This window comes from Canis lupus, chromosome 4 (genome assembly GCF_011100685.1).
Source record: "Canis lupus familiaris isolate Mischka breed German Shepherd chromosome 4, alternate assembly UU_Cfam_GSD_1.0, whole genome shotgun sequence".
In the NCBI taxonomy this organism is placed as follows: domain Eukaryota; kingdom Metazoa; phylum Chordata; class Mammalia; order Carnivora; family Canidae; genus Canis; species Canis lupus.
In genome coordinates this window covers 56474721-56618899 of record NC_049225.1, presented here as the reverse complement: position 1 = coordinate 56618899, position 144179 = coordinate 56474721, and the positions used below count along the sequence as shown (strand labels likewise).

The window sequence follows — 144179 nt, the reverse complement described above, 5'->3', positions numbered from 1 at the left end:
CTGCCTCCTTTAAACACACCCTCAGTCTAGAGGACAGTGCCAGTGAGGAAAGCCTGGCCAGAGGATCCTACATATTCCCAATGTCACAACTCTCAAAAACAATATTAATGACTCACAGCACTACCAGTTCCACTGGCTCCAGCAAAGATGGTGCTTGGAACAACATCCACTATAATTGTCACTGAAAGCTACTTGTAGACAGAGATTGCTCTTGGCTGAGACAAGCAGAGAAGGAACAGGGCGGAGAAGAACTTCATTTGTAAGGAAATAAAAAGGTGGCATCAGGACCCTGGGAGCCAGCTGGCTTTTAAACAATTAAGCTCACTTGGGAAAACAAAAGTTACAGCCTCCTGTGCTTTTTACCATTACAGTTCTGGTTGGAGTATCTGGATTTCTATTTGGCACTGGATTTGGCTTTAATAAAGAGGAATGTTTGAAAACATTTTGTGCCATTTAGGAGGCTTTGTGATCAAGACGCCTTTAGCACTGTGGGGGAAATTCCTTAGAATCTCAGGGTAGAAAATATGACCTGAGAAGACATCTACTCTAGTCTTCACAATTTTAGAGATCTCCTCTAACCACATTCTTGGCAAGAATGCATGCCATATCAACCAATTCACTATTCTTCTACCTCACTCTACAAAATCCACTTCATTTTCAAATGGCCATGCTTCTTTGTTCACCTTTACCTGAATAGGAATCCTTCTTCCTTCCTGAAAATGAGAGCCATGAGTCCTCATTCTACTATCTGGGACACCCCCCCCAAAAAAAAAGTCAGACCATTTTAACAGGACAGCCCACTGAATATCAAACCAAACTCTTTTTCGGGCTCAATATCCCCAGATCCTTTAACAACATTCAGTACTGTTCTGAGATCCCCAACCATCCAATTTTCAACATTCTTCGGAAGTATGATCTAAGGAATGTTTGTCTTCAAGTGTCACTCAACTAGTGTAGAATGGAAAGGACAATATGATCCCTGGTCTGAATAACCTATTGATAGGATTCCAGCCCAAAATAAGTATTTAATCAGCAGAAAGAATTTCCTTAGAAAATACCTGTGAGGGGATCCCTGTGTGGCTCAGCGGTTAGGTGCCTGCCTTTGGCCCAGGGCGTGATCCTGGAGTCCTGGGATCGAGTCCCACATCGGGCTCCTGGCATGGAGCCTGCTTCTCCCTCCTCCTGTGTCTGTCTGTGTCTCTGCCTCTCTCTCTCTCTATGTCTATCATAAATAAATAAATACATCTTTAAAAAAAAAAAGAAAATACCTGTGAATGAGCTCTCAACTTCTGAAACATGTATTCCTTCATTTAGCAAGCATTTACTGAGTACCTAATACATGCAATATTGAACCAGGTGGTAAGTAGATAGAGGTCCTCCTACCCTTGCAAAGCTTAGAGTATAGTGTACAATGGGAAATCATAAAGGATTTAAGAAAGGGGAAAAATGGATGAAAATCATTCTATCTTTTCTCCAATCCCTTTCCCACCAAACAACTAAAGCATCTGGGATCCTCTTGGATGCCTCACTTTTGTGACCTTTAATACCCTGGTCCAAGAACTCTCATTTAGAGTGGACCAGTGGAAAGAGCATGAGCCCAGATAGCAGGACTTGATTCTAGTCTTGGGTCTGCCACTACCTTGCTTTGTGATTTTAGCTTTGTCTATTCCCTACTAACTCATCTGTTCATGAAAAGCATTGCTAAGACTTCTTCTGGCACCTTTCTATGCATTCATCCATATGGTTGCCATGTCTTTATGTGATTCCAAGTTTAAAAAAATGAAATTTCTTCCAGGAATAAGATGCCCCCTCTCTCATCCCATAGGTTGTCAAGGGTAACAATTCTTTCTGTCCTTTCGCAGTTTTAGTCCATTCAGGTTACTATAACAAAAATATTATACACAAGATACTTAAACAGCAAACATTTATTACTCATGGTTCTAGAGGCTGGGAAGTCTGAGGTCAAGATGCTGGAAGATTTGGTGTCTGGTAAGGGCCTGCTTCCTGGTTTATCTTCTATGTTCTCACATGACAGAAGAGGGACAGAAGCCCTTTGGGGTTTCTTTTAGAAAAGCACTAATCCTGTTTATGTGGGCTCCACCTCATGACCTAATCATTTCCCAATACCAACACATTGGAGATTAGGATTTCAACATATGATTTTTTCAACAATACCAACACATTGGAGATTAGGATTTCAACATATCCCTCTAATATGTTTCAGATAAAGAGAGAACCTCTTTCTTTGACCACAATTTCCAATACATCACTAAGTCCTGGTATTTCTGCCTCCATAGCTGAAATCCATCCTCTTGGCCATATCCTAAGAACTATGTGATAGCTCCTCACTGGTCCTCCCACTATCCCCTTTTCACCCTGCAATTCATTCTCCACACATACCCAGTGTTTTTTAAAACTTAAATCTAATGGGGTTTAGTTGTACCTACATACTTAGATGCAACTAAACCCCATTAGATTCCTCCAGTAAACTCACTACTGAAAAAAAAAAATCCAAATTCTTTCCCTTAGTTTGCAAGGTCTTTCAGAACTGGCCCAGCATCTCTGTCTCTCTCCATAAGCATTATTCTCTTCCTTGGTCCTGAAGCTTCTGCCTCAATGGGTTCCTTCTGTCCATCCAGAAGTCTTTGTACTTCCTGTCTCCTCTACTGAGAATATTCTTCCCCCACTCCTTTGTATGGTATACTTCCTACTTTTTTAGATATAGTCTCAAACATTACCTCCTCAAAAAGCCTTTCCTGGCCACTCCATGTACAGGAAAATCAATCAAACCCAGTCTCTCTTTCTTACACACACACACACACACACACATCACAGTTCTCATGATCATTTCTCCTTATTTCTATCAAAGCACTTGCCACCCTGCAATTATCTCATTAGTTTGTCATCTGTCCAGTCTACTAGAAAAATGTTCCATGACACGAGAAACCTGTCTGTCACCCTACTCCCAGTACTTCAAAGAATATCTGGTAAATAGTAGACATTTAACAAATGTCTGTTAGATAGTGAATAAGTAAAGGAATGAATTAATCCACCACTGTTTCTCTTATTTCTGTGTCTTTTAATACTTGGATAGAGGGCAGGGAAGGAAGGGACAAAACAGAAATAGAAGGACACTAAAGAGTAATGACCATGATGGTGAGAATTCAAAAAACAGGACAAGGAGAAGTGGTTAGCTCTCAGAGTTGTACTCAACATAAAAAAAATTCCAAGTTTCTAATAGTCCAACCCAGAAATGGGCTGTCTTGTAAGTGATTCACTCCCTCAGAGTGTGTCTGTGTGTGTGTGTGTGTACAGGAGCTGCACAGACACTGCCAGGGCTATTGCAGATGGGATTTACACATCCTAAGGGAGCCTGGGCTAGGTGGCTTTAAATGATGAGCTCCTGGCTGGAGCAGCCCCAGACCGGCAAGGATGAAAGCACTAAAACTCTAGCGAGGTGCTCCCTCCTCTAGTAAATACACAACATACGTTCAATTAGTTTCTCTGCTCCAAAAGAACTGTCTCTTAGTGCCCTCAGCAATGAGATCTTGCTAATTGAAAACATTTCCCTCTATCTGCTTGAGAGAATTGGACTAAACTAGGCTACTGAAATGTAGTACATAGGGCGAGAGACTAACTGGGACGGGGAGACACAGTAGAGCAGAAACACAGTCTGGGGCAGTGGGGACAAGGGTTGGTAGGTTGATAGGTCTCATTTCAGAGACTCTGGAACTTTCAGTCTTCAGACAATGCATTTTACGAGAAAATGAGTATATCCAGCTTAGGGGTAACATTTTTCCCCTTCTCCTTGGAATGATTCATTTCAGCACAACAGCAATTATAAAAATAGGACCTCTCCACCCACTTGTAAGGATACCAAATTGTGACCCAACCATCTTGCTTCTGAAAGAGGCAGCATTGGTATTTGAACTGTAGATGGTAACTTTGAGACCTAAGCTGGATAAGAGAAATAGCCATCAGAGTTCACAGAGGCAGCAGCAATAAGAGCAGTGACAGAAAACAGCAAGAGTAGCAGCCATCGTGTATTAACTGCCCTGGGCCAGCCTCTTTGCAATCTGGTCTTACAACACTGAGTCCTTTCATAATATTCATGACAATTCCATGAACAAGAACCATTATAAGCCCATTTTACAGATTAGGAAACTGAGGCCTTTGGATTTAAGAGCTTGCCCATGATCACACAGCTAATAAGTGATAGAGGAAGGAGGGCCCCTGGTGTGCCTCAAGAACCAATGCTCTGAGCCACAGAAATAACTGTGGGGGACCAACCAGGCACTCCCCACAGGCTATTGGAGCTACTGCTCTTCCCAAGACCTGGCTCTTCTCTGACATCAGGGTTTTTGAAAAAAAATCTAAGGTCCAGAAGATAGTCACTGGTTCTTTGATAGAAAAGAGAAATCTTTGGAAAATAATGTCTTTTGGTGACCATGGAGGATCTCTCCTCCTATCTTTTAAGTACTTCTTTCCAACTGTGATGGCTAGTTTTGTGTCAACTTAGCCAAGCCATTGTGCCAATATTTGGTCAGATATTATCCTGGCAATTTCTGAAAGGAAGTCCATGGAAGAGACCTACATTAAATCAGTAAAATTTGAATAAAGCAGATTGCTTTCCAAAATGTAGGTGGGCCTCATCCAATCAGTTGAATATCTGGCTAAAACAAAAGGCTGACCTCCCTGCCACCTCCCATCAAGAGGGAATTATCCCAGAAGACTGACTTCAGACTTCATCTGTGTTCTGTTCTGAATGTTTGTGTCTCCCCAAAATTCTTATCTTAAAACCTTTACACCCCTCCCATGTGAAGGTATTAAGAGGTACGGGCTTTGGGAGGTAATTAAGATTAGATGAGATCACGAGGGTGGAGTCTTCACAAGTGGCATTAGTGCCCTATAAGAGTCACAAAACAACTTTTTCCTCTTTCTGCTCTCCACCAGGTGAGGATATCATGAGAAGGCACCATCTGCAACCCCGAATAGAACACTCACCAGAACCCAACACTGTCAGCACTTTGACCTTGGACTTGTAGCCGCCAGAACTGTGAGAAATAAATTTCTGTTATTTTAAGCCACCCAGTTCATGACATTCTGTTACAGAAGCCCCAACACTCTAAGACAGTCTATAACATTAGCTCTTCCTGGTTCAATAGCAGACTGACCTTAGATGCAAACTGCCACCTCTTCCTGAGTCTCCAGCCCACCAGCCTCCATCATCAGAGTGTGGACTTGCCAAGGCTGCATAGTTACATGAGCCAATTCCTTAAAATAGATCTTTCTTTCTAAATATACACACACATGCTATTGGCTCTGTTTCCCTGGAGACCCCTACTATGCTAACTGAACTTTCTGATCACAGAAGAATTACCATGTTCCATCCAACAAGTCAATCACTTATCCATTCATGTCAGCCACATGTTTGATCTTATAGGACCACACTGCTCAAATTGAAACGTGCTCAGGCATTACCCAGGGAGCTTATGAAAGTATAGATTCATATGCAGCAAGTCTGGGGCAGTGCCTGAGATTCTGCATTGCTTTAAGGTAATGCTGGTCCATGAACCATGCTTTAAGTAGCAAGATTGTAGGGACAAAAGCAGAAAAACACCTGAGTGTGCCCAGAAACTTTCTTAATCTATCACTAAGTCACATTTTTAAGACACATTTTTTAAAAGAAAATTAAATTTGGTTTTCTGGTTCAATCCTATCTTGGCAACATTGCATCTTCAACAGTGTAAACTGCTGCTCACCTTAGCCCAAAAAAGCTCTGTCACATTGTTCTCCAATCCTACCCCCTTTCCTCTTAAAAAGAGACCAACATTTGGCAATGCATAAGGAGAAAAACACAATTAAACCCCAAAGAAAAAAACCCCCACAGTCCTTCCATTTCAATTAGAATCAGCGGCTGTTGGAAATAGGCAAATTTAGAGCTGTAATACCAATGGAAACAGTGAATTCTCAATTGTGATCAAAGGCTTCATTTAGCAGGCTGAAAAGCAAGCATGAGCTTAATTGAACAAGAGAGAGATCGCCTCCAAAGCATCCAGGCATAATCAAATAGCCTTGAAAAATATAATGCATCAGATGGAGGGGAATTAGCCCTGGGCTCCAAATGCCCTCGCCTGGCCTATAGAACACCCCCCCAGCATCAGCAAGGAGAGACCTCAGGGGTCACCTGGTCCCACTCCCCAGGATATGTGATAATCTACCTTAGACCAGGGCTTTCAAAACCTTCACTATAATGCACAGAAATACATTACATTTACATCCGGCCCAGTGTACACACATCACAGTAAAAGCTTCACAAAAATAACTGGTATCACTTCCACATGTAAAGTCCTCCAGTACTTGTTCTTATTTTTCATGCTTTTAAATACTGTCAGAAAGGATGGATTTCAAGTCTCACTAAGGGGTCATGACCCACAGTTCAAAAAACACTACCCTGGGCAGCCCAGGTGGCTCAGCAGTTCGGCACCTGCCTTCAACCCAGGACCTGATCCTGGAGGCCCGGGATCTAGTCTTATGTTGGGCTCCCTGCACGGAGCCTGCTTCTCCCTCTCCCTGTGTCTCTGCCTCTGTGTGTGTGTGTGTGTGTCTCTCATGAATAAATAAATAGAACCTTAAAAAAAAAAAAAACACTACTCTAGGGTCCCCCAGATAAGCAGCCAACCAGCCTCTTCATCTAACAATTGAGTCCCCAGCATCCTCCAAGCTCTGCGGACACTGCTTCAAAATCACAGGCAGGTGGAGGAGACAGGTGTTAAACAAATGATCATGCAAGAACATATTTAACACTACAGATTTAGGCAAATGTGGAAAAAGCGCATGATGGGAGATCATAATGGGGGCACCTATTTGGGACTAGTAGGATGACGAGGTGGACCAGAGTCCCTATTGAAGGAATTTTCAGCTGGGATGAAAGGATGAGTAGAGAGCAGCCAGGAAGAAGGGGAGTATTCTAGGCAACTGTGTCCCATTCCCGGAGGGGGAGGGGTGGTTAGTTATCTGGGGTTATCTGGGGTAACCTTAAGTGGTAATAAAATACCACCTGCCCAGCTCAGGTTCATCAAGATTTCACCATCCGTCAGACTCTGGGCCAGGCACCTCACAGTATCACTAGATCTTAGTGGAGTCCAACTGCTCCGGTCTGAATCCCAGCCCCAGCCCTTATAAACTGTGTGACTTGAGGCAAGCTAGTTCAGATTTCTCATTTGTAGAGAAGGGATTATTCATGGTGCCTGCCTCATCAAGTCATTGCTAGAATTAAGTGAGTTAACACAAATGGAGGGGCTTAGGAAAATGCCTAGTGCGCGGGGAAGTACAGAATAAATTGCTAAATAGAGACGGACTCAAAATCCTTAACAACTTGCTTCAGTAAGCACCACTTGTCTGTTGGCACATGAAAAGAAACCCATTTGCCATCCCTGAACTAGCTGATTTCCAAAAGGGTTATTTTTTTGTCCCCATTCTAATATTTTAAATCTAGCAGAACAGAGGGCTGAATTTCTCCACCCCTCAGGGCCCTGGAGACAAAGGAGACAGGAGACAGGGAAAAAGGGAACCGGTCTGTCTCCCCGCCCCTAGCTGCCATATCTGAGCCTGCAGTCATCACCAATCTCTCCTTGCTGATGAATTTTCTAGTTTAACACCAATGATACACTTGATTTCTCCAGAGAACTATAATAACAGAATTACAGTACATTTACTTGATGCAGAAAACCTCTGGCTAGATAGTAAATTCTAGGCCTCACAATGTTGAAAAATCTTCAAGCTTTCAAGAGGCCTGAACAGATCCAAAATGCCAGGTTCAAGTCACATCAATAATTAAAATTAAATTATTGTGCTGAACTGAAAGTCATCTCCAATATCACATTTTTAAAAATGGTTCTCCAAAGATAAACTCAACCTTGGCTTCAGGGAAGCATCTATTATAAAACCACAGAATCAGAGACAGGAAAGCAAGCTGTTCCCATTGTGCCTTTGCTGTGTCTAATTCCCCATGATGGACAAGGGCAGGGATGCTGGGCTGGGCATTCAAAACAACCACTGCTGGGAAGAAGTGATAAAAATGAGAGGCAGACTTCACATTTGTAGGGCTTGCTGTGGTTACTGTGTATACCCATTTTCTCTGTTGGTCCTCTCAGTATCCCTGCAAGGTAGATGCAGCAGGCATCTCTCGTCCCATTACACAGATGAGACTTCTAGTAGCAAAATGACTGGAGTCAGGACATGTGGCCAGTCAGTGGCACAGATGGGATGAAAATTCAGGTTTCCTGGAATAGAGGAAAGATGGGAGGAATGGAAAGAAGTAGGAAAAAGGGAAATAACTTTCTTTCCAAAATAGCAGAAAAAGAATATAAAAGTTTAAAAGCAAAAGGCATTTTTGCAATGACTATGAGCTGTTAGAATTATGCTTGTTCCTATGCATTCTTTAGACAATGTTATTATGCTGTTACTGATATAAAATAGCTACTAATAGTGAACAATTTATGATGGGCTAAATATTGATCTAAACATTTACATGAATGATGATGATCCCCATGTAATCCTCACAACAACCTTCCAAGTAGAAATTATCATTTCACAGTTGAGAAACTCGGGTTCAGAGAGGTAGATTGTTTGCCGAAGCTCACACAGCTAGTAGGAAATAAATGGACTTGATCTTAGTCTGATCGCCAAGCCCATCTTCTTAAGCACTTTACTATGCTGCCTCCAAAGATACCCAGCGGGAAAAAGGTAAGCATGAATTGACCAAGCTGTAGCAAATGAGGGACCTCCATATCAACCAAGGATTAAACTAAATGCTACCCAGTTCCTGTGTACCCTGCAGGCAGCCTTAGTGAGCTAATAAAATTGTAACTTCTGTTATTCATTTAACAAATACTTTTTAAGCTCCAACTATGTGTCAGGCACTGTGTTTAACACTGGGAACATAGCAGTGAAAAAATAAAAATCCCTGCCCTTATGAAATGCCCATTCAGTAGAGGAACAAACAAAAGCAAAACAAGTAATACAAATATTTTTTTAAGATTTTATTTATTCATGAAAGACACAGAGAGAGAGGCAGAGAGAGAAACAGACTCCTTGCAGGGAGCCCGATGCAGGACTCAATCCTGGCGCTCCGGGATCACCCACTGAGCCAAAGGCAGACACTCAACTGCTGAGCCACCAGAGCATCCCAAGTAATACAATATGTTAGCTGGTTGAAAGTACAACAGAAAAACAGCAGCAGGAAAGGGGGAAAGGATGCAACTTTTTAAAAGATGGCCAAGGAGAGCTTCAGTGAAGAAGAAGGTGATCTTTGGTTGAAACCCTGAAGCAAACAGTAAGCCATGTAGATGCTAGGGAAAGAATATTCCAGGGCTGAGAACAAGTGCAAAGGTCCTGAGGTGGGAACAACAGAAGAGATCACTAGAGAATAGAGTAGTAGGAGATGATGTCAGAGCACACAGAGCCGGGTGACATGTGGGGGCTTGTCGGCCATCATTAGGACTTGGGCTTTCAGTGAGAGGGGAGCCATTGGGGGTTTAGCAGAGGAATGACGAGATCTAAGATCCAAGTCATATTTACAGGATAACTCTGGCTGCCACTTAGACAACAGATTCAGTGGGCAAAGGTGGAAGCCAGAAGGCCAGTTAGGATGTAAGGGGGATGGTGGCTTGTTACTGATAATTATTATGATGTCAGAATGGCTCTTATTCATTCCTTGCCAATACCTTCCCATAAATTACTTCGTCTTCATAAAAATTCCTAACAGTAGATTGATTATATGCTGTTAGATAAAGAAACTCAGACTTTGGCTTGCTTAAGTGGCTTGTTCAGGGCCTTGCTTAAAGTCCCTCAGCGAGTTCCTGGCACAACTGTATCTTAAATCCAAGATGTTTTCCTTCCACATCCAGGACCGAAATCCCCTCCCATGCCGCTTCCTTGCCTCTCTGACTTCTGCAGTATCCGAGGATAGCCATTTGACCACCATAGCTGCTTGGCCAGGCTGTAAATGACATTGATATGTATCGGATAACCCAGATCCCAGACAACACAGAAAACAGAATCCAGCAAAGGAAAAAAAGCCATCGAGACCCATCCTCACAGCGGCATGAGCCTCTTGAATCAAGCATAACGGGAAGGGAGAGCCAGAGAATCTTAGGATGTAAATTCAGTGTTTATTCAGCACTTCTTTGTGCCCAGACAATATGAGATGCCATTTGGGGAAAAGGATGAAATAAAATTCCCTGTTGTCAAGGAGATTATGATGCTGTGGGTAGGAAAGACAGTGTGCATGCAACCCCGAAGAGATGACCTGTCACACACACAGACAGCGCATTCAGGGGTCAGTAATAAGGCTTGAGACTGGCCAAGATTTGAAGGCCAAATCTTCAGGGAAAGGAGCAGCTTGAGAAAAGAACCCTTCTGGATGCTTTCCAAAGGTAGTCTCCAAATTCCACAACTTTCTGTATTTTTAGAGGTGTGTTTACAACCATCTTAGGAAAGCCTTCAAACACTGTTGATAACCTGTTGGCCTGCCATGCAGCTTTCATGGGTCCATTATTCCTTTCCTCATTAGTTTGTCTCTTTGAGGATCCAAAACATACATGCTACCAGAAGTGGGATTTTCAACATTAAGGCCAAGAAACCAAGCCAAACAAGTCTCCTTAGAAGAAGACCAATAAGTGATTTTACCTGTCCAAACTATAAAGCTCTCCAGTGGCCTTCAAAGTCAGGAGTTGGTAAACTATGGCCCATGGACTGGCCCTCCTGGTTTTGTAAATAAAGTTTTATTAGTATACAACCATGCCCTTTGGTTTACAAGTTGTCAGTAGCTGCTTGATGCTGGAACAACAGAGTCAAGTGGTTGCACAAAAACCACATGGTCCACAAAGCCTAGAATATTTACTCTCTGGCTTTTAAATCTGCTGATCCTTGTTGTTTTCCAAAGCCCTCATTCTAGATGTAGGAAAACAGAGGTCCAGAGAAGTTTAGGAAACCAGTGAAGTTTATTCGAGGAGTTGTGTATCACCTAGTGAAGATAAGAGCAAGTCACATGAGAGCTGGTCATCCTTCAGGCACGCGGTTGTTCACTCAACGGGTATTTTTTGTCATCCTATGCTTCAGGCCCTGGGTGAAAATGCTGCCATACAGAACAAATATAAAGCGCTTGCCTATAGGGTTCCTACCCTTGAGGGATTAGGGGAATCCAGCACATTAAAAAAGCAAAGAGGAATAACTACAAAGTGTGCACAGTGCTAGGAAAGAAACTAAGAATGACAGGGCAGGGTGTCATTTGAAGATTGGGGAGATATTTTGGACAGAAGATAAGGAAAGGCTTTTCTGAGGAGGTGACATTTGAGCTTGGCCACGAGAGATGAGGCAATAAAGAGTAGATAGAAAAGCATTCACGTGGAAGGAACAGCAACTGCAAAGTCCAACAAAGTCCAACTAGGGTGGCAGGTGCAAGGAACTGCAGGAAGGTGTCTATGGCCAGAGTACAGGGGGAGAAGAGAATGGCCTGAAGTCAGGGTGGAGGAGCAGAGATGCCAGTGTGGGTCATGGCAGTGAGTGTGAATGACCAACTCTTGCTTGAACATATTTCCCCCATAGTGACGCATCACCATCTTCTTCTTCATCATCCCCATAATGAAGTCTTCAAAGGCCCAGGAGGAGAAAATGTGGTCCCTGGATTTACTTGTATGCTACAGAAAGCCATGCTGTGTTAATTTCAGAATTCTTAACTGTGTTCTACACCAGAGCCCTCCTAACCATAGCCCACCAGTGCTCTCACCACAGAGCACTTCTAAAGACTGTGAAGGAAGGCCTCACCTTCTCTGGCCCACAGGCAGCTCTCCGTCCTAGTTTGGAGAGGTAGATGCCCTGGTAGTTAATTATCTGTAACCTTCCACATCTGGATTTGAATCCTAGCTCTTTCAGCATGACCTCACACAAGTAGTTTACATGTTTCTGGGCCTCCTAGAGGGGGGTAGTGGTGGTAATAATAGCTATGTCCCTGAGTTCCTGAGAGAATTAGGTCAGACAAGATGGGCCTGAGCCTTTGCACAGTACCTGGCACATGCTCAATAATTTGGTAAATAATAATTACTAGGAGTGGGATACATAATGGTAGAGCTTACCACTGGATCTGTCTTGTGGGCCAAAGACAGAGAGAGGTCTCACCGCTAACGAGTTGTCAAATATACCAATAGAGAACTGAAGTCCAAAGAAGTCAAGTGACTGGCCCGAGGTGACACAGCATTAGAAGTCTGACATGCTTCCTTGGCCCCTCAGTGCCTACTTAGCCTCTCATTACTTTTCACCAACATGGCAGCCTCAGTTAATATTTGACTATCAACTTCCACGCAAATGCCAGTGCACTTTGAACACAGGGGTGGGGACAGGATGAAAGAGGTTATTTGAGCATCCCTGCAGAATTCATTTCAAAAGAGTCCAGGTGAAGTACCTGCTACATATCATAGGTACAAAGTTGGATCATTCATGCTCTCTATACCCTTGAGGAACTCACAGGCTTGTAGGAAATACAGGTGTTGCAATCAGTTATAATCTTAGGGGATACAAGCTCTACAAGACACAGACAGATGAGAGAATTATTTCTTGTGCCCAGGGGAGCCAGGGAAGGTCCCAGAGAGGAAATGCCACCTGAACTAACTCTCAAAAAGTATTGAGGATACCAGGAGGAGTTTGGTTTGGCTCAGCAGAGAGGGCAAGAGCCAAGTGCTAAGTTTGGAAAGACGGGCACAGCTCATGGAGGGCCCCAGAAACCTGAACCAAGGGGCTTGCATTTGATGGGCAAAGGGAAGCATTGGGCAGGGGAATACTCAGCTCACAGTGACATTCAGCAAGATCACTCTAGCCAAGGGAAGAAAGGTTGGAGGTAGCAGGGCCAGAAACAGAAGCAACAATTCAGAGCATCCACTATAAATCCAAACCTAAGCCAGGTCAGTCATGAAGAGCAGAAAAGGAAATGCATTCTGGAACCACTGGGCAGAAGAATCAGCAACATGTAATGACAAATGGGACTTGGGGACAAGGGAGGGAGAGAAGGGACATGTGGTAGGCTGGGCCTGCCTTTCACCAAGATGGGGAATCCAGAGAAGGCACAAGTTGGGAGGGAGGGATGAGGAGGTCAGGACCCAGCAAAAGCAGCCACCAAGCACAGGGGTTTCCAGCCATGCTGTTTTGCTTTTCACTCTGTGAGAATGTCTTGTAACACCTCTGTGGCCTAAAGCAGATGAAACCAGAGCCACTCCAGGTGGATGGGAAGAGTACCCAGCTCCTCATTGCCCCCAGGAGAAGTGAGAACCTTTCAGCCCTACAGATCTGACCCAGCAGCATATTGGCTGTGCCCCGAGACCAGGAGAATGCCGTTGGGAGAATCAGTGCTGTGGCCTATGGGGCTCACCCAGAAGGTGAGGTCCTGCAGCAAAGGCCCATGGGATGCTGCAGCAAACCAAAATTAGATCCAGGGCCTTGGATGCAAGTTCATTCTCCACTACCTGACAATAGGTGCTTTACCTGGTCCTATCCCTCCCCTCAAAATTATGCAAGTGTAAGGTTCTGATCTATGCAAGGAGAGAGGCAGAGCTGTTTGAGAGCTTTGGCTGGCTGGAGGCAGGCTCTGCAACAGCTCTGTTCCTGGGCCCTTTTCTTCCATTTTCCTGTACCTGGCTTGTTGAGGGAAGCCACCCTAGACCCCTACAGCTGTGCCCTCCACCAGCTGGGGCAGGGAGCCAAGGCTGTGGCACCACCACCACCACCACACCAGGCTGCCTTCCTATTTTCCTGGGGCCTGATTATTTTAAGCCGCCGCTGAGGCCTCACCGGGCTGTGCCCAGTGTTATCTCCTATGCACAGTCACTGCCTTGTTAAAAGGCAATCAGAGGAGCTGACTTTAATAAATGTTAACACCCTCGGTATGAAGTCTGGCAATTAAAACTCCTCCCCAGGACCTCTGAAACAAGCCTGTGGAAAATCCCCCATCTTAATAAGCTCCTGTCATCAGAGGACACTGAGAGAAAGGAAGGATAAAAGGGAGGCGTTAAAAGTTTCCAAAGGGAGGAAAGCAGCCAGAAAGGTTCTTCTTTCCCAGCAGGTCTGGGGCAGAATCTGAGAATTTGCATGTCCAACAAGTTCTGGGTGACATTTGAAGGCTGCTGGTCCAGGGACCACAGTCTGAGAACCACAGATCTAGCCCAATACCATCACATCACAGGTAGAAAAACCAGACAGAGACTGGGACTAGTCCAAGATCTTACAATGACTGGCTGTAGCCCCAGCTCAAAAAAAATCATCATAAGTTCCTTGAGAGTGAACCTCAAACATGTTTTAAATGTTTTTCCCCCTATAGGTACATAGTGTTTATTCATCGCCATCAGCACCATCATCATTATTATCCTGAAATGAGATCTTTGGAAGTCAAGGGAAGACACAGTTGGTGGTTGGCATGCTGAGGAATGGGCAACCTGCCTCATCAACACACATGAAACCAAATTGGAAAGAAGTTCCCCTTAAGTGAGTTCTTTGATATTTCCAAATGACAAGGTTCTTCCCTTTGTTTCTTCTTCCTTTAGATCAGATTAAAGATGGAGATTTTCAAGACCATCAGGCATCATCCAGTCAAATCTTTTCACTGAGGCCCAGCGAGGGCAGGAGGTTGTCCCAAGGTCACATAGCATGTTGAGCAGCAGAATAGTTTCCCACTTCTCAGTCCAGCACTTCTTCATCCCCTGGGTCCTCCTAGGATCCTCACACATGAGAATGCTCTAGTCTAACCAATATTCCAAAAGTCAGCCTCTCCAGAGTGAGGGAGTGAGGCGCTGTCAGCCCACATCCCCGCAGGCATCACACATGCTCATTAAGGCTGTAAAGTTGCATTTTTCTGTACCACGGAGAGCGCTCTCCTCCTGCCCAACACCCCTGGCTGAGCCATGGTCCTCCCACCTCTGGGCTGTCACAGTGGGATTCATGGGGGTTGGTTATTATTCCTTTTGTCTGGAACTTAGGAGTAAAATCCTCTCAGCTAAAAAAAACGTAGGATTCTGGGAACAGAAGGCAGTGCCATGGAGTCATTAAGAACATGGGCTTGTGTATTTGTTTCCTGGGGCTGCTGTAACAAAGTACCACAAGTTGGGGAGTAAACAACAGAAGTTCACTGTCTGCCAGTCCTGGAGGCCAGAAGTCTGAAATCAAGGTGCTGCCAGGGTTGGTTCTTTCTTAGGGCTGTGAGGAAGACTGTCCCTGGCCTCTTCATCCAGCTTCCGGCAGTTTACTAGCAATATTTGGTGTTCCTTGGCTTGTAGAAGCATCACCCCAATTTCTGCCTTTCTCTTCACATGGCATTCTCCTTGTGTGCACATCTATATCCAGATTTCTCTTTTATGAAGACATCCTTCATTCTGGATCCGGTATGACCTTGTTTTAATTTAACAAATTACATCTGCAATTCCCTATGCCCAGGTAAGGTCACATTCTGAGGTGCCACGGGCTAGAACTTAAACACATATTTTGGGGGGACACCATTCAATCCCTCACAGCTTGGATCACACACACGATTTGCCTCGCTGATCTCCTACCTGCCAGCTAGGAGATCCAGAGCAAGTCCCAGCCCTTTGAGCCTCATTTTCCTCAGCTGCAAAAATAGAGGATTGATTAAGGAAAACATACACAGTCACAAAATGGCATCCAGTACCCCAAACTGGTAAATCTGGGGAACGCTAGCATGGCCAGAGCTCCAGCTCCACTGCCTGCCAGTTCTATGGCCATGGGTGTTTTAACATATCTTTAACATCAGATTTCAGCTTTTCTCATTGTGAAAATAGGGATCACAGTGATATGAATCCCACAGTTGACAATAAGAGCTGTTTCATAAGAAAAGTACTTTGAATATTATCAAGTAGGGCCCCTGATACTGGCAGTGGCTATGGAGAGTGCTAAATAAGCTCTGTGGGGAATAGTGAGTCTGCACCACCGGGAGGGCTAAGCCACCTATGCAGGACAATGAAGGGCAAATTTGCAACTGCAAGTCAGCAGCCCCAGAAGCTTGCAAGCAGCAGGAAGCTGACCCCTCAGTGGGTTCTGGGCCCAGGAACTCTGGGAGAGACATGCTCTGGCAGAGGTTAATTCACCCAGATCCTGAGTGCTAGGGGTTAGGCCCAGATGGTCACTTCCTCTGAGGCTGGGGAGAGACGAGGGGGAGCAGCCTGGGGTCCGCCTTGCTCACTCCACCTCCCTGCCATCCACAGAGCTCTGCAACCTCTAGCTGGCCCATCAGTGAAGGGAAGAGAGGGGCGGGGCCTGACACCAGGTCGGGAGGCAAACAGACCTGGTTAGAATCCTGACTACATGACCTTGGGAAAATTTCCTTCCTCTCTGAGCCTCAGCTTATCAGCTGTGAAGTATAGATGGCTGCAGCACCTGCCTCATTCCTGGAGAGTTAAGGCATGTAAGGAGTGGAAAGTGTTTAATGTTATACCTGCTCCGTGGAAAGTACATTTTTCTTGTTGTTTCAAATTTTTATTTAAATTCTAGTTAATTAATACAGTGCAATCAATATTGGTTTCAGGAGTAGGATTCGATGATTCATCACTTATATACAACATCCAGTGCTCATCATATGAAGTGTCTCCTTACTGCCCATCCCCCATCTAGCCCATCCCCCACCCACCTCCTTCCATCAACCCTCAGCTTGTTCTCTATCTTTAAGAGTCTCATATGGGACAGCCCCAGTGGCACAGCCGTTTAGTGCCACCTGAAGCCCAGAGTGTGATCCTGGAGACCTAGGATCGAGTCTCACATCAGGCTCCCTGCATGGAGCCTGCTCCTCCCTCTGCCTGTGTCTCTGCCTCTCTGTGTGTATGTATCTCTCATGAATAAATAAATAAAATCTTAAAAAAAAAAAAAAGAGTCTCATATGCTTTGCTTCCCTCTTTTTTTCTTCGCATGTATTCATCTGTTTCGTTTCTTAAATGCCACATATGAGTGAAATCTTATGGTATTTTTCTTTTTCTGACTGACTTATTTTGCTTAGGATAATGCCCTCTATTTCCACCCACGTGGCTGCAAATGGTAAGACTTCATTCTTTTTAATGGTTGAGTAATATTCCAGTGTGTGCACACCACATCTTTATCCACTCATCAGTCAATGGACCTTTGGGCTCTTTCCATAATTTGACTTTTGTTGCTAATGCTGCAGTAAACATCAGAGTGCCTGTACCCCACTTCAAATCTGTATTTTTGTATCCTTTGGGTAAATACCAATTTCTGGGTGGTAGGGTAGTTCTGTTTTTAACTTTCTGAGGAACCTCCATACTGTTTTCCAGAATCAAAGTACTTTATTAAAGAAAGGAAAAGAGAAAGAAGAAACAAGTTCCAATAGTAGAAAGAGTTTGGGTCTAAGAATTATGAATCTGCCACCAACTTCCTATGTGATTTTGGACAAGTCACCCAATCTCTCCGGGCCTCAAGCTTCTGTAAAGTGAAAGGATGTGCCTGAATGGCTTTCCAGGCCTGATATCACATCTGTTATCAGAGACCGACTTGGTCACTGTGAAGCGTGTCAGAGCCCCAGAGGAGGGAGGGTCCCAAGAAAGCAAGGGCAGCAGAGGAGGGGCAGCTGTTCTAAGGGTCAAGGATAGCCAGGCTCCACCTAGCACTCCCCTGCCCCTGGAGCTCACGGACGTAGGGCCTCTCCCCACTCTCCCCTGCCTGCATCATTTCAGTCCAGTCTGATCCATTCAGAAGGACCTCTTTCTGTTCCTCAGATACCTAAGGCAGTTCCCACCTCAGAGACTTTGCACATACAGCTGCTATGTCTCCACATGCACTATGTGTGCACATGTGCACTTACACACACACACGCGCTTGCACACACACACCACTCTCTCTGTCTCTCCAGTTCCACTCCCTGCAGGAAAATTCTGTCAACAGCTGCCTGAAGGAAAAAACCCCTAGAAGTCAGGCAGCCCTTGCCTTTGTTCCAATGTACCCATGCCAAGGAAACAGCATCACCAAGAGCTGCCAGCAAGGGAAGCACAGATATGGAGAGGCAGGAGGGATACACAGCTTCCTGGAAGGTCAATTCTGGCCATTTGGGAACAAACTCTGTATCCCCCAGATGAGACAAATCTCATCGTACCAAGGCTGGGAACTTGTGCTTTGGAGAACCCATTAAGAACCTGGGCTTCATAGAAAGTCCAATGAGAGTTCAAGTTCACACCCAGCTACTGATTTAGGGTTTAGAGCTGGGACTTTGGGGTCAGATCCAGGAAACTTTAACTGAGAGCTTCTCATACACCAGGCAGTCTTTCAGACTCTTGGGACCCAGCAGGGAAAATCAATGGGCCAGGATTACTGCCTTCCTGGAACTGACCTTCCAGCAAGAGATGGTAGACAATAAACATAATAAGAATATGGTATGTTTCAAAAATGTAACCAAGTGGGATGTATCTCCAGAATAATCCAAGGTTAGTTTAGCATCTGAAAGTCAGTAAATGTAATATACCATATAAATAAAATAAAGGCTCAACATTGCTAATCATCAGGGAAATGCAAATCAAAATTGTTATGAGCTGTCACCTTACACCTGTTTAGATGGTTTTTATTTTAAAAATAATAAAGTTAATAAATGATGGTGAGGATGTGGAGAAATTGGAACTCTCGTGCAATGCTGGCAGGAACACAAAATATTGTAGCCACTCTGGAAAAGAGTATGGATTTTCCTCAAAAATTGAAAAAGAGGGCAGCCTGGGTGGCTCAGCGGTTTAGCGCCACCTTCAGCCCAGGGCGTGATCCTGGAGACCCGGGATAGAGTCCCATGTCAGGCTCCCTGCATGGAGCCTGCTTCTCCCTCTGCCTGTGTCTCTGCCTCTCTCTCTCTCTCTCTCTCTCTCTCTCTCTCTGTGTCTCTCATGAATTAAAAAAAAAAAAATCTCAAAAAAAAATTTAAAAAGAGAACTACCATATGATACAGCAATCCCACTTCTGAGTATATATATCCAAAGGAAATAAAAACAGGATCAGCACTCCTATGTTCATTGCCACTTGACTCACTATAGCCACTACATGAAAGTAACCTCAATGTCCATCAACAGATGAATAGATAAAAAAAATAAATAGTATATACACAATGGAATATTATTCAGCCATGAGAAATAAGGAAATCCTACCATTTGCAACAACATGGAGGGACCCTGATGGCATTTATGCTAAGTGAGAGAAGTTAGACAAAGAAAGAAAAATAGTATATGGTATCACTTATAAGTGGGATATTAAAAAGCTGAAACAGAGTAGAATGATGGATACCAGGGGCTCAGAGTGGATAAAATGGAGAGATTGGGCCAAAGCATACAAACTTGCAGTTAGAAGATGAGTCCATTCTGGGGACCCAATATGCAGTGACTATACTTAACAATATTGTATTACAAAGTTACTAGGACACTAGATCTTAAATGTCTACCACAAAAAAGAAATGACAATTATGTGACATGATGGAGGTATTAGCTAAAGTTAGTGTGATAATCATATTGCTATATATAAAAATATCAAACCAACACCTTAAACTTAAACAATGTTTTATGTCAATTGTATCTCCATTTTTAAAAAGAACACCTGATCCAGCATGTTCCCCAATATTTTCAATATGTTCAGCTCTGGAGGTGCCTGCAGAAGGGCTGAAATATCACAAGGACAATGGACACTGTTTAAATCAGAGCAGTGCTTGTCCTGGTTCTGTCACTAACCAGCCCTGGAGCTTCTGAGCTCCAGAAGTCACCTCTGAGTTCTAAAGTATCCTCCAACCTCAGTGTTCAAAGATTAAGTATCAGAATAAAATATAAATCAAATCATGTCACCCAGACCATTGCCCTGGACTTTAAGTCCTGATAATTTGGCTTCTGCCACTCTTCAGCCTCATCTTGACCACTGTTCCCTGTGACTTTCTGCGGTTCCTTCAATACACCAAGCCAGTTCCTCACTCGGAGTCTCTGCATTCACAGCTCTCTCTGCCTGGAGCATAGGCCCCCAGCCCCTACCACAACCGGCCCCTTCTCACAAGCCAGGTCTCCACGCTAAATCACCTTCTCAGAACTCACCCTCCGATCATCCACATAAAACATGACACCACAGGTTTCTTACCACTTACTAGTCTCTAAAATCCATATTTATTTTCTTTTTTCTTTTTTTTTTTTTTTTTTTTTTTTTTTTTTTTTGGCTTCCTACCAACCTTCTCTACGAAACTACAGATTTGATGAGAGCATGGACATTCTCATTCAGTACCTGGTGCTCACAGATTTTCAATGATTATTTGGTGAGTAAATGAATGTTCTTAACTGAGCAAGAACCATAATCATTAAGGAAGAATTCATTTGTCTGATGAACTTATTGACATCTAGCTGGAAGCTGAGTCCTGAGGTCACAGGGTGGATAAAATTTGATCGGGAGGAAGGCAGGAAGGTCACCCTAGCATCCGAGTCTCAGAGAGTAGCAGAAATAGGGTTGCTATAAGGGCAAAGAGATTGTAAGGTCTAATCCCAGACCCCTGTCCCTTATCCCCACAACATACGCTCTTACCAACTCATGTTTGCTCCAAACTCTGCCTCCCGCAAAAAAAAAAAAACAAAAAAACAAAAAAAAACAGCTTAACAGCTGAGCTCCCCAACTCACACCATAAGATTCCAGATAAGGGGAAAGATCATTTGTTACAATTACTGAGTAGGAGCTTCCATACGGCACCCTGCTGAGAGCAGGGAAGCAAGACGGATCAGAACAGACGGCTTATTAAATTATCCACTGCATCAACTCAGTGAGCAATCCAAACGGCTTTATTTCTTTTCCCTGTTTTTTTTTTTCTTTTTTTCCTATCCATGGGTTTTTCACATTTGCTTTCTTCTCTCCACTGTTTAGGACTCCCCTTAGGTGTTCAGATCACTGCTTTCCTTCTGCCAGCTGCTGTCTTTTATCATCTACCTCCCTAAAATGTCCCTGTCATGTGGGGGTAGGTACAGCAAGAGTCATGTTGCTGGTTGGACTCAGCTTTTGATGTTAGAAGGCCCACATTCAAGTCTCGGTTCTTTTGTGTGATCCGGAGCAAGCTGTGAATGTGTCTGAGCTGTGGTTTCCTCGTGGTTTAAGGTAGGGGTGATAACACAACTATCTTGCACCCCAGGATGGAGCATAGCTTAGAGAGAGGGACATAAGTCAACCTGTTTTCCAAACTGCCAAAAGGGGAAACAATTGTAAGCTGTCTGGACCATGTCAGCCCTTCATCTGGGACATAAAATTATCTGAACAAGTGTTAGGACCAGTTCTGACTCCAGAGTACTCTAGAGAAATGCTCCCCAGAAGAGCTTTTCATTTTGATTAATGGGTATCCACGATATAAACAAATTGGTGAAAGAATGTGTTGGTCTACCTACCAGTTACTCCCACTTTACTGTGAATCTGGTTAAAGGCATCATTTTCCTAGGTGAGTCCTACGTGGAAGAGAGAATAAACCTTCTGATAGAGCAGGTAGGAAGGAAAGGAATGAAAGGAAGGAAGGAAAGGTTAGAACCTAGGAATATTACCAAAGGGAATTTGGGGGGAGGGGCAGAAATCACCCCCTAGATGTTATCTGTGTGACCTTAAAGTAAACTCAAATCCTCAGATTCCTCATCTAAAAAATGAGGATAATAGTATCTACCTCAGTGAATTATCATTAGAATTCAATAAGATGAAGTCCCATAATTTCAGCAGGACCCAGGGGAATGGCTCAGACTACTTCATATGACAGCAGCTGGAATAGCTGAGGTGGGAACTAAAGGACTTACTTTTAAGACGACTCACTGACACCAGTAGAACACTAATGCCAACCTGTGGCAGGGAGCTCAGCCAGGGCCGTGGGACTCAGTTTGTCTCCATGAGTTGAATGGACTTCCTGACAGCATGGTGACCAGGTCACAAGACCGAGCATCCCAAGAGGTAGGATGGCATGGCATTTTTATGACTGAGCCACAGAAATCACAGAGCATCACATCCCCTGTGGTTTGTTCATCCAGACACTCACAAAGACCAACCTAGGTTCAAGGGCAGGGGATATGGACTCCAGCTCCTGATGTGAGGGGTTTTTTTATTTAAAGATTTTTTTTATTTATTTGAGAGAGAGAGAGACGGAGAGACAGAGAGACAGCATGAACAGGGGGAAGGGCAGAGGGAGAGGGAGAAGCAGGCTCCCCAGTGAGCAAGGAGCCCAAAGCTGGACTCTATCCCAGGACCCTGGGATCATAATTTGAGCTGAAGGCAGATGCTTAACTGAGTCACCCAGGCATCCCTTGACATGAGATTATTAAGATTCAGAGAAGCATATGGGATAGAAAGATCTTTGCAGCTTTCTTTGAAAACTACAATCTACCACACCTCCCAGGTGCCACTTCCCCAGACGGTCTTCCCTCATTCTTCACCTCCACCCAACATATTCCCTCCCTTTCTGCCCAATGTTCTTGTGGCATTCACATTACCCTGAACCTCTCACTACCTTCTTAATATGGAAAATAAATGGCTCAAAGATGGCAGTACCAAAGCAATTAAAGATGCCTCACAATTTGGTCCTGCTGTTACTATTTGGATATACACAAGTCTAAAATATAACTTTGTTCATTTGGAACCTCTTGAACCCTCAATTCCTTCATCTACAAAACAAGAAGTAACAATAACTACATTTCAATGAATTTTTTGAGAATAAACAAGTCAAACTTCATGAAGCACTTACATATGAGTAAGCTTGGCTTCTAATAGACATGTTAGCTGTTATTCTGATGTCACAAAATTGGAATTTGCAACAATTCATACAGAAAGGAGATTTATCTTAACCTAAAAACACTCTTGTTTTATAACCAATGAAAGTTAAAAGTACAGAGAATATCAAAGGGTAGAATAGAAAGGGAAAGATACTTTAAATATTTATGGCACAACAGTTTTAAGCCTTTCACATGGAGGAGACGGGGCTTACATAGCACCTTCAAAGTTGAGTTGGTTTGGGAGGGCTGTGGGGAGAGCCCTTCCACAGATGGCAGAGGAGGCATGAGTGAGTCTAGAGAAATAGGCCAGTCTGAAGAGCATGGGGGAGGATACTTGCAGGGCAAAGAGAATTATACCATGCTCAGCAGGACTGCACAGGGAGACAGAGAACATTCCAGCCATCTTCTAGCTCTTAAAGTCTCTGCTCCTCCATTAGCAGAGCTTCTTTAGATTACCAGCAACAAAGTCTGACTTAGGCGGTCTTAAATCATGGCAGGAACATAGTAAAGAGATACTGGAATATCAAGAAGGGCAGGAGGCAGTTTGGCTCTAGGGGCCTGGACAGCAGGGAGCATGTGTGGGCTTCTTACCAGAGTGCTGCCATTATGGGAACTTGGCTCCACCCACCAAAATATGTGCCTTCAAAAGCCCAGGGCCAGATGGCTTCCCAGGGGAATTCTATCAAACAATTAAAGAAGAAACAATACCTATTCTACTAAAGCTGTTCCGAAAGATAGAAAGGGATGGAATACTTCCAAACTCGTTTTATGAGGCCAGCATCACCTTAATTCCAAAACCAGGCAAAGACCCCACCAAAAAGGAGAATTATAGACCAATATCCCTGATGAACATGGATGCTAAAATTTTCAACAAGATACTAGCCAGTAGGATCCAAAAGTACATTAAGAAGATTATTCACCATGACCAAGTGGGATTTATCCCCGGGATGCAAGGCTGGTTCAACACTTGTAAAGCAATCAAGTGATAGATCATATCAACAAGAGAAAAAACAAGAACCATATGATCCTCTCAATAGATGCAGAGAAAGCATTTGACAAAATACAGCTTCCATTCCTGATCAAAACTCTTCAGAGTGTAGGGATAGAGGGAACATTCCTCAGCATCTTAAAAGCCATCTATGAAAAGCCCACAGCAAATATCATTCTCAATAGGGAAACACTGGGAGCCTTTCCCCTAAGATCAGGAACATGACAGGGATGTCCACTCTCACCACTGCTATTCAACATAGTACTAGAAGTCCTAGCCTCAGCAATCAGGCAACAAAAAGAAATAAAAGGCATTCAATTTGGCAAAGAAGAAGTCAAACTCTCCCTCTTTGCAGATGACATGATACTGTACCTAGAAAACCCAAAAGACTCCACCCCAAGATTGCTAGAACTCATTCAGCAATTCAGCAATGTGACAGGGTACAAAATCAATGCCCAGAAATCTGTGGCATTTCCAAACACTAACAATGAGACTGAAGAAAGAGAAATTAAGGAGTCAATCCCATTACAATTGCACCCAAAAGCATTCCTTTGGTTAGGAATAAACCTAACCAAAGAGGTAAAGGATTTATACCCTAAAAACTACACTACACTTCTGAAAGAAATTGAGGAGGACACAAAGAGATGGAAAAATATTCCATGCTCATGGATTGGAAGAATTAATATTGTGAAAATGTCAATGCTACCCAGGGCAATTTACACATTTAATGCAATCCCTACCAAAATACCATGGGTTTTCTTCAGAGAGTTGGAACAAATAATCTTAAGATTTGTGTGGAATCAGAAAAGACCCCGAATAGCCAAGGGAATATTAAAAAAGAAAACCATAGCTGGGGGCATCACAATGCCAGATTTCAGGTTGTACTACAAAGCTGTGGTCATCAAAACAGTGTGGTACTGGCACAAAAACAGACACATAGATCAATGGAACAGAATAGAGAACCCAGAAATGGGCCCTCAACTCTATGGTCAACTAATATTTGACAAAGCAGGAAAGACTATCCACTGGAAAAAAGTCAGTCTCTTCAATAAATGGTGCTGGGAAAATTGGACAGCTACGTGCAGAAGAATGAAACTAGACCACTCTCTTGCATCATACACAAAGATAAACTCAAAATGGATGAAAGATCTAACTGTGAGACAAGATTCCATCAAAATCCTAGAGGAGAACACAGGCAACACCCTTTTTGAACTTGGCCACAGCAACTTCCTGCAAGATACATCTATGAAGGCAAAAGAAACAAAAGCAAAAATGAATTATTGGAACTTCATCAAGATAAGAAGCTTTTGCACAGCAAAGGATACAGTCAACAAAACTAAAAGACAACCTACAGAATGGGAGAAGATATTTGCAAATGACCTATCTGATAAAGGGCTAGTATCCAAGATCTATAAATAACTTATTAAACTCAACAGCAAAGAAACAGACAATCCAATCATGAAACGGGCAAAAGACATGAACAGAAATTTCACCAAAAAAGATATAGACATGATGAACAAGCACATGAGAAAATCCTCCGCATCACTTGCCATCAGGGAAATGAAAATCAAAACCACAAAGAGATACCACCTTACACCAGTGAAAATGGTGAAAGTTAGCAAGACAGGAAACAACAAATGTTGGAGAGGATGTAGAGAAAGGGGAACCCTCTTGCACTGTTGGTGGGAATGTGAACTGGTGCAGCCACTCTGGAAAACTGTGTGGAGGTTCCTCAAAGAGTTAAAAATAGAGCTACCCTACTACCCAGCAATTGCACTGCTGGGAATTTACCCCAAAGATACAGATGCAGTGAAATGGCAGGACATCTGTACCTCCATGTTTCTAGCAGCAATGTCCACAATAGCCAAACTGTGGAAAGAGCCTCGGTGTCCATCGAAAGATGAATGGATAAAGAAGATGTGGTCTATGTATACAATGGAATATTGCTCAGCCATTAGAAACGACAAATACCCACCATTTGCTTCGACATGGATGGAACTGGAGGGTATTATGCTGAGTGAAGTAAGTTAATTGGAGAAGGACAAACATTATATGGTCTCATTCATTTGGGGAATATAAAAAGTCGTGAAAGGGAATAAAGGGGAACGGAGAGAAAATGAGTGGGAAATATCAGTGAGGGAGACAGAACATGAGAGACTCCTAGCTCTGGAAAACTAACAAGGGGTAGTGGAAGGGGAGGTAGGTGGAGCAATGGGGTGCCTGCGTGATGGGCACTGAGGGCAGCACTTGACGGGATGGGCACTGGGTGTTATGCTATATGTTGGCAAATCGAACTCCAATAAAAAATATACAAAAAAATGTGCCTTATTTATCTACCATGTGTGTTTGGTGCTGCAGATACAGAATAGACACTGTTTCATGGCAGAAGATATACTTGGTGGTTAAGACCCCAACTGGAAATGAGAGATACAAGCCTTCAAATTCCAGTTCTACCTCTTCTGTGCTGTGTAACTTTGGCCCTGCCTCCTCAAGCTGCAGGGAAATTTGGCTTATAATGGGGCCTATCTTATATATAATGACATAACTACAAAGCTTACGTGAGAGCCCTCTTAATAGAGCCTCCACAAAGTGCTTTATGCCCAGTGAGCCCTGTGTCTACAGGGCTATGAGTTTTACTATAACAAAAGGAAAAAGTACTCTATTGTCACTTTTACTTGCCAGTGCCAGTATGATCCAGGACCACAAACATCAGAATCACCTGGGAAAACCTGTTAAGAATGCAGCCCCTAGCCTTACCCCCAGATCATCTGATTCAGCAGATCAAGAGAAAGGTCTGAAGTCTACATTTTTAAGCTGGTCCCCATAATCTAAGTGATTTTGATGCATAATTAGTATAAGTACCAGTGCTTTAGACTAGAAAATACTCTTACTTAAAAGCAAGGAAATTGATAACTATGGAAATGACTCAACTTGAGATCTCACAGTGAGAATTACTGGGCATATTAGTTTTATTGTGTGCATAACAAATTGCCACTACCTTAGCGACTTGAAACAACATAAATCTATTATTTCCCAGTTTCTGTAGGTGAAATGTCTGGGCACATCATGGCTGAGCTCTGTGCTCATATTTCATTGGACTGAGATTGAAGGGTTGACTGGGCTGCCATCCTTTCCATGGCTTTGAGTTGTCTTTCAAGCTTACATAGTTGTAGGGAAAAAATACAGTTTCTCACAGTTCTAAGACCACGGTTCTCATTTCTTGCTGCCTGTTGGCTAAAGGTCACTCTCCTCTCCTGGAAGCCGTCCCCCATCTCTGCCACATGGCCCCCTCTACCTCTGAAGCCAGCAATAGAACTTCTTCACATTGAATCTTCCTCATGGTTTCAGGATCTTACTCCATCTCTAACTTCTAGACCTGAATTTAAAGGACTCATGTGGTTAGGTGAGACCCATCCTTTTGGTTAACTCAAAGCCAACTGATAAGTAATCTTAATCACATCTGCAAAGTCCCTTTGCTAGATAACATAACATAATCATGAGTTTGATAGCCAGTCATATTCACAGATTTCATCCACACTCAAGGAAAGGAGATAACACAAGAGTGAGGGTTAACAGGGATCATTTTTGAATTCTTCCTTCCACATTGGAACTATAACCCAAGACTCTGACAAAACACAACTTCATCAGTCATGCTGACTAAAAAATTCCTAAATCGATTTGTCTCTCCAAACCAAATAATGCAAGAAAAGTTCATCAGTGTAAGATATGCTTATAATTGTGAATTCCAGGCATGCTAAGGATGTCAGCTGTAGATTCCTTGAACAGCCACTTCTCTTGGTGAATCTGTGTGAATAAATTGGTAGTCCATACACTCACCAAATGGAGGGCAGCTAACACACCTAAGTTGGATCTTACACTGACCATCCAAGCCAAGCACTTGCAAAATCAAGCACTCAAACAGAATCACTAGAAACCCAGCCTACTACCATAGAAGAAGACCTTAGGTCTTCTATGTACATTGTCCCATTTAAGAATCAAAGCAACCTTATGAAATAAATAGCCTCATTACCATTTTATAAATAAAGAATCTGAAATTTTGTTATGCAACTTTCTCAAGAAAAACATAAGTAGCAAGAGGCAGCACCAGGATTCAAACCTAGGTAAGGTAATTCTAATTTTATACCACAAGTTCTACCCACAGACCCAATATCAATAAATGTTGGGGGGCGCCTGGGTGACTCAGTCAGTTAAGCATCTGACTCTTGATTTCCACTCAGGACACGATCTCAGAGTCATGAGATCAAGCCACACATCAGGCTCCTCACTGGGCATGGAGCCTGCTTAAGATTCTCTCACAGCCCCCCCCCTGCCCCCCCGCCTAGTGTGTGCTCTCTGTCAAAAAAATAAATAAATAAAATAAATACTGGTTCTTTCTTTGTGACTTCAACCATACAATGTATTAAAAAAAAAAAAAAAAAACTTAACCAGCAAAACAGGCCAGTTGTCCCTCATGCAGTCTTAAAAAATAATAAAGTACTACATTTTGTTCTTGCCCTAAGTAAAACTAAATCTCTCCAACAGTGTCAGATGTATTACTAATTACACAATTACATTATGCAGTCATGCCGGTAATAAAATTCTTGGAGTGCTTTCAGCAAATTCAAGTTTGGGGAAAATAATGGCTTGCTTTAAAATTATTTACTAAATTAAGCAATTCTTTACTCAACATTGTTTTTAATAATTCAAGTACAGGATGTTTTATTATGAACGTTTCCCAAAAACAAGTTAAAAAATAATTCCATTCTTATTAGTATGCATGTGGTTGCTCCAGTAAAGTATTTTTTAAGAAATATTTAATGTTTCTGCTTTGCCAGGGAGTGGAGAATTTTTCACTCTTTCTGTGATTCTTTCAAATGAGATTAAGTTGCCTCTCCTTCCTGCCCCTAAAACTGGCAGAGCCCAGGAGGAAAGGCCACAGTTTCATTTACTTCCCTCAGCATGTGAGCACAGATGTTTGCAAATCCTTGGGAGGAAGGGGAAAAAATTGCCATGAAAGGTTTTTTACCGCTTTCCAAAGATAACTGCAACATCCCTCATCCCACACTCTGTTTCGCAATATGATTTTGGCACCTCATCAACAAGAAATAGAACCTACTTGATCTCTTAGACCAGCAGAATATGGCAGAAGTAAAGTGGACCCAGCCCTAACCTGGCCCGGCAGATTCTGATTCCTTCCTCTTAGAACACCCACTGTTGAAGTAATCACTCCCAGAACCTCACCACCATACCGTGACACATCCAAGCCACACAGACACACCATGTACAGAACTCTGGTTGATAGCCAGCTCATACTGCCAACCATGTGAGGGAGTCCTTTTGGATCTCCAGTCCACTCAAGCCTGCCGATGCCTACAGCCCCAGCCACCATCTGACCGCAACTACAGGAGCAGCCCCATGTGAGAACCACCCAGCTGAGCCCATTCAACAAAAACATGAGAGAGGATAACTTGTTGTTTTAAGCCACTGAACTTTGGGGAGGTTTTCTTTTCTTTTCTTTCTTTCTTTCTTTCTTTCTTTCTTTCTTTCTTTCTTTCTTTCTTTCTTTCTTTCTTTCTTTCTTTCTTTCTTTTTTAATGCAGCGATAACCAGATACCCTTTTCCCTTTAGTCATATGCATAAACCAAGACAAGTCTTGGTCACTAAATCAGTAACTATGTACCCATGAAGGAACAATTAGAAATTTGTTTCTATTCTTTGGGCCTCTGTTTTCCTATCAATGAAACACAGAGGTAGGACTAGATCAAGGGCCATAACCTAGAAGTTATCATGGGTAATCATTGGTAAGAGACAATACTTCTAAAAACCTGAAAGAAGCTATACACTTACATGTGATGAAGCCACTCTGGCTAACTAAAAACCAAGTTTCCTTGTTGGGACTGTAATTATATGACCTAGTGTGTCATTACTATTTCATTCTGCTAGTCAGTCAGAAGCTGGTTAGCAGTCACAGATGGCTTCGATAGCTAAAAATGAATAAAGAATTAAGTTGCTGAATTCATTTAGTTTGTTCAGCACAAAATATTCATTTATCTTTTTGTTTTAAAATGTGAGCTACCTGGGGTGTCTGGGTGGCTCAATCAGTTAAGCATCTGACTCTTGGTTTCAGCTCAGGTCCATGATCTCAGGATTGTGAGATCATTCCACACATTGGGCTTCATGCTGGGTGGGGAGCCTGCTAAGGATTCTCACTCTCTCCTTTTTTCCTTCCCCCTGCTCATGCTCTTTCTCTCTCAAAAAAAAAAAAAAAAAAAAAAAAAAACCTATAATAACAATAATGTGAGCTTCCTAGATGGGAAAGGAGTCCTCAAGGATGAAAAAAAAACAATCACTAAGCAATGTGACCAGTAATGATGCTCATAGCTATCATGTATTGACCATTTACCATTGACCGGTCCACATACAATACTGTTACAAGTATTAATTCATCTGATCCTTTAAATAACCCATGAAGTCAGTACTATTACCATCTCCACCTGACAGAGGGAAAAACTGAGACAAGAGACCAACCATGTGTGTAAAGACACACAACTAGTAAGTGGCAGTGCCGGATTCAAATCCATCAAATTTCAAAGTCTATATTCTACTGTCTCCCAAAAAAATCTATATTTGTGTCTAACTCAATTAAACACTCCCAAAGACTGTTCCTTTCACCTCCCTTCCTCTTAGTTCATGTCAGGAGGACAGTTGGTGTTTGCATAAGTGTGCAGGTCTTTGTCATGGAATAATATTGGACTGATTAGTGTTTCCTGGGACTGGTCGGCCTCACTCAGGACTGAGTTGTCTCACACTGCTTGGGGAGGGGGTGCAAAGGTGCAAATTGGTACTAAGCCTTTGGAGACTTATCTCAACATTTAATAATGTTGGAGATGTGACTATACTCTGTCCCAGAAATTCTGTTCCTAGGTATATGTCCCAGAAAAATTCATGTACATGTAACAAGGAGGTATTTACATGAAGGTTTATCATAGAGTGTTTATCCCAGAAGCAACCTAAACATCCATCAAAGAGAGAATGAAAAGGTAGACCGCATATTATTGTCATTCATGGGACTACTATACAGTATTTAAAGTGAATCCATTAGAACTACATGTTTCAATATGGATAAACATCAAAATAATAGAAAGGGAAAAGGCACACTGCAGAATGATGCATACCATATGGCCTATTTCTATAAAGTTATAAACTTTTTAAGTGGTAAACCTTTACATATTACTTGTACACACATATATACATAGGGAATATAAAAAGCATTATGGGAATATTAAACTCCAATCATGATCATGGTTTGCTCTGGGAAGGGAGGAGAATGGGGAATGGATTAACATAAGAAGCTTACAATTTATTTGAAATACTTTATTTCCAAAACTTGGTGGTACGTACATGGATGTTCATTATATTGTCAGTTCATCTTAGATGTTTGAAAGATTTCATAATTTTTTTATTGTGCAGAGACCCAGCTTCCACACCATACCCGGCCTTTTCGCTGTAAGAATTCTCTACTTAGTCATTTCTCCACTGCTGCCACCCTCAGGCCCCTAATCTGAGTTCCTTCTTTTCTTTTAATTAAAGGATACTATTTGTTTAGAGTTTAAAATGCAAACAGTAGGGAGATGGTTTGCATTTTAAAAGAAGCCCAAAGTAAGAAGGGTTTTGAAGACCTAAAGAAGTAACCTTATAATGAGAATGATTCTCTGTGGGTTCTGATGAGCCTCTGTTCAAATTATATTCAGTCACTCTACTCACTGGCCCCACATGTGGATCATAGAACCCATACCCTAAGCTGATGAGACCATCCTATTCCTCTTCAATACAGTGATGGGTTCAGGGGTAGACATGTGATCCAAGCATGCTCTGAAAGAAACTACCCTTTGCTAGGAATGCTGGCATGGAGATATGGCTCTTCCCTGCTGGGTATAAACCGGAGAATATGGTATGTCTTAATTTGCTGCTCTCATCTTGGAACCTGAATGCAAGCTTAAGGAACAGAAAATGGAGTCAAGAAATGAAAAGAAGTAAATTAGTTCCCAATGACATTAAGCTCCAATATCAGACTGTCCCTGAAGCCATCCCTATTCCTGAACTTTAAATGACCTAAACCTTTAAATTTTCTTTTTTTGTTACTTGAGAAGTTTTCTGTCACTTACAATGGAAAGAATCCTTCCCACATGGGAAGGTCACCAAGCTTCCCTTTGATTTCCTTCAGTTGCAGGGACTGCTTTATCTCTTAGTATTTCTTCCTAGTTCATTTTTTTTCTTTCCTCTCCAAGCCACTCCAAGGGAGACATCAAGGGACAGCTGAGAGAAGAGAGGAAATGACAGATGTGAAGAGTGAGACCATCCACAGCTGCTGGGCTGGCTGACATTTACGGAAAGTGTTAAATCACTAGGGTCTTCCAGGTTGTTTAATATCATATATTGATTTGCTTTTGTTTCCCTGAAGGGAAGAAGGGTTTGACGAACAGCCAGTGTTCCCACAAGAGCAAGTGCCAGAAGGGTTTTACCGAACACAGAAGAATGGAAAGTCGGAAAAGAAAAGAAAAAAAGAAGAATGATGGGCTGTGAAATTGGAAAATAATATGTACTTCACTGGGGCTGACTTGGCCCTGAACAAGCAGGTGAGGAAGTTGAAATTTATCTTGGACATCTTGCCACTTCCTCTAATAGCATCTGTAACCTCTTTCCTACCTCACTGCTCCTCTCCCCACAGGGGTGCCATCTTGATTCTTCTGGAAAACAAAGGTAATTAGAGTTGTTCTTAAGTATTTTTCACACATTCAGCCCTTGGTCCTTTCACATTCTCTCATCTAATAAGGATTTGTGAGGTGTCTGTCATGTGCCAGAGTAATCTTTTTATTGTTATTGTTGTTGTTGTTCCTTTTAGAACACAGTTTGAATTTGTAATTAAATTTGTAATTATAATTTAAATTGCTAATCCCTTCTATTTCTGAGAGCATCTGGTCTTCACAGCGTCCCCACATGGTAAGCACACAAGAGATTGTTCTGCTAGACACCAAGGGAGAACCAGAACGTCCACTGTGTCTGCACACCTAGTCCAGTACTCAGCATAGAGCAGGAGCCCAGTCCGCAATTCACAAATCAATCACAGGAACATCCTCTTCACGGAATAGGAAGCACAAAAACTCAAAAAAGAGACACACCAGCCCAAGTGAAATCCATGTGGATTCAAACCCTGGATTTTTAACACTCCCTTAACCCAATACTGTCTCCTGCTACATCCCATCCCATCCTACAGCACTCCACTTCACTGTAACCTGCCTAGCTGCAGTCTTCTATCTTTCTTCCATGCCAGGTAGAAAGGAGGTAGCATGACACACATAAGACACGCATAGTATCCTCTGCCAGACATTCATTTGATGAGCACCACACCACAGAGCAAAATGAGAGGGGCTGACAAAGGAGACTTCCTCATAGATCCTCTGTCTGGGTTTCTTTTGACCCACTCAGATCTAATTTTCTGGATACTGTCAACATCATCGTCATCATCATCATTATCATAGCTGATGCTTTCTGAGCTCTTATTTTGGATTAGGTACTATCCCGAGCTACGTCACATGTATGAACTCCTTTCCTTCACCAACAACCTTATGGGGCTATGTTATAATGATGAATATGGATGAATTATCCTCTCTTTGCCAATGAGAGAAGCAAGGCTCAGAGACAGGTATAAGGTTATATAGCTACTTTTTGGCAGATCCTGGATTCTGTGAATTCAAGTCTCTCTTATGTTCCCTACTCCCACCAGGGCCTGTACTAATCAATAGACAATTAAACAAACAAACAAAAGACATCGGATTGTCCAGCACAAGCAGCCCTTCACTTCTCACCTGCTTCTTTTTCCTCTGTAACAAACTTGCTGTGTGACTTTGGGCAAGTCATTTAGTCTCTCTGAGCTTGAATCTCTATATCTGTACAAGTGAGGAGCTGAACTAGAGCTGTCTGGCCTCAAAGTGTCCTTCCAGCTCTGTCATGTTTTCTGATTCCTTCCTTTCTGTTCAAATGCCACCTCTAGTTCTGGAGAATGAAGAATGCCATGGTAAAAATGAAAAATACCTAGCATTACCTCTTTGCAGGAATCCTTAAATGAGACTGAAGCATGTTGTTGTAGGAAATCACAGAATCCTAGAGAGCCAAGAGAATATTCTAGTTACAAATTAATTATAAAAAAATCTAATAGCTATCATTTATGGGGACATATATTGTTCCACTGAGCTCTTGAACAACCTTGTAAGATCTGTGATCATATTATCCATGTTATACAGAGGAAGAAACGGAGACACAGACTGGTTAAGTAACCTGCTTAAATCTCCACAGCTATCAAGTATTGGGATTCAAGTGGGCCTTACTCCAAAGCATCTCTCATAAATCTCATCCAAGTGTCCAACCCAAACAAGAATTTGTCTTTGAAAATCCCAATTAACAGGCTCGTGTCTGAAGAACTGCAATAATGAAATTTTTCTGAAATATTCAACCTTTTAGAAGTGGTGATCACACAGAACATGAGAGACTCCTAACTCTGGGAAATGAATAAGGGATAGTGGAAGGGGAGGTAAGTGGGAGGGATGGGGTGACTGGGTGACGGGCACTGAGGGGGGCACTTGATGGAATGAGCACTGAGTGTTATGCTATATGTTGGCAAATCGAACTCCAATAAAAAATATACAAAAAAATAAAAAATAAAAGAGAATACTTACATACTTACATAAAAAAAAAAGAAGTGGCGATCACAGGCAAACAAAACCTATAGCCTTAGGTCCCACTTAAAGAGAGGAGAAATATGTGTACCTTTTTCTGAAGTAGTCCACCAAAAACAAAGCAACTCTGCTTTCCTCTTGGCATCATATCTGCTTAGAGAAAAAAAAAATGATGCTAAAAACAGCAATAACAAAAACAATAAACAAAAAGCAGGGGAAAAAATAAATAAATAATAAAATAAAATAAAATAAAATATAAAATAAAAATAAAATAAAATAAAATAAAATAAAATAAAATAAAATAAAATAAAATAAAATAAAATAAAAAAGCAGGGGCACCTGGGTGGCACAGTGGGTTAGCATCCCAACTCTTGGTTTCAGCTCAGGTCATGATCTCAGGGTCATGAGATCAAGCTCCGAGTTAGACTCCTTGCTCAATGCAGAGTCTGCTTAGAGTTTCTCCCTCTACTCCTCCTTCCCTTGCTCATGCATACGTGCATGTGCTCTCTTGCTCTCACTCTCTTTCTCTCAAATAAATAATCTCTTTTATATTTTTATTTATTTATTCGAGAGAGAAAGAGACAGAGAACAAATAGGGGGCAGGGCCAGAGGAAGAAGGAGAGTCAGACTCCCTGATGAGCAGGGAGCTGGACTCAGAGCTTGATCCCGGGACCTGAGCTGAAGGCAGACACTTAACTGACTGAGCCACCCAGGTGCCCCAATAAGTAAATCTTCTTAAAAAAAATGAAAAACATTTTTTAAGTGCACCAATCAGTCTCTTATACAATGTCAAAATCATTAGTCTACTTATTGATAAGAAGGCAAGCCAGTTGTCATCAGGATGACCATCAATAGACAACTGTATTAGACCGTATTCCTTGCCTCTAAGCAAAGACAGGTATGATGGTAATGATTCCTATTGCAACCACCAGGACAGGAGGGCAGCATATGGAAGAACTATGCCTCTAAGACTAGGTCTCCCAGTCCTCCCCAACATTGAAAACCCGTATATTATTAAAAATGCTACTCTCTTGGGATCCCTGGGTGGCGCAGCGGTTTGGCACCTGCCTTTGGCCCAGGGCGCGATCCTGGAGACCTGGGATCGAATCCCACGTCGGGCTCCCGGTGCATGGAGCCTGCTTCTCCCTCTGCCTGTGTCTCTGCCTCTCTCTCTCTCTCTCTCTCTCTGTGACTATCATAAATAAATAAAAATTAAAAAAAAATGCTACTCTCTCTTCTCTGCAGCTGCTCAAATCCTCTCAGATTCAGGTATTTCCAATCCCTGCCAGAAAGCCTTCCTAGAGTTTTCCAGTGCCCACTGGCTTAGCTCTTCATTGCATTCTGATTCTTCTTGTGGGATAATTTTATCCTCTCCATCAAAGAATGTGTGCTTCTAATTCTAGGTTGGCAATGTGAACTTGGGCTAGTCACTTTCCCACTCTAAGCCTCCATTCTTCATTTATAACAAAGAGGTTGGATTAAGAATGGCAGATCAGTTTTCTTTCATGAGCTTTCTCCATTCATTTGTTAGCGCCTGTCCAGAAGTGTGATGCTAAAGATTATGAAGTCAGCTCTGAATGCGGCATAAAAGATTGGCGTCAAGATCAATTGGTGATGTCTGCCATGGGCTTAAGAGGGGTAAGAAACAACTCCTGTGCTATGGCTGTGGCCATCTATGGAGCAGATGATAGCTGAGGTTCCTTTGCTCTGACAGTTCAGCATTTCTCTTCTTTTGCATCCATGATATGAAGAGTGCATTCAGTCAAACTTTCTCAAATTTTTACTACAAAGTATTCCAAATGGAGACAAATGGAATAAAGATATATAGAAAAGCATAATGAAGGAGTCACTCGTTCTAGACTTACCAGATCAGCACATAAAACCAGCTAGATTATACTTCCCATCTTTGGATGCCTTGAGATTACCTGCTGTATTTTTCAATAAACCTTCCTTTATCAAGCTAAATTGAGTTAATTGCTGTTGCTTGCAACCAAATTAACTCTGCTTCTACCAAGAACTTAAAATAGTCACTACTTACTGAGCACTTATGGGTACCAGGCATTGTGCTAAGAGCTAGACTTAATTACATCTAGTTTCCATTATCATCCTAGGAAATAAGTGTTATTACCCCCAGTCCACACATGGTGAAGGTGAGATTCAGAGAAGATTTGGTACATTTTTACCTAACCACAAGGCCTGTGTTTCTAACTATACGTTTGCTAAACAGCTTCCAAATTACATTCTGGCAATTTTAATCTTTAAGAAAGGAAGGAGTGTCAAGACCAACTGGTGCTACAAAACATGCCACGTTTATTCTGCAACCTCACATGCCTCTTGGGCACAGCACCATATACTTCTGAAGATGTACATGTACCAGTTGAAAACACAGAAAACTGAACAGGTCCATCAAAATTTACTCATTAAGGGCTATTCTGACATGTTATCAGAAATCATTTTGGATAGCCTCCTGGAATTGCCAGCTCCCCCAGCTGGTGACTGGGGCACCTACTCCATCTCAGCAGCTCACATCTGGCTGTGGCAATGTGACTGCGCTCTGCAGAGCAACCTCCTGGCTTTGAGTCCTCTACTCCTGCCTTCTTTCTTGGAAAGCCTCCCATCGTGCAAAGAGGCAACCAAAAGTATTCCATATGCTTATTTATTTGGGGGCAACTTAGAATTGGTAATGCTTAATTCCTTCTTCTGTTTTTTAATGAAGATTTTGATTCTAGGGGCATCTGGGTGGCTCAGTGGTTGAGCATCTGCCTATGGCTCAGATCATGATCCCAGGGTCCTGGGATTGAGTCCTGCATCAGGCTCCCTGCAGGGAGCCTTCTTCTCCTTTTGCCTATGTCTCTACCTCTCTCTGTGTCTCTCATGAATAAATAAATACAATCTTTAAAAAAAAAAAGTTTTACTCTAAGACATCAAATTGGAAAGTTGAGCAATAATAATGTGCCCAAGAGTGGAGAAATAGTATGCTATTAACAAGTGCCTTCAAATTAATCTGAGGATATTTCCAACATGGAAATGCACCTCTTAACACCCTTATCTTTTTGGGCCCATGCACCTGGCTGTGGAAGAGATTTACACTTGCAAATTTTAAGCTCTAACAGAGTAGTATTTCTGCTTCGACCCAAGCTTCAAGCTGTTCTTTAAAAGAAGAAAAGAAAGAAAAAGAAAAGACTTTGTTGTATATGGCATTGAGATTTGTTCAGGGCAAGAAGGTGGCATTTGCAGGGATGAAGGAAGAAAGAATATTTAAAGACTAGCCTAAGAGACTGGAAGAGTTTATCATTCATGGGACTTCAGAATAGACGCAGTAGGAAGAAAGACTTTTCTATTTCTGTAAATTTAGTTTGTTGTTATTGTTTTATTTGGTAGGGCTGAGTTTAGATTCGATCAAAAAAGTCTGCAGGTGAGAGGAGGGAAGCATAAGAACTACAGGAATAATTACAGCTGTTTATTAAAGATGTACCATATGCCAGGCACTGTGTTAAACTCTCTACTTTGTATTATTTCATTTAGCTTTAATCTCCCCAGCAACCCAGGAGGGAAGTCCTATTACTACGACTGTTTTACAAATGATGAAAATGAGAGGCAGACATACTCAAAGAGTTGCCCAAAGTCACACGGGTAGTAAGTGTCAGAGCTAGGGCATTCTGAGTCCAAAGGCTCCCCTACCAGCCCCTTTGCCATGCTACCACTTCAGAAAAGGTCCCAGATCCCAGAAGTTAGTCCTGACCAATGTCAGGTGACCAGCACAAGAAAGGTGACCCTGGTCTCCAGGGTGAAGTACATCTGTTCTATATTATTCTCTATTCGTCCAAGGACCCCACAGACTTGGAGTCTTTTACAGCTCAAAAAGACCTGAAAATCAACTCTTTTTCCCCACTCCATTTTACTATGAGGCCATTAAGATGCAGAAAGTCAAAAATAACCTGGCCACGGTCAGAAGCAAAAGCATTGTCTCCAAAATCATCCTTTCCTCACTTCCATATCTCCGCTGCTTAGTCCAACACCCTTTACCACTTGGAACTACCTATCACAGCACAGCTACATCCAATGGTACTGTTCTTATGCCCACTCCCTCAGCAAAACTCATCCACCAGCACCCTAACACTATAGGTTTCTGCTAGTTGACCCCTGTTATGTTAAGAAACTGAAAAGAATCTTAGAATGTCAGAGTAGGAAAGTCTTAAACATAATCTCCCCTCTCCGCATTTTAAAGATAGGAAACAGTATCCCAAAGGAAAAAAAGGGATTGATAGTGACCATGAACCTCAAGGAGCATACAGAATAGGAGTACAGGAAGAAAAGATATCAAGACCTCTCATAATAATTTTTGAAATTGAGAAAGAAATTAAGCTTTCCTACTACATAATATACGGGCCAGCACTGGTTCCCTCAGTCTCAGGTGAGGACTCCAATGGGTTCTGAAAGCAGTTACACAGCTCAGAGAAGTCAGAAGTGGGTCTTCTCTCATTTCCTTGGGTTTAGAGTATTACAATGTACTGAAATTTATATAATCCACCATGTCACTAAGGTTGTTCACTGATAATTAAGACTGCTGAATACTGGAATGTTTATACTCCTCTATAATAAGGTAGGAAGTGATCATGAAAATCTTTAGTGCCCCACTGAGATTAGCTGATTATTTTACAGGAAAATACTGAACAGTTGTTGAAATTAAAGTAAAAAGAAATTAAATGAAGCTACTCATTTTTATTTGGTTTAAAAAAAATAACTCTTGCTATGGAGAGAGCATTTTGAAAACATGCTGGAAATGCCCCATTTCATATTGCCTCAGTTGTATGCTGAATAAAAACTATTTCTTAACCTGTTTAAAACTCCTCCAAATTAGTAATTTCAGTGGTTTTAAACCAGTTTTTTAAACAAATCAACTAACTAGAACCTAAGAAGACAGAAATTTACCAGCTAATTTCAACCAAAACCTTTATGTAAAGTAGTGGATAGAATTTTAGAATGAGCATCATGATTTACAAAGTACATCCAATTGCACCTATTGGTGGATCAACACACCTCTCTGCAGTATATTTTTTATTTGGATAGTAAAAATAAACTTAATTTGGTCAAGAGTTCAGAAATATCAAAGTCTTAATATTTTTTTAAAAGCATAGTGAAGTATTAGTTCAACCACATTGACCTCTCTAAAATATTAATTAATAATTAATAACTATTTTACAGGCTATATTAATAATATTTAACTGAGTGAAAAGATTTTGCTTTTATTTTAAAATATCTCACTTCTTGGGATGCCTGGGTGGCTCAGCAGTTGAGCGTCTGCTTTTGGTTCAGGGCGTGATCCCAGGATCCAGGGTCGAGGCCCACATCAGGCTCCCTGCATGGAGCCTGCTTCTCCCTCTGCCTATGTTTCTGCTTCTCTCTGTGTGTGTCTCTCATCAATAAACAAAGAAAATCTTTTTTAAAAATAAATAAAATATCTCACTTCCATTCTCATGCTTTTAAATTTTCTATTTGCTTTAGATTTTATAATGTGCCAAAAATCTAGTACAGCAGTAGTTGAGTGTAATTTTAGAATAAATGTGCATATATTTGAAGTGGGTGCACAACAATATTTAACTGAGAGAGCAACCGGTCAAGTAAGTTTGGGAGCTTCTGGTCTAAAGTATCATGGCGGGGGATGTGAAAACCCAGGGCCCAGAAGCACTCCTGGCCTCCAGTCATCTTCGCCAGAGTCACTGCAGTTCAGCTTCAGATGCCAGGTTCCTGCCATGGCAGCGGGCAGATAAGAATAACTAAGCCATTTGAGTTTCTGAATCCAGAGAAAACCCCAAGGGTCACCCTCCAGCCCTATCTCAAGCCTAACAGGCTACGAGCTCTTAGAAAAGCCTCACAGAGTTTAAAATTTTGTGCTGAGCATGTTAATCCTTTCCTTGAAAAATCCTCAAAATTTTCCTCCTGCCTGAAGTTTATGGTCCATGGATCTTTTCCCATTTTCCACTGGTTTTCTCTTAGCAAATATAGAATAATCCTTCTGGAAGGCAGTTGGTTAAAGACTTTAAGAGTACATCAGCCCAATGGAATATAGACAGCCATTAAAATAATGAGGAAGGTATATTATTATTGATATGATTAATTATGTCCATGATGTATTATGAAGCAAAAAAAGCATATGTAAGAATATGTACAAAATATATGTGCCTAATAGCTTCCCTCAAAATACACACACATACACTTCTAACTATAGTTTTCTCTGAGTGTTGAGTTAAGGGATGATTTATTTTTCTTATTCATCTATATTTTTTGTTACAAATTTGCATCACTTGTGTTAAGTAGGGGGGCTTTATTAACTGCACTGATCCAAATAAACATGCCACTAAGCAGCTCCTAGTAAGGATTTTACTTGCAACAGTAAGAATGACAACTACTACTTACCACAGGATGGTGGTTTTGTTTTAGAAGCCCTGTTTAATCCATTATATCCTTCAATCTTTACAATGATAATCCCAAAGCAGCATCTGAAATTATTTATCTCCTACTTAAAACCCTTTCTAAGCCTATCTACTATTAGAAAAAAAAAAAAGGTCCAATTTGTACCACATTCACATATTATATAATCTGGCCTCATCCTACCACTTCAGCTTCATTTCCTTCTGCTCCTCACCACCATATGTATTCCAACCATCGAGTTTCTGAATTCATCATATACTTTCCTGACTCTTTTTATGCTTTTCTCTCTAGAATGTCCTTTCTGAATGTTCTGCACTATAAACTCTTGTCAGCTCTTTAAAACTGTGCTCTCTACTGATAAACAGTTATTCAGGCATTCTATTATCTCTATCCCATAGCACTTTTCATTTTTCTTTTGTAGCCTACTTTTGTGAGGGAACAGTAAACCCCTCAGAATAAGAACCCTGTTTATTCAATTCTGAATTTTTAACAACAAGCACAATTCTTGGCACATAGGAGGTACTCAATGACTAGACGCTGCCCTGAGGAAAAGAAAAATAACTCTGCACAAAACATAGAGAAGAAAAAGTTAGTTTAAGGTAGTATTCCCAAGAGACCTGGCCAGCTTTGATAAGGGAAATCTTAGTCATGACAAGACAGACCCAAGCTGGAGGGGAAACATCTGGCAGATGCTGTTTGAGCCATCCCAACCAATCAAGACACCTAAAGGTCTCAACCTCTCAGAGAATCTCTGCCCTCTAATTACAAGTCAGAAACCGGATCCATTTCTCCAAAAGTTTGGGAAACCTAAAGACTTGTTTGGAGCTTTCCGTGGTGCTGAAGCTGTTCAACCGTCATTCACCCATTTCCCTTAACTCATTCAATAAGGAATTATTGGTGTCCTTCTGTAAAATGATTGTTCTAGGCTCTAGATTAGAAGTGCAGTGAGTGGTCAACAAGATAAATAATAGTTCTACATTCCTGGAACTTACATTCAAGTAGTAGACAAAGATACTAAACACAAAGAAAATATATATACACCCAGTTCTGGTAAAGGCAATGCAGAGAATTAGAATGAGGTGGCATGATAGATAAGAAGTGGCAACTCCAGACTGGATGGTAAGGAAAGCCTCTCTGAAAAAGTAATATTTACAACAGGGTCTGGAGACAAGAATCTGCCAGCCAAATTAAGTCATTCCAGGAAAGCAACCTCGAGGAGAATGAGCTTGGTATATTCAAAGAACAGAAACAAAGCCTGTGTAGCTGCAGCTTAATGAGTGAGGGAAATAAGACTGAGGAGAAAGGCAGAGTCATAATCAAATATGGCTTTTTATGCTAGGTTAAAAGAGTTCAATTATTTCCAAATGTGATTAATCTTGCTAATGAAGACTCTCCAGACAGAGCTTACAAATGGATGAAGGGTTTCAATCTTCCTCTGGACTAATCTTGGACCTTAATCCTTGGAATTAGCCAAACTTGTGATTTCTCTAGTTGTGGTTTTGATCCCTAAGATCATACTATCTAAAACTGAGTTTAGCACTGATCAAGCCAAAATTAATACGGGTAAAGAGTACACAGAAATGAGAGAGTAGATAGCTCCCCTAGACTCTCCTGCCTCCCTCCACACTTTTTCTCTAAGTTGTTTTCCCTAATGAATCCTTGGACATTTAATCCCATCTTGGCTTCTGTTTCTTGGAAGACCTAAACTAATGCAAAAGATTTAGGGTACTGCCAACCGAGCTAGATATTAACAGAATCTCTTGCTCCTGTGAGATTATCTACTTATGGACTTCCTTTCAAGGCAGTAATTTAGAAACCTTGGAGCCATAGGGGAGGACAGCAAAACAGCTGCTCCTAAATGGAAAGAGAAATTGAGAGTGAGAAGTTGAAGGAAGATTCTAAAAAATCTTCCATCTATTTCCTCCTATTGCTTACTGTATAAGAGGTACTTTATATTCCTTGTTTAAAACTTTAGTAAGTTCTATTTTAATGTCTTTAAAAATTAGCTCTTCTATAGCTATATTTTCCATAACTCAAAGTGTTTGAACGGAAAGTATTTTCTCATCTAGTCTCTTGAATTGCAATTGGTTGATAAAGGAACTAGTGATTGTGGATTATAAAATATTTGTGCTATAGTTTAAGATATGCACATCTTTTATACATCCTTGATCAAAAGTTATTCTTCCCAGCAGCCATGTAAATTAAGTGGAACAAGGAATATTATCCCCACTCCACAAGTGACATTTAAGAATGCAAAATAGCTTCTTAGTAATTTGTAGAATATAGAGTACCCAGACTTAGTCTTTTGGCTTGGAGCTCAGGGCTCTTTCTCCAAATCATGCTACCTGTCATACCTGTCATAGATAGCTCATGATGTGAATGCTATTATTCCTTCCTTCCTTCTCTCCTTCTTTCCTTCCTTCCTTACTATCTTCTTTTATTTTTTGTTTGGCTTTTTGTTTGTTTATTTGCTTCCCCAGTAACCATTATACTTTCTTCTCATGGAAGCACCTCTCCTCCTTTTTCAGATCATGTCTTCATTATGGGACTAATTCCACCACAGGTGCAAAAGTAAATGTGTAACCCATGATAGGCAAATCATAACACTGAATCCCCTGTGGATAGGTACAGCCACTGAAAGCCACCAGAAATCCTTGCTGACTCCAATGGTGAAAAAGGAATTTTCACATGGGTTGTTAAGCTGGCAGACTGTAAACCATATTACCATGACATGGAAAAAGCCCTAAGTGAAGCAATACAGTAAAAATCAGAGCTGAGAGGTAGAGAAACATAAATTCCCAGTGATTTCATTTGATTACCTAGATCCAGCTATGCCTGAAGCCATGTACTCTAGACTTTACAGTTGTGAGTCAATAATTATCCTTTTAAATATTTAATTGCTTGAACTGTGTTTCAGTCATTTGTCAAAAGTTTGACAAATTGGAACAATATTATATAAGTAAATAGGAGCAAAGTCATCTCAGAAAGGAAAAAATAGTAACAGTAAATAGTTTTCATGATTTAGATATACAACGTCATATGTCTTCATGCAAACACCCTCACCAATCATTTTTATCTCCCATTGCTATCAGTGAGCTGAGATAGAACTAAAATCAAAAAATTTCAAAAGTATTTTTCCTTGAGCTTCAAAATATCAGTTGGATAATTCTCCCTGGACATATTAACATCTGTACCAGAAAGAATAAAATACAGTGTCTTTAATTCTGTAGGCTCTAGATTTTGGGAGGAAGGGATAGAGGGTCACTGAAGTAAAGAGATGAAAAGTGGGCACAAGGGTATCGCTCTCTAAGGTCCTCAGAGGAAAAAGAAGAAAGACTTTAAGTCACTACTGGATAATGTTAGAATTTACAAGTAAAGTCTCCCTCAACACTCTAATCCCTTTCCTGTTTTTCTCCATAGCATTTATATAATCAACACACAATATGTTTATTTGTTTAATTATTGCCTGTATCCTCACTCAAGAATGTGGACTCCATATGGACAATGACCATACCTGTCTTGTTCATTACTTTATCCCTAGCTCCTAGAACAATGCTGGTACATACTAACAGGTAAGAGTTGAGTATTTGTTTTAAAGTATTGCATTTCTACAACTCTTACTCTATGTACTATAATAACATAAAAATATTATAGCAATACCAATTGATGGGTATGTTCAACTATTTAAATAGAGTCCTACATTCATACAAAAAGTGGAAATGTATAAGCCACATCTCCATTCACCATATAAATTGGAACTATAGCTGGCTGAATCATGAATCATGCAAGCATCACTTTTGCAGCCAAAGCAACTCAAAAGAGGCAAACAAACAGTAGAACTGTGCTATTACATTAACCAGCAGCCACATGTGGCTATTGAGCACTTGAAACATGGTGAGTCTGAAATGAGGTGTTCTAGAAGTTTTTACTTATAAAACTTACGAAACAAAACAAAACAAAACAAAAAACCTGTAGAATTTTAAAGCGTGAGTACAAAAAATAAAGAACAGAAAATATTTCTTTAATAATTTTTACTTTAATCACATGTTGTCATGTATTTTATTTCATATAATTGGGTTAAATAAAATGTATTTTAAATTAATTTCTCCTGTTTCCTTTTCCTTTCTTTAATGTGGCTATCAGAAAACTAAAAATGTGTGTCTCATATTTCTGGCTCTAACTTATATACCAGAAAATTGAAAGCCTGTGGCTTAAATTTATGCCTTACCTCCTACTTCTGTTGGACAGATTCCCTATGGGGTGAAAACCCTGCAAATTCAAGCCTGGAAAGTTAAATGATGGACACTGATGTCCCTTTCTGTCTCTGGCATGACCATTGCAGGAAGCATTAAAAAACACTGTTATAATAAAAACTTTCTCTTGGCTACATTCTTTTTTCCTTGAGCCAACTGTTTAATGTCTTCACAAGGTGATGCATTTTTAATGCCAAGGATTTCCAGGAGTGGAATCCCTGACAAAGCCAATGTCACAGAGGGTAGCCACAAAGAGCCCTGGGTACATAACAGTTTGGACCCCTTCATTTTGATGTCACTGAGTTTGATATCTATGAAAAATCTCCCACATCAAATTAGCAACATTGAAAAAAATTTGGCTTCTCTCAATCCTTAATACTTTGCCACAATGCAGTTCATAATGTTCTTTCTTCTTGGGAAGCCTGTTTCATTCTTCATTGATTTTAAATGTTTTCTCATCTAGTCATATTAACAAGGAGTCTTTAATGGTGGTGTCTTTTGGTGTCTTTTCATTTCGTCTCTCATCACCCAGAAGGGGATTACATTTGGGTTCACATTGGTCTTCTTTCTAATTCATCAACACTCCCAGAAACAAAGCCTTCTAGTACAGTTTCAATCCTGGTTCTCAAGAGACAACAGTTGGAATGATAGAATGAATCCATCTAAGCTCCCAGGAATACTATCTATATTGTTCAGCTCATTTCTCAAAACCAAAAGAAGCCCAGAGGAACTGCTCTGATTTCCCACAATCCAAGGTTCAGATGCCATCCATGACCCCTTCCCTGCTTTCTCAGGCTATGTCCACTGGCTGGACTTGTTTATAAAAGGACTAGGAGGCAGAGAGATCAGGTAGTGTGGTTAGTGTGGTTTTCAGACCAAGCATTTCAAAAATCACTGGGGAGCTTGTTAAAACCACAAATCAGCCTACAGTTGGAGAACCAGAGGAAAGTATAACCAAATGTCTGGAAAGGAAAACATAGGAAGAAGATTAAGGAAGAAGCAGACAAAAAGAGCAGGCATGAGCTTTCCCAATGGGTGGTATCATTATAACATAAGAGCTGGAGCTCCATTTCCATACCACTTTGTAAATTTTCCCACCTCAAATGTTATTCTTGAGAACACATTGCCCATTGCACAACTCTCATGAGCATATTGTCTCCCAATGTGTCTTTACCAAAGACAGCTGAAGCTTTATGCCAGTGTTTGTGGAAAACACATAAGAGCAGGCTATGTCTATAGATAAGGAGCTATGGGTTCTTGTTCAAAGGAAAGAAAGAAAATAATAAAAGGGGAATAATAAGGACCAAGAATCATAGTCTTGGGTATAAAGGCACCTGGGAATAGCAGCCAAGATGAAAATCATAAATATACATATGAATCCAAAGTAAAGAAATAAAAGAAAATAAAAAAGAAACAAGCTTTAGGAAAGAGTATAAAGACACATAGTAAAGGAAAAGAAAAAATATTCATCTTGTAAGAAAATGATATTTGGGAATAATAGCTCTGGATGAAAATTTAGAGTCATGAACAGATCTCATCTGAAAGCACTGGTGCTCCTGTGGATAGGTTCACTCCAAACCCAAGAAAGACAAATACCATACCTCATGTAGGGTTGTCCCTCTCAATGCCTAATTCAAGAGGTTTAGTTTGAGGACCATTAGTCAGGGTTGTCCAAGGAAATTTACCTTGAGAGAGAGAGAGATACTTACTAAAAGGAATTGGCTCACATGATTATGGAGGCTGAAATGTCCCAAGATCTGCAGGGAGTGTACAAGCTAGAGACCCAGGAGAGCCAATGGCATAAGTTCCAGTTTGAAGTCCAACAGGCTCAAGAACCGGGAAGGGCTTATGTTTCAGTTTAAATCTGAAGGCAGGGGATCCCTGGGTGGCGCAGCGGTTTGGCGCCTGCCTTTGGCTCAGGGCGCGATCCTGGAGACCCGGGATCAAATCCCACATCGGGCTCCCGGTGCATGGAGCCTGCTTCTCCCTCTGCCTATGTCTCTGCCTCTCTCTCTCTCTCTCTCTCTCTCAATCTGTGTGTGACTATCGTAAATAAAAAAAAAAAAATTAAATCTGAAGGCAGGATAAAACTGTTGTCTTGGCTCAAGGCAGTCAGGCCAAAAAAAGGGCCAGACTTTTTTGTTCTATTCAGCTCTTTAAATGATTGGATGAGACCCACTCCCAATTCAATGTTAATCTCATCCAATCATTTAAAGAATGATTTACTCCCAAACACCTTCAAAGATGTGTACAGAATGTTTAACATGTACCTGGGCATCCCATGACCCAGCCAAGTTGACACATAAAATTAAACATCACCAGTACTCTCCCAACCTGTTACAAACACACCTCATAGCAACCTCAACTGCAGCTCCAACTATATATATAGGCCCCAGGATTTAACTTCAGAATAACATTATCATCAACTTCTACCCAGTAAAAGCTGGTTTTTCTAGAAATACATCCCATGAATTAAATAAGAGGCTTTGAACATCTCACTTAAGTAAATCACAGCTCAATAAAAAAAAAAAGAAGAAGAAGAAGTGGAATGAGGACAATGTTGCTGCCACACTATCTGCAATGAAACTCCCTTGTTTCTACAGCTGTGAGAGCAACAGCAGTCTATGGATAAATGCTCAATTGTAGAGGCTAGAGTCCTGAGCTGAAGAGCCACTATGTTAGAAAGAGGATTCCCCAAGACCACTCCTAGTGTTGATCATTCACTAGAATGACAAGACTCAGCACATAGCTAATATTTATTACAATAGAAGTTATCATAGAATACAAGGCAAAATGAACAAAGGAAAAAGGCAAAGTCTAGAGGAAACTAGGAGCAAGCTTCCAATAGTCCTCTCCTAGTGGAGTCACATAGGATTGTGCTTAATTCTTCCAGCATCAAATTATGACATTTATGAAGTGCTCTCTATCAGGAAGTTCATTAGGGACTCAGAACCCAAAGTTTTTACTGGGGGCTACTCATGTAGACACCCTTTGCCTAACACATTCTGAAATTCCAGATTCCCAGAACAAAAGCAAACGTGTAGCATAAACCACATCATTTGTACAAACAGTTTAGGCACAGGGAGAGAATCATTTATGGAATTATGGAAACCTCTCAAAATCCAATTTTTCAGACACCAGCCAAGGGTCAATTGTGTAAATAGGCCTCTCTAAGGACAGCATTCTTTATCAACCTTTTCCTGCACAGACAGTAAAGAATTCCTGCACTTATCCACAAGGTCCATGCTGAGAATGATAATGGAGAAAAGGTAGTTGCTTTGGAAGAGGATACAGGGAAAATGAAACAACCACAGAAGGTTAGATAAGGAGTCAGACTTACTTCTACTATAATATAAGGAGAATGGAGATATGGTGCCCCCAGCACAGAAGCCTGTAGGGGGCTGGAGTGGTACCAATTATTTCAGTGGTTACACAGGAAGATGACAGAACTTCTCAGAGTTCCGTCATCTGTGGCTACTCTGTCATAACACATGGACAAAGATCACAAGGTCCTCACTGAGTGACTGAGTATATCCAAAGGTCCTATCGACACCAGTGACCTGCTCCAGCAAAAACATCAAGTCTGAATGTTCACTTGTACTACCTGCACTGGGTTGAGCAGAAGTGAACCTCGCAGCAGGATTAAGGGAGATAGACAAAGTTTGCAGGGTTGTAGCAAGGAGAAAGAATGCAATTACCAAATACTAGCAATTGAATGAACTGATCTTCAGGATGTTACTACTTAATTATTTATTGCACACAAGTTCTATTGATGTTAAATAGGGTAGAATTTGTTTTTAGTAGAATTTCTTTGGTTGTAATAAAGTATATTTTATTATTCAGAAAATAAAATGTAAAACTCACCTTTAATTCAGAAACATTGCAAATATATTTTTGCTTTGTTTGGTCATGAGGTTAGAACTGAAAATGTGTATCATATTAGAAGAAAACTCCCCTTAAACCAACAAAATATAAGGGCACTATGGACCAGAGATCTTTCAGCAAGGGGTTGGGGGCAGATCTCTGGTAATATATCATGGCTCTTGCTTTAGGATTGGGGTTTAGGGTATTTCAACTTTTGATTGTTTTTATCTCTTAAAGTGAGAGCTGAAAATTCTTGGTATCATCTAAAAATAACTGCAAGGACAAAAGAAAAATCTAAATGCAAAAATGCCTTGGATGGTGCTGATAGCTCTCCATCTCAGAATGAAGAGATTTTCTATGCTTATGCCCAAGTGGTTTTTGCATTTTAGCTAAAGGGACAGTCCCTTTAAACATGTAAATATCTTTCATAATCCAAAAAAGACTTCAGATACCAACCCCAGGGGAAGATTGAAAAGCAAGATGGGCCCATCTGTTAGCTTAATAGCAAAGTGCTGGGGGGGAGGGGGGGAATAAACAGTGCCTTCCAAAGAGTCTTATTTCTTCTCTCTGATTCTATTATAGTGATAATTATCTATTAAGAATTTGTTTTCTAAAGTCTAAAAAGTTGAAATCTGAAATTAAGGAGAGCTACCATCTTTGTTAGGTTAGACGGGATCTAGGGAATTGCGAAGAAAAAATGAATTTCTGCCTCAGTCTATGAATGATAAAAGAGTCTGTCCAGAGATGTAATCATCCAATAAATAGTGCTGTGTCCCACACTCATGGGAAAGATACTCTAAAAGCTTTCATCATTGCAGGCGTCTTGTGTCTTCTTCCATCTTCCTTATCACTAACAAGTGGTAGAAATAGCTGTATTGGGTATTTACCTTTGGGGGAAAATCTTGTTATGTTAAAATGCACTTGATGATCCTATCTATCATAGATCTGAGTGTAGAAACACAAAACACAGAGGAAGGAAACTAGATTGTGTTCCTGCTGAAAAGCAGTGGGTGGGTGCAGAGATACTGATCATGTTATCTTCATCCTTCAGCTTGGCTGGGGGATGACAGTTTTTCCCATCACCCTTTCGGTTCCCAAACTGTATTAGACATCTTCCTGGCTGTCTGTAATTTCTCCCCCGCACCAGATTTCTGTTCTGCATTAGAGACAAAATGGAGCAAGCCTAGCATATTCTCACACTTTAGAATGATTATGGCCAAAAATCTATTTGATTTCTTACAAAAAAATTTTCAGGGTCAAAGTTAGGAAAAATATGGGATACTGTAGTGGTTATGTAAGCAGACTCTCCCCCATCCCATGATTCTTTGGGGGGTGCTCCAAAGGGATGTGAAAGGAAAACTGGCCCCTACTTTACTCAGGGCAATTCCACCCTTATCTGTATGTGTGTGCATGCATCTGTATGTGTGTATGTATATATGTGTGTGCATATGTATCCCTCATACAATTTTTTTAAGACTTGCTTAAAAATACTCCAAAAGTTTGTAAACCATTTATGGAGACGATGAAGTAGTGGACTAGGAATCAAAAGATGAATTTCCTATGTGGCCTCACACAAGTAACTTCACCTTTCTAAACTGTTTACCCTGATCAGCTAAATAAAAGGGGTAGCCTTTCTGATGTCCAAGGTTTCCTTGAGCTTGGGAAGTTTATACTGCTTTGATGAAGGAGGGAGCACTCAGAGGGAAGGAGTCAAACTGTCATGAGTATAGAGAACTCTCCTCAGAAATAAGAGCAGTCATCAACACCTTCAGAAAAAGTGAATTGCCTTTTCCTATATTATATGAAATGTAATACTCGCTGAAATGCTACTCCAAGTTGTGTCTGAATCCCCAGACACTTTCTAAGACTGCTGCAGGGTTAGAGAAAACAGTAGTCCACCCCTTGCATTAAATGTAATGGTTTCTTTTCCCTGAAGACTCTTTGCTTCACTTCTGTGCCCCTCCCCCAACATTGCTTTGCCCAACACTTAGTCTACCTATGTGCAAAAAAGTTCCATATCATCCAGGAATATTTCATAGAGACTATGCACTGACACGTAGGATTGATTAGTAACCAAACCTCTAGAAAGATTCAGCCTATTAGGAAATCACAAATGAGGCCAAAGTATTTCAATCCATCAGCCACACTTTCCAGAACCTTTCCCTCTCGAACTCTTTGAGCACATTTGACAATTGTGTGAGATGTTATGCTAGAAATCAAAGTTGAGACATGAGGAGCCCCTAGTGTGCAATTAGGCAGAGAGCACGCACTCATATATAGCACTGAGAATTCTGATAGGTGAGGGCGGGGACATCTTAGACATCACCTCCTTCTTATGGCTAGCAAAATGCCTGGTAAATAAATAGTAGGTACTCGATAAAGACTTGTAGATTGACCAAATAAACCTATGGGAATGTAGAAGGGAGAGAAATCCGTTTTGACTGGGTTGTGTGTAGAGGAGAAAGCAATTGGAGCTATACTACTTATTCATCAGAAGACTCTGATAAGGTATGAAATGCCTAATAGGGTTGGGGTTAGGATCTCCAGATAAAATGCTGGACATCCAGTTAAATGATAATTTCAAACAAACAATGAATAATTTTTTAGCATAAGTATGTCCTAAATACTTCATGGGACATACATAACCAGTTAAATCTAGCAACCTTACTTGGAGGGAGAATAATGAAGGTAAACAGTAGAGAGCTGTGTCCTTAATAAAAGGTACCACTAATCCCAAAGCTCGTGTGTTAACATTGTTCCACTTTCCCATACAGTCCCATTTCTGTGGTGTTCCATTAGTACTACAATTATTTTTCCCCTCTTCTGAATATTCTTGTGAAATCCTTGACCAAAATGGATTGAATCCAGATAGGCTATTCCAAGGAAGAAAGCGCAATAGAGTTTGGCTGACAAAGATAGCCTGTTCCATCCAGCCTAAGGCTTGGATATAATAGTAACTATAGACCCCTTCACAGTATCTGCAAAGCTCCCCAGCATCTCCTTAACTACTCCTCAGGCCATGAGCCCCTAAAAGCCATGCTTGTACAATATGACTCTGTCCCCAAGTTACAGATGCTTGACTCTTTTCTTTTGGAAATAGAATTGAGAGATTCTAGAGTAGGCAAGTCTCTTGAATAAAGGAGATACAGATTTAGGAGGTAGGGCATGGCTATAAACTAGCATTCCTATGGTCCAAGAAAAAAGAGGAAACTGTTCTTCAGTGTTAATTATAAACTATAGACAAGAGCAGACAACAAGAAAGGAAAGTAAGTCCAAAGACCTAAAGTCTCATTGTCTTCATTTGAGCCCCTTTCTAGGATCCAGCTACATCTCTACCTGTGAGTTCCATGAAAATAACTCACAGCCTTACAGTAAGTTCCCCCTTTTACTTGATTTAGTTCAAGTTCTATTACTGACAGAGTCCTGGCTAACACTGCAATTAATTCATTTTTTAACCTATCTCTTTTCACAAGGGATTTCAGGCATTCATGAATAAAGAATGAATGGTCCTTGTGTTGATTTTAGCCTTTCTGACAGGTCTGAGGTGCTGTCTCATTGTAGTTTTGATTTTTATTTCCCTAATGATGAGTGATGGTGAGCATCTTTTCATGTGACTACTGGCCATCCATACGTCTTCTTTGGAAAAATGTCTATTCATGTTTTCTCCCATTTTCAATTGGATCATTCACTTTTTGTATGTTGAGTTTTATAAGTTCTTTATACATTTTGGATACTAACACTTTATCAGATATGTCACTTGCATAAATCAACAATACAAGATACAACAGGTGTTGGCAAGAATGTGGAAAAATTGGAAACCCTTTTCCACTGTTGGTAGGAATGCCAACTGGTGCAGCCACTCTAGAAAACAGTATGGTTACTCAAAAACTTAAAAATGTAACTGCTCTGGGGCACCTGGGTGGCTCAGCTGATTAAGCATCCAACTCTTGATTTCAGCTCAGGTCATGATCTCAGGTTCATGATATGGAGCCTTGCATCAGGCTCCCTGCTCAAGGGGGCATCTGCTTTTCTCCCTCTTCATCTTCCTCTACCCCTCCTTCACCCACGTGCGTGTGTGCTCTATCTCTCCCTCTCAAAATAAATTTTTAAAAATCTTTAAAAAAATAGAACTACCCTACAATTCAGCAATTGCACTACTAGGTATTTACCCAAAGAACACAAAAATACTAATTCAAAGGGATACATTCACCCTGATGTTTATAACAGCATTATCTACAATAGGCAAGTTATGGAAACAATCCATGTCCATCAACTGATGAATGGATAAAGAAGATGTGATACACACACACGGACACATAGTGGAATATTACTCAACTACAAAAAAAAGAATGGAATCTTGTCATTTGCAATGATGTGGATGGAGCTAGAGTATAATGCTAAGCGAAATAAGTCAGTCAGAGAAAGACAAATACCATGATTTCATTCCTATGTGGAATTTAAAAAACAAAACAGATGAGCAAAGGGTAAAAAGAGAGAGAGCAAGGCAAGCCAAGAAACAAACTCCACCATAGAGAACAAACTAGTGGTTACCAGAGGGGAAGTGAGTGGAGAGATAGGTGAAATAGGTGATATGGATGAAGGAGTGCACTTGTTATGATGAGAACCAGGTATTGATTGGAGGTGTTGGATCACTATATGGTATACCTGAAACTAATATTACACTGTGTATTAACTAACTGAAATTTAAATTAAAACTTTAAGAAAAAAGAAAAGAATGGATGATCAGATCTGTAGACAGTAGACAGACTGATTTCTTCCTGAGAGGCAGTCTCTGATGGGCAAAGCAGCTGAACCACCCACCCTTTGCTACTAATCCATCTGTTCATTTTAAATTGTATCAGTTGAGCACCTATTCAGTTTCAGGGTCTGTTTTGGGGGCTAGGATAAAATAGTAAGATACCACAAAGTCTGACCTCCTGGAGCTGTATGTGGGCACACATACACACACAGGCACACACAAGGTGGTAGTAATCCAGATTTAGAGGATATGAGGGAGGAAAGGAAGTTCAAACCTGAGATGTATTTCAAAGGAAGAAATGGAAGAAGTTGAACCACTGAATGTATGAAATTAAACACAAATGAAAAGATGATTTCCATGTCCAAGAGAATGGAGCTGCCACTTTAAATAACAACAACAACTAAACATTAGGAAAGATTCAAACTAATCTTCCATTATGCTCCATTACAACACAATTGTTTCTATCACTATCTCTAAATTATCAGCCTTCCTCCACCTCTCAACAGAGCCATGTTCTTCCCAGATATCAAAAAAGTAATTCAAAAGCTACCTCCTCAGACCTAATTAGAAAATCAGAAAGAGGGCAGCCCCAGTGGCTTAACGGTTTAGTGCTGCCTTCGGCCCAGGGTGTGATCCTGGAGACCCGGGACCGATTCCATGTCGGGCTCCCTGCATGGGGCCTGCTTCTCCCTCTGCCTGTGTCTCTGCCTCTCTCTCTCTCTCTCTCTCTCTCAAACTCTCTCCCCATCATGAATAAATAATAAAATAAAATATTTTTAAAAAAAGAAAATCAGAAAGAAGAGATTTCTAGGGTTAAAAATTAATAGAATTGATGGTAAAAAAAAAAAAAAGAAGAAGAAGAAAAATATATGGAGTTCATAGAAAAAGATAAATATCTCAGTATAAATACCCCAGAAGAAAACTGGACCACATATGGACAAGGAAGTATATAATAATCAGTTGGTAAACTAAGTCTCTTGATCCCTGTAAACACCCCTAAATACATACATATATACATACATACATATGGTTATTTTTCACCTATCAGTTGGCAAAAAAAAACAAAAACAAAACAGTAATATTCAGCATTAGTGATACAGTGAGAAATACACTATGGTGGACAGAAGGGGGAATTCTTAACACTTAATAGAGAACAGATAGGGATCCCTGGGTGGCTCAGCGGTTTGGTGCCTGCCTTTGGCCCAGGGCGTGATCCTGGAGTCCCGGGATCGAATCCCGCGTCAGGCTCCCTGCATGGAGCCTGCTTCTCCCTCCTCCTGTGTCTCTGCCTCTCTCTCTCTCTCTCTCTCTTCTCTATCATAAATAAATAAATCTTAAAAAAAAAAAAAAAATAGAGAGGGCAGCTCCCGTGGCGCAGCGGTTTAGCGCCGCCTGATGCCTAGGGCGTGATCCTGGAGACCCGGGATCGAGTCCTACGTCAGGCTGTCTGCATGGTGCCTGATTCTCCCTCTGCCTGTGTCTCTGCCTCTCTGTGTGTGTGTGTGTGTGTGTGTGTGTGTGTGTGTGTGTGTGTGTCTATGAATAAATAAATAAATAATCTTTAAAAATAAGTTTTAAAAATTAAAAAAAAATAGAGAACAGTTAGACAATACATATTGAAATGTTAAATATGTTCACTCTGTGACCCAACAATCCCATTTACAATTATTCCTCAGGAAATAGGACAGTGGCACTTAGTTTTAACTACAATATATTCATTGTAGCTGTGTTTACAATAGGAAAAAAGAGAAACTTTTCAATATATAAGTTACAGATTGGTCAAATAAACAAGGTACGTATCTATGCAATGAAATACTGCCCAAATAGTAATGGTGACAAGTCTATATTCCATTTACAAGCATAGGAAAGATGTCTATAACTTGCTATATAAAACAAAGCCATTACAAAGTAATATCAAAATTGTGGCCCCATTTTTCTCATTTTTGACATATGTCCCTATTTATATGCATATATATGATCAGGAGAAAAAAACTTATAAGGATGTTTACCACAGTATCAACAGTACTAATCCCTGGATTGGTCAGATTATAATTGACATTTACTATAGTCTTTGAATATGTATTTTCATTTTCTGATTTCTTTCAAAGAGAAACATTTTTAACAGAAAAAATAGCTATTAAAAATGATCACTATGTAAAGACTTCATTCAATACTAAGAAAACACCATAACTTCAATAGAAATAATTGGCCAAAGGATGTTAGTAAGCAATTTTAAAAAGAAGCTTAAATAACATACAAACATATGGAAAATATTCAGCTTTATAAGTAATCAAAGAGATGAAACTTAAAATATTTATACCTTCCAAGTTAGCAATTCATACACTTTTGCTAGAGTATGCAGAGTAGATAGATAACATACTAGAGTATGCAGTGTAGGCAAGAGGTATTTAAACAAACATGATCAAGCACTGTTAACAGACATGTAAAGTTGTACCACTCTTTTGGAAAGCAATTTTGCAATATTTTCCAAAAATCTTTAATTCTTTAATTTATTCATACACTTTGATGTAATATTTCTACCTTGGGATATTTAAAACAAACAAATCTAAGTACATATATGGATATATATATGTGTGTGTGTGTGTGTGTGTGTGTGTGTGTGTGTGTGTATATCTCCCCACATAAAATGTTTCCCAAATTGTATTTATTATAAATAGAAATTTTAAAGCAAAATAAAAATCTACAAATGAGGGAATGCTTTGGTCTATCTCATCTAATGTCATGAGACATTAGATACTATATTTATAAAGAGTTATATACAAATTATATATATACATGCAAAAACTATGTAAAAGGAAATAAAGGAAAAGCAAAATTATAACAAATCATCTGGAAATAGTAGGACTAATTTTTTTCTTCTTATACTTTTCTGTATTTTCTACATGTTAAACCGTTTCCCACCCCCCCACACACCAGTTTTCTTCTCTAGGTTTGGTAGATTTTCTACTCAGCACTTAAATATTGTTTGCCATTTATAGTCATGCCAGTTTTGTCATTTTCTCTTGTCAAAAACCTTCCTTGCTTCCTTATTGGAAGGATATCTGGCTCAAATGATACATTAGTGTGACTCCCACAGACTCAATAAGCCCCCCTCAATCCTCTATTCTGCCTCATTTCTTACTCCTCTCCTAAATGATGCCCACATGTTCATTTCTGACCATTGGTCCAGGCTGTCTCCCTGCCTGAAAGGCCTCTCACCCATCATCCCTGTTTCTCTAAGAGCTAGCAGTCCTTGTATGGCTTGGAGAAATCCTACTCCTTCAGAAAGCTTGCCTTGATTGCTCGGGCAGTCCTGATCCCATCCTTCTCTATTTTAGTCTATACTGCTTATACTCACTTTGGCCTTTACCTTGCAGGACTCTCTAGCTAATCAGGACAGCATTTTTCAAGTAGGCTGTTTATTGGCTGGAAGAGCCCACACACTGACAACATATTGAAAATTTCTGAATACTTTCTAAAATAAATCAGAAATTTAAGCCAAAGAAAAGTGGCCATACAGTGCAGCATCTTCCAGATGACCCCCAAATCCTCTAAAGGGGGACCCTGATGTATCCACGTCTTTCTCCACCAAAGCCAGATTCTTCCCTGATCTGAAAAACCTATCTTAGCTATATTAGAACCTTCTTGTAATGGTCTCATATCACCATTCAGAAAGAATTTACTCAAATAATCTGCATAGGAGGGAATGTTTCTAGATGTTAGGCTCTCTGGGTCTTTGAAACAATCTCAGCATCAGTGGGGTCCTATCTTCACCTGCGAGGGAGAAAAGTAAAATCTGTGCCCAAGCCTTCCTGAGAAGTACCCCAGGTATTGGGTAATTCACAAGCACAGGGCCTCACCCCCACTGAGACCATAAAGGTAAAGGAACAAGAACTGACGCTTATTGATCACCGGTCACAATAATTGTGATCATCATCCTACTAAGACCCACAAGTTGTAAGCCTTTCATGTGGGCCAAGAACATAAGCATACATTTTCCAGTCCTCCCAACAATACTGTGAGGTGGGTACAACACCTCCACTTCTTCAGGTAGATATGCGGGATCTCAAGGTCAATATCTTACCCAAGTTTCCATACACTAGACACAGAAGCTCTGCCTTCAAAGCCTATGATCTTTCCACAAATCCATGGGCCTCTCTGTAAATCCTTCGTCTCTACTCCTGTGTGTTCAAGACCATCTGAATAGAAAAATCCTTCCATATGTTTAACCTAATTCCTTCATGCTGCAGCTTCAGGTCCTTTCCTCCTGTTCTGTTCTTGGAGGAACTTGGTCCTGGGCTTTGAAATAATTGCTCTTCTGCAAAGATTGTTAAATCACCCCCTTGACCTCTTGTTTAGGTTGTATCATTCTAGATACAACCTTCCCAGGCCTGATTTTTGGGGGCCATTAATCACTTCCATCCTCTTATCCCTAACTAACACTCTTTGATTCTCTGCAGTCCCCTGACATGCACTCTCCATTTTGAAAGGTACTTAAGAATTCCCTGGGTGGTTTTTTTTGGGGGGGGGATGGGGAGAGGCATGATGATTGGGGATAGGAAACTTTTCATCTGTTCAAATAGAATGCCTTGTTTCTGCAGTAAAAGAGCTCAGAGGAAAGCTCAGAGAGCTGGGGCCGGGGAAACAATGTATAGAGTGAAAACAGGAGTTCCAATGAAGATGAATCAGATACATGGGATTAAATTTCTCTGAGGCCTTTAATCTTACAGGAAATGTGCTGGATAAAATATATTTGGATTTGATTTATCACATGCAAAATGTTTTCTTCCTTTTAAGAAAATAGGCAAGATGCTGAGTACCCTCCCAGGCCACACTCACTGTCAGAATTAGGGGTAATATGGCTTTGGTGGGACTGAAGCAGGAGTTAGGTCAAGACTCAGTGCCTGAGTGAGGCTCCCTGGAGCCAGCATTTTCCAGCCAGATGCCTCCCATAACATCAGGCTGGGAATCAGGATCGCTGGCTCTTTCACTGACAACCCTGGCAAGTCCCTTCATTGCTCTGGGCCTCAGTTTCCTAAATTTAGATCCAACAGCTTCAGACTATATAACTTTAAGAATCCTATCCAGGTCTCACATTTCATAATTCTCCACTGAATATGAGCAGTGTGCAAAAGGGAGTCCACCAAACACTAATCCTACAGGATGCTGGGTGAAAGGACAGTTCAGTGGCTCCTGGCCCCATAGGTTTGGGAAATGCTGCATATGTGAACTCCTCATTCAAGCCTAACTCAGCTTAACCCAATATTTCCCTCATCTGACACCACAGAACACTGCTCTATGTACTACCAATGATTCCAGGAGTTGTGTTTTGGGAAACATGTAAAATTCTCTACCTCATCCTCCTCCTCACCATTGGAGTTTTAGCATCACATGTGCCTCTCCTGCCCAGTCATGTTAGGGCTTGAAGTGTATCACCTAGGAGCTCAAGAATGACTCTTTCCTTGGCTTCTATTTTGGAAAAGCCTAACCTCCCTGAGGTGATGTATTAGTCTGGAGGGCTGCCACAACAGAACACCACAGACTGGCCAACTTAACACAAACTTATTTTCTCAGAGTTCTGGAGCCTCGGAGTTCAAGACCAAGATGCTGTTGGGCTGGTGAGACCACACCTTGGGGCTTGCCGACAGCCACCCCTTTGCCATGTCCTCTCACGACCTCTTCTCTATGCATACACATCCCTGGTGTTTCTAAAGACACCAGGTCCTATCAGATTAAGACCCCACCCTTGGGACACCTGAGTGGCTTAGCAGTTGAGTGCCTCCCTTCAGCCCAGGGGGTGATCCTGGAGTACCAGGATCTAGTCCCACTTTGGGCTTCCTGCCTGGAGTCTGCTTCTCTCTCTATGTCTCTGCCTCTCTGTGTGTCTCTTATGAATAAATAAATAAAATCTTAAAAAAAAAAAGAGACTCTACCCTTATGATCCATTTAACTTTAATTACCTCCTTAAAGGCCCACCCCCAGATACAGTCACACTGGGGTTTCAACAAGCATGTTTATGGAGGGATACAATTCAGTCCATAACAGGAGGATTCCTCTGGATTATTACAGAGTTGAGAGAAGGGGGTGAGTCTCACAGTTTAAAAAGTAGGAAAGAAAGAACAAATATTCTCCAAGGCTGAATGGATGAAGGACAGAGGTCTATGGGTGCCTCCAGCTCCTTGCTGGGGAATCAAAGGGGCACATCTTAAGAGGCTGTGCACTGTTATTCTGTGTGACTTTCATGGGTCAGCTTAAAACAGAAGGTGCAGAGCCATCTGCCTGCATGGTCACATAGACTTGAACAAGGAGGGTGCCTACCGTGACTGTGTAGACACAAGTTTTGAGCCACCCAGCAAGTACACGAGACCTCAAACACTTCCTCATGCTCAGGGACAAGGAAAAGCCCCAGAGATGACTGAAATTGAATTCCTCACCACCCAGAAAAATGAAATCTTGCAGCAGATTCAACTTCTTCTAGAGAAATAAAATAACTATGGCGTGTACCTCTGTTTGGAGTCAATTTCCCCCCTGAAGCTCTGATGTTACTAGCTATGGGCAGGTGTATAATCAAGTGGAGCAGAATGGGAGGCAAGGCCATGAAGGGCCAGCCTAGGCCCTAGCGAAAAAGATTCAGGGAGGGGCAGTTCCCAACAAGGAAACTCATTATGTGGGATTTGTACTGATAAGCAATGTAGTTGATCCTGACCCCTTCAGGACAGCCAGCCCCCAGTAATTTACCCTGGTAGCTTCTCTCCTTGACTCGGTTGGAGGTTACATTGCTTTCCAGCAATAACGAATTACCACAAACTTGGTGGATGAAAAAAAACAGAAATTTATTCTTTCACAGCTCTGGAGGCCAGAAATCCAAAGTCAAGGTATTGACAGAGCCACACTCCTGCCAGAGGCTCTAGGGGTGGACCTGTTCTTTGTCCTTCCGGCTTGTGGTGGCTGCCAGCTGACCTGCTTGAGACCTCCATCTCCATATCCCCTTCTGTGTGTCTGTCTCAAAACTTCCTGTGCCCCCCTCTTATAATCTTGAAAGGATATGTGTGATTTCATTTAGGAGCCACTGAATAACCCAGGAAAAAATGAATATCTTTTGGGAGGCATTTCAATCTACCACTGGCAGATCAAGGCCTTGGGAAACTTGGCCAAGTGTGACCCCATCCCACCAGCAGCCAGCCTCACCACATGGTTCCAGTAAGAGGCTTGACACAGAGTGAGCTCTTGATATTTGTCAAATAAAGAGTTTGTTGGACAAAACCAAATATAATGATAAGTAAAACCATGGACTAGGGTCACTCTTGAGAGAACTTACCCAGTAGACCCTAAATTTTTTTTATTTTTGTTGACTTAAGTCACACACAAACACAGAAAGAGGGGCATGCATGGAAAGTATTCGAAGAGAACTTCCAGCTTTTTAAATTGCTAAGTGAGGAGAGTGAAAGAGAATGCCATTTACTTTCATTATCATTTCATAAAAGAAAGAACATTTTAACACCAAAAGGAAGGTCACTGCCTCAGAAGAAAGGAGAGTCCTTAAATTAAATAAATCTAGCCTCATTAAAAATTCACTTCACAGTCTTTTTTTTTTCCTCTCTCAGTTTGCCACAGACAAATGAACATTCCATCATAGACCTACACAGTTTGCAAATGGACATTTAGAAGAAACTGCAGGAAAAAATTTAGGAAGGGAAAAAGTCATCTAGGGATGAAGGAATGAGTATCTGTTGTGTAGAGAGCCTCCCCTCTCCCCCAAATGCCCCAAACAGTGACCTTGCCCTGCTGTGAAATAGGCACAGAGGCCTCCTGCCAGGACCCCTGGAAGTAAACATGGGGAGTCCCTGGGGCTGCCACCTGTGACATTAGACCTGCTGCTATCAGACAGCCTGGACCCCTTCATCCAGCCTTTGCCTGTCAGGCTTTTTCTCTCTTGAGACCAACTCAACCTCTGCCCACTTCTTCCTCTTGCAAATACTGTCCCTTCCACAAGGTCTGTTGCACTCCAATGATGTCCCAAAGACCTCTGCCATGTGAGTGCCTGTCACTCATCCTCTGCCAGCCTCACCAGAGGCAAGTCTTGTGCTGTACGAGTACACAGGCTCCTGTGCATATGTGTGCCCCCTTCAAGAGCCTCTCCTCTCACTAGGGGAACCAGCCCCGAGCAAGGCCAGCAGCATCCACTTCCTAGGGAGGTGCTGTTCAGTAGCTCATAAAGTTTCAGTTCTGCAAGATGAATAGTTCCAGAGACCTGCTCTACAACATTTCACTGATAGTTAACAATACAGTGTGTACTCTTAAAAATTTGTTGAGAGTAGATTTCATGTTATCTGATCTTACCACACTGAAAAAATTAATAATATATATATTTTTTAATATTTTATTTATTTAGAGAGAGAGCATGAGCAGGGTGAGGGGGGAGGGAGATGGAGAGAAAGACTCTCAAGCAGACTTCCCACTGAACACAGAGCCGGACCTGGGGCTCGATCTGATGACCCTGAGATCATGACATGAGCCAAAATCAGAGTCAGGTGCTTAACTGACTAATCCACTCAATACATATATTTTTAAAGCTAGACCCTCTGACCCAATAATACCCCTCTAGGAATTCTGAGAAAACATCAGAGATTCATCTGTATTTTGGGTATAAGAATGTGCATTCGGGTTAAATGCCACAAGAAAGCCTAGAGAAAACTGGAAATATCTACATAGTAGGATCTCTTGCAACTATTAAAGACTAGCCTGTAAAAGAATTCTTACTGATATTAAGAAAATAGTCACAGTGGAATAAGTTGAGATATTCATTGGTATTTGTTGTCACTGCATAGAAGAATTGGGGAGAACAGGGACTGTTTTATTTTCCACCCCCATACAAGCCCAGGCTGTGCTCACTGGCCTCAGGGGAGATTTGTGTGGCAAAGCAACCTCCCTTCTGAGTTTTGGTCCTAAATTCTCAATTCACTAGGGTAATTTTCAGTTCTGCAAGATGAATAGTTCCAGAGAAGCTATGAATGTGGAGGGAAAGACGTGAGGGAAGAGAGAGGCATAAAGTCTGTGGGAATGGTTTGCCCCTCGTCCCTTCCCAGCCTCCATCCCTACTGCACCTCAGGCAGATGGTGGTCCTCAGGGAACCGGTGGCAGCCTGCCCCCAAGAGTTCTACCCAAGTTCCAGCCCCTATCTGCCCCATCCTGACAAAGATTACCTTGCCAAACCCAGCACAGAACCTGCAGACGGCCTGCCATCAAGGGACTCCGCATGAGTGGCAGTGAGCCTACATAATGGCACATGCAAAGGCCCTGAGACTAGGCTGTCACTACTTCCAGGCCAGTTCTAGTGAGACCCAAGGGCTGACATGGGGAGCCCATGAGTGAGGCAGAGTGGATGCACAGAGTAAGGAAATAGCTGATTTCTACAGAGCTAATCTGCGTCTTCTTCTATGCCAGATTTGTGGAATAAAACCCATAATGACTGAAGGAACAATATGAAAGAAAGAGGTCACAGCATGGTGTGGTTTATATCACCCCATAAGGAATGCAAAGCCATTCTCATTTTCCAGGTCAGGAAACTGAGGCACAAAGTAGCGGAGTAGCTCCCTGAAGGCCACACCACTAACAAGCAACAGGATGAGGTTTTGAATCTGAGTCATCCAAGTCCAGAGTCCAGAGTGTCCCTCATCTTCCACCATCCCCATTGTCCACGTCCTACCGTGCAAGTCCCCCTTTGTAGAGAAGACACCCAGAAGCAGATGTACTGAAAGCTTCATAGCAGAACCTCGGTAGTAATCATTTTTCTCTACTTTCTTGTCCATATTTTCTGCAATTAACACTCATTTCTTTCATAATTAGAAAAAATTAAATTGTATTTAAAACAGAATAGAAAGGCCTCTGTGTTCCCCGAGGTCCTGAGAATCTCCCAACGCTCAGAAGGGCCCCCAAGGGACAGCAAGTCCTCCTGCAGCACAGCCCCTAGGGGCTAAGGACCCTGCTTCTCCCCCAGCAGGACCAAGTCCAGCTGCCTCTTTGGGGCCCAGGGGAGGGAGCCACGTAGACATAGGGCTTAGCTGAGTAGCCTTCTCCCCACTATCAGAGTCCAAAAGGGACCCTGAAGGGCAGCTCCTCAGTGCGGTGTTCCCCTCCCCCGCCCCCTGCAGTCTCCTGAGACCCCGCCCCCTGAATCCCGTGGCTGGCTGGGTGGGCAGCCTCCTGGGTCTGTCAGACTGCAGAAGAGCCAGCTGTGCAGGATCTGCCGTTCCAGACCCAAGGTTAGAAAGCATCCTAGCCCAGAAGAAACCCCCATCCTCCCCCCACTCTGAGTCCAGATTAGAACTGGTGAAGGAGGCTCACACACTCCTGAATGAGGACGGTTTATTGAGAGCTCCCTCAAGAGGGAGTAGAGAAACTCCCTCTAGGGTCAGAAACAGGTGTAGGCAATGCCCAGTAATTTCAATCATCCCTGGGGACCAGGTCAGCCTCACACCAGAGATGCCTTGGGAGCTCTTGGCTGCCCAACCACTCACCCTCTGAGAGCTGTATCCTCTGTTGCCTATCCACAGTGGGCTACTTATTCTTGGTTGTCCCAGCTGGGATATCTTTCCAGCTGGTTCCAAAATATTCTCTTTCCTCTTCCCAATGGGTAGTCTGCCTTGAGCACTCCATTCCACAGTTCCAAGAACACAGGAAGCCCTTTCTTGCCTCAGGGCCTTTGCACTTGCTATAGCCTCTGCCTGGAGCACTCTTCATAGGACAGGCTGAGCCTTCAGGTCTCAGGATGGAGTCACTACCTCCAGAGCCTTCTGACCACCCTAAGGAACGAGCTAGATCTTGAGTACAGCATTCCTAGGGCAAAGGTCACAAATTCACAAAAACAGAATGAAACTTGCACTGTGTAGGTGGGTGAAAAGCCATGGCACTGGCTTTGTGGTCTGGATAACCCTATTATGCCAGGCCAGAAAGTGGGTGTGCCTCCAAAGGGGGCAGCTGCTGTGCAGCCCCAGTGAGGGTGCTGCCTTTCAGAAATGAAGCCTGTGCTACTGAACTTCTAGTTCTCCAAGAAAAGCCAGAAAACTGAATTTCTACCCAAACTCTTTAGATTGTTTATATCAACTTCCATGTGCTGCCATGGGCACCAACAGATGGCCCAGGTCTCTGTTCTAAGTCCTCGTGGTTGAGCTCCATGCCCTGCAGCCTGAATCCCCCTCCTGGGCTCATGCCCCCTGCCCAGCTCCTGGTTCCCTACCCCACACCCGAGGTCAGGCCTTACTATTCTCATGCCTGTCCTCAGCTCCACTAGGATACTACTACTCCCTAGGATATGCCTGGTGTCCTGGCTCCGGCCTTGCTGACCCTCTGCCAGAGGGCAATGCTGGAGGCCCCACCCTTGACCCCACAGAAGGAAAGGGTTTGGGCCCTGGCAGGGTTTTTCCAAGGCCGCCACCCCCATGTGAGTGCCCAGCAGCCTCTGTTGCCAAATCACCAGGGAACACAGACAAATGCCACCCCCGCCCCTAGAGTCGGCGAGCTATTTCCCACCACATCCTGTCCTCCCACCCACAATCTGCAAACCAGCATGTGTGCCTCCATTTCACTAATTGCAGGCTGACTGATGGCACCGGGATTATGTTCTGGCTCCCGGGTATCAGCAAGCAGAACCCACACTGGAGCCTCAGACCCATGGGGGTTGGGACTGGGAGCTGACCCCTCTTCCAGTTCCTTTACCCTTGTCATCTAGGGCTGATCCTAGCATTTTTCCCCAGCCCTGGAGCTCAGTTCCTAAACTCTCTAGGAAGGGACTTCTGGCCAGAAAAAGGATGTCAATCTTTGGACCTCATCAGGCCTTTCTTCCACTAATCCAGAGAGAGCTGGCAGAGACTCCAGCTGGGGAGGAGACAGCAGGGAGACAGAGTGACCTTCTCCAGCTGGTCAGTCAAGTGTGGAGATGCCCCATCCTTGGATGCCAGCTTCCAGGATGAAATTGATGTGCAAAAGCAGGGGTTTGTTCGTTAATCAACAGCTGCCAGCGAACATGCTGGCACTGACTGAGCAGTGCCCAGGGGCCAGCTGCTCTGTACATATTAGCTCATTTAATCCTCTCAGCCCCCTGATGAGGTCAACACTACCATTTCCTTTTTCCAAACAAGGAAACTGAAGCACACGGCGATTAAGTAAATTTCCCAAAGTCACATGGCTGATAAGTGGCAGAACTGGTATTGACGTCCAGCCAATGAGACCCCAAAGTTGTAAATGCTGTGCTGTACTTGTCAAGAATCTGCTGTGGCCATCATTGATGTATACTGATTCTGTGGAAACATGCTCACAGTCCATTATTAAGTGAAAAAGAGAGTGGCATGAGAAGCCATAGGGTACAACCCCTTTGGGAATAAAAACACGCTTATGATATGTGGTTGCAGAGGCCAGGACATGAAAAGCCACATCACAATGACGAGGTGGTAAAGGATGGTGGGAACCTCCACTGAAGCCAGTCTACTCCACTCATTGCCCAGGTGACTACTTTCAGCAAGTCACCTATCCCCACAAGTACTCAGTTTCCTCACCTGGAAAGGAAACTGAGTATAGTGAGCTTCCTCACTAACCTCACTGATGTGTGAATCAAACACAAAAGATCACCTAGTGTATTGTGTCAGGAAAAGGCAAAACTGTGCAGATGGCAAATAGATTAGCGGTTGCCTGGAGCTGGAGATTAACTATAAATGGGCCCAAGGGATTTTACATGGGCAATGGAAATATTCTAAAAGTGGACTATACCGATCGTTGCACAACCCGGTAAATTTAGTAAAAATCTTTGCATTAAAATGATTCATTAATCATTAAAACAAGGGGAGTTTATGGTGTGTAAATTATACCTCAATAAGGTTCTAAAAACCTTAGGTAGAACTGTTGGTACCTGGAGGTGGTTATTGCCATTATCATTGTTAATGGGATTGTTGACAGGCTTATGAAGTGGTGTTTCCAGTGAATTAAAGTGTTTTTGCTTCTCTGTATTTTTTACACTTGTACGATAAATACGTATTTCTTGCATAATAAAAAGAGAAAGGGAAAAACTCAATGCCATTAAATATCATTGAAGAAAAGAATGCTATGATCATGGGGGTGATTTTAATTTTCTTCCTTTGGCTTATTTTCTATTTTGCAACAATGATTACGTACCGCTTGGATAAAACAGGAGACTGTTGTTTTCATATAGAGCTTATTTTATATTCAACCTTGCAATAAACACCATGAAGCATGCACAGGAACATAAGACGTTGGCCCCTAGGGTCTTTCCATCTGGAGTGGAGGCAGGACAGAAAAAGGACCAATCTGGAAAGCTGAAGGACAAGGAGAAAGTCTGAGCTAAGAAGCCAAATGTTTGCCCCCAGCAGGGCTAGAGGACCCCAAGGATATGGAATGCCTGCTGGCTGAACAACCAGAGAAGAGAGCTTAAGAAGACAAAAAGGAAGAATGGACATTTCCTCCATGAATATTCATTGGGCACCGACTCTATGCCAGACCATGCTAGGAGCTGGGGACTCGTTGAGACAGGACCGCCAGGGTCCCTGCCCCACAGAGCCATTCTCCCTACCACACTAGCCAGCTCTGAGCACAGCACCCACCAACTACCCCGTCCCTGGAGAGGGGAAGGGAAGAGTCCTCCCCCAAAGACTTCCTGCTGCCCAGGCCATCATCCACAGCTGCTCAAGGGCAAGAGTTAGGGCAGGGCCCGAGTTCTGAGAAGATGGATCCTTGTCTCAGAACTGTCACCGATTCCCAAGCATCAGTGCCTCTCTTCCAGGCTTCAGTTTCTCCACGTATATAAATGAGATAGTAGTGGTTACACAGTTATATAAATAAGATGATAATAGTCTGTGCACAGCTCTACAGCCAGAAACTTCCAGATTCAAGCGCCTTAGCCTCATAGAACTCCAATTTCCTCTGCTGAGCCAGCAGGTGGAATGATAGCACCTAAGTGGGAGAGGGTTTGGGGTAATGCATAGGAAGCACCTAAGGGACTGCAAGCCTGTACCTTCGCAAATGTACACTGGAGCTGCTGCCCCTGGCTGCCCGCCTACCACCAGACGATGGTGCTGGGAGATTCTGGATCCCTGGGCGTCCCAGCCTGGGCGATCAGAACCGAGGTAGCAAACAGAACCAGCTCCGCAACTGGAAATCTCACAGCCTAGGATGGCTAGAAGGTGGGAGGGAAAGAGCCTCTAACACGGGCTGAGGGATAGAAAAGATCGCAGTCCTCTGATAGCTTCCACAGCCCCTTAACCACAAATACTCAGTCCAGCACCGCCACCTCTTGGTGAGAAAGGAGGTTTTCATGAAAAGGCTGCTTTCTGCCTGGCTGGAGGATCTTGAATCCCAGCTGGCAAAAATGGGGTGGAAGCCTTGGAGGGGGAGACATGGGGCTGATTTCATTAGAAATATTTGGGTGGAGAAGATTTGAGCTCTGGAACTATGACAGTTGAGTTCAAGTCCCAGCTTTGAGACTTCAGATAAACTGTGTAACCTCCCCTGGCCTCCATTTTCCCTTCTATGTGATGGGAATTATAATGTCTCCTTCTAGGGTGATAATACAGGTAAAGGACACAGCGAGAAATCCATAAAGGTTATTGTTCCCTCTGACCTCTACTCCCACCACACCACACCTCTGGGATTTAGAAAGGGAGGTGAAGTGTAGCGGTTCTAGAACTCTGGTGTGTATCATCATTCCTGAAGGATTGTCAAAAATACAGATGCTCAGGCCCCTCTGATGTTGCTCTGAATCTGCTGTCTGGGACTGATGGCCTAGAAATCCGCATTTTAGCAAACTCTCACATGATCCTTAGGCCACTCTACATTTTAGAGTCACCAGCACGGTACAAAGAACACAAAGAACACAGGTGCAGGGGCTCTGAGTCTGCCAGAGGGTGTGTCCTTTAGTCTCTCTCAGCCTCCAATTCCCCACCCATGAAATGTGGCCTAGAGTCCTGCCTGCAAAGCCTCTTAGGGTAAGAGGGTATGCTTTGGAAACTGATGCCAATGCTGACATGAGAAGCAGGAACAAGCAAAATGGCAGGGAACTCCCCTTTGTAGGCTCTGCCCTGGAGAATGAGAGGCCTGGGCAGGGATGAAGCCATGGATTCAGGATGAGAATGGAAACAGGTGACAGGGGAAGAGGAGGAGCAGGGATGACTCCCTCAGGCCCCTCCTTCCAGGAATGGCCAGGATGCCTGGGGCCTGGGTGTGCGGGGCAGATGAGCCCAACACTCAACCAGAGTGGGATCTCATCTCATCTCACTAACTCACCTCATTAAGAGAAAGGGCAGAGAGAGAACCCAGCTTTGGGACCCACAGCAGCCACCATACCACGCTGGTCCTTTCTAAGAAGCCAGTAGGGCGGGGCGGGGGGGAAGTATCCTGGTTATGCCTTAGAGCATGTGCACTTCCCCAAGGACCTCCCAAGCCACCTCGCTCTCCCCTCCTGGACACCGGTATCCTGCCTAAACTCACAGCCTCCCTGCACTGGGGACAGATGGGATTTCCATTCCACAGACAGTAGAATCAAGGCCCATAGAGAAGAGAGCCCCTTGTCCAGCATCTCTTAGTAAACCCTCACCCGAAGGCTCATTATATCCTCATGACAACTATAGAGTAGTGTAGGGGAGGAAAACTTTTCCCTACCTCCCTTCTCAGTGCTTCGGCTGCTCTAATAATTAAACTGACGTAAGACAGATTAACAGGAGAAAAACAAATTTAATTCCATAGGCACAAGAGCCCACTGAAAATATAAGACTCAAAGAAGTGACCAAGGTAGGCAGCTTTTATACCTTTTAGATAAAGGAACAATATATTTGTGAAGAATTGGCAAAACTTGGGGCCCCTGGGTGGCTTAATAGGTTAAGCATCCAACTCTTAGTTTGGGCTCAGGTCATGATCTCAGGGTCGTGAGATTAAGTCTCACATTAGGCTCTCCACCTGGCAGGGAGTCTACTTGGGATTCTCTGCCTCTGCCTCTCTATCAAATAAATAAATAAATAAATAAATAAATAAATAAATAAATAAAATCTTAAAAAAAAAAAAGAACTGGCAAAACAAAGAAGATTGGGCTTGAAGTAGCAAATTAGTGAGAAATTAATGAGGTTTGTTAATACAGCCTTCTCAGCCCTGAATTCCCTATCTCTGGAGGTAAGGATGTCTCTCCTCCTCCTGGTTCAGGGAGAGCAGGTTTTACTTCGGAGATTTATTTCCTGTTATCAGGGGGACACAGAAAGATCAAAGTATCCTTCTTGTACTGGCTGTTTCTCAAATAACTTTAATTCAAGATAATCCATATGTAACAGGGGCATGTTTGGGGGTGGTATATTCTGCTCCCCTTCAGTAGGCAGGGCAAGAATTAGTATTTCCCTGACACAGAAGAGTAATCCAGATCAGAGATGACATGTAATTTACTCAAGAACACACAGCAGAGCTGAGCCTCAGACCAGGCTCTCCTTATCACCAAGTCACACATCTATATTCCCACTATAGGTAAGAGATTGGGCCAAGTGACCCCGGTGACCCCTCTAACTCTACCTTTTATGATTCCAGGGCCCCACTCTATTCTTGCAGGTTTATCTCCCTCTGGTTTCCTCAACAAACCAACAACAAAGGCCAGGATGGCCTCCTCTCTGTCTCTAGAACAAATCTTGAGACTTGCCACTTGTCTTCCTCTGGCTCCAACTTCCCTGTACCCTCATCCAATCTCATGGCCACTCCTGCATATTTGTGAAAAGCCCAGCCCAATTCTCATCAGGTCCAGGAAGTCTTCTCTAATCCCTGCCGTGAGAAATAGTATCCATTGGATGTGGAACAGGGCCTTGGGGTCAGAAACACTAGCCATTTACTGAGCATGTATGCCAAGCACACATTCTCTTGTTTATCCTGGGCCTCCCAATGGGGCACAGGCTGATGGTATGGCCACCCTACAGACATGGAAGCCAAGTCTCAGACTGCTGGACACAATGCACATGAGGGTGTCTGAAAGGCCGTCCGTCATATGGAAGAGAAAGCCTCCAGGGGAAATATGAAAACCTAGTGTGAGGAGGGGGAGCGTTACAGGGAAACAGGTTTCAGAGCAACATAAAAAAGAATGAGGAATCAAGCAGGGACCAAAAACCCATGAGAACCCATAGTCCAAGACCTTGGGTCCAGAAAACCAGGGGGTGGTCATTTTGCTTGTGGGACAGCAGCTGGCTAACTAACACAGGGCTTCAACAAGCCTCACCTCATGGAATGCAACAATCCCTTGCGACAAACGATGCCACCATTCTATGGGGAAGGAACCAGTGGCTCTAAATCCTAGGGAAACTCACACAGTCCACAGTGGGGCTGGGACCTGAAGCAAGCTGGATTTCAGATTTTGTGTGCTCTCTAATACACAACTGATGGAATATTTACCATATTGCTTAGAAATATTGACATTGAAGTCTCCTTTGGCTTCTGGTCTGGCCCTGCATCACAGTACCGGACCTGCCACCTTTCTGGATACCACCTGCCTCTCTCAGCTGACTCTGATGTTGCAGGACCCAGTTCTACGAAAATTCATTTGTGATCTTTCAAGTCTCTTTGTTTTTCAAGAGTTCCATATGACAATAAAACTGCTTCTAGGGCAGCCCGGGTAGCTCAGCGGTTTACCACCTGCCTTCAGCCCAGGGCGTGATCCTGGAGACCCAGGATGGAGTCCCACGTCGGGCTCCCTGCATGGAGCCTACTTCTCCCTCTGCCTGTGTCTCTGCCTCTCTCTCTCTCTGTGTCTCTCATGAGTAAATAAATAAAACCTTAAAAAAATTTTAATAAAAGATAAAATAAAACAAAACTGCTTCTAGAGTGGCTCACTCTTCAGTGGATTCATGATCAGGTGCCAGAACAAGGTCCCAGATAAACAGCAGAGAGGGAAGATGAGGGCTCAGAGAAGGACATGAAGGTCTGTGGGTCCCACCACAGATGTGAGGGGTACAGTGAGCACATGACAAACACAACCCCTGCCCCCCTGGACTCCCAAACACAAATGCTTCTCCCTCACAAGTTTGCAGAGGGTTGGCCACAGAGAGGGAAGGCACAGGAGGGCACCTGCCAGCCAGGGTCAGAGGAGCCCCAGTGCAGCCATTGCTGCAGGCTCTACCACTCTCCACAGACAGAGCAGTCGGTGAGGGGTCAGGGCACCTGTAAGGGGCTGATCTGCAGCTGCTGCCCCAAGAGTTCTGCTCACTCTCAGCCACAAGTGCCACCTACCACCTCTTGTCACCCTTCTAAGCCTAGCTCTGGGTGGACCTTCCCCAGGTCGCCTCCCAGCGAAAGTAAGCTGTCCCTCCTCTGCAATCCCACCACCCACTGTCCTATTCCCCTTCCTTGCACCCACATGATCTACCCAAACAGACCCCAGACAAGGCAGATTCTGATTCCTGCAGGGACCCCTCCAGGGCCTAGCACCTTGGAGATGCTAGAAACAGTTTCTAAAAGGATGAGTGAGTGAGGCAAGTGAGTGAGGTCAAGCAAGGACCTAGGGTGAAAAGACCCGGCTGTTCCATGCCCCTGACGCCATAAATGCAGCTCCTTAGTGACAGGGTACCCTAAAGTCCTGGGGGAAGGAGGTGGGTCATGTGGGTCAGCCTATCTTGCCCACCTGAGAAACCACCTGCAGGCAAGGCCACCAAATGCAAATGAAGGGCAGCCAGTTATGTGTCCACAGGAAGCAGTAAAAACACAGCTCTTTGTATCAGTGGTGACACGGTTATCCAGTGGGTTTAGGCAGCATTTCTCAAGTGTCCATGGAAGCCTGACTTGAGAGGCGATGGTAAGAATAGAATCTGTGGTCAAGGGAAGCCTGGGTGGCCCAGCAGCTGAGCACCTGCCTTTGGCTCAGGTCGTGATCCCGGGGTCCTGGGATCAGGTCCCGCGTAGGGTTCCCCGAAGGGTGCCTGCTTCTCCCTCTGCCTATGTCTCTGCCTCTCTGTGTCTCTCATAAATAAATAAAATCTTTTTTTAAAAAATCTGTGGTCAGGGGATCCCTGGGTGGCACAGCAGTTTGGTGCCTGCCTTTGGCCCAGGGCGCGATCCTGGAGACCCGGGATCGAATCCCGCACCGGGCTCCCGGTGCATGGAGCCTGCTTCTCCCTCTGCCTGTGTCTCTGCGCCCCTCTCTCTCTCTCTCTCTCTCTCTCTCTCTCTCTCTCTCTGTGACTATCGTAAATAAATAAAAATTTTAAAAAAATCTGTGGTCAAATTTGTCTAGTTATTACCTTACATTCTTCTCCTTTGTCTAGACCCACAGTGCACACCCCAGCAGGTTGAGGATCTGAGATATCATGCTGCACAGACAACTGTTTAACCTAGTGTTTCCCACACTTGACTTTTTTTTTTTTTTTAACAAATCCTACTTAGTATCCCAAGGAATTAGCATTCCATAGGATGCACTTAGAAAATGGGATGGTGCTGGTCATGCAGACGCTCTGGCTCAAGGAGGTCGCTTAGGGTGGTCTGAGAGGCCTTCCTTCATTTTTCCTCAGCTCTCCTTCTGCCAAAAAATACATGGATTTTATAGGTTCACAGCCTTTAGGTAATAGGACAAGATTCCAATGGTGGACGGTTAGGCATTGGCCAGTCCAGGGGGATGGGAAAGAATCTGCCACAAACTCTCTTTTGCCCTCTGTCTTTGACCAATAGACATGACCTCCAGTAAGTGACAACTTCCCTGTACCCAGGTTCTGTACATGGCCACGAGGACCAAATGAGTTGCTAGATAATGAGTGCTTAGAATAGTACCTGGAAGACTCGCAAAATCCAAACAGCATTCTATATCACAAAGAGCTCCTGTTATCTGAAGTCATATGAATTTAGTGATTTCCTTTTCCTCTCACATGGCAAGCTTGTCGGACTTATAACTTAGTATAATAGCCCCTTATGTGACATAATTATGGAGCCATATACACGGAAGGGCAAGAGAGAGACAGTAGGTACTAAGAAAGTTTAGAAAGGAAAGGATCTGTGTGCTGCAGGGTCACTCATTAGGACGGCTTTCCGGAGGAGTGAAACAGTGAGCAGGCTTGGCCTGGGCAGAAGACAGCAGGGACAGTCGCAAGGAGGGAAGAGCATCAAGTGAACACAGGCCTGGAGTTGCCAGGGGCACAGCCAGGGCCTCATTAACTCAGCTCCAGGTGAGCAGGGAGTCCGCTCCGCCGGCCAGAGACCAGCCAACCACTGGGAGCTGGCATCTCTGTTGACATTTGCTGAGGAACAGAGTCATCTCCAGGTCCTGGAGGTAACTAGAAGTGACAGATGGTCTGTTGAGTGGAATGGAGCGTTTGCTTCCCCAGCTTGCAACATGTGCTTCTCAGGCAGGTCTGCGGGCGCGCTCCCCCTCCCCAAAGCCTCCTCCAGGCTTGGTTGCGAATCAGCACTTGCAAGAAGCAGAGACCCACTGAAGCTCGCTCAAGTGTAAAGGCAGCTGGGGGAAGATTCAGCGGTATCTCAGGGAACACGGGCAGGGAGGTCAACTGGACCTTGAGAAAAACTGGGCTAATACCCTGTGCCGGGGCAGGGCTGCTGTCTCTGTTTCTCTTTTTCTCTTTGATGATCTCTGTCTCTCTAAATCTAAACATCTCTTTCTCTCTCCCTAATCTCTATCCTACGCTCTCCCTCTGTGTCTGTGTGTCTCTGCGTTTATATCCCTCCGTCTCTTTCCATCTCTTTGTGTGTGTTGTGTGTGTGTGTGTGTGTGTGTGTGTGTGTGTGTGTGTGTGTTTCCTCTGGCATCTGTGTATGTCTCTCTGTCCTTTGCTCCAATCTCTGAGTCTCTCTTTCCCACTCCTGATTGCACGACCTCCCACGTCTGGCCTGTTTCTCTCTGTAGGTCATCTTCTCTGCCTGCTCCCCAGCATGCATGGCACACACATTGCCACCCCAACTCTAGAATCAACCTCTTCACCCCAGTGCTTAATAGCATCAGTGAAGCTCGGCAACAACTTTCTTTCAAGAGAAAAGTCAACGGGGCCAACTCAAAGGTTAGATGACTGTTCCTGTCCCATCAGTTCTGGCCAGGGAGTCATGTGACGACACTACAGTGACTTCATCTAAGAATGGGTCTGGGTGGCATTCAGGCTACACTGCAGCTTTTACAGCAGGACAGAGTGACTCGGTGAGAGGAGCACTCAGTAGGCACCATGGGATTGTGCCTCCTACCAGGTCTCATGGAACAGCTGTGTGACCTGCTGCAGGATGCTCCCATCTCCGGGTCTCAAATACCCCATCTATAAATGGGGACTTGGATAACACATTCTGTTCAGAACACTTCTACCCCCTGAATCCTATGGTGTTCTACTTCTAAAACAGGCATAGAACTGCTGGGGATTTACCCCAAAGACACAGATGCAATGAAACGCCAGGACACCTGCACCCCGATGTTTCTAGCAGCGATGTCCACAATAGCCAAACTGTGGAAGGAGCCTCGGTGTCCATCGAAAGATGAGTGGATAAAGAGGATGTGGTTTATGTATACAATGGAATATTCCTCAGCCATTAGAAACGACAAATACCCACCATTGTCTTCGACGTGGATGGAACTGGAGGGTATTATGCTGAGTGAAGTAAGTCAATCGGAGGACATTTTATGGTCTCATTTATTTGGGGAATATAAAAAATAGTGAAAGGGAATAAAGGGGAAAGGAGAAAAAATGAATGGGAAATATCAGAAAGGGAGACAGAACATGAGAGACTCCTAACTCTGGGAAACGAGCTAGGGGTGGTGGAAGGGGAGGTGGGCGGGGGGTGGGGGTGACTGGGTGGCGGGCACTGAGGGGGGCGCTTGATGGGATGAGCTCTGGGTGTTATTCTATATGTTGGCAAATTGAACACCAATAAAAAATAAATTTATAAAAAAAATAAAACAGGCATAGAGATTGGAAATGAGAGGGAAGAATGTGGGAAGTGTCAAAGGATTATTTTTTTTTTGAAGATTTATTTATTTATTCATGATAGACACACAGAGAGAGAGAGAGAGAGAGGCAGAGACATAGGAGGAGGGAGAAGCAGGCTCCATGCCGGGAGCCCAACACGGGACTTGATCCCGGGACTCCAGAATCGTGCCCTGGGCCAAAGGCAGGCACTAAACCACTGAGCCACCCTGGGATCCCCAAATGCGATTATTAAGAGAAAATCACATACTTTAAGAAATAATTGCTGGCGGTCACCTGACTGGCTCAGCTGGTTAAACATCTGCCTTCAGCTCAGGCCATGATCCCTTGGTCCTGGGATGCAGCTCAACATCCGGCTTCCTCTCTCAGCGGGGAGTCTCCTTCTCCCTCTCCCTCTGCCCCTCCCCCTGCTTGTGCTTGCTCTCAAATAAATAAATAAACCCTTAAAAAAAAGAGAAAGAAAAAAAGAAACAGTTGGTGGAACAGCCTCCAGGGCAGGGGGTGAGAATGGGGGCTGTCAATCCCAACACAGCAGAAGGGAACCAATGGTTCCTGAAGCTTGCAGAGCCTCCTATAGATACAGATTCCCAGGCCCACCTCACAGAGTCTGATGCAGCAACTCGCCCCAGGTCACTCTGATGCACGTGGTCTCAGAACCACCCCCTGCTGCCTTAGGAGGAACAGGGCTTTCTAGGAAAGGCAGTGACCCTAAACCTTTGGGCTCATGCAGGAAAGGCCAGCCAAGCTGTTCTGGATGATCCCAACCTTCCTGTCTCACCTCCTGTGTCTCCAACACTCAGAAATTCAAGCAGAATCAAAACTGCCCTGGCAGCTCAAGCCCAAGCAGGGATGGGTTGCGGCCTCTTCAAGCTGCTTCTCTGGGCCTCATTCATTTACACTAGAGGCCGTAAATCTGATGTCCAAACAAGGGAAGAGAAGACACAGGGGCAAAGTGATCCTCCTTTGCCTCCATTTCATCTCCTGGGCGTTTAAAGGCTGGATTCTGGGTCAGCGGGAGGGCCTCCATGATATTCTCTCAGACTTGTATTCACTCATTTTCATTTCAGAAATTAGTGGGATGGGCAAGAGGGGGACGTTCACCTTTAGACTTTGCCAAGAGGCTCCAGATTCCAGAACCAAAAGATTAGAAGAATTGGCCACCCTGGGTCCTCCCCAGGCCAGACTGGCCTCCACATCGACAACTGTCAAATTTCTCCAGATCTCTATGTATCTCCCTCAACCTGTGGGCTACCTGGATTCCAATCAATATGTGGGAACCTACGTGGCTTGAGGAGGACCCAGACACACCTGGGCTCAAGAATTCACAATGCAGGGACGCCTGGGTGGCTCAGCAGTTGAGCGTCCACCTTCAGCTCAGGGCATGAGTCCCACATCAGTCTCCCCACATGCAACCTGCTTCTCCCTCTGCCTACATCTCTGCCTCTCTCTGTGTCTCTCATGAATTAATAAATAAAATCTTTAAAAAGGGACATCCCCGGGGATCCCTGGGTGGCTTAATGGTTTGGCACCTGCCTTTGGCCCAGGGCGCGATCCTGGAGACCCGGGATCGAGTCCTACATCAGGCTCCCTGCATGGAGCCTGCTTCTCCCTCTGCCTGTGTCTCTGCCTCTTTCTCTCTATCTCTCTCTCTCTCTCTCTCTCTCATAAATAAATTTTTTTTTAAATCTTAAAAAAAAAAGGGGGGGGGACTTACCCCCGCCGAGTCAGGGCTGGAGTTCAGACCAGGACAGTGTAGGCCGTTGTGGCAGCAGATGGCCGGCACAGGGTACTTATTAAGCAGATGGCCCTGTCTCAGAAGGAAGGGGAGAAGTGACCAGGTGAGACGAGTATGTCGGTGAGAGGGGAGCAGCTGGACAGAGGGAGGCCAGGGAACCTGTGTGTGGCCTGCGGTGGGTCCTCGCTTCTCCCTAGGCCTACTTTCCCTGTCTGTACTTTGGTGGGGTAAGAGTGTCTCTAATGTCCCGGTGTACTCTGGCATCTGGGGCTTCACCCCCACGGCTGCCTCCTTGAGTGTCCAGCCAGCCACTAGCAGCAGAAGGCCGACGCAGCCCAGAGGCCAGAGCAATTCCTTGGACTTTCAGGTCACCCCTGGCTGTGCCCCCACCCTGCCCCCAGCCCCCAGAGTGACCAGAAGTTTCCAAGAAGCCTCAAAACTACCCGCTGTCCGCAGTGGATAGGAACACTGCAAGAAACCGCAGTGATAAGAACCGACCAGAAGATGGAGCCAAATGCCCGGAAAACCAAAGCAGTTCTATTTCGTGAGTTTTTATTCATTTTATCCTGGGCTGCAGGTGCGGAAACTGAACCACAACCACAGAGGCGGTGAGAGACGTGCCCAACGTCTCCCATCTGCTCAATGTCAAGGCTGGAAATCAAGCCCCATCTCCCGCCCTGGGGCCAGCAAGTATCCTTCTATCCCTGCTGAAGCCTCAGAATGCGGGTCAAACCGAGTTCAAGCTGAGAGGCCCTAACCGGGTTAGAGCGCGCCCGCGTGGCGGATGGGCCGGGGAGGCCCTGAGGGGACGCGGGGAACCTCTGAGTGGATGAGGCGGGGGCCTCCATGCGGTCCACGTGTGGATGGATAAACACTATTGTCAAAGACTCCTGGCCGAAGCTCTCCTCCCGCCCCATCCGCCTCACAGCTAGGCTGACTCTGGGCAAATTCTTAAATGCTCCAGGCCTGGGTCCTCGTCAGTAACTCAGAATGATGGTGCCACAGGCCTGTTGGGTTGTTTGGAGGGTTACATTAAGTAACGGAGGGCAGCCCGGGTGGCTCAGCGGTTTAGCGCCGCCCTCAGCCCAGGGTGTGGTCCTGGAGTCCCAGGATCGAGGCCCACGTCGGGCTCCTTGCATGGATCCTACTTCTCCCTCTGTGTCTCTCGTGAATAAATAAATAAAATCTTTAAAAAAAAAAAAAAGTAATTGAGAAGAACACTGAGCATCATGACTCTGGTATGGTAGGAGCTCAGTAAATATCCAGGTTTCATTCCTGTAAGGACAGTTCTGTCCAAAATGATCTAAACAAAATGACAAAGATGAACATGAAAGGCTTTACTGGTCTAAGTGGACAATTTCTCCTTGTGACATTCCTCCTTCACTCGCCTTCTTCCCATCCTTCCGGGGCTCCGGCTCCTGGCTCCCCAGTCAGCCAGTTCCTGCCATTAACTGATGCATTTTTTTTCTTTTTCATGCCGATCTTCTCCTTGGTTCTGTGTGACAGGAGAAGAAAAGTCAGACCCTGCTAAGGAGATGCCACAGAAGGGAAGGGCTGTGTGGCCAGAGCAAGGAGGAATGCCCAGGCGGACCATGGGGGTCCCAAGCCCTGACCTCAGACCCTACCTCACACCATCTCCAGAATTCAATTGCTATTCCCGGTTTCCACTTCCCTCTCCACTCCAGGTGAAACACCTGCATCCGTCCACACCTGTGACCCTCTCGCACAGATTTTTCAGGACTCCGCAAGCCCACGCTAATCTCCGCCTTCTTGCATGGGATTCTAGGCTTCTGCTTCAGAGAGAGACCTGAAGCTTCCTTCTGGAGACAGAGGAGGCACTTTCTTTCCTTGTCTCCTCCATAACACGGGTAGCTCAAGGCCAGGAACCACGGGCTGCTTAGGGCAGTAGAGGGAGCACTGTGCTGGGAGTCAAGAGACCTTGCCAGAGGCCTGGCCCTCTCTGAGACCTGAGATGGAGCGGCCCTCTGGGGTGACATCAGCCCTCAGTCAGAGCCTCCCTGGTGAGTTCATTTCTGCCCTGGGATTTAGCAGCCCTGAGGACCAATCCTGCTCTCTTTGACTCTTGGTGTGACCTCTGGCAAGTTCTTTCCCCTTCAGGACTCAGTTTCCCTGATGCTTTCGGTGCTTGAGTCCAAGACAGTGTGGTTGGTGCCTCTTGCAGGCATTTTGAGTGGGATCCTTCTCGTTGTTTCTGCCGTCACTCTCACTGCTTTCATCCTCCTGCCAGGGAGACACAAAGTCAATGTGGGGGTCCTGGGGCTGGGCCAGGTTCTCCCATGGTGTCTGGAGCCCTCACTGCCCTCAGAGGATGCCCCCTCCTCCAGACCCTCAGCAAGGTGTGGAATATGCTCAGGGCGTCAAAAGGGATGAGTTGGGCAGCCCCGGGTGGGGCTTCGCCTTCGGCCCAGGGCATGATCCTGGAGACCCAGGATCAAGTCTCACATCGGGCTCCCTGCATGGAGCCTGCTTCTCCCTCTGCCTGGGTCTCTGCCTCTGTGTGTGTGTGTGTGTGTGTGTGTGTGTGTGTGTGTGTGTGTGTCATGAATAAGTAAATAAAATCTTAAAAAAAAAAAAAAGGGATGAGTCATGAGGTGTGCTAGGGAAGTGAACAGATTCAACCTGGTGCAGCAAAGACCAGGGAAGAGGACATCAGAACAGGGAGACATAGGTTTTTATCCATATTCTGACACTAACTTCTAGAAGTCTCTGAACTTAAACTCTAAATGGTCGCTATCAGACCCTTTCTAGCAAGTGTGGGAAAGGAAAGGGAAACATAAAGATCCCCAGGCACTGAGAGGCTATGAAGGGAGGGGAGAGAAGAGGCAAGCAGAGAAATGATGCTTTAGCATCTGACTTCTCCTACTTTATGACTTCTCGAAGAGTTGCCCAAGGCGGAAGGCAGCTACCGTAATTTCTCTCTTCACAAACTTCAAAGAGATGTTTGTTCAGAAGGTAAATTTCCAGAGAGAAAAGGAGGATATTAAATGGAAATGCTACTGCTCAGACACAGGATTTAGATGCAGGACTTAGACAAATGACTTTGTTTCCCTGACCAGCTAAAGTGAGCTGGACTGGGATTGGCAGCAGAGTGGCTCAGTCTAGGGGCAGGAATACTGTCCTCGTAAGCACCCTCACCCTATGAAGCCCACAGTCCCTTTCCCCAGGCCTCTCAGCCCTACTCAGTAATTTGCATAGGTGGGTTTTGAATCCACGCACACAGCCACCTAATGTTGATTGGTCCATTCACAAAGCACAGAAGTCACTTCACAGTTGGCCAACAGCTTCATCCCTGCATCCTCCTATTCCTGAGCAGAGACGGCTTCTCCTCATCCCAAGCCCTGACATCTGCCTGTCAGAAGCAGCTTAAATCTGGGCAGCATAGTCACCCCAGAGAGAGTCTCCACAGAATCTGGTGGCTGTGATCTGGGCAAGCTCACTTCCAGACTGCTCTGACCCAGTGAGGGTACCAGGCCCTCACCATCCTGCTCCACTTTCTGTTGCTCATCCTCATACGGCTTACTCTTCAGAGTCCCCTTCTCCCACTATTGCTCCTTCTCTTTCTCAGCCTCTTTGCCAACCCTGGAGGGGATGATGGAGAGGAAACAGGCTCAACGGGGAGGCTAGCTTGATTGTGTGACCTGAAATTCTCAGTCTGCTCCTCCCCATGTCCTCCTCCCCGGGCCCCACTTCTCCTTCCTGCATATGTGGTTTTTTCAGCTTTCTCAAAGCACATTCATATCTATTCTTCCACTTGAACCCTACTGCCATTTGCAGTACTGAGTAGGGAAGGGGTTGTGGACCCATTTTACAGAGAAGGAAACTGAGATCCAGCGAAGGAAAGAGTATCTCTAAGAATATATGAGGAAGTTGGTCCCATCATGGGTGGACAATCATCTCAAATTGCTTCCTCCTGGTCCAGCGTCCCTCCCCAGCCAAGTAGGGCATGATTACCAATGAAGGAATGATCCCAGCTCACCCATCAACATTGGATGGTGGCCCTATACTTAAGCACTTCCCCAGGAAAGACCTGGAGCCTCCAATAAGCACTGCATAGGCTGGGGTCAGCCTTTGGGGCTCACTTGGACTGTGGGAGGGTATGCACAGCGCCTGGTGTGCTTAAGGACGAATGGTCTCCATGAATGGTGTATCTGCATGCAGCATGAATGAGCGTGTGCATTCTACAAGCCCCACATGTAAGCTCCCCAGTGGCTGTCTCTGCTCATAACTGGTGTGGCCTCACATCCCAGGGCTACTGCTCTGTACCTCCAGGTTTCCTGAGAGATGTTTTCTTTCTCTGTAAATACTTATCAGACCTCTGGCAGCTCTGAAGAGTTTCCTGCCGAGCTGGCCCCCTTTCCTGTCACACCTCCAGTCACTGCCTCCTTAACCAAGTGACCAGGATACAGAGAAAAAAAAAAATCCCAAGTAAGCAAGAGCCCAGGAACTCACACTTTAGGACAGACGCCACCTTGATGGAGATCTCTTGCTTCTGTCACACCAAGCTGAGAACAAACAGGGTAACAGCAGCCAGCCTCTTCCCGGCATGTTACAGTTTACAGAGGATGATAAGGGACATTGTCTTCTCTGATGAGCACATCAGCTCTGTGCAGTCAGAGCACCGTTAGCTCATTGGCCAGATGAGGGAACGGAAGCCCAGGAAAGTGAGAGCAATGTCCCAAGAACCCACAGAGGCAGTGCTCACATGCATAGAACTCTCTTTGCTTCAACCCTCAGGTCTCTCCCAACTGAAGAAGGAAGTGGGGTCAGGTGGAGACCCAGGGAGGGTGCAGAAGATATGATATCCATAGACTTTCCTTGTTTTCCTATTGTCTCCCTCAGCACGGCCCACACACAGGCTCCAGGGACCCACAGACCCTATACCTGTACAGAGCAGAGACAACAGCCGCTGAGGCCCACCCCTCCATGCTTCATGCCCCCAGCCCTGCCCTATGCCGTCCAGAGCCACTCTGCTGCATGAGCCAGATGTGTCCTTTCTTAGCCTTGGTCTTGTGATTCTCTCCTAAGAACACTAGCCACTCTTCTGCTGCTGTCCCCACCAGAAAACTGGCCAGGGTAGCAAAGAGGAGGCCAGATCAGAGCTAGCCAGGCTTTGAAAATGGGACCTCAGAATGTAAAGACTGGAAAGGATGGTTGTGTAGATGTGAAATCTGTGCCTGCCCCCGGAGAGTGGGGGGCAAGGACTTGCTCAGAATCTGCTGAGGGGCAGAAGCCAGGTCCTGGAAATACAAGCACCACATCCAACCAGGCCTCTGCTCAGCCTCTGCCACCCCAACCACAGGAATTGGTCTCACAGCCCCTTGACTGGCCCAACGATGCCCTTTCTCCCTGCCAGGGGGTCTGCTCTCTGATTTGAGAGCTGTGTCTGGACTTGGAAGGAGGCATCCACCTCAGCAAGAAGGAGACAATGAGTTTCTCAAAGCCCAACAACTCAGAGACATAGGTACTCGCTGCCAAGACAACCTTGACTCAGACTCTCATGGTTGCAGAATTATCACGTCTGCCCGCCCATCGAAGGCTAGAGGAATTGGACTTTCTCTGCATGCCCCTGGCGTGTGGTCCAGTGACCAAAGCAGTTGTTAATCCTCCCTTGCTCCTCTACCCAGTGCTGACCTGAAGTGATAGCCTAATATCACAAACCTCGTTATTTTAGACTCAATGGTCCCATCCAATTTCATCTCAACTCTCTTGCATCCAAGGCCCAAATTCCATAGTCGTAGCAGGAACCAAGGAAGAGAAGGTGAAAAAATATCCACTTAATGTTCTGGAGCTGGAGGCAAACTTGTATGTCTATGCTGAGCTAGCAGAGTCCTTCTGGGTCCTTCCGGATGGGTTTATATTCCCAACATCTTCCTGTTTTCAGCCCTGAAGTGGGCAGACAGTTGTCTAAATGTCCTCAGGCACACAGTCTGGAAACAGACAAATGTTTCCAATCAAAGCCTGGGACTCAATCCTACCACCCCCTGCGCCCCCTTGGTCTCCCTGCCGGCTGCAGGGCACACCCTCCATAAATCATGGACTCATTCTATGCCAGCCTGGAACATTCTCCCCTCAGACTCAGTAATGCAACTTCTAGGAAATGATCACTTACATGCTCAAAGATGTGTGTAAAATGGTATCAACTCTAGCATTATCAAAGTAATAAAGCTAACAGAATAACATTATTAACACATGCATAGTACTTGTTTCATTTCTTAAATGCTATTCCTGTATTTATTTAATCTTCACAATGGCCCATGAGCCATGTACGATGATTGTCCCCAGTTTCGAGCTTCATACATCGCCTCTCAGTAATTGACAAAGAATTAGGAACAACCTGAGTGTTTAATAATTGGGGATTGGCCAAATAAATTATGGAGCTTCCCTAAAATGAAATATTACGGAGCTATTATAAATAAGGTTTAAAATATTTAATAAGCCAGAAACACGTTCATAATGTTTGGTAATATTAAAAGCACAGGAAAATAAACTACACTCCATACAATCGGATTTTGAGTGAATGAACACATGCAAGAAAAAGTCCTCTAGGGAGGTCCTTGGCAGGGGAGGCTTTCTGGAAGAGACTGGTAATGAGCAGTTTCAGAAAGCTACGTAAGGAAGCGGGGCAAGGGCTGCGTCCCCAGCAGGAGCTGCGTGAGCTATCGCTGCTCACAATGCCCAGGTAACGTAAGGAGGCCCAGAGTGGATACTGAGCTTGAGATGACCAGCACTGGCTCAGAGTCCAGAGATTACCACTCACTCGCTTCTGACTCTGAAACTAATGAGGGTGAGCATTGCCAAGTCCTCTCTCTCTGGGCCTCAGTTTCCCCATTTCTACAAAGGCGATCATAACCCCTTCCCTGACTCTCCCATAAGCCAGGTTGCAGATGCAAAGCTCCAGGGAAGGCTTGAGTTGTGGGATTCCTGAGGTGACAGGGGAGCAGAGCTGTGGCTTTTTCTACTGACTGACTGCTGGGTCCTTCCTACAGGATGCAGGCTGTGCTAAATGCTTACAAACATGTTCAGCGCCAGCTTCCGGGGCATGGCACCAATACAGTCACGTAAGGCCCACACCCAGAAGTGCCTACATTTGGGGGTTTAGTGCTCTGTGGGCACCATGCTGAAATGCCCAATAATTTTATCTTGAATTTAGCTTTAGTAAGAAAAGCGGGACAGTGAAATGTGTGCTGGGGGCTTGGGGGCTGGAGCCTTGGTTTACACACTGTCCAGGGCACTTAAGTCTCGAGGGAGGAACCACAGGCACCTGTGAGGATCTACGCTCACCAAGAAGGTACCCCTGTGCTTGAGGAAGCACAACATACGCTAGCAAATAAAGAACACCAAGACAGCCAAGAGAGGGACGGTGGAAGAAGGGGGAAAAGCTTTACTCTTGCTGTTTGAACAAGGAGCCCTGTGTTTTCATTTTGCAAATTAAGTAGCCAGCCCTGGGTAAACCCAAAACACCTCTATGAGGAATGTGCTTATTTTATTCCTTTTTACAGGCAAGGAAGTTGGGCTTAGAAGGTACATTGCCCCGGGTAAGACAGCTGGAAATAGCTTAGGCAGGGTTTGAACCCAGACCAGTTTAAACACACACACCCCCCACTCACCGTGTCTGTGGCCTCATCACTGTGCTATAGGAAGTCAGGTGATGCACAAGTCAGGCAAACCTCAGAGCAGCAACCCATGATGCCCTCTAACCACAATCAGCCATCACGACTCACACGGGGGTCAGCCCCTCCCCTGGATGGAGAAGGGGGAGCCTGGCTAGGTCTTAGAAGGGCATTAGGAGAGCCCTCACACCTCCACATATCTTTTCTGTCGGCTGAGAGGCACCTGCTTGATCCAGGAGGACGGGGGTTTCACCTGGCTGTGTGAGATTCCACTCTCAAGGAAACTGAGCGGGCCGCAGAGAAGAGCCAAAAGGAGGATACTCCTCCTGACTCCCTCAGACCTCGAATGCCCATCTTAAATTTTTTTTTCAATTTTTATTTATTTATGATAGTCACACAGAGAGAGAGAGAGGCAGAGACATAGGCAGAGGGAGAAGCAGGCTCCATGCACCGGGAGCCCGACGTGGGATTCGATCCCGGGTCTCCAGGATCGCGCCCTGGGCCAAAGGCAGGCGCCAAACCGCTGCACCACCCAGGGATCCCGAATGCCCCATCTTAAAATGGGAGTGAAAATACTTATGTGGAAGTTCTCTACAAATGCAAGGTGGTACAGCTATCAGCAGCCCCATCTGACATCGCCTGCACTGACTGGCAAGGACTGGCCAGAAGTTGGCTACTTCTACTGTATAGACGCTTGTACCTTGTACTCGTGTGTGTGTGTGTGTGTGCATTTAAAATTCCATACACTTTATCACACGAGTAGGTCCATGTGTCCATCACAAGTAAGGCAACCCCATCACAAGGATCCCTCCCGTTGCCCTTTTAAAGCCACACTTACCCATCTCCTCCTCCACCCCCATTCCTAACCCCTGACAACTATTAATTGGTCTCCATTTCAGGGTGCCTGGGTGGCTCAGCCGTTGAGCGTCTGCCTTCAGCTCAGGGCGTGTTCCCGGGGTCCCGGGATTGAGATCCACATCCGGCTCCCTGCATGGAGCCTGCTTCTCCCTCTGCCTGTGTCTCTGCCTCTCTCTGTCTCTCATGAATAAATAAAATCTTTAAAAAAAATGAGTCTCCATTTCTATAAATTTGTCATTTCAGTGTTTTATGAATGGAATATATAGTATGTAACCTTTGGGGATGTTTTTACTCAGCATAATTGCCTGAGATTCACCCAAGTTCTTGCATGGATCAATAGTTTATTCCTTTTAATTTCTGAGTAATGATCCATGGTGTGGATGCAGTTGAAGCCCTCACCCACTGAAGGCTATCTGCAGTTTCCTGTTTGGGGCTGTTACAGATAAGGCTGTTATGAACACTGGTGTACTCCTCTCTCCTTTTTGATCACTAATTGATACAGATGCTCTTACTTCACAGAGATCTGTGTTCCTGCTGTGGCAAACATGACTTGCCACCACATCATCTTTTCCATGCCAACTCCAACTAGCTTTGGATAACGGGCCCAGATGCTCCCCTACAGGTATTTACCGCTAGACAGGAACCTCCAACCCCTTTCCCTTAAAATAATAAAATAGAACAAACTGGAGCCAGACAACCTGGGCTCACACTGCAGGAGCTCTGTCATTTACAGCTGTGAAATCCTGGGGAAGTCACTGAAACCTCTGTTTTTCATAACCATCATAATAAAGTAGCTAATAGTTGTTAAAGGTTTCTGACAGGTTATGGTGGCAGTGTGATGTCATAGTTGAAAAGAGAACTTAGGTGCTCAGCTGCCTGGGTTTGCATCCTGACTCTACCACGTGGTGACTGTGTGATCTCAGGCAAGTTATTTAACCTCTATGCCTCAGTTTTCTCTTCTGTAAATGGGCATGCTAATAGTGACTATATCATGGAGTTGTTTTGAGGACTAAATTGGTCCACGTAAAATGCTCAGAACAGGTGTCTGGCTAGTAAGCATTATGCACATATTGCTGTGTGGCAGGTGCTCTTCTAAGTACTTCATACAGATCGTTTTATTTAGTCCTATCAGGGACTTTATAATACAAGTGCTATTCAAGATGGATTTCCCAGATAACAAAACTGCAATCTAAGGGGCTAAGTCACCTGCTCTTGATCACAAGGCTGGAACATAAGGGTGCTGAGGTCCATTTTGAGTCTGTGCTCACTCCCAACTTTTACACCATCCTGCAGGCCCCATACACATGGTCATCATTGCCCTGCCCCCATACAGCAGTCGTGAGGATTACAAAGAAAAGTGTATTCGGTGGTGCCTGATACTCAAGTTGCTCCATACTCGTGAGTTTCCTCTTTTTAACATCCACTGGTAGTGGATGAACAGGAGATCATGCTGTAGTTTTAATATAAATGGCAGAAATTGGCCTCTTAAGACACAAGCCACCAGAAGTACAGTTGAGAGTTTTGATGGATACATCTGGCACACATGTGCAAAGCTGAACTGGCCCAACAATCACAATTAGATTTGAGACATGTCCATCCAACTCAACCACAATTCAATACAACAGGGCATCTGCCCCTTGGAGAGCTCTGCAGCTAACAGGCAGAGATTGCTCAGACAGTGGCACCAGCGTAAGCTTGCAGGACAAATGAGTTCAGAGAATATTTCAATTGTTAAAAAAAAAAATTCCTAAAGAGTTGATTGGGGAAGCAATAGTTAGAAACGAAGGGACTTTGGGGTTTGGCCAGATGATGTAATCACAAGTAACAGAGGCTGCAAGTTAAACAGAGAAATGAGTGCATGCAGCTTGTGGGAGTATCAGGGTACAGCTGAGAAGTGATATTACTGGGCAAGTTCTCAAAATTCTCCTCATATATTAGCCAGAGACCTTGATGACACATTAATTAAGGCTTGTTATTTTTAGAACTTCCTCATTTCCCAAATGCTTCATTTTAAGTCTTTTATGAAAATGAACATCACCTTTATTGGTGAGACAGAAGAGATTTCAATCTTTGACATTTCTGAAATACCATGCTTGTTGAGGGGCCCCTGCGGGTACAGTTTTAATCTGGGTTTTCCCAGTGTGAAAAATATTCCCACCTTTAAAACTCAGAATACATCTAGAAATAAAGATAATCTATTTCTCAAATGATGACATCAACAGCAACTACTTATAAAACATCTCTCCTTCAAATAGGTCTTTAGATAAAAATAAGTATGAAAGAGAGGGTCTTCATTCAGGGTAGGACTGACAACGTCTTGTTTTCTGATTGTAGGCCTAGAAAATCCACATTTGTGCATCACACTGATTTCAGATTCCTATGAAGGCCAGCCACGTGGATTACAGATTTACTCTTCACAAGCCTGTCAATGTTGGTACCTATGCCTTTATTTTTTATTTATTTATTCATGAGACACACAGGGAGAGAGAGAGGCAGAGACACAGGCAGAGGGAGAAAGGCTTCATGTAGGGAGCCCAACGTGGGACTCGATCTGGGGTCTCCAGGATCACGCCCTGGGCCGAAGGCAGGCACTAAACCGCTGAGCCACCCGGGCTGCCCGGTATCTATGCCTTTAAAGAAAACCTATCAAAAGCAAGTAAGGTAAAGCTTGTCCTCAACACATCTGCATGCATTATATAAAGAAAAAACAAGAATTACTTTGTACATGTTTCTATTTCTTTTAGACCAAATTAATGAAGTTTCTTTTAATCACAGCCTTTAAAGATCCCAATAGTAGGAAGAGAAGCATCTTACCCCAATTACAACTGAACATTTTACCAATAAGGTGTTAAGTGAATTGGGAAGGAGGAATGTAGTATACTTTAGGATGTAGCTGTAAATCTCAGACACGAGAAAATTTAAAAGAACAGCACCAAAAGACTAGGTATCATCAAGAAACTACATCCTGTAGCCACCCCAAATGGAATGAAGCAAGCACCATTCAAAAATCAACACCATAATTCAGTAGGTTCCAAAGCATCCCCTGAATTTACCTTTTCACCTGCCAACAAATTTTTATGCTTACTTTTCTCTCTCCATCAAGGAACTTTCATTTTTTTTTTTTTTAAGATTTTATTTATTCATGAGAGACACAGAGAGAGAGGCAGAGACACAGGCAGAGGGAGAAGCAGGCTCCATGCAGGGAGCCCAATGTGGGACTTGATCCCGGGTCCCCAGGATCACATCCCGGGCCAAAGGTGGCGCTAAACCACTGAGCCACCCGGGCTGCCCAGAACTTGCATTCTTTTTCACCGTATTTTAGGTGAAAGGTAAGCAATTGTCACTCAGAATTAACTGGTGTTTTCATTGTTGCTTCACGAATGGTCTCCAAAATACACTGAAAAACATCTGGGTAGATAGGGGAGGCTTGACAAGGACGATAAGAAAAAAAGTGGCAGTGAGTCACATTTGCCTTTTTTAAGGTCTAATCTAAAACCAGTCTGGGGAGGTACCTAAAAAGAGTCACTGTTCTGTTCCCCATATCTAAATCCCTCTTCTTGAAAGAAAAACCATAGCTATGTTTCTAGATTGAAAAGTAAAAACTGCAAACCGCCATTGTACAGGCATCTGAACAGACAGACAGCAGTGTGAGCAGTTCCTAAACCTTGTTCAGGGGATCCAGGTTCACACACAGCAACTGCACTTGAGACAGCAAACCTGGACTGGGGACACCAGCTTTCATTACCATAGGCAACTGTTTTTTCTCTGAAATTTCAGAATTACATTAGGAAGGGTGAAATTTACCTAAAAAGATTAATGTTCACAAAGTTTTCTGATCATATTAAAACAGAATATAAGCAGAGTAACATTTTAGTGCTACTGGTGTACCTTTTTAGCCCAAATCTATTTATAAACTACCCATGCCCCAAATAAGGGTATGGAAATAGTGCTGAGATCAGTCAATGTTACATCTTTGTTCTGCTATTTTTTGGTCTGAAAAAGATATTGGGGCTCATGTTTGGAAAAGTAAGTGAAAGGATCAAGTGACACAATTATTAATTTTTATTTAAACGTTTTAGAAGATGAGTGGTAGAGCTCACAAAAGTTACCTCCAACAACAAAGTTGGAGAATTTTTTTTTAAAAGAGTGGATACCAAATAACTTTTAGGAAGATAACACCTTATTAGCCTCTTACATTGTTGAAGAGAGCAAAAGAAGGCTTAAGATCTAAAGGATAAAAGTTGTATTTATAAACATGCTAAGGAATACATTAAAACAAACAAAAAACAAAAATAAGGAAAAACATATTGTATCTTACAGGTTAAATCCTGTTATAAATGATTTCTATGGGACTCTTATAGTCCCCTTCAACAGCATTTAAATAACAAAAACTCCATTACTGAAAGAGCTTCAATACTCCTTTGGAGCTGGCTATTACAGAATTTATCCTGCACATAAGGTATGCATGAAAAACATCCTGGAGAGACTTGGAATACCTGCAAACATGAAATTGTTTCTGTAAGTTGCACTTATTGGTCTGGAACCCCCCTGACTGGGGTCAATTACAACTTGAAGCTTGTCACCTTAGGGTAGGAGAACAATTTAAAGCCAAAGGGCACTTTGCTGTAGTTAATTCATGTGGCTTCAAGTACATTTCAGAAGTTTCTCCTCCATGCCAAAGACCTATTGAGAATTAAAGAGCACATGAAACTTTCTAACCAAGTCCTAAGAATCTAGGTAATCATTACAGTTTTACTGTTTTCTTAAAGCCACAGATTTTATTATAGAAAGGAGAAAGGTCATGGCATCGACAGATCAAGCACAGGACTTCTAGAATACTAAATTGTTTCTCTCTTGCTTCACAACCAATTATATCAGCGGGCTGCAAAATCATACAGAACCATAACAAGACTGTTAGTGTTTCGCATCATGTCCAATAAAGAGCAATATTTTTGCCTGAGTCTCCCATTAACCTTTATCTAGAGCTATTATTCTTGAACTTTCCATAAAAATTTCTTCTCAAATAATTTAACAATTCTAACAACTTAGAAGGGCAGTGTGAAGACCTGAATATTTCACCCAAGCAGTGAAGGCAACAAAACTCCTTTAAACCTGCTCTCCTGCCCAAATTTTATACACTAAAAGAATCCTTTCTCCTTCCCTTCTGCAGGGGTACCCAAAAGAGAGTGGCATTTCTTGGCCACCACAAGTTCTGGGTTGAATCCTCTCTGTTCTTCAATGTTCTGACAAAGACCCTGGGCCTGTATATAGCTCATGCCTCTGGTAATTCAGTTTTGTTCTCAATGAGAGAGATCTCCAGCACAGGTAAGAGCAGCTGAAAGGCATCCTGAATATAGGAAGCACTGTTTGATGCCTGTTGAGATTGAGAAAAAGAAAATATCACAGTTACTTAAAAGGGAAAATATATTAAAAGACAACAACAACAACAACAAAAAAACAGATTAATTTGTACAATCTAACTGAATCTCTGGGCTGGCAAACAAAAGCACAAACTAACCATGTTAGTAAAAGTTACAGAGGCAAGAATGAAATAGCTCTTAAGAGATGACAGTACCAAAAACAAATGTCAGCATTTTTTGTCCAACTTGTCCATCAGAAATGGTAGCTATTCTTTCACATTCTGCTCAAATTCGGCATTTGAAGCTTATTTAATCCTTTACTAAATGCTAGAGTCTGTCACAACATTCTAGTCACTTACTCAAAGGACTCTGGAAGGCTATGAAATCTTACACCAATAGGATCTTCAGTCCATTATGATAGCTCTTCTTCCATGAACCCAATACAATTAGTGAATACAAGACAGGTACTACAAATATGTACAAGGAAAACCGCTTTCAAAGATGATACAGTATAGATATATTTCTATCTGGCACAACAGACATAATTATGAGAAGCATCATGGAATCACCATGCTCAGAGTTTGCCAGACTTCATACATCTGACAAGTTCTGATCTTCCAGAAGAATAGAGAGTTCATTACATTAAGATAAAAACATATAATTTCAAGGACAAGGATGTTTCAAATATGTAATCAAGAACAATCAACTCCAAACAGCAATAAGGAAAGCCCATAAGTGAGTTTACCTTTTTCGGATTTATCAATAGCATATAATCCTATTTAAACCTTAATGTGACATTTGCTGCCAAATTTTCAACCAAAAGAGACCTCAGAGATCATCTAGTTAAATCTCTTATATTGCACATAATGATAATGAGATTGTCAAGAAGGTAAATGCCTGGTCCAGAGTCATAAAGCAAATCAGGGGAGATCCAGGACAGGACTAGACTCCCGGTTTGCAAACTTCTCACCTATACCACTCTGCCATCTACTAAATCACTAACTTTTAAAAACATTGTTTAAGTGTTAATTATCAGAATAATTACCCTGATATTCAAGAAAACTGTGCAGCTAAGGAATTAAAGGCATTTCCTTGATAATTTTAAAAGAATTTAAAACTAAAGAAGTAACAGTCTAATAGTTAATTTTTTTCAATTCATATTTAAAACCTAACCAATTATCTCCCCTGACTTACATAAACACATTTTAAACAGATCATCAAATGTTCAAATAGTTTACACAATTAATTTACAAGACAGAGTTTTTAAAACATGGCAGGCAGAAAGTGTCACACAAGGAGACAAATAATTGATCATATGATCTTACATCCCCCTTTTCCATGGACTTAAACCACCCACCTCCTTAAATCTAATGAACTGATGAGGATTCTATAAACACAGTACCTTTGATAAAACAAAGCAAATCTCTTGGCAAGGAAATGGCACAACAAAATGTTTTGTCTTGTTTTGTAACAAATCTCCCCTATATAAACTTTAGTCCTTTTGGAAGCAGTATTTGCCTGTTTGTCATTTTCAGCCCTTCAAGTCTATACCTGGTCTCCAGAAGGTGTTTCATTACTAAAGATTGTCCATCAGCTGCCAGTGGGTAGTACTAACTACTGAAAGCCTACTGCTGCTTTGCAGTTCATGCAAGAGCTTCATCATTATGCTTTGTAATAATGAAAAGGGAATATGCATCAACTACACACCATTTTGGTCATACCTGCATCAGTATGGCTAAACTACCAATCTGGTGAAAAAACAAAAACAAAAACAAAAACAAAAAAAAAACAAAAAATAAAGACTGAAGAAGAGCTGATTAATAAAACATTATACCCTAAAAGTTAGAGACTTATAATTAACTACTAACCTCCAGAAATACTGCAGTGATTAGGGGATTAAGGATGTCTGCCTTTTCTTTGACCTAGAATAAAAAAAAAATACATGGTTAAGTGAGCACTGCAAATTAAAAAAACACAACAGTAGACGCAGTGTGATCCCACTTTGAAACATAAACACACACACACCCATACATAATATAAGTATAGAAAAAGTCTGGACTGAGAAAGAGCAAAATATAATCTCTGGAAGTGCTTTAAATTTCCTTTTATATTTTCCTATGCTGCCCAACTGACAGTGTATTCCTTTATAGTTTTTGTTTTTTAAAATTTTATTTATTTATTCATGAGAGACAGAGCGAGACATAGGCAGAGGGAAAAGCAGGCTCCCCTTAGGGAGCCCAATGTGGGACTCAATCCCAGGATCCGGGGATCACACCCTGAGCTGAAGGCAGATGCTCAACCACTGAGCCATCCAGGCATCCCCAGTTGTAGGTGTTTTGTTTTGTTTTGTTTACTTTAAAAAGTATTCATTTTGGAAGAGGGGGTAGAAATGATACACATGACCAGAAACTTCAGAACAATTTTAAAATGGAACATGCAGATAAAGAACATGTGCTCAAAATATTCAATGGTTTTTAAGATGGGCTATGTGGAAAACATGGAAATAAATAATGGAAAGTTAACACCGCCATGTGTTAGCACCTTATAGTTGATTTGCTGGGTTAAAGTATCTTTATGAAACACATGGAAAGATTTGGTTTCAGAAGATTAACTTCAGGAATCCCAGAAGCTCTTTTAAAGACAATATTATGGAATAAAGAGATAATCCCAGGATTATCCCTTATGGGAATAATCTAAACTCGTAAAGTAAGAAAAATTTGGGCTATGCTCTTGATAAGTTTAAGAGCCTAGAATTTGCTGCCACACTGGCACTTAAATACTTATTACAAAGTGATTTTTTTTTTGATTGAGGTATAAGTGACATACAATACCATACTAGTTTCAGGTGTACAACATGATTTGATATCTACATATATTATAAAATGATCACCACAATAAGTCTAGTTAACATGTGTCACCATAGTTAGAAAAATATTTTTCCTGTGATGAGAAGTTTTAAGTTCTACTCTTAGCAACTTTCAAATATACACTACATAATTATTAACTATAGTCGCTATGCTGTACTTTACATCCCCATGACCTATTTAAAACTGGAGTTTTATACCTTTACATCCCCTTTACCCATTCTGGCCTCCCTTCACTCCCCCACCTCTGGCAACCACCAATCTGTTCTCTGTATCTATAACTTGGTTTTACTACAAAGTGATTTTATTTACTCATTTAAAATGCCTTGATTTGATCCTAATTCACGGTTACTGATTTCTGATCATATTCTACAGTTTACACACCTTCAGTAAATTTTTACAATTCCTTTAAAAAGGAAAAAAATTACTTTAGCTGTTTTAATTACAACTCTCCTCTTGGTTGGCAACTGTAGAGTATAAGGATTGCCACAGTCTAAGTAAGGCACTGCTCCCTAAAACTACAGCCAAACTTTGGGGGCTTTATTTTAGCAAAGTCTACATTTCCAGTACAGATATCAAAGAGTAGCAGAAAATATACTGCAGATTTCATAAAAAGAGAAAACAAAAATAGATTACAAAAATCTGCTAGACACAGAAAAGATGATCCAGAAACTCACACGAAAATGCGTAACGCCCCAAAAAGATAAAAGATCTTGTAAAAGAAGAACCAAGTTGAAGATTTACACATCTTGATTACAAAGCTACAGTAATCAAGACAATATGGCACTGGTATATGGATACACACACATAAAATCAACAAACAGAAATTAGAGTTTAAACCAGTTTATCTATGGTTAAATGATTTTACCATTCAACAGGGAAATGCTTTTCAACAAATGGTGCTAAGACAACTGGATATCCACATGCAAAAGAAGGAAGGTGAAACCCCACTTCACAATGGATCATTGACATAAATGAGCTACAACAAAACTCTCAGAGGAAAACATAGAGGAGTACATCTTCATGATCTTGGATTAGGCAACGATTAGTACTGAATGGTGATAAAAGACAATGATGACAAACTAGACTTTGTCAATATTAAAAACTTCTGTGCAGAGACACTACCAAGAAAGTGAAAAGACAACCCATGGCCTGGAAGAAAAGACATGCGTATCATGTATCTGATAAAAGAACTTGTACCCAGAATATATAAGGCATTCCTAAAACTCAGTAATAAATAGTAATAAAAAGGCAATTAATAAATGACAAAAAAGTAATGAAATAATCCAATTTATAAAATAATTTTTAAAAATAACTCTATTTGAAAGTAGGAAAAACTAGAAGACATTTCTCTAAAGAAGACATACATATGGCCAACAGTACATGAAAAGAAGTTCAACATCATTAGCCATCAGGGAAATGCAAATAAAAGCTGCAATGAAATACCATTCATACACTGTTCAAACAATGAACAATAGCAAGTGTTGAAGAGATTGTGGAGAAATTGGAACTTTCATACACTGCTACCAAGAACGTAAAATGATACAGTTACTTTGTAAAACAGTCTGCGAATTCTTCAATGGTCCATAACACCCATATGACCCAGCAATTTTACTCCTACCTATACACCTAAGAGAAATGAAAACACACATGCATGTTTGTAGCAACATTATTCATTATAGCTGAAAAATGGAAATAATCCAAATGTCTATGAATTAATAAACAGAAAAATAAAATGTATATGTCGGTGCCTGGGTGGTTCAGCGGTTGAGCATCTGCCTTCAGCTCAGGTCATGATCCTGGAGTCCCAGGATCGAGTCTCACATTCGGCTCCCTGCAGGGAGCCTGCTTCTCCCTCTTCTATGTCTCTGCCTCTCTCTCTGTGTCTCTCATGAATAAATAAATAAAACCTTAAAAAAAATGTGTATATCCATAAAATAGATTATTTGGTAATAAAAATAAGTACAGATACATGCTACAATGTGGATGAACCTCAAATACATTAGGCTAACTGAAAGAAATCAGACACAAAATATCACATGATGTATGACCCCATACATATGAAATGTCCAGAATAGGTAAATCTAGAGATGGAAAGCATATTAGTGTTGCTTAGGGCTAGTAGAAAGTGGAGTGGAAGAGAATGCAAGTGGCTGCTGAAGGCATGAGGTTTTCTGAAGGATGAGGAAACCATCTAAAATTAGATTAAGGTCACAGTTGCACAACTCTGTAAATATATTAAAATCAATCTACTAAATGGTACACTTGAAATGGGAAAATTTTATGGTATGAAAATCTTAATAGAACTGTTTTTAAAAAGCCCAAAGAACAAACATTAGCCCAGTAAGAGGCAAGAATTCTTACCCCAGCAGTTGTTAGGCAAGTGGTGAACTCTTTAGACAGAGAAGACAACTCTTTACACAACACAATTGTCATCCTAGGAAAGAAGTGAGCAAAGTCAGGAGGGTTCCTTGTTTGGTTTTTTTTTTTTTTTTTTTTTTTTAAATAAGCATATTTAACAACTATAAGAAAACAAATCATTCCTGGGAGTAAATGTGAAAGAGGAAAGCTTTTTTTAAAGGGAAACACGCCTTCATCAGTTACCTAATTTGGGGACCCATTTGAGCAAGCATTCAAGCTACAGAAAGAGGTTTAGTCCTTGGAAAAACATTTTTCTGCAAAATCCTCTAGGAAGTACTAGATTTTCAAGTTCTATCAAAGGAAATAACTAAAATACATTTTAAGGAAATAAGGTAGTACTTAAAAGATACTACATTCTGTTCACGAATGTAGTTAAAGTAAATATGCATTCATTCATTCAACAAATATTTATTGGAAGTCTTCTATTTACCAGGTACTGTCCTAAGCATTGCAGATATATCAGTAAACAAGTGAAAGCCCAGTTTCCATGGATTTTAACTTACTTGATAATTAGCCGGGCGACTATACATATGTGTGTTTATACACACATATACCTACTGTACACATACACATATACATATATGTATACATGTAAACCCAGATATATAAGTAGAAAAGTGGAAGTAGCCACTTTTCCAAAGAACAGGCTACTCTGGGAGTGTGAGTCCCTCATCTTAAGGAAGGTTTTTTTTTTTTTTTTTTTTAATTTATTTTTTATTGGTGTTCAATTTACTAACATACAGAATAACCCCCAGTGCCCGTCACCCATTCACTCCCACCCCCCGCCCTCCTCCCCTTCTACCACCCCTAGTTCGTTTCCCAGAGTTAGCAGTCTTTACGTTCTGTCTCCCTTTCTGATATTTCCCACACATTTCTTCTCCCTTCCCTTATATTCCCTTTCACTATTATTTATATTCCCCAAATGAATGAGAACATATAATGTTTGTCCTTCTCCGACTGACTTACTTCACTCAGCATAATACCCTCCAGTTCCATCCACGTTGAAGCAAATGGTGGGTATTTGTCATTTCTAATAGCTGAGTAATATTCCATTGTATACATAAACCACATCTTCTTTATCCATTCATCTTTTGTTGGACACTGAGGCTCCTTCCACAGTTTGGCTATCGTGGCCATTGCTGCTATAAACATCGGGGTGCAGGTGTCCCGGCGTTTCATTGCATTTGTATCTTTGGGGTAAATCCCCAACAGTGCAATTGCTGGGTCATAGGGCAGGTATATTTTTAACTGTTTGAGGAACCTCCACACAGTTTTCCAGAGTGGCTGCACCAGTTCACATTCCCACCAACAGTGTAAGAGGGTTCCCTTTTCTCCACATCCTCTCCAACATTTGTTGTTTCCTGCCTTGTTAATTTTCCCCATTCTCACTGGTGTGAGGTGGTATCTCATTGTGGTTTTGATTTGTATTTCCCTGATGGCAAGTGATGCAGAGCATTTTCTCATATGCATGTTGGCCATGTCTATGTCTTCCTCTGTGAGATTTCTGTTCATGTCTTTTGCCCATTTCATGATTGGATTGTTTGTTTCTTTGCTGTTGAGTTTAATAAGTTCTTTATAGATCTTGGAAACTAGCCCTTTATCTGATATGTCATTTGCAAATATCTTCTCCCATTCTGTAGGTTGTCTTTGAGTTTTGTTGACTGTATCCTTTGCTGTGCAAAAGCTTCTTATCTTGATGAAGTCCCAATAGTTCATTTTTGCTTTTGTTTCTTTTGCCTTCGTGGATGTATCTTGCAAGAAGTTACTATGGCCGAGTTCAAAAAGGGTGTTGCCTGTGTTCTCTTCTAGGATTTTGATGGAACCTTGTCTCACATTTAGATCTTTCATCCATTTTGAGTTTATCTTTGTGTATGGTGAAAGAGAGTGGTCTAGTTTCATTCTTCTGCATGTGGATGTCCAATTTTCCCAGCACCATTTATTGAAGAGACTGTCTTTCTTCCAATGGATAGTCTTTCCTCCTTTATCGAATATTAGTTGCCCATAAAGTTCAGGGTCCACTTCTGGATTCTCTATTCTGTTCCACTGATCTATGTGTCTGTTTTTGTGCCAGTACCACACTGTCTTGATGACCACAGCTTTGTAGTACAACCTGAAATCTGGCATTGTGATGCCCCCAGATATGGTTTTCTTTTTTAAAATTCCCCTGGCTATTCGGGGTCTTTTCTGATTCCACACAAATCTTAAAATAATTTGTTCTAACTCTCTGAAGAAAGTCCATGGTATTTTGATAGGGATTGCATTAAACGTGTATATTGCCCTGGGTAAGGATGTTAAGACAAAACCAACCCCCTGTTGTGGGATGCTGCAGAGCACTGAAGCTGTAGGTGAAGAAGGGGTCTGGAAAACATCAAGGGCCTTTCCCAATCCTAACAAACTAGACACTACTACACATTTTTTTTCTAATGAAAATTCTCATTATTTAATTAGATTTATTTAGAAAGCAGTCCTTTTTTGTCTCTTGTGACTATCTACTTAATATTATTTCTGAAATTTTTATTCCAAATCAGCAATATGGTGGAAAAGGGGCTTAGGGATTTAGCCTGGCCTGGGATTAAATCCCAGTCTGCACAAGCTGGGTAGATTATTTCATTTTTGAGTGTTTCCTCATTTTTTTTATTTTATTTTATTTTTTATTTTGTGTGTGTTTCCTCATTTTTATTTTATTTTTTATTTTGTGTGTGTTTCCTCATTTTTTTAAAGCTGGACTAATCACTTACCTTTAGAGTTGTTATAAAAATTAGAAATGATACACATACGTCCCTTAGCAGTCCCTTAGAGCCTAGGACATAATCAACATTCAATAATGGGTATAACCATTATTAAGAATTGAGGCTTTAGAACTATTCTGTTTTTACTTTTGTAAAATTTTATTTTTATTAAAATAACGTGAGACCTAGTTTTCAGATTATCAATAATAAAAATTAATTAATAAAACAACCAGTTAATAAAAACATTTATAATGTAGAGTTATGGCTCAGTGAAAAGAACCCCTCTGGCTACTTAATAACTAAAACCCAAAATGAACAAACCTCTAACCTGTGGATGGTACAATGTGAATAGCACCTTTTTGAGAGCAAAGTTTCTTAAACTTTGGAAAGAAGCTGAGAAAACTCTGAGCAACTTGTATCTTTTATAGGGATACTCTTTATACTTACTGGGAAAGAGTTCTGCTTCTTTCTATGGCTGTCACTTCCTGCTTCTGGCCATGCAGAACCAGAGCCGCTGTTTTGTGAAACAGTTCAATTGAGCAGGCAGTCAGCTCTGCTAGGCTCCGGATTGCAAATGCATGTATATCCTGAACGGAAAAACAAGACAAAGCACTGTTTTTTTATTTTGGGGGGTTTTTTAGCCCAGAGGAAATGACATCACTTTGCTTCTCTCATCCTGTAGGATTTGGTATCTTGAAAGCAGCAGAGACCAATGGCTGCCCTTCAATAAACCTCTTCTACCACAGCAGTGAGGTCTTTTAACAACTGGACTCAAAATTACAAAAACAGTAGCTTCCCTGAAGTCAGGTGTGACCAGGTGACTATGTTTTGGCCAAAAGATTTAGATCAAAAGTGTCTTGTTGCAGCTTCTGGGAACTTTCCCCATGATATAACACACAAACACACCCTTAGTCTCTTTTCCTTCACTCCTTTCATTCCATAGTCTGGAACAAGGTTGCTGCCATACTCTTGGATTACAAGGGTTAAATGACGAGTAGTGGTGCAACAAAGAAAAGGTGCCTGCATCCCTGATTGTGATACCCACATCTCCACACCGTTAAAAGAGAAAAAAAGGTTTAACTGCTCTGATACCTCTATTGAATTTTTACTGATTTGCTCAATTTTTTCTGTTTCCAACTGTTTCTCTCCGTCTTCCTTCTCTTCTGATGGTTTGGCCAGAGATGTACTGATCCATTCGTAGGCAGTATTCCTTGCCTAAATAAGAAAAAGATTACTGCCCATCAACAGTTCAATTCAGCTCACCAAGAGGTAACAGTATGCATTGTGCACCTACCAGGAACATGTTAGCATCATGGCTAGCATCATGTAAGTCAATGCTCTGTTCTCATCCAAACATACATTTATCATACATGTATCTACTTACCTTACCACTTCTCTTAGAACACCTAACACTACTGTTCACTCATTCCTTGTTGAAATTCTCTAATCCTTTGGTCTTTTTGAAAACTAGGGTAAAATTTACATAAAGTGCATAAATTTTCAGCACACAATTCAAGAAATGTTTACATGCGTATGTGCCTTTGTAACTGTGACCCAGATCAAGATACAGAACATTTCCATCACCCCACAATGGAAGGTACCCTCATGCCCATCCCTAAACCCTTGCCCAAAGGTAATCACTCTTCTGTCTCACTGTAAATTAATTTTACCCATCCTTAAATGCATACAAATGAAATCTTAAGTCCATTCTAATTTGTGTCTGACTTGTTATGCCTAACATACTGTCTGTTAGATCCATCCATGCTGTTGCAAGCACTAGCAGCTCATTCTTATTTCTTGCTGTGTGGTAGTTCATTTTATACATATATCATAATTTACCATTGTCCTGATAATGGGCTTTTGAGTTGCTTCTTGTTTTGACTTTTATAATACCACCAACTTCCAGTTCTGCCTCCCCCCTTATAAGCATTCCTCCTCAGACTCTTGTATGTATAGATCCTTATTTTTCAGCCCCTTAAATACCAGCATCACCTGGAGTTCTAGCCTGGCTCTCTACTTGCCTAACCCAACTCCCTCTTCCCTTTGCCCATTCTTTTTCTATAATTTTAAATATTCCCTACCTGCTGCTGACTCCTAAATCCTTATTTCCAGCACTGACCTCTCAGGGAAACAACACATTCCAGCTGCTTACTGGACATATGTATCAGGATATTTCATACACTTATCATTCCTCTTCTCTTCAATGGCTCCCCATCAACTAGACCATGTTCTTTCATGATTGAAGAAGTACCCATGACCTAGACCTCCTTCATCTCTGACCACTTTCATTTTAAGATCTAATAATAATGACCTATAAATATGCCTGTTCTTCACTCATGCTATTCCCTTAGGTTAAAATGCCCTTCCCCACCCTCTTCTTTTCTCCAAATAAAGGTAGCTCTTAGTTTTCTTTCAATCCTCCACCCAGACAGTGTTTCTTCCAGGTAACTTTCAAAAACGTTCCCGGAGACTGGGCACCCAAACAACTCTTTTCTGCATGTCCACAGTCCCGAGTACCCATTCATCTTAGTACTTACCAAAATTAAATGTGTCTATCTCCTATACAAACATTGCTATAGGATAGTTACAGACTGTCTTACTTGGATTTACACACCCACTATCCAGCACACTACAAAGGACACCTACTGTTTTTATCTAGCCAGCATCCATATCTCCTTTCTCTTGGTAGTAGTTTCCAGATTTTTCTCAGTTCCTGTGGTTCGGGTGGGGTTGCTTCCATCCTTTGGTTCCAAGGGTTGGCAAACAATTCAGGTTTTTACCAAGAATATTAATCCCCCTGTCCATACAGTGATTACTTCATGGATGGAAAAGTCACCCCAACCCAGGTCAATGGGCATTAGCCTCAGGACAACTGATAAAATTATTGGGGAAGGGAAGCCTTCCTTCTGTTGGGAGTTACTCAACTGGAAAAAAGTTACCCTTAAGTTGTCAGTAGTTATCCTACCACCATCTGGAAAAGATTCTCTAAGAATAAAGCCAAACTAAAAGAACACAGAGTCAAGAGACTGGTGTGGGGACTGGGGTGGGGATAGGTGGGTAGAGAGCCATGCCTGAAGTCAGTCTTGCCCCTTGATATTCTGGTTTCTTGAGCTAATGAGTGCCCCTTTTTTCTTAAGCCAGTCTGACTGGAGTTTCTGTCATTTGCAACTGAGTGTGTCCTGGCATCTAAGAAAAGGTTTATTGTCATTAAATGAAGGCATCCACTTGAGGACCTCTATATGGACAGAATGTGCTCAGAGCTGTAACCAGGCAATAGGAATCCACGTAAGATTAGGAGAGTCATTCCAGCTGAGAACTGAGAGCCCCATGCAGGCTACATCATGAACGAGCTAGAGCAGAATCTATGTACGCAGATAATTCATTTCAAGGTTCTTTCTCCTATGACACAGGAACTCCCATAGAGTTCATCTATGAACACCTTCAAGAACAATCTGGCTCTGATCTATAACTCCCCTATGCATTAACTCCTCAAATTAGGGGGATCCCTGGGTGGCTCAGCGGTTCAGCACCTGCCTGTGGCCCAGGGCGTGATCCTGGAGACCCAGGGCGTGATCCTGGAGACCCGGGATCGAGTCCCATGTCGGGCTCCCTGCATGGAGCCTGCTTCTCTCTCTGCCTGTGTCTCTGCCTTTCTATGTCTATCATGAATGAATAAATAAGTTATATCTTAAAAAAAAAACTCCTCAAGTTAAATAATAATAATAATTGTATAAAGATTGGAAACAAGAAAACCCGAAGTGTGCTAAGAAAACTGTGAAGCAACTAGTAAAACCAGAGCAGGCAATGCATTTATTCAGTTCATCCATTACAAATATTTACTACACACTGTCCTAAGCGCTGGGAACAGTAGCGACTAATATAAACCATGGTCCTACTCTTCTTACTCTAGTGCAAAAACATAGCAAGAAACAAATAAGTGAAGAAAATAAAATGGAGAGATGGAGAGTATGGACTGGATGAGAAGGCAAACTAGGTTTGGATGGTCAGGAGGGATCTTGAGACGTGATACCTGAGCTGAAATCTGAAGTTTAAAAGTTTAAAATGCAAATATTTAGAAAATGAGTGTTGTAAGCAGAGGGAAATCAGGTGGGTGTACTCAAGGAACAGAAGGAAGACCAATACGGGAAAAGCATGGTAGAAGATGATGTTGGAGTGGTGAGATTTTTAGAGAAAAGGACAGTGAGAGATGAGGCTGGAAAGAATCCTAAGAGATGACTAATACTCTAAATAAGTATGGAAAATGTTCTGCAATTCCTTTCAAGAAATAAAACGAGAGCAAAACCAGGGATTGATTTATCTTGGATTAAAAGAAGGAAGAAGGGGATCCCTGGGTGGCTCAGCGGTTTAGCATCTGGCTTTGGCCCAGGGTGTGATCTTGGAGACCCCAGATCGAGTCCCACATCAGGCTCCCTGCATGGAGACTGCTTCTCCCTCTGCCTCTCTCTCTCTCTCATGAATAAATTAATAAAATCTTTTTAAAAAATAAATAAATAAAAGAAGGAAGAAAAACAGGGAGACGTAAGAGCACACAAAAGAAGAAAATTGGTATCATAAATGTAGTATACTTGAAGGAGCTATTTTAGCAGGCATAGTACATACTCAAAATGACCACTCTTGTAATAAATACATTAAGTGAAGTCATTATGAACTACTGTGCCAATTCAAGGTAATTTATCAGACCTTTCAAAAATCAGCAATGCTACCCAGACCTCACACCCACAATTCAGTCTGGAACCTCCCACTGGTGAGACCCGGAAACTTAGGAATTAAAAGCCACCTTTTAAGAGGTTAGCTTCTCCAACCACTTATTTTATCACTTGGGGTGGGGGAGGCCTAGAAAAGAAACAAGATTTGCCAACATCACATGTGTCAGAATAAGAATCAGAACTGTCTTCTCAGACTCCTGCTTCATTGCTTTTCCCCTCTATCACAGTCTCCCATATAAATCCTTGTGGAAAATCAGGCCCTTGTCTTTAACTATTCTATCTCTTATGACTCAACACCCAAAATGTAAACAATGTGAAGATTGCTTTCAGAGAATGACCAGAACTACTAAACATCTAAGGGGTTACTTGCCTTTTTAAAATGATTATATGATCTCCTTGTACAGAAATTATGTCTTTTCCATTATAGTTTCCCTAGTACCTAGCAAAGTAAGTTACATAACATATGTATATTTATCAAATACCAAAATGTATACTATATAGGAATAGCTTCTATAGATAGGACCATCAATGGTGAGCATGTACTATGAGCCAGGGACTCCATAAAAGCTTTGTGTGTATTATCACATTAATTCTTCACAAGAACCCTATATCATCCCTATCTCACAGATAGAAGAACAGAGGCAGAGAGGTTAAACAACTTGCTCAACACCACAAAGTAAGAAATAGTAAGTCTGGGATTTTAAGGATCAATAAAGCAAAGATCCAGCCTTGAAGAAATTTGAGATTTAGGAAGGAACGTGGAGCACCTGGGGGACTTAGCTGGTTAAGCATCTGACTTGATTTGGGTTTGGGTCATGATCTCAACATCTTGGGATCAGGCCTGTGTCAGGCTCCACATTCAGCAGGGAGTCCGCCTGAGATTCTCTCTCTCCTTCTGCCCCTCCCCTCTATGCACATTCTCCTTCCCCCTCTCTCAAATAAATAAGTCTTTAAAAAAAAGATTTAGGATGGAAGATAAGATATACACATTTAAAAAAACAAATGAAAAAACCTATGATAAATGTATAAAGATATATATGCATAAGGTTAAGTGAAAAAAGCAAAGTGCTAAAGAACATACAGAATATGTTAACTTTTGTATAAGAAGATAATGAATATATCTGCTTATCTTTAATATACATCTACTTACCTAAAAAAAGAAACACAAGAAGGACATGCCAGAAAGCAAGAAAGTTTAATATCTAAAAGGAGGGCAGCCCCAGTGGCGCAGCGGTTTAGCGCCGCCTGCAGCCCAGGGCGTGATCCTAAAAGACCTGGATCAAGTCCCACGTCAGGCTCTCTGTATGATGCCTGCTTCTCCCTCTGCCTGTGTCTCTGCCTCTCTCTCTCTCTCTCTCTGTCTCTATGAATAAATAAATAAAATCTTTAAAAAATAAAAAAATAATAAAATTTTTAAAAATATTATCTAAAAGGAGAAGGGAAAATGGAGCAGATGGGAATTATACAGTTTTGACTTTTCAGAAACATGACAATACTCTATATATTTGAAAATTAACATGGGGGAAAGCAAATAAATCATACATTCTTTCCAGGGGTTGGTTTTATAGTAGCATGGGCAAAGAAATGAAACTAATTCAGATGCATAAAGAACTGAGGAAATAAGGACGTGTGCTAATGTTGGAAAATTGGATTTCTCACTGTGTTAAAAGAGAGATACAAATGTGTCATGAGGAAAGGCAAAGCAGGAAGAACCATGTAGAGATGGACTGAAATTGGAGTTACCAGGGTGAACTCAGATCTCTAACGTATGTACAATATACAAATATAGGGGTGTGTGTATCTGAGTACATTTCCTAGCTCTGCCCACAGGGCCTGGAAGCAAAGACACCCCAGCAGTGATGAGCTCCCACATGTTAGCCTGTAATACTAAAAAGAAACCATGGCTCCTTGAAGAAATGGCTAATTCCAGGGCTGGCATATGGAAGGTACAAAGTGAGTCCAAGATATCCTGTTATGCCAGAAAATAAGGAAATACTCCAAACAATGGTAAGTGCATGTCACACAGGAGTCCATTTGAAGGACAACTTGAATACCAAAATAATTTAAAACCGTAATGAATTACAAACCAAAGGAAAGAAACAGAAACCCATGAGATCATATTAAGTAACAGATAATAAATAAATAAACAAGAGAAGGGAGAACTCTTAAACTCTTAACTAGAGTAGAATGCCAAGAGCCAACTGATAAATGTGGGGCGAGTGCTAGGGTTAAAACAAATCATCATTTTGCAACCATCACTGGAAACACTGGTGCAGCAAGAATCACAGATGCTAAATCTAGAAGGGAAATTATGATGAGGATCAGGGTATCTGTCTTATGTCTCTGCACAGAAAGTTTATTAGTAACAGAGGGAGTCAATCATAACCACACAGTGAGAAATCAGGCAACAAGGCACAATGAGGGGAAGATGTGCCTTGGGTCCTGTGCATTGGGTGTGACAACATGGGAAAGATACATCACTTAGGAAGTAGCTTGCTTGGAAATGCATAACCTGACGTTAATCGTGAGAGAACATCAGACAAACCCAAATGAGGAATACTCTATTTTTATACACAGGGGAAGAGAAATTTGTATTTCTCATAATAAAAAATAAGGAAAAGTGGGGAACTACTCCAGATGAAAAGAGGCTGAAAGTACATGACAACTAAACACAATCTGTGATCATGTCCTACCTCCAATGTTAGAGGAAAAACTTTAATACAAAGGATATTGTTGGGCCAGTTGCCAAAACCAGAATGTGGTCAAGTGGACAACAGATTAAGTAAAAATATGGTATCAGGCGCGCCTGCGGGCTCAGTCAGTTAAGCATCTGCTTTCAGTTCAGGTCATGATCCCAGGATCCCAGGATCAAGCCCCACATTGGGTTCCCTGCTCAGAGGTGAGTCTGCTTCTCCCTCTCCCTCTGTTGCTCCCCCTGCTCCTACTCTCACTCTCTCTAATAAATAAAATCTTTTTAAAAATATAGTATCAATGTTAAGTTTACTGTGGTGATAACTACCGTGGTGACATAAGGCAATATCCATATTCTTGGCAGGTGCATACTAACATATTTATGACTAAAGTGCTATCGTATATACTATTAATTCCCCAAAATAGTCCCAATAATAACAATGTGCATGCATGAGCGTGTGTGTATGTTTGTGTAGTGCTGTATGGGGGGAAAGGGAAGAAGGGGAGATGAAAGGGAAGGGATAGGAGAGGGAATGAGAGAACAAAGGCTCAGACATGACTGATGAAATGCATGAAGTAAAATATTACTAATAGGTGTACCTGCATAAAAGATACATGAATGTTATTTCCTTTATCTGTGCAATCTTTCTCTAAGTTTGACATTATTTCCAATTCAAAAAACACTATGATGATACATGTCAGAAAGTGCTGTAGTCAAGTACTACAGTTGAGATAAGGAAGATGAGTGCCTAGGGGATGATCTAAAAAGTTCCTTGGGGAATGCAGCATTTTAAATGGAGATGGGAGAGTGGGATAACAAATCTAGCATCACATTCCTTACCCTGCAGTATCCAGATAACTGTAATGGCTGTCCTGGCCAGGCAGCAGTGTGTACCTGCTGCTAACTAATCCGGAAATGTATCTGGAGATTTTGAGAGGAGGGTACAGAGGCAGCAAGCAGCCCAAGACCCAGCGGAGAGTATCCCATGAGTTGGCAGTAGCATATATGCTATATGTGTACCGCTCTGGAAACAGACCCTCCCTACCCACTTTGACTAAAGCCCTTCCACGTTCCAAGTGTGTGAAGGTAAGTCAGACATCGCCATCAAAGACCAAGGCCTAAAAGCTGTGGGATTTTCATTTTCACATGCTAAAAGGTCACTGGGCTCTGGGAAATGATAACCTCCATTCAGGCCATAAGGGCAGGGGCCACATTCCATTATCTCTGAATCACTTAGAGACCTAAGAACAGGAAAACCCCAATAGAGGCTAGCCACTGGGAAAACGAAGGCTGGGGAGCACCGCCAACGCTGTGGTCTCATGTGAGCTTTCAGATAAGCAAACATTCCAAATGAAAACAGCGGAGGATGGCAGATGTGTGGGGCAGGCTCCACTGGGGAGGGCAGATGTGAGATCTGCATGTTAACCTGGGAATCCAGGAGGCAGGCAGAAGATAGAGAACTCAGGATATATACCCAATTTCGTGACATCCTTGCCAGGAAGCTAGAATCTTACATTCTTCATCCGGTAAATTGACATAAGTAAAAAAACGAAAATCACCAAGAAGTAATAACTTACCTTGGTAAGTTTCTCAGGTTTGGAGGAGACATGCAGCTGGGAAAATAGCTCTGTTATTTCTTTGGTAAAGTCTTCGTCATCTAAAAACAAAACAAAAACCAAGTCCCATGTAAGACGCAGCAGAAAGACTGATGGGGTGGGTAGGTGCTGAGGAGGAAGAGGAAAGGCACGGCAGGAGCAGCAGCAGCAATTTAAATGAGCAACGTGCTTCAGTGCTTACAGAATCTTCTATAGATACCAATGAATTTTTTCGATGGGCTTATAAAAAGTGTCATTATCCCATTTTAGAGATAAAGAAACTAGGCCTTTAAGTGGTTAATTTACTTCCCCAAAATCTCATAGCATAGATTAGGAGGCAAACATTGGCCTTCCCACCCCAGTCCAAATCCCGTGCTCTTTATATTATATTCCAGATGTATGAATGAGAACTGGTGAAAGCAGTACTATGCCTGTGTTTTGAAGAAAGTGGAGTCAGGACATAAAACATGAACACAACTTAGCCAAGAGACAAGGAAGTCTCAGTGAAAAAAGTAATAGAGGCAGAGTTAAAAGAAAGCATGGCAATAAGTTTAACATGTTTGGGAGTCCTATGTAAGGGAGAGGTAAGAATAAAGCTAGAAAGTTAAGGAGAATCCAGGTAAAAGAGGGCCTTAAAAACAACAGTGAGGAATTCAAACTTTTTATTGAGGGAATGAGGAGATGCTGAATGATTTTAAAGAGAGACAGATATGTCCAATTTAAATTTCAGAAAGATCCACTGGCGCACTGTGAAGGATGAACTGAAATGGAAACAAGAGGGGGGCAGGGGGAGTGGGCAGGGAGGTTGAGGCAATGATCGGGGATACAGGTGGAGATAATGATGGATAAGAAGAAAGGAAGAGGAAAAGGGATCCCAGAATGTTGGAAGGAGGAAAGAAAGCTGTTGGTTAAGAAGCCTGAGAGATGATGGGAAACATAGAATATTTGTATTTGAGAAACATACAGGCAAACAGGTAAAGTCAATATAAACAAAAACACACACACACACAAATAGCAAGAAATGCTGTTTTCCTTTCCACTCATCTAAATCTTACTCAATTTTCTCAGATCAAGGAAGGCTTCTCTCAACTGTACAATGTAGGGAGAACTCTTGTATGTAGAAATCTTCTAGCACTTACAATCTCTAAGTGTATTTCTGAGTCACCAGTTCATAGTTTACCAGGGCAAATTATTACTGCTTTATACCTGTTTTTTCCCCCAAAACCCTTAGAAAAAAAAATTCCATCTTCATTCTTCTCTCTCCATCTGCTATCCTTTTACCTTTCTCTCTTGGTGTTCAAGACAAAATTCAAATGGTTTGGTGATCCCAGGTGTAATATGGCCTGGGAAAAGCTGATCTCCTTAATACTACAGCTGTCACTACATAAATCCTCTTAGCAACTCCTAATCAAATCCCACTGTCTAAAAACCTAAAATCTAACAGGCATTTTGGTTTTCTAGCAAAGCTTCTAAATTATATGGGAACAAGGGAGTATCTGAATCTATACTGGGATGCTTATACCCCAAGGAGTTCACAAAATAACCCAATAGAGTACTGGGGGGGGAGGCAGGGAATAACTTTTATTTTTGGGCAGCAGTGTGTACCTGCTGCTAACTAAACCATCCTTTAAAAACTTCTATTTTAGGGCAGCCCGAGTGGCTCAGCGGTTTAGCGCCACCTTCAGCCCAGAGCGTGATCCTGGAGACCCAGGATCGAGTCCCATGTCAGGCTCCCTGCATGGAGACTGCTTCTCCCTCTGCCTGTGTCTGCCTCTGTGTGTGTGTGTGTCTCTCATTAATAAATAAAATCTTTAAATAAATAAATAAATAAATAACAAAATAAAAATAAAAACTTCTATTTTAGAGTATACTTTAGAATGTAAGTAATATATTATCATAGTAGTACATGTATATAAACATCAAATGTACATACATTAGGTCTAAGTACTCAAAATCTTTTACTGCTAAGGATTGATCCAAAAATGTTTGGAGATCGTGTCATGTACTTCCTCCAGACCTAAGTATAAAATGTAGTTGTTGCATTAGGATAAAAGTGCGAGGATGGAAATGAGGTAGGGCTAGTGTTTTGGAGGGATTCAGGAGAGGCTAGAGTCTCCCTCTGAGGCAAAGGGATCAGATGCATAAGATAGAGGGGCAAGAGCTACGGCTGTTGATGTAAAGTAAAGATGATCAGCATCACCAGAACCAGATTCTATGGTTTTCTCTCCCCTCTGCTACCACTGCCTTTTTTTTTTTTTTTTAATATTTTCATTGAGATATAATACCAAGATCAGTGTTGCGTTTTTATCCAAAAATCCCTGGAGAAAACTGTTGCAGAGCGTAATGTGCAGCACTTGGGTGCTTTCTTTTCAGAGTCCTGATCTCTAGCAAACAGGTAAGGGAGAAAAATGTCATAGGCACAAATCCATCTGTTCAGAAATGCCATTAGAGTCCTCAGAATGGTATTTAAAGATCAGGATTTCTGATTACTATGCAAAGCCAGATGTTGACTAAATTGAGCAAATACTGTTAATGGTATTATGTACAAATAAATAAAGTTTATAAATAACTGGGGATTGCCACATTAGGGCTTAGTTAGGAACAATAGAGCAACTTACGCAAAACAAAATTAATTTATAGATTTCCTGCTAAGCATAGATCTTTATTTACTTATCCCACCCTAATAATGAAAATAGTAGTCACCATCTGTTGAGTGCTTACCATGTGTCACACCTTAAATATTTCATTTAGTCCTTATAACAACCTGAGAGGAATTAGCATCCTTTTCTTACAACTGAGAAAACAGAAGTTGAGTGTTAAGGAATTTTCCAAGGTCACATGGCTTAGGAAACAGCAGATCTTGATTTTGAACCCAGGTCTAACTCCAAAACCCATCCTTCTATCCATCATGCTATACTGTCTTCTCAGTACTTCAGGGAAGCTTTAAAAACTTATACTCAAGAGCCATTTCATACCAGGACCAGGATTTTTACATAGAATATATAGCAAAATGTTATATAACCAGCCAATATGACTTCTTAGAATGCAGTGCAAAACAAAAATGGGAACAAAGAAGAGGAAGTTTTTCTTAGTATAGAATCCATACATTCTACTTTACTTTCCTCTCTCATAAGAAAGGCCCTAAGACTCACTCAAAGTGCCCTTTTAATACACAACTTGAATAAGACTGGTTTCCGGGACACCTGGGTGAGTGGTTGAGGTCTGCCTTTGGCTCAGGGCGTGGTCCTGGAGTCCCAGGATCAGTCCCACATCGGGCTCCTTGCATGGGGTCTGCTTCTCCCCTCTGCCTATGTCTCTGCCTCTCTCTCTCTCTCTGCTTCTCTGTCTCTCATGAATAAATAAATAAAATCTTAAAAAAAAAAAAAAAAAAAGACTGGTTTCCAACCAAAGCTGATTAAAGATAGATAGTAAGATTCAGAGGGTATTATAAGCAAGCTCACTGATAATGAAGAGAATTAAAAGATGGGCAGATTAATGCACAAAAGAACACAAACATGCACAATTCTGAAAAGCAATAGAGACATTTCTAAAAGACTAGCATTTTAGGATAATGTAATATAGTAGTTCTCAAAAACACTTTGGTCTCAGGACCCCTTTATATTCCTAAAACTTTTTGAGAACCCCATAGAGTTTTTTAAATAGAAGTTCTATACCTGTCAACACTTATTATATTAAAAATTAAAACTGAAATGTTTGATTTATTAATTCTTTAAACACACTTGTTGACATAAAATTTTTAAGAAAAACAAATATATTTTCCAAAAAAGAAAAACTTTAGTGAGATCAATGCCATTGTTTTATATCTTTGCAAATCTCTTTAATGCCTAGCTTAAAGACAGCTGGATTCTTGTATCTGCTTATACATTCAATGTGTTGTGATATATTATTTTAAGCACATGAAGAAAATTCAAGCTCACATAGTTGGAAAGATGAGAATGATTTTAATAGCCTTTGCACATAATTGTGGATATTCTTTAATACTACACCAAAGTTCAAGAAATAGTTATTTCTTAAAGGTTAGTTACAATGTACAACCTGAAATCATATCATAAAATTTTGAATTCAGTTACATTAAATCAAAATTTACTGGTCTCTCTCGCCCACGTATGACTTTGTAACATCACCTTGTAACATCACCCGTAAGTTATCCAGAAAATACTGGTTCTCTGAATTATGCAGATCTAAACGCTGACACATTTGAATACCCCTAGGAGATCAAATTTGTTACTATCACCACCAATTTCATCAAAAAAATCTGTAAGCAATGGGAAGCTGTCAACCTCACTACTATAACAAACAGAAGTTTTACAAAATTCTAAATTTTGCGTAATTTAAATTTTACTAGCCACAAATATTTCTTTCCTTAAGGTGTCCTGAAGGCTTATTTGATTCATTTTTAAGAAAATATTTACCAAATATCTAACTCTGAACAGTCTCTGTGACTGCAATCTTTTTATATAAAAACTGTGTTCCATGAAAAAAACAGGTACTCTAGCTTACAACCCAAACAATAACAGTACTTCTCCATGAGACAACTTCCATACGATTCACACAAAATATGAAAAATAAGTGTATTCAAGGGTCAAGCCTTAGTAAGATTAATCATTGTTACTGCTTCATGAGACAAGGTTAAATGAACACTTTAAAAATTTTTATCTATTTTTTTTCTTACTATGAATGCATCGCAGTTGAAAACAGCATTAGTACAGTTTGGTACCACTGTCTTGATCTGTTAAGACACCAGTAATTTAATCACCACTGCTCTTGCACCATCAGTACAAATATCAAAATAATAAATTAAAAAAAAATCTTGGTTTTATGATGCAGAGTTTTGACGTATGGATTCCCTGAAGAAATCCTAGGGACCAAGAATCTGTAGACCCCACTTTTCAAACCACTGACTTAATCTACCATATGGGTGATTGGCCCATGTGTCTTGATGGACACTGAGGGAATTTTTCTAGTCACTTCTAATGTTTATAACTCATTTCATTTATTAAAAAAGGCAAAAAAACCTGTATTCATTAAGTCTAGTAAAAAAATGGTCAGTGTGTAAAACATATTAGAAATATTTCCAGTTAAACTTTAAAATAAAACAATCCTTAAAAGCTTAAGATTCAGCTACTAGAAATTACACTTTATGTAAACTACCTTGTTTCCTGATAATTTTGCAAAAATGAGTAGTTACTAATATTTTCTGGAGTATGCAGACACTAGGAATATGGCATAAAAAAACTATCGAAAATAAAAAATACAAATTATCACCTACATTTGGGATAACTGCCACCTTGCACGCCTGAATTCAAGATGAAGACAGGGATCACAGAATTTAGAGAGGCACAGGAGCAGTATCTAAGGATATAAAAGAAGCTCACAGGGATGACCAGCCTGACTGAGGCAGGAATCTAACAAGGGTGACTCTCTAACCAAAAAAGCAGGCAGATCTGTGAGTCCAAGATGAGACCTTGGGGAAGTCGCAAACAGTTTGGGGGGCAGGAGCAGGGAGTGGGGCAAAGATATGCACATAAGGCCAACTGCTCACATCAATACCTAGTCAGGGGCAAGGCAGCAAAAAGTAAAATCAGATTAGCGTAACTGGAGAAAAAATAATTTATGTTGAGGGCAAAACACTGCATATAAACATGCTACATCCCTTCCACTCAAATGTTGGACTTTCATATTACCTTTTTTCTCTTCTTCTTCTTCCTCACAGAACTCTGCTAGAGAAAATGCTTCCTTGAGTTGCTCCAATTCAAGTTTTAGAGTCTGTAGTTCTTCTCCACTTAAAGAATTAAGAATAGATTTCACCTGAATAGATACAAAATAATAAGAAACTGTGAGAGTACAAAACAGAGAAAAACATTTTAAATGGAAAAGAGACTATAGACCAAATTAAAATAAAAATTATGAGTTCATCAGCCAATACAAACTATTCCTTAAGAACCTTAATACAGAGGCAAGCCATTACAGAAAGGTAGGGAGAAATTATATTAAAAAAAAAAAATAGAAGCCAGAAACATCCAGAAATTATTAGTGCTTAACAATTGCTAAGAAATTAGGGGGAAATTAAACAGTTTTGAATCAATTAAAAACTAGCAGGTAATTGTATCCAAATTGGCAGCATAAGCCAGAGAGACTACAAAAAAAAAAAAAAAGACTAACACAAAGGCAAAATACAGATGTGCTATTAAGACCTCTTGGTGAACCTGTCCTTTTCTGTTTAAATTAAAAACAGTAACACCTGACTCATTCTGTTTCTAGCAATTAGTTCAAACATTAGTTTGTTTTGCTATAGTATTTTTTTTTTATTTGCTATAGTATTTTTAGAGTCTCCAGCCTCCATGTGAAATACATTTCACCTTCCAATTGTACAGAGAGGAAACTATGCAGCACTCCTTTGCTTGGAGACCATCCATCTGAAATCATTGGTTTGGAATTACCTTTATTTCACTTTCTCGCGAAAGCATCTCCAGAGCTTCCAGATGCGAAAGGCCTTGAAATTCATCAAAGAGGAGCCCATAATGAGTTTTCTTGTCCGTTTCCAAGGTAACCTCATTGGAGGTCCATAGCTCTTCTTTCTCCTTTGCCTCTCGTAAAACCTGAAAAAAAAGGTAGAGGAGTACCCTGCAGTCAGTAATGAGAGCTCAAGGGTGAGTTCTGAGAGCTGAGGGAAGCAAAGCTGAGATGGTAACAGGACAGAGTGCTACCCTTTCATTCCCGGCACTGCAATTCAAATCTGATAGGCTAAGGAGCTGCTGGGAAAAAATGGTCACACATAATTTGATCCTGGACAGGGTAAATAACACCCAAGGAACCAGGTGTTTCTCTGAAAATGCTTTAAACATTAATGTACTCAACAGCTCTGAAAGGGCTTGTCACCTTCTACTGCTCCTGCAGAAAAGAAAGAGGAGGAGGAAAAAAAAAAAAAGGGCATTTCTCTAAGCATTAGAGCTCTCACCAGCCACCTCCCACCCAAAAAAGCCTTACTGAAAATTCTTCAAAAGGAAATACTAACAAGGTCTACCATACGCAAAAATACAGATCAAAACAGAAACATGAAGTAAACAGGTGAATACAACAGTACCTGAGACAATGTAGAATTCCGGTTCATCAGACCCTTGGTTCTTTTAAATCCAGGATCCCCTTCTGCTATTACATCCATGGTCTTTTTCCCAATGAATTCTAAGGCATCCAAACCCCCACTGATCACGCTCTTTCCCTAGGAAACACATTCAACTCCATTACAGTAATACTGAAAAAGACATCTGCACGTTTTGATTATATAAAATAGTGGCTCCAATACCAAGCACTGGCAAGAATGTGGAGCAAATAAAACAATCATCCACTGCTTGTGGAATGTAAACAGGTTTAAACAGTTTGGACAACTGTATGTCAGTATCTACTACAGGGGACCATATGAAAATCCTATGACCCAGCAATTTTACACATGGTTGCATACTCAACAGAAATGTGTACAGAGGCTCATCAAAAGACATATAAAATGGAGCAGCCCAGGTGACTCAGCGGCTTAGCACCGCCTTCAGCCCAGGGCATGATCAAGTCCCACATCGGGCTCCCTACGTGGAGCCTGCTTCTCTCTCTGCCTGTGTCTCTGCCTCTCTGTCTCTCATGAATAAATAAATAAAATCCTTAAAAAAGAAAAAAAAACACTATATTCACAGAGTACAGTCCACCATCCATTTTACTCACTGTGGTTTGAACAGCAGTAGAGATGGTTGAAAATACACCAAATGGCCCAATCAATGAGGAAGAATTTGCATTCTCATTGGCATTTGTCTCTCCTATAAAAGGAAGGGGATGTGTCAACATGAGGGATGATCCAAAATAGTTTTGGCTTATTAGCATCTATGTGAAATTTTAAAAGTTTGACCTTGCTTCCTATACACAGGGTAGCCTGAGCCCTTTTTGTTTTATTATTTTAAACTATTTACCTATTTTAAAATGAAAACTAACATAGTTCTTTTCATTTTCATTTCATTTCCAAAATAAAATCCAGTCTTTTGAATTACTGATATATGTAACAATACATTACACACTACATGATTCCATATACATGATCTTCTGGACAAGATCAAACTTTAGGCAAAAAATAGATTAGCAATTGCCAAAATTTAAGAGTAAGTGATAAGTAGGACCACAAAGGGGCATGAATAGTCTTTTGGGGGTGATGAAAATATTCTTATATTTTGATTACACAAACACATAGAGGAAATATTCTATACTGAATAATCACAATGGACTGTGATTATACTGTATAAGCAGGATGTTATGTTCGTTGAAACACGTAAACTATATACTTAAAAAGAGTAAGCTTTACTGTATATAAATTATACATTTACATGTAATTTTTATATAATTATAAATTATAAATCAGTAAATCTGACTTTTAAAAATATGGCCTATTTTAAATTTTATCCTAGAAAATTATGCTTATTGGAGGAAAAAAGTGAGACCATCAAAGAGAGACAAGAGTGAAAGACAATAAAGCCCCTGAGAGATGGAGAAAGCAAAACCAGGGCCTGAAAAACTTCCTGTTTTCTGGTCCCAGGCCATCTTGATCCCTGGTTATAATTTTGTCTTTTGTGGCTTAAGTGAGAATACATTGATCAAAGCAGGTATCCAAAATTAAATTTCACCCTCATAAAAATTCAAACACACAAAAAAATAACCTTCTAAAACTAAACACATTAACATATTTTTCATATCACAACAGAGTCAAATTCAGCTAACCCTTCTTGGGCTCTTACTCATTTGTGCCAAACACAATGCTAGGCAATTCTTGTATTCTACATTCATGGCCTTATTTAATATTTGTAACAGTCCTCTGACATACATCATCCCACTTCATAGATGACTAAAGTGGCTAAAGGACACAGAACTCTGTTAGAGGAAGATTCCAAACCCCATTCTCACCAGTACCATGATGCCCCAAACATCAGACACTCAATAAATATGTACTGAAAAATTGGCTCAACTGTTCCATTTGACCCATAATTCTAGGTCTTCAGTTTCCATATACTGACCTGCTGCATACTGGACTTCGGTTGAAATTTCACTGGGACTAGGAATTCCAAGAGAAGTCTCTGCCTTCTCAATGACATTTGAAATACCTTGTCCTAATGAGAAAAATGGTAACATTTTTCAAAAATCATAAACTGAAGAAACAAACCAAAAACAATCCTGCAGATTTTTTTTTTAAAGATTTTATTTATTCATAGAGATGCAGAGAGAGCGAGGCAGAGACACAGGCAGAGGGAGAAGCAGGCTCCATGCAGAGAGCCCGACGTGGGACTCAATCCAGGGTCTCCAGGATCACACCCTGGGCTGCAGGCAGCGCTAAACCGCTGCGCAACCGGGGCTGCCCAATCCTGCAGATTTTTAAAGTCACTATGGCCACAGACACGTTATACTGACCATACACAACTGATGTTCATTTCCGTAATATTAACAAAAAAAACAAAACAAAACAAACAAAAAAACAAGCTTGATTTACCACCACACAATAGTTTTAAATTAACAATGTCTGGTTAATGAGAAAACAAGAAACTCTAATAAGAAATGCTAATGAGAAAATGCTGCAAATTCTAGGTATACTACAAATCAGCCCATCATTCCTAACAAATTCTCAAACTACAAAGCCCTTAAGTAAACATGGAAGAGGAATTATTAGGTCATTTTCAATACAGATCTGTAGCAACATATACCCAAAAACTGATAAAATGGTGGATGATCTTACCTACTGTAGCTACTGTAGCTGAGGCTGAAGAGAGTAAGGACTTGCCCCAGCTGCCCCAATATCCCCATCCAGTCTGAGGTACATCTTTGGAAACAGTCTCCTGTTCTTCCCAGTAGGCAGAAAAACAAAAGGCAAAAGAAAAGGGAAAAAAAAAAATAATAAAGAATAAGAGAGAATACAGAGAAGGTATCTAATTAGCCCAAAGTAAAAAAAAAAAAAAAAAAAAAAAAAACCAAAGTACAGGTGAAAAAATAGGTATTATTAAACTAAAGAACTGTACTGCTTGCCTGACAGATGCTACATCACTTGCATTTAGGCACCATGTAGCACAGGCATTTATACTCATGCCTTACTCATAAAGGCATTTATAAAACTGAAAAGATTGTGTTTTACGGCTTTTAAAGAAAAGAAATAGATACAATATCCAAATTCCTTTTAGCTCAAAGTTTTAATCCCAGTGTTTTAAAAGATACTCTACTTTGCCTACAGCCTGTGATGCCTCAACAGGGAGAACTTCTGAAGTCTCAAGGTCACTGGAAGGTTTGGACTCTGGTCTTTTCCTAGTGATAGCTGCAAGCTCTGATTTATTCTCTGGCTTGGCACTTTGGTCAACGAACTCAGAATTCTCAGACAGCTCACAGTTCCCATCTTCAAGGGTGGAGGTTGCTTCAGTTACCACTGGTGTCTCAGTATCATCTTTATCTGACATGATTAGATCATTGCCTGGTAAAATAAAAGTCAAAGAAAAAAATTAACCTTCTATGCTTTTTTGATTTGTTTAAGCTTTTCATTTTGAGATTATCATAGAGTTACATGCAGGTTTAAGAAATACAGACAGATCTGTATATCCTCCATCCAGTTTCTTCCAATGGCAACAACTTGCGTAACCACAGTCTAATATGACAACCAGAAAATTAATACAACCATCTTCAGATTTCATCAGTTTTACAGGCACTCATGTACATGTATTTAGTTCTAAGACATTTTATCATACATATATATGTGTGTGACCATCTATCTACACACTCAGGCTACAGAACAGTTCAATCCCAAGGATCCCTTGTGTTGTCTTTTTTCAGTCACATCCCCCCCGACCCCACCCCCACCCACCCAGAGCAACCCCTAATCTGTTCTCCATCTCAATACGAGACACTATATAAATGGATTCATACAGTATGTGACCTTTTGAGATTAACTATTTTCACTCAGCCTAAGTCCTTCAAGATCCATCCAAATTGTTTTATCAATAGTTTCTTTCTTTTTTTTTTTTTTTTTTTTTTGAGTAGTATTCCTTGGTATGGATGTATTTTAGTTTTACCATTTACCCATTGAAGGATATCTGGGCTGTTCCTGGTTTGGGGCTATTACAAACGAAACAGCCAAAAATATTAACATACAGGATTTTGTGGGAACATAGCTTTTATTTATCTGAAATAAATGACCAAGAGTATAACTTCTAGATCATGTTAAGTACTTGTTCAGTTTTATAAGAACTGCCACTCTTTCCCAGAGTAGCTGTACCATTTTATATTACCACAAGTGATGTATGAGTGATCAAGTTTCTCAGCATTCTCACCAGCATCTGGGAATGATTTTTTTTTCCTTTTTTGAGCCATTCTGATTAGGTGTGTAATAATTTCACTGTGGCTTTAAGCTGTATTTCTCTAATGGCTAATGATACAGAACATCTTTTTTCATGTGCTTATTTGCCATCTGTATATCTACTTCAGTGAAATACCTATTTGTATCTTTTACTCATATTCTAGTTGGATTTATTTTGTTGGGTTTTTGTTTTTTTTTTCTGTTTTGAGAGCTCTTTATATATTCTGGATTCAAGTCCTTAGTCAGATATGTGGTTTGGAAATATTTTATCCCAGCCTGTAGTTTATCTTTTCATCTTCACAGGGCCTTTCACAGAGCAAAAGTTTTTCATTTCAATGAGGTACAATTTATCAATTTTTCCATTTGTTGATTGTCATTAAAAAATCTTAGTCATTATTTCTACCTCAATTCGTAAATTAAATTATAAAATTTAAGCCATGAGATAGAATCTAAATCAACCAGCTTTTGAACAGCAATGTTAACCAATTCAATCCCTTCCGTAAGTACGGCTCTTTGGCAATTAAAGCCAAGATACTACTGGTGTTTTTACAAGAAGCAGATGCTGGTTTCCAAGACAACCTAGTATTACCAAAAGAGAAATAAATGTATCTCACACATACACACTTACACCAAAGCCTTAGGTGTATATATACACATTTATTTTATACCAATATTTACCAAGTGCAGAATTAGACCCAATCCAAACCATCAATATGTTTCCAATGTAGTAGAAGAGACAGACATTAAGAACTAAGACAGCTTGGCAGGGGCACCAGGGTGGCTCAGTCAGTTAAGTGTCCAACTCTTGATTTTGGCTCAGGTCATGATCACAGGGTTGTGAGAGTGAGCCCCGCGACAAACTCCATGGTGGGCATGGAGTTGCTTAGGATTCCTCTCTCCTGCTCCCACCTCCGCCTGCATGTCTGTCTGTCTCTCTCTTTCAAAAAAAAAAAAAAAAGAGATCTAGGACAGCTTGGAAACAGCACTTTAAGTAAGGTATATATAAAATGTTAAAAGAACAAAGTCTGCTGGAATCATAGAATATGATTCACACACAAAGTATCTGAAATAAGCATAGAATAGTGACCACAAACTGAGAATGTGACTGCTAACTCCAGCCTTTAAATGTTTCTATTTGGCCTGCATAGTGTTTAAAACTTTTATATTAACTGCTAACATTTAAAAATCAGACTTCGGCAGGGTGGCTCATCGGTTTAGCGCCACCTTCAGCCCAGGGCATGATCCCCGCATCAGGCTCTCTGCATGGAGCCTGCTTCTCCCTCTGCTTGTGTCTCTGCTTGTGTCTCTGCCCCCCGCCACCCCATGAATAAATAAAATCTTTAAAAAAATAAAAATCAAACTTCATATATGAATACAGATTTTCTACTTCTCTTGTAAAGTTGAAACATCTGGTAACATGTCACCACTATTAACATGGTAATAATTAGCTCATGCCAAAGAGTTGCTGGACCTTTTTAGACAGAAAAATGTTCTCCAGTTCCCTACAATCTCCACCTAAATCCATTTGACTTGTTTGTTACTAAGCCCCTGTATACATCTGAACTTGCAACACCTGCCTAAAAGGGCACTTGGGATTTTGACAGATAAAAGTGCCAATGAGAAAATTCAAAGGTGGGAAAACAACACATAGGAAGTATAAATGGAATAGACAGACTATAGATAGACATGGACTATCGACAAATAACTGTAGTTAATATAGCAGGGAGAATGATGAAAAAGCATAAGGCTGGAAAGTTAGATGTACACACCATGGAGCCTAGATCATATATGATATACATACATTATACACTCCCAAAACACAAAGAAAAAAAAAAACCCAGATGCAATTACCCACACACATACAAACCAACTCTGAAATATCCATTCATTTGCAAACATTTTTTTCAGTCCCTACTACATACCAAGTTTTGGAGACCGAGAATTAATTTATGGCACCATTTCTGCCCTATTGCTCCAAGAACCTAACAGGTAAGACTACACACGCCTTGAACAAAGTGCAATCACTGTTTTGTGTGGCTAAATATGTACTTTTTTTTTACACTATCATTCCCCTTTCCTTATATGCTCTTTACAAATTACAACACATAATAATATATATTTTTTAAATAGTATGCTATATACAGCTGTCTCTCTTCTCTGGGGTTTCAGCTACCTACGATCAACCGCAGTCTGGAAGCAGATGATCCTCTTTCCAAGGTGTTGTCAGAAGGTCAGTAGCGGCCTAAGGTAATGCTCTATCACAGCGCCTACATCATTCACCTCGACTCACCTCACTACGTAGGCGTTTTATCATCACACCTCTTGGGATAAATCACCCGCAGTGAAGGGGCAATTACTGTACAGTTTATGTGACATCCATATTACATAATTCGTATTTTACAGAAGACCCGAAGAGCATATTCGAACATACTAAACACTAGGTCTATTCCTTCACTTGTGCAACAAAGGTCTATTTTTTTTTCTAAAGATGCATTTATTTATGATAGACACAGAGAGGAAGAGAGAGAGAGAGAGACAGAGACAGAGACACAGGAGGAGGGAGAAGCAGGCTCCATGCACCGGGAGCCCAACGCGGGACTGGATCCCGGGTCTCCAGGATCGCGCCCTGGGGCGGAAGGCAGGCGCCAAACCTCTGAGCCACCCAGGGAATCCCCGCAACAGAGGTTTAATGAGCCCCTAGAATGTGCTCATTAGACATTTGGCTAGGTGGAAAAGCTGCTTATATTATAATGACCAAAAAAAAATATATATATATATGTGTGTATATATATATATTATAATGACCATGACTTTTATTATCATAATGGCTGTGCTATCCCTGTTCTCAGTGGATTCACTATCAGAGAAAGGAAAGGAAAGGAAAGGAGAAAAGGAATTAAGAAATTAAGAAAAAGAAATTTTAAAAAAGAAAGAAATTTCAGGTGTGAGGAATTGCACTATTTAAGGTTTTTGTGAGTTTCCCAAGTACCCCGCAGTGAGCGTCTGTGAACGGAAATACCGCAGAGGCACCCGGCCGAGTCCTACGCCTCGAAAGCACGCGCGCACACGTTTAGCTGCACACACACGCCGCGCCCACGCTCCTCGGGCTCGTCGGGCCGCACACCGCCGAGGGGCGACGCGCTGGGTCCAGGGCCGCGCGGGCGGGGCTCGTCTCCCAAGCTCCCCGCGCGGCGGTCGCTCACCCGGCCGCACCCGACGCCGCCCGCCGGGGTTCCCACGCGGCCCCGACGCCACCCGCACAAGCACGCGAGGGGCGCAGGGCGGACCCCGCACGCCGCCGCCGGACGAGGCCGGGCGGGCGGAGGCTGGCGGGGCCACGACTGTCGTTAACAGCCCGGTCCCCGGGCGGACGCACGGGTGGGCTCAGCGTCCCGACACCCAGGTCGGGTCCACGCCGGACGCCCGCGGCCAACCCGCGCTCCCCACTTCCACGACGAGCGCCCCTCACGCCAGCGTAGCGCTTCGGCAACCCAAAGCGCGTCCAGCCGCGAAGTGCCTGCCGCCCGGCCCCGGGCCGCTCCTCCCCCTCCGCAGCCGCCCGCACGGCCTGGCCGCGAGTCCCCAGCCGGCCCGCACCGCGCCGGCCTCCTCCCCGGGAGCCCCGCACCCAGCCCACCGCCACCCTCACCGCCGCCGCCGCCGCCGCCGAGGAGCCGCTCCTACTGCCCCGGAAGTACTCGCCTTCTGTGCGGAGGCGGCCCCGCCTGCCCAAGAGCACTTCCGGGTCAAGCCGCGGCTCCGGCCAGCGCTAGCTGAGCTGCGGGTCTGGTAAGTGAGGCTTCAGTCGGGGTCGTGCCGGGAGGCACTTGGGGGGGGGGGGGGGCGCGGAGGCAGGAGTCTGAACCGGTGGGTCGGGGTCCGGCGTGGGGGAGACGAGGATGTCCCCGCCCTTTTGAAGGCGAGGCTTGAGCTGCAGGAGTTCCGCCGTCGTCGCTCTACGGAGCATCAGCTACCAGCCGGGCGCTACCTGAGCATCGGGGGGACAGCACTGGGTTACGAGCCACCCCCGGCCCTGCTCCCAGTTTGTTGGCGGTAACCAAGTCAGCAAGCAAACACTATGGTCTAACACGGCGGTGGAGGGAAAATGATGATTCTGAACGCTTTACGGAAAATTAAACAGCATCATGTGATACGGAACGGGGAGGGTGATCCTTAGGAAGCTGTTTAGAGCATTGGAGGCGGAGGAAATAGCAAATGCAAAGAAAGGCCTCGTGGTGGTAACAAACTTAGCAGGGTCAAGGAAAAGATAAAAAAAAAAAAAAAAAAAGGCCGCTGTTACTTGCCCAAAAAGAGGAAGGAAGATGAGGCCAGAGACTTCAGTGGGCCGAATCTTGTAGTGTCTATGAGCCAGGACGAGGAGTTTGACTTTTATTTGGAAACAACGGGGGAACGATTGAAGGTTTCTCTGCAGAAACTTCATATGCTCTGATTTAAGTATGACTGTTAAGATTAAGGTGAATCTCTTCAGTTTTCTTTGAGCGGTGAGAATGCATGCAACCGGGACTGAGAGCCAGAAAGAGGCACTAGAGACCCCTTCAGTGTACAGATGTGAAAAGTGAAGTTCCAGGGAAGGGAAGGGATTTGATCTTTTAAGAACCCAAGTCTCCCGACCCCATCTGTTGCCTTCAGAATTATCATCTCAATGTCCGTATATAATAATTGTCACTTCCTAAAACAGCTAGGGCCTTTGCTTTTCATGGTGGTTCTCTTAAACTTAAGGGCATCACTGTCACCTGGTAGCTGGTTAAAAATCCCTATTCAGGGGATCCCTGGGTGGCTCAGTGGTTTAGCGCCTGCCTTTGGCCCAGGGCCTGATCCTGGAGTTCCAGGATCGAGTCCCACATCCGGCTCCCTGCATGGAGCCTGCTTCTCCCTCCTCCTGTGTCTCTGCCGCGCTCTCTTTTTCTCTAGGTCTATCATGAATAAATAAATAAATAAATCTTTTTTAAAAAATAAAAATAAAAATCCCTATTCAAAAGAAAAAAAAAGATAACAAATTTGTAAAAGTATAAAATAGGTAGTCTTCTCTGATTTCCTGTGGTAATGGAAATTGCATAGAATTTGGGGTTCAAAAATGGAATCTCGGTAAGTCACTTAATTGTGCCTTGCATTTAAAATAGTGCTAATAGCAGCAGTTTTCAAACGTTTTGGTCTCAGGATCCCTTTACACTTTTTAAGACGTATTGAGAACACCAAAGAGTTTGTGCATGCGACTTATATTTATCAGTGTTTACCGTTCTAGGTATCAAAACAACTTTCAGTTATTTATTTGAGATAATAAATTCATTACGTGTTAACATACATAGCATTTCTATGAAAAAATATTTTCCAAAACAAAAAATCATTGCAAGTCGTTTTAATATTTAATTAATATTATTTAATATTATTAATTTAATATTATAATAATTAATAATTAATAAATATTTAATATTTATTTAATATTTAATATATAATAGAAGATAGCTAGATTCTCGTTATCTCCTGAATTCATTCTCTTATGTTAGCACTCATCATGTAGCTTCTGGAAAATTACACCATATTGTGTGAGAATGAGAATGTAAAGGCAAATAAGATCCTAGTATTATTATGAAAATCATTTTGAAAAAGTCTCAGGGACCCCAGGAGCCCCTGTACCACTACACTTTGAGAATCACTGGATTGCAATATTGTCATGACAATCAAAGGAAATATGGGCTTGATTTGTAAGTCATTAAAACTATGCTCATGAAAAAGCAGATGCTCGGCCTTACACTTAGAGATGCCAAATCAGCAAGTCTGAGTGGGACCAAGAAATATTCATCTTTAACAAGCAGCATGGGTTAATTTGATATAAGTTCTCAAAAATTGCAATTTAAGAAAACCAGGTACAGATCAAATTCACTCTAGACTATTTTCCCCACTAAAATTTTAATTTTTTTTTAATTTTTATTTATTTATGATAGTCACACAGAGAGAGAGAGAGGCAGGCTCCATGCACCGGGAGCCCGACGTGGGACTCGATCCCGGGTCTCCAGGATCGCGCCCTGGGCCAAAGGCAGGCGCCAAACCACTGCACCACCCAGGGATCCCCCCACTAAAATTTTAAAAGCTATGCTTCCATATCTTCAAAAATCTCCATTAACACTTTCCAGAGCCTGAGACTCTGGAAAGCCAGTAAGAAGTTGGTAGCAAGTACCTTTCTAACTGCCAAGTTGATGAGCATCTGAATTCAAAATGTTGAATCCAGTCTTATGCTAAAGAATGAAAAAGTTTTTAGATGCTGATCTGTAAGCTTACGGTCTTTTGGACAAATAGATAACTGATAAAAGAAGGAATCCAGTAAGTCTTACAATTGAGTACTTTTCAATGTGCTAGGTGACTGACCGAATAAAAGAAATTCATCCAAAATGAAGAGGGTAAAAGTTGAGCAGGCTTCTAGAATAAGGTGAAATTTGAGTTGGATACAGTACAGAGGGTGGAATTTCCACAGGAAGATACTAGTGGGGAGGAGCAGGAAGTTTCAAGTAAAAGGGACAACTAGAACCTAACTTTAAAGTAAAAAGTTATTTGGAGAGATTAGAGAGGGAAACGAGTGTAGTTAAGGCTTTGAGCCATGACTGGAGGAAGCTGGGAAGACTATAGGATTTAAGCAAAGAAAGGAATGATAATGATAATTAGCCTCTAGCTGAGGAAAGAGGCCCCTACAAGAGCATAGCTAATTGGTGACAGAGGTGTAACTGAAGACCAGATTTCTAGACCTATTCATTCCTTCAGCAAGCCATTACTCTGCACGCAGGTACCGCTGGGCTTCATCTGGCTATTTCTGTTCTACCACCTGAATATGGATATCTGACCAAAATTTGAAGCTTCTCTCTTGAGCAGTAGAAAATCAATGGATTTTTAAATCACCATGACTTTGTTGGATTTATGTTTAGGACCAGTTCTAAGAGGAGCAGTGTTTGGAGTATAGTTGGAGTTAATGAGACCCATTTAGAAATTAAAAGAATAGTATGGTGCCCAGATAAGGTAAAAGGACTGTGAACTAGGGTGGGAAAACATCTAGGAAGTGGAATAATATTAACAATAGCATGTATTTATAATATACCCACATTAGTTCATCTAATGCTCACAACTACCCTATGAGGTCATTACTGTTAATAATCTTATTCAGTATATATGAAAACTAAGGCCTCGCAAACCCACAGCTTCATCCAGGTATGGGATCAGGCTCTTCAGTCCAAGCTACTAACCAAGAAGCCATGATGATCTTGTAACTTTGATCTTGCAAAACAAAGAATTATATTGTGTGGCCATGATCTAAGATATGTATATATTGGACAAGTAGATGTGAGGGTGAGAATGAGAAGTTCTGTTTTAGTTATACTAAGCTTAATTTTTTAGACTATAGAGAAAAAAAAAGTAGGTAAGATGATCGTAAACCTAGGCCTGTTACATCCTACATCCATATCTTTGTCATTTGCATTCAGTAATTTCAGCAAATGCTAATGGCAAAAGAATATAAGTCACAGGTGTTTTTCAGGGGGCCAGAAAATACATTGAAGTTTGAGCTGAGTGTCCAAACCAGTTATGAGGTGTGTGATAGTTCCAAGTTACTACTGGCAGCATAAGGGCTATTTTAATTAGGAACTTTTCAGAAAATGATCCTCAAAATTATGATTTCTGTTGGAATATTACTAACCTTTTTATGGTTCAGATCTCTATAATAATGGTTGAGTATAAGCAGGAGAGTTTTATGTTTGCTCTTTGCAACGGATGGAAGAGTACTAACAATCTGCTTTTCAGTTGCTTTTTTTCCCCCTTGCCAATTCAGAATGACACTTTGACCATTTGTGTGCCAGGCGTGGGGGAACTTCATTTTTCAAGTGTAACAGTGCCAGTAGAGAAGAGTAGATAAGCTGTAAATACAATCTAGAACACATCTAATTATGGAGAATAAAGCACTAATATCCCAGTATACTTGAGACCAATACCATCTGGGCATCAGTGTTTTTCCCAACTTTGTGTTATCCCAGAACTATTTCTGCAAACAGCAGTTTCCTCAGCCAACTTAATATTGAGCCACAAGAACGGAAATCAGCCACATTACTTCCTTATTTACTTCTGTTGAGAATTGAAGCAGAATGGAAATATTTCTTCTCTCTGAAGTTGGCAGGAACAGCAACAAAGCAATCTGTCAGGGATGACAGCTTAGGGGCTTTTCTTTGTTTCTTTGTTTCTTTTTTTTTGTGATACAGCCAATATTTAGAATGGTTCTGTCAGGTAGAGTCATCTATGTTTCTGATTATTCATGATCCTAGAAAAGCTTATATTTTACTGTACCTAAAAGATGAAAAAGGAGTTGGATTAAATTTGAGTAACACTTTTCTGTTATTCTTTTTAATGCTGAAGAAAGCTAATGAAACATTCTACCAAGTAACTTCACCCACAAACATAGCATAGCCCTTTATAACTGTTTGTAAGAAGGTGGCACTTTGATTTTCCTTTTTGAACTCTTTCCTCTTCTCCTCTAAATGTCAGCTGCAGCATTAAGAAATAGCAGGCAAGGGTACCTGGTTGGCTCAGTTGGTAGAGCATGCAGCTGTTGATCTCAGGGTTGTGAATTCAAGCCACATTTTGAGCATGGAGTCTACTTAAAAATAATAATAACAGGCATGATATTGTCACAATAAGTCCCAAAACTAGTGTGTAAATTCCTGAGGGACAGTATCCTAATACCCTGGGCATCCCTTTAGCACCCAGTACTTCATCTTGAGCGTGGTGGGCCCCTGATTTACCTGAGCTGTTTGAAAATTATTACACCAGCGTGAGTAGAATGGTTATAGTCAGTGTAATTTTTGTTGAAATTAGCAGACTGATTCTGACACAAGGAAATTTAGTATGAAGAGCTGTCCTGATCCCAAAGGTGATTTGTTCCTTCACTCTGTTTTCTGTCACTGCAACCTTCTTGGACCCATACCTTCACCGCTTTCTCTCCCAGCTGCTCAACAGCATCAGCCTCTTATCTGCAAATAGACTGTGTCTTGGTAGCTCAGACTAGAAGTCCTTTGTGTTTGGGATGCCCATGGTATGATTACGAAGTGCTCAGGCTGGGCCTGCCTTTATTGACCAGACATAGAAGGAGAGTATAGGACCTATTGCTCTTCTGGCAACAGAAAGAAATCAACAGATAAAATCAACAGATCAGGCTACATCTGCCACCTTTGACCTAAGAGCAGTTTAAGAGTGTTCATAGTATTTTTCTAGACCTGTCTTGTAGGTTTCTCTAAACTTCTAATAGAGGCAAATGGTTGTTTCTATACAGAATAGGCACCACAAGTCTTGACCACATGGGCAGTTTGTGTTCCACGTTCCAGTGGATAAGGAGGAGAGGAGGTTGATATCCATGATGAGTATTGCCTGGTAGCCACAGCCACAATTTAGTCACTTGCTGAACTGAATCTTTCTTCTCCTACCTAACCATTTGTCCATTTCCTTTTTTTTTTTAATATTTTTTATTTATTTATTCATAGAGACACAGAGAGAGAATGAGAGGCAGAGACACAGGCAGAGGGAGAAGCAGGCTCCATGCAGAGAGCCCGACGTGGGACTCGATCCAGGGTCTCCAGGATCACGCCCTGAGCTGCAGGCGGCGCTAAACCTCTGCGCCACCGGGGCTGCCCCATTTGTCCATTTCCTTTCTTGTTTTTACATTTAGTCTTAATTTTTGTGGTTCTTTTTTTATTATTATTTTATTTATTCATTCTGAGAGAGAGGCAGAGACACAGGCAGAGGAAGAAGCAGGCTCCCTGGAGGGAACCTGATGTGGGACTTGATCCCAGGACCCCAGAATCACGACCTGAGCTAAATGCTGATGCTCAACCATTGAGCCACCCAGGTGCCCCAATTTTTGTGGTTCTAATTTTGAATGAAATTGTATATGGATGGTTATTTCTTTAAAAAATAATAATCTTGGAGGAAGTAGAATTCTGTCAGGAGGCAGCACTTTAGTGTGTCTCTTTCTCTTCCCCTCTGTTCCCCTCGCTTCTTTTCACCACTTTCTCTCCCTTCTGCATCTGTGTGATCCTGTCTCTCTGCTTCTGTTTCATGTGGCTCAGACCTGACTGCCTCAACACCTTCTCTTTCTCAAATGGCCCTAACCCACCATGTCTCAAATCCAAATTCCAAGATCAAAGCTTCTGATTAGTTTAGTCGTCCAAAGGGTTGACTTCCTCCTGGGCCCTGGAACATAAAGGCAGGTCTCAAAAAAGGGAAAGGTAAACCAGGCACATCATAACAGAGATTATTTACTGCAAACTCAGAATTCACAAAAACAACGTAACATCATGGTTGGACTCCCAAGTTCAGTTTAAAATGCCTGGTTGATCCACATTATTACTTATTTGCAGTAAGCGAAAGCAAAACGTGAAATTTAAAATTACAGATTGAAATTACGTAATAGCGTTTCCCCCTCTCCCCACCAAGATTTTTAAATGGTTGCATAGTATTCTGAGTAAAAGTGTTCCATTTATCTTAAATAATGGTTTTATTATCAGATGTAGATTTTAGCACACTATCTAAAAAGACAATAATAATTACTAGAGGTTACTCAGTGATTACTATTGCCAGAGTCTGTGTTTTATACAGATAATTTCCTCAAACCTCACAACAGTCCTATAGAACAGGCACTATTATTTTCTCCATTTTAAAGATGAGGGTACCCAGACAGGCAGATTAAGTCATTTACAAAAGTTGCAAGGCTGATTAGAGTCTGTCAGGATTCAAATCCAGGAAATCTGGCTCTGGAGACTGTACTCTGAATCTCCCTGCTACTCCGCCTTTTTCAGAGGCCTATAGTTCCACTGATCCAGGGTAATCAAAGTCCAGAATGGAACATGAGTGATAGTTCTCTCTTCTTGGAAGTGTTCAGTCTGTACCACCATTGGGCAATGCTGTGGTAGAGGAAATGAGGAAATACAGTCATAGCCTCAGTACGCCAATCCATGGGCCCTCTGCCTCAGAATCATCCAGGGAGCTAATTAAACACCATTAATTCCAAAGTCCAAGTCCAGAGGTTCTTATTCACTAGGGCTAGGGTGGAACCCAGGAATCTGTATTTTTAACAAGCTCTCTGGTGATCTTAGTAGTCAACCTGGGCTTGGTAATCCTTTATCCCTACTATTTCCTTCTAGGACAAGATGGTGAATGAAGACTTTGGGAGTTGGGGTTGACCCAAGTACTGCCTTTAGGCACTATGCCTCTTAAGTTCTCTGGATTGTTAACATTGGCTGTCTCAGTATAGTAAGTGCTAGTAAATGCATGTCAGTTTGCATAATTATGATCCCTATTATGTAACATTCTTCAGTTTACAAAGATATATCACATACTTTTTCAAATTTATTTTTTAAAGATTTTTTATTTACTTTATCAAATTTAAATGAATTTCCATGAGTAAACATTTATTGAATATGTGCTAGTTTTGAAGTATAGCAATAAAAAATACAGTCCCCGTGCTTAAGGGACTCCTAAGTGAGAGGGGATGGACTGCCAATGAGTAGTATAAGGTGAGAGCTACAGGGGTTGGGGGAAAAGTCAGCCTGCATCCAGGTATACTCTGGACCACATGGGAGGGAGAGCCAGGACTTGAGACTCAGGGAAGCTACATGAAGGAATTCCACATGGCAGTAACACTGCCAGGACACTGCTTGCCCCACAGCCCTCTCATATAGAGGCTGTTTATTCTTCTAAAGCTCCTGCATCTCAGCAGAGAGAGAGTCCTTTTTTTTTTCTATTTCCGGTGTCTTCTACTCTAGCTGCCTTGAACCTGGGGGGACATTCCCTTTCTTACAGGTAATCTACCCTACTCTTGAGCCTCCACATTCTTTGACTTCTTCTTTTTTTAAAAAAAAAAAAAATTTTTTTTAATTTTTATTTATTTATGATTGTCACACAGAGAGAGAGGCAGAGACACAGGCAGAGGGAGAAGCAGGCTCCATGCACTGGGAGCCCGACGTGGGATTCGATCCCGGGTCTCCAGTATCGTGCCCTGGGCCAAAGGCAGGCGCTAAACCACTGCACCACCCAGGGTTCCCTGACTTCTTCTTATTGGAGAGTTATCTCCTTCACTCACTTCAGCCTCCCACTCCAGTTCCGAAAGTCCACCTCCAGATTTGCCATTGGCCCAGACTGCTCCCCTCCAGAATCAGGAGTCAGACCCAGCACGCTCAGGCCACCCCTTCTTATTACCACAACTTGTAGCTTTTCTTCCTGAGCACCTCCTAACCAGTGATCCCTCTGCTTTTTCCTCTGTCTGTTTACTAAAACACTTCTCTTCCATTTTCTTTTTCTTTTTTTTAAAGATTTTATTTGTTTATTCATGAGAGACAGAGAGAGAAAGAGAGAGAGAGAGGCAGAGACACAGGCAGAGGGAGAAGCAGGCTCCGCGCAGGGAGCTCGATGTGGGACTTGATCCCGAGTCTCCAGGATCATGCCGTGGGCTGAAGGTGGCACTAAACCGCTGAGCCACCTAGGTTGCCCTTCTCTTCCATTTTCAATTCTTATTTATCCCTCAGGTATTGTTGCACACCTCGCTTTCAAGGGGGCTTTCTGTGACAAGTTTAGTTCCTCACATTGAGTACTACTGTAGCATCCTGTACTTTACCTTGGGCAGCATTTACTATATTGCATGTGTTTAGTTAGTGTCTGTATTCTCTGCCAGACTGAGCTCCATGAAGGCAGAGGCGGTTCTCTAGTACAAAAGGTTGGCACATAGAGCTCAGTAGATACAGGTGAATAGATGAAAATGTATACCTCTAGTCTAAAATTGTGGTTCTCTGGCACGTGGGTGGCTCAGTCAGTTAAGCATCCAACTCTTGATTTCAGTTCAGGTTATGATCTCAGGGTTGTGAGACTGAGCCCCACCCCAGGCTCCTGGCTGAGCATGGAGCCTGCTTGAGGTTCCCTCACTCCCTCTCCCCCTGCCCCTTCCCTGCTCACACACTCTATAAAATTAAATTAAATTAAAAACTGTGGTTCTGAACTCAGTGTGGAATAGGTAGGAAAGAAGAAGATGATGGCAGGATAAGAAATGAGGTGGTATTAAAATAAGGTAGAGTTGTGGGTGGTTTATTTGTTTTGTTTATTTTTGTTTTCCTGACAAAGAGAGGAAGCCTCTGGCTCAGAGCCCTTAGCAGACAGCAGTTAATAACATTGTTTTCACCATATTTATGTATACGGTTAACGTTTATTTACAAAGGTGATATAGACTTTCCTTTTAAAATAAATGTGTGAAAGTAAAATAATGAGTTGACTTAAAAAAAATCATGCTAATAGAAGAGATGAATGAAATTGGGAAAACATTGACTTGGATACAGCCACAGGAACTTGTCATCAAAGTTCTAGGGAAGACTTAGAACACTTTTTCAGCACAGTCATTTCCTCTCACAATTGGAAGCAGTAGTTTAGAATAAAGGACAAAAGTCTTATCCATCAACTGTATATATTGTACTGAAAAAGAACTTGAGAAATTACACATGTCAAGCCCTGAGCACAGAGCCTGGCTTATGGCAGTCATTTACTACTTAGTGTTCTTTCCATTGTTTCCACTCACCACTCTCCCTCAATAGAGAATCCTGGTCTCTATCTATACATACAGTATAATTTAAAGGAGCAAGTCACTGTATAGTAAATGGGTTGGACCATTTCTGAAATCCCCTCCAATGCCCAAGATCTTTATTTCCTGTAGTGTCATTTTAGCTGGGTTTGGGGAAGAAATAGAAATAAACACATGTATTCAAGCTACTATGTATAACAAAGTTTGAAGTCTTATGTTTTACTCTAAAAAGTCCATTCTTGGGATCCCTGGGTGGCGCAGCAGTTTAGCGCCTGCCTTTGGCCCGGGGCGTGATCCTGGAGATCGAATCCCACGTTGGGCTCCCGGTGCATGGAGCCTGTTTCTCCCTCTGCCTATGTCTCTGCCTCTCTCTCTCTCTCTGTGTGTGTGACTATCATAAATAAAAAAATAAAATAAAATAAAAATAAAAAATAAAAAGTCCATTCTTATATTTTAAAGATATAGCAAGGTATAGAAAATTATTATTATCATTCAATCATCATTTCACGGGCTAATGAAAATTAAATGACATTTACAGCTTGCTGTGATTCAGACTTTGAGGAGTTTAATGGCTAAATACAATGATCCAGTGCTTTTTATGTTCTGTGATCAAGAAATCTTTACAAAAGTACAAAGGAGAGTCATTTCCAAAACTAATTATTTTGGGCCTTTATAGGAAATAAAGCTAGGCATTTCATCCTATCTTTTATAGAAATAAGTTGAAATTTTTCTTTGAGAGTCATTGAGTTAAAAGAGGAATCAAATTACCAGAAAGGTAATCATAGCTGGGATATTTTGCTCTTTGTTCATGATATTTTATTGTCTGGCACGCTTCTCTATAGTTGTATTTGTATTTCTACCAACTAGACATTGAAGATGTCAGCTCCTCCCTGAGCTAATTTTGCAGACTTTGAGCTAAAATTTGGTATTCTCACAAACTGTTAAATATACTGTATTTTGTCTCTGAATACTGAAGGAAGTGTTAAAGGAAAATTCTTTAGTCTAACATTGTTGCCAAAGAGGGAGGTTCTAAAGCTTCAGAAGTAAATAACTACTTAAATATATGTAGTAGTACAATTTCCTTTCTAGTATTAAAACAAACAGAAAACTACCTTCTGGGATCCCTGGGTGGCGCAGTGGTTTGGTGCCTGCCTTTGGCCCGGGGCGCGATCCTGGAGACCGGGGATCGAATCCCACGTCGGGCTCCCTGCATGGAGCCTGCTTCTCCCTCTGCCTGTGTCTCTGCCTCTCTGTCTCTCTCTGTGTGACTATCATGAATAAATAAATAAAATCTTTAAAAAAAAAAATAAAAAAAAAATAAAAAATAAAGAAAACTACCTTCTACATTATCTCTGCATTATTTAAAACTAATATATTATGTATTTGGATTGCTCAAATTTTGAACTCCATCGTTACTATTATGATGTATCAGTTGATTTACATTATTGATACAACAACAGATGGTGATGGTGCAGGTTGAAATAAAAGATCATTAAGCTAAATATTTTAGCCTTTTTGGCTCCCTGTTGCATAAGATTTGTCAGAGTAAAATAGAATCATAGCCTTTCAGAACTAGAAGAGTCTTTAGAGAGGTCTCATCTAGTCTCATTTGATGGATGAGAAAACGGCCAAGGGAGAATGCTACTTGCCAAGGTCTTAACAGCTTGTTAGTAGCACAGTGAGGACCAGAATCTAGGTCTGCCTACCATTTTCTAATTCAGTGCTCTTTCTATGGTCTCGGTGTGAGATTTTTAGGTAGTGTTCTTTCTATTTTGCTCCCTGATGTCAGAGCCAATTATTCTAATCAATTTCACATCTATTCATTTCTAAAACATAAAAGTTTCACCCCATTATGAGTCTTTGTTGGTTAAACTTTAAATCTGGCTTTCTTTTAGGTTGGTATCCACTCACATCTTTTAATCTTGAAGATTTCAAAATACGCCTGAATCTCCCACTTGTTTGGAAAATTCCCAATACCAAGCAATAAATTACCCACCGTGCTCTTGTTATAGAATAGAAGCTTTTGAGTTCTCCAAATCTAAACAAGACTTCCTCCCATTTTTCCATGAAGCCACATTGTTGTCTCTTCACTTTAGTGGTGAGTGTTACTGTGCCAGCAGCTTTTGTTTTGGAAGATGTCGGCTTCAACGAAATGGCCCCACTGGGAACAAATAATAGTTCCTTCAATTCATCATTTCCTCCAAGCTTTGAGCACTCAGCAGATTCCCACTCAGGGGACGATGTCATCATAGCCAAAGAAGGAACTAGTGTTTCACTCGAGTGTCTTCTCACAGTCGACCACTATGAAGATGTCCGTTGGTACAACTCAAAAGGCCAGCAACTGGATGGCAGAGGCAGAGGTAACTATGCCAGGGTATAATTAATCAAGGTTACTCATTTCCTGTTAGTTTTGTCTCCTTGAAATATTCAACAAAGAATCTTAATGATGAGGTGCTTAGGGGGAAGAGTCAAAACTTTGAAAGGCCTGCAATATTCTAGCTATGAGAAAAAGCAAACCAATTTTAATTACTTAACCAGAAGAAGAAAGAAATAATAGTTATAAATTTAAAAGATGTTCACTTGATGACAGGGAGCTAACGTCTCTCGTGTTGGTGAGCTAGTTTTCTTCTTTTGAAGGTAGACTACCTCAGGGCTGCTACAGACAGCTGTGTCGGCTGTGCACTGCACAACCCCTTTCACCTAAACTGTAATGTGAATGATAGTGTGATGGCCCTTTGTGAATACAGCAGGAAGGATTATGGCTAGACTTAGATAAATTTGTCATAAATTTTAAGATCTTGTATGGAAATGAGTCACTAAGAATTTTAGAGGAAATCCAGGATGTTTTTTAAAAAAGTGTAGCTCTGTGCATAAAACTTTTAAGTCCCTCTGAGAATTAGAATGGCACTGAGAAGGAGCTCTATAGGCTCTTCCACCTCAACGGTTTTCCGTGGTATACCTTAATTTACTTGAAAATGGGAAAGCTTCTCTTGTGCCTTTGCGTCTCAGTCTTAAAAATTATCCAGACATAATATTACAACTACGTCTCTTTTTTGACAGGTTTTTATTTTACTTGTTTTTGCTGTTGTGAACCTGTGAACACATCTTAATCAGAATATTATTTCCTAGCTAATATTCTGCTAGAAAGAGCTTTTTGAAGACTGCTTGTGTTAAAGTACCTCAAAAAGAAATCATGAAAAATCAATTGGATAAAGATTAAATTAGAGGATGCTCATAACCTACACTTTCAGAAAAGGCCTTTCTTATCTTTTTCGCTAGAAAGATAATCTAACCTCTTGGAATATAAAGGATATTTGATTATTCATATTAGAATGGAAAACAGAAAAAGAGACCAATGGTATTTTCTTCTAAAATATACACTAAACATTTTAACTTTCTGTAAACTGGGTAACTGCCCGCCAGGGAATTAAAGAGTTTGAATTGTTAGAACAGAATATTTTTAATCAGCTTCTTAAAAGTATACATCTATTGACTCAGGATCTCTAGAGTAATGCCCAGAATGTATATTTTGACGTGATTTGGGGTTTCACATTTGGACACAATGGTCTAGACTCCTACTCCCTTTGGGCACTAGGATCCTCACCAAACACTTCTGAGATTTGAATTTTTCAATCAATGTGATCATTACAGACTGACCACATCAACAAAGCTTAGGTTAGGATGAGACCAACCAAGTGGAATGGCAGTTTCATTTTCCTTTTTGCCTTTACTTTGAAAACCACTAACATCTATCATTGATGCTTTCAGTAGCAGCTCTGGAAAATTCTATTAAATTTTATGAATCTCCAGTGAAAGGAGTTTAAAGAGCATGTCAGTCTAGTATAAGGTTCATAAATCTTGAGCTATTATCAGCAAGTAAGCTAGAGAGTTTACATTGTGGTTGTAGTACAGTGGTTGATGAATGGAGTGATGTACTTCCATCATACTTTGGATTCATAGGATAGCCTTTTCATAGCTCCAAATTCATAGAACAGAAGCATATAACTACAGAATTTAGATAAATTTTGATGACAATAAAAATGGGCACAATCCAGAGTGCTTACTAATTGATGTACCACTAAAATAATTCAGAACCATAGAATCTCAGGGATGAAAGATCTTGAAGATCTCTTAACTGCAATATCTTAAGGTTGGGCACTCAGGTGGTTCTTAAGCAATCCCCCAGCCTTCTCCAAGACACTTCCTCTAGTCATGGGGACTCATGTCTACACCCCCAGTTGGCCCATCCATCCCACTTTGAATGAATGGCTTGTGTAGCTAAAGTACAGGATACACTGAGAATTTACCACAAACAGAATTGTGAGGCAGAGCCAAGTTACAAATGGGTATTGAATCAAGGTAGGTAGGCCATCAGCTTTGCTTTTTATACTCTTAGGTATTTTGTGTACATGATCCCTGAATGAAGATGCCTTCGTGTATAGAAGACAGGCAGCATGTCTTAGGTTTAAAACCGAACCCAAAGATCCTTTTGGCATCTTAAGGGCAACTTTATTCTCTTTGCTAAGCAGTTCATTTACCCTGACTTGTGACATGTATCTTTTGGCTTGTGCTTCAGTTATTCTTGCCAGAAAATCAAGACATTATCAACAAACCTTTTCTAACAAAATAAATTAACATGTGCAAGCCATGCCATATTTACTAGTTAGTAGTTAGACAATGCACTAAACTGGTAGGATTGTATTTTTTTTTTAATTTTTGTCTTGTTATGAAAAGTAAACAAATACAGTTAAATAAAAAGAAGAAAATGTAATCACTCAACTCATTACCCCAGAAATAACCATTATTTTGCATTTCTGAGGCATTTTCTTCTATTATATGAAAATGTATTGGTACATACATATAAACTTTTTTTTTTTAAGATTATTCATTTAGCATTATAGGATATAACTATCTCCCTGAAAGGCTTGCTATGTCTAGCCTCGAAATGTAGCTATGGTAATAATTTGTGTCAGGAAGGAAGATCTTGATTCTCTTTTTAACTTCAGGCTGTTTAAATTTCTACTCTGTACACAAGTAGCAGAACCTAATAGATGAGGTAAAGCACTCTCGTGAAGAGGTGGCATATATAAATATGGCAGTTGGCTTTTTCAGTAATAATATTCTTTATGCTGTAATTTTTTTTATTTCTGTTGGGTCATCAGGTGGAAAATGGTTGATTTCTGATAACTTCCTGAATATCACCAGTGTAGTCTTTGATGACCGAGGGCTCTATACATGCTTTGTCACCTCTCCAATCCATGCCTCCTACTCTGTCACCCTTCGTGTTATCTTCACCTCGGGAGACATGAGTGTCTACTACATGATTGTTTGCCTGATTGCCTTTACAATCACACTCATCTTGAATGTTACACGGTTGTGCATGATGAGCAGCCATCTTCGTAAGACTGAGAAGGCTATCAATGAATTCTTCAGAACTGAAGGGGCTGAGAAACTTCAAAAGGCCTTTGAGATTGCAAAGCGCATCCCCATCATCACTTCAGCCAAGACTCTAGAACTCGCCAAAGTCACACAATTTAAGACGATGGAGTTTGCTCGTTATATTGAAGAACTGGCAAGAAGTGTCCCTCTTCCACCCCTTATTCTAAACTGTCGGGCCTTTGTTGAGGAGATGTTTGAGGCTGTGCGAGTGGACGACCCTGATGACATGGGAGAAAGAATTAAAGAGAGACCTGCCTTGAATGCTCAAGGTGGCATTTATGTCATTAACCCAGAGATGGGCCGGAGTAATTCACCAGAAGGAGATTCAGATGATGGTTCTCTGAATGAACAAGGCCAGGAGATAGCAGTTCAAGTTTCTGTCCACCTCCAGTCAGAAACCAAAAGTATTGATACAGATTCCCAAGACAGCAGTCATTTCAGCCCACCTGATGATCTAGGATCTGCTGAATCAAACTCTTACTCCAAAGATGGGACGTATGAAAGCCGTCAGCTGTGAGCTATCCCAGTACCTGCAAAAATAGCTCTCACAAAAGGAACGTATTTCATGCAGGAAATAACATTTTTACCAAAATATAACTGGGGGTTCCCCCTTGTTAATATTAAGCACATCAGAATGTGACTTATTGCCAAAATCTTTGTAAAAATTCAGTGTTTTTCATATCTGATATTTCTCAGTCATTTTCCTCAAGCTTGATGAAATGACACAAGCTAAGATTTAAAGGAACCCGAGAGATAAGCATAATGGACAAAGTGCCACACTAAGAGTTCCATGCCTCCTCTTCTGGTCATGGTTCTTCAAATGGTTAGGGTTGATGCTTATCCTGAGGCCTCACTTTTCCCGCCAGTTAAGTTGAAGGATTTGCATTAGATGATATCTCAAGTCATTTCTAGCCTTGTAACTTCTTACCTGTCCCTGTTAAAACCACCAGATTTCATCAGCACATCTCCAAATAAACCCTTCCCTAGACTTTTAAGTACCTTTTTATGGAAAGGATCAAGCTGAGACTTTATTTTGTGATTTAAATTCCCACACCAGTGCCATAGTGCATAGACGTGTGGGTGTTTTTCAGATGTTTTGCCATATGGAGTGTGCAATTGTATGTGCTAGATTGAGTCTCTTTAGTGTAGCCAATGTCTGTATTGTTATACAGATATCAGGGAGCTAACTGCTCATTAATAAACTACTTTCCATGAGTAAATTGGTCCTTTTGGGGGATATATCATGTCTTTTTAACTTACTGAAGCATCATTTAGTTCATTGAGCTGGCAGTGATTTCCCAACTGATCTCCAAAAGTGAGCAATTTGTTCTTAAGGAATAATGTCTTCAGTGCTTTTAGAATAAGAAACAATGTCAAATCATCTATCTCTGGTAAATCATGGATTTTTGACATTTCTGTTAATAGAATTTCTCAGGCTTTCCCTTTTTGAAAGTACTGGACTCCGTAGAGGGTTCTGTGTTTGGGATCTCATCCCAGGAGGAAACTCAGAGCTGGGTTCATCTTTAGACTTCTGTCAACACTCTTGCCCTCCATGATGGTTAATATGGTGCTAAAGGCTGCATGCCTCCTTATCTTGTTTGTTTTCTTTATACTTTGTTGTTGAGGTTTTTATTTTTGTGTACTTCAGATAGAGAATTCTGAGCTCAGGCTGCTTTTGTGGTCTTTCTGAGAAGCACTAACCTGAAATAAGATTAGATACTGGTATGTGGTATATGTGAATATATTAAATATGTAGGCATAGATATAGGTACCAGTATATAGATATATATACACACAAAAATGATCTAGATATAAAGAGGGAGAAAAATTATGGATGAGGCCATCTGATTCAACTGTGTATAATGAATACTTGAGACAGTATTTCTTGCCTGGTTGAGGCCTAATATAATAGAATTGTAAATACTCTTCAGAATAATTTCTTCAGCTACAGGAAGCTTGGTGTCATATGATTTTTAAGAACTTGGCAGTGGAGCTCCATTTGGTGCTTCATGTTTCTTCATTTGGTTTCTGATTATTGAACCATTACTTGAACTAGAGGCTTCTGAGGGAAATGTTCAGAGGAGGTTTTATCAGGATTTTAATTTAAGGTTTCAAATGGAGGAAGGCAAGGAAATAGAGAGTGTAACCAGATAAACTCACACCTCCCTTTGTCCAGGCTTATCACAAATAATACATCTCTTCTGGATAGCATGAATGAATCAGTGTGCAGTTGTATCAGATGGCATTATGGATAAAGATGATAATGCTGCCGTTTCTGTCTCAGGCTGTTTCCATGGAAACCTCCAGAGCCAAACAAAAGCTACCACCAATCATTTAGCCAAAGCTCGCCTTGGCTTGTAGACTTGCATGTCTTTAAGAAATACTGTTTTCATACATTTGGCTTTGAGAGCAAGGGCTCTTCACCATTCCCTAGACCCTAGATTATAGAACACTTTTTCCTTCCTAGGCTTTTTTTCTTAAAAAATTAAAAATGCTAAAAGTCTCTTGTCTGAGGTTTGTTCCCTGACTATCCTTCAGATAGTACCTCCAATGGATCTATCCCTCAAGTTCTCACAATGGATGTGAGTGTTTGGAACCTTAAGGTAGATATATTTAACGGTCAAAGTCCTGGGAAATGGGACTTTGGAAAAATATGAGAACTAATGAAAAAAATCTGTAAGTTTACACAATACTGTATCACTATTGGCTACTCCAGTGTGTCCTGGTTAAATTAACTTTAGAAACGTAATGGTGACTTTATTTGGTAACTGGGTTACTTTGAATATTCCAAATTATGGTGCCAGTGATAAGGAATTACAGTAGTCAAAATTTAACTGGAGTTGGTGTTACTTTTTTTTTTTTGGTGTTACTTTCTAAAGCTAGTTTCCGAGAGGAAGAAAACCACACATTAATATGTTCTGTATCTAATCAAATACTCTTCATATGTAATAAATAGTCTCATGTTACGTTTTTGTAAAATCCTTAACCTTTTGAACTTAAACTACAGTCTAAAAGTCTTTTGACAATAACTGTGGTATAATTAATCTTTTGTTTCAGTGGATTTTATAGTTAGTGAAAATGCCTTTACTCAGAAAATGTGTTTAAATAGTCCTGTCATCTCATTTATAAATTTTGTATTGTGACTTAATGAACCTTATTGTCCTTATGAAATGAAATGATGGCTTTGTGAAATGAATTTACCAAAAATGGATATGTAAACATTTTTATAGATTCCTGGACAGCTGAAATGATGCCAGATGGACAGGCATCTTTTGAGCTGATACTCAACCTGAGTTTTAGGTAGTTCAATAAGCGTATCCTCACGTTGCATCTGTTCTGATAGTTAAATTCTTGATTCGGGACCAGCAAGCATTTGTATTTCTCCCAATTACCCTTACGTGAGTACCTTGGGAGTTGCCAATCTGAAACGGTTGTGAAAAGATTTCTGGCTTCTTCGCCTCACTTAGCATGCATTTTGAAGTTAAAGCACGTGGCTTTCTGTGTGGTCCTCCAGCTTCAGTGAACCCCTTGGTGTATTCCTCTCCACATCCTGCATGTTGCTTCACCCCAGATCAGACTCTGTCTCCCATGTCCCAGAGTGGCATGGGAGCATGGCATGCTTGTTTTCCAGAGCACAGCCGGCCATGGGTGCTAGCCTTGTCTCAACACACCAGCACTTATAACACAAGTAAATCATATTTCCTGAGTCACCAATAAGAGAAGACAATCTTTTCTCATCCAGGCCGGGAATTTTGAAAATGCTCAGCTTTATACATAAACTCCTACATCTCAACACATTTCATAAGTGTAAGCGTTATTTTAGTGTGGTTCAGATGATGTTTAAATGGTCACCATTTTAATGAATACTTACATTATGATTTTGTCCTTTCTTTTAAAAAAAAAAGTCATGCTTGAATATATTTATTAAATGTTCAATGGACTATTTCATTTGTCTGAAATCCTCTATTGAGTATATATTCATTTTTACGTGTGATGGAATTTGATGTTAATGATTTTAAACAGGAGTAAATTTTAATCCAACTTGAATTCTGTGGTTATGCATTTTAATCTTAAAAATATTTAATAAGCATTTATATGTTTTTGGTGCTCTGGGCCATACTGAGATGGATGTGTTGCCTACAGTGTCCATGAGGATGCAGTTAGCAGACACGTGTGCAACAGTTTTTCACTTCTGACGTAAAACATTCCTGGCAAAGACCTAAAGAGGATTTAACACATATTTTGGAAAACACAATTAGTATATAAAGTCTGATGATATTTGGCACATAGGACATGTGCCTCTGGTACAAGCAAACGCCTGTAGTCCCATGGGAGTGAAGGGTGACGATGGAAAAGCACAGGATCTCAGGAGGAGACAGGCAAAGGAAACGTAACGGCACAGCTCATTACCTCAATACCACAGAGCTTTCATTCTTAGAATGAAAACCTAGTTTCTATCTCCCTATGGCAAAGATCGCTGGACTTGGATCCACCACTAGCCACTTAACAATGTACTTGGCCTCTCTGGACTTCAGAATGGAATTGATATTACCTACCTCACAAAATTTAACATGAGCATTAAATAAACATATAAGCAAACACTGAGCTAGCTGTAACATGCCATAGAGTGTAAGGGGACAATAATTGTGCATTCAGAGTGTCAGCTTTGTTAGAAGCCATAACTGGTGGTGTTGGGAGTCAACTAAAAATTCCTCCAAGTCTCTCAATTACAGTTGCATTTGTCTGCATGCCATAGAAAACCAATTGTGGTGGCTTACCCAAATAAGACGTTTATATTTCTCAAATAAGAAGTCCAGAGGAAGTCAGTCCCAGGCTGGTGCAGGGCTCAAGTCTAGCATTAAGGACTCTGGCTGCTTCTAGATTCCCCTCCACCCTTAGGCGGCTTTCATCTACATGGTCACAAAATGTCCTAGATTGGGTTCCCCCAAGAAGTGAGACAGGGAAAAGGAGGCTGAATCCAGGGTCCATTAATGAGTGGGTTACTACTTTGGGCCACTGCTGTTCAGTCCCACTGAGGACCTCAGGGAGCTCTCTCTGCCCCCAGTATATGTAACTGAAGGCCGAGGAGCTCAGATGTTTATGCACCAACTCCCATCTGTCATTGAGGGCTACTCCCAAGTTCACTAACTGGCACTTGCAACCTGCCACACATAGGGTAGCATGATCATATAATCAGCAAAACCCCTCAGAGTCACAAAAACTTTTGGAAAAGAAGCCTGTGTTGAATATAGGAATGGTGAGTGCCAGGGGGTGGGAGCGGTTATGGGCAGAGCACTGAGAACACATGCTACACAGGACAACTCCTTCACCTTCAGCATTATGTCTACATTCCAGGCAGGGAAAAGGGTATAAAGTCAAAGGGCAAAGACA

The 144179-nt window shown here is 41.8% G+C and overlaps 3 protein-coding genes and 1 long non-coding RNA gene across 6 annotated transcripts in view; 2 read left to right on the top strand and 2 right to left on the bottom strand.

Moving 5' to 3' along the window:
- GRIA1 (glutamate ionotropic receptor AMPA type subunit 1) overlaps positions 1-4972 on the top strand; it is a 355704-nt gene extending 350732 nt beyond the window's left edge. The window contains exon 14 of the mRNA XM_038534966.1: positions 4954-4972. Coding sequence (XP_038390894.1) covers positions 4954-4957 — 4 coding nt within the window. The 3' untranslated portion in view covers positions 4958-4972. The remainder of the gene's footprint in view (positions 1-4953) is intronic.
- Positions 4973-77908: 72936 nt separating this feature from the next.
- Positions 77909-87937, bottom strand: LOC111095578. Its single transcript, XR_005358384.1, has 4 exons — positions 86671-87937; positions 83163-83431; positions 79109-79724; positions 77909-78978 (listed from the first exon to the last, which is right to left on the bottom strand). It is a non-coding gene; the product is annotated as an uncharacterized LOC111095578 (long non-coding RNA).
- A 2076-nt stretch (positions 87938-90013) lies between these two features.
- Positions 90014-123463, bottom strand: FAM114A2 (family with sequence similarity 114 member A2). 2 transcript variants are annotated; one of them, XM_038534958.1, is made up of 14 exons: positions 123390-123463; positions 118617-118861; positions 118139-118238; positions 117426-117518; positions 116092-116183; positions 115466-115600; positions 114822-114980; positions 114066-114189; positions 108343-108422; positions 100439-100561; positions 99794-99933; positions 96561-96633; positions 93201-93254; positions 90014-91346 (listed from the first exon to the last, which is right to left on the bottom strand). In XM_038534958.1, the coding sequence occupies exons 2-14, from the start codon at positions 118845-118847 to the stop codon at positions 91245-91247; spliced, it is 1506 nt and encodes a 501-aa protein (XP_038390886.1). In that variant the 5' UTR covers positions 118848-118861; positions 123390-123463; the 3' UTR covers positions 90014-91244. The 2 variants fall into 2 exon arrangements, with proteins under 2 accessions (XP_038390886.1, XP_038390885.1); XM_038534957.1 differs by having other exon boundaries at positions 123378-123456.
- Positions 123401-142835, top strand: MFAP3 (microfibril associated protein 3). 2 transcript variants are annotated; one of them, XM_038534959.1, is made up of 3 exons: positions 123401-123529; positions 135245-135709; positions 138512-142835. In XM_038534959.1, exons 2-3 carry the CDS (start codon positions 135415-135417, stop codon positions 139303-139305), a joined length of 1089 nt encoding a protein of 362 aa, XP_038390887.1. In that variant the 5' UTR covers positions 123401-123529; positions 135245-135414; the 3' UTR covers positions 139306-142835. The 2 variants fall into 2 exon arrangements, with proteins under 2 accessions (XP_038390887.1, XP_038390888.1); XM_038534960.1 differs by lacking the exon at positions 123401-123529 and adding an exon at positions 129714-131038.
- Positions 142836-144179: the final 1344 nt, after the last annotated feature.

Coding starts and splice junctions, on each gene's coding strand:
- FAM114A2 (XM_038534958.1), bottom strand. CDS start 118,847: ATGTCAGATAAAGATGATACTGAGACACCAGTGGTAACTGAAGCAACC. Junction 117,519..118,138: donor AGCTACAGTAGCTACAGTAG/GTAAGATCATCC, acceptor TTTTCTCATTAG/GACAAGGTATTTCAAATGTC. Junction 108,423..114,065: donor AGAAGAAGAAGAGAAAAAAG/GTAATATGAAAG, acceptor TTTTGTTTTTAG/ATGACGAAGACTTTACCAAA.
- MFAP3 (XM_038534959.1), top strand. CDS start 135,415: ATGAAGCCACATTGTTGTCTCTTCACTTTAGTGGTGAGTGTTACTGTG. Junction 135,710..138,511: donor ACTGGATGGCAGAGGCAGAG/GTAACTATGCCA, acceptor TTGGGTCATCAG/GTGGAAAATGGTTGATTTCT.